Source organism: Vipera ursinii (genome assembly GCF_947247035.1).
Source record: "Vipera ursinii genome assembly, chromosome: Z".
Taxonomy (NCBI): Eukaryota; Metazoa; Chordata; class Lepidosauria; order Squamata; family Viperidae; genus Vipera; species Vipera ursinii.
In genome coordinates, this window is record NC_139517.1 from 58335273 (window position 1) to 58479451 (window position 144179).

A 144179-nucleotide genomic window follows, 5' to 3' on the forward strand; every position below is an offset into this window, starting at 1 on the left:
GCAGGAGGAAAGCCCCATGGAAAGGGAGTTTTCCCCTCAACCAAAACCCCACCAACGTTCGGAAGCTGAAGCATCATATATCTCTGGGGAAGAGGTGGCGGAGACGCATGACCACAAACCGCGGTGGTCGATGGGCATTGGAAGGAAAAGTGAGTGGGAAAAGGCATCAGGGAAAGTGACCCTGAGGGAGTGGGTCCTCGAGAGAGCTATTGACCTGATGAAGAAAACCCTTAGCTCACTAAGAGAGGAGCAAGCTGAGTACCGCAGCCGCAAGAGCACCTGGGACCACAACTGGAGAGACAGTGGGGGGGATCCGGTACCTGCAACACCAGGGCCATCTGCTGGAACAGGGGTTGCTGCCTCAGAAATACCCCCCAGAAGCACAGATGGGGATCAGGATGAGGGGCAATACCACCCGCGACGCAGACAACAATCACCTGGCAGTCCTTGGGACTCGCAGGAGTGTTCTCCAGCACCATAGTTCAAAGGCCTCAATTCTTCGGCGCTCAGCCTTTCTTATGGTCCACCTTTCACTGGGAAGACCATAGCCCTGACTATACGCACTGTTGATGGCTTTTTGGTGTGGTCTGAATTTGCCATGTCCTCCCCAGGAGCAAGCGTCTTTTAATTTCTTGGCTACAGTCCCCATCTGCAGTGATCTTGGAGCCCAGGAAAATAAAATCTATCACTACCTCCATTTCTTCCCCATCTATTTGCCACGAATTGAGAGGGCCAAATGCCATGATCTTGGTTTTCGTAATGTTAAGTTTCAACCAAACTTTTGCACTCTCCTACTTCACCCACAACAAGAGGCTCTTTAGTTTCTCTTCACTTTCTGCCATTAGTGTGGTATCATCTGCATATCTTAGGTTGTTGATATTTCTCCCGGCAATCTTAATTCCAACTTTTGATTCATCAAGCCCTGCCTTTCTCATGATATGTTCTGCATATAAGTTAAATAGGCAAGGTGACTGTATACAGCCTTGCCGGACTCCTTTCCCAATTTTGAACCAATCAGTGGTTCCGTGTCCAGTTCTCACTGTTGCTTCTTGGCCGCATATAGGTTTCTCAAGAGACAAATAAGATGGTCTGGTATTCCCATCTCTTTAAGAACTTGCCACAGTTTGTTGTGATCCACACAATCAAAGGCTTTAGCATAGTCAATGAAGCAGAAGTAGATGTTTTTCTGGAACTCTGGCTTTCTCCATGATCCAGCGTATGTTGGCATTGAATGGTTTGCCTTGGATTCAAACTGAGATCATTCTGTCATTTTGGGAATTATACCCCAGTAAAGGGACTCGGTGACTCAAAAGGAATGTGGTGGTGGCTTCCGGGTGGCAAGGCTCCGTTGATGGCGGCCGTTTCGGCCGTCAGCCCCACTGCTTTCTGTAGAGCCGCTAAAAACAGCAACCCATCAGCTGTTTGGTGGCTCGGAAACCCGCTCCTCAGGAGGAGGGAGTGAGCGCTTAGGCAGAGGTAGAGCTCCCCTAGATCACCAGAGTTTTAACTCTGGTGGTTGAAGGGTGTGAGCCCCCCCGAAGCCAGAGTTTGCTCCGGACTCCAGGACGCCTCCGCTCCAAGGCTTTGGAGCGAGCAGGACGCTGCAACCATCCCTGCCATTGAAAGTCAATCATGGATTACTTAGATGCAGGCAGAGCTGTGCAGGATAATGCTGTAATAGCAAGTATTTGAATTTTAACTCAGAGTATTTTGTAGAAAAAGTTGCAAGTGGTGCGGAAAGTGAAAGTGCGCAACAGAAGTAACAGTGTTAAAATGGCTTCCAAACCAACTAAAGTTCCTAGAAGTGCTGGTGCTTCACCAGTTCAACAGTCTTCATTACAGGCTTTGATGCCTCCTCCTGCGGCACCCGCACCCGCACCAGCTTTAACAATAAAAGATTTACAGGATGCTTTAAAAATACAAATAGCTGAACATTGAGGAGAAGAATACTGAAATAAGAGCAGACATTTTGGCTGCATTTCAAGGGCTGGCAGTGTGTATTGAGCATCTGGATGACCGTGTGGAAGAACTTAGTCAAAATAACATGAGATTAGATGCTAAAATGCTGGATGCTGAAAATGTGATGGAAAAGATTGATGATGATGTAGTCATGCTACAATACTGCGATATGGAATTTGCTGTGAGAATCAGAGGTTTGAAAGAAGATCCTAAGGAAAATTTGAAAGAAATAGTGGCACAGGCTCTTGAACAAGTTTTGGAGCATTCAGCAGAAGATATTATGGGGGATATAGATAAAATATTTTGTGTTAATTCTTGGATTGCAAGACAAAGAAAGTTACCTAGAGATGTGGTGGTTTACTTTACAAAGAGAGCAATCAGAAACGAGGTTATTCAAGCCTTCTATAATAATAGATTTATAGTAGCTGAGCAAGAAGTTTTAATTCTGAAAGAGATCCCTCCAAGAATTTTAAGGAAAAGAAAAGAATTTGCTTTCTTGGCAGAGGAATTAAAGAAACGGCAGCTTCAGTTTAGATGGGAGATTCCAGTAGGCTTGGTGGTGAATTTTGCTGGCACAAGATATCGTCTTAATACAGTTTTGAAGGCATTAGATTTTTATTCTAACATATTGAAGGCAGGTTCTCCGCCATTTTCAGAATTTAAAGGAAGGAAGGACGAAGGAGAGCGTCAGATTCGAGTGGAGACTATACAAGGAGCTGAAGGAGCTACTTTTCAGAAGGATAAAGAATCTCAGCAAATTCCAGAAGTTGGGCAGTCCCAGACGTCATCAGAAGAGGTTAGAGAACAAAGAATGACACGGGCTGCAATTAGACGAATGAGACAAGAACAAGAACAACAGAAAGCTACAATTATATCTCAAGAACCTACTTATAGTGAAGCAGTAGGAGGAACGAAACCGAAGAGGCAGGTGCAGGTGGTTTTGCAAGAGGCACTCCGAAAGCTTCAGGTCACAAAAGATGGTGACAAAGTTTCTAACCTGGAATGTTAATGGATTAAATTCCCCGCACAAGAGAAAGTATTTCAGTATTTGAAACAATTTAAAAATGATGCTATTTGTTTACAGGAAATGCATATTCGAGCAGCTGATCAAAAATATTTGATAAACTTTAGATTGGGTACACAGTTTAATGCGTCCGCTCCAGATAAGAAAAATGGGGTAGTTATTTACGTGAAGAAGAATTGAACAGCTAATTTAATTGAAACAGACAAACAAGGAACATATGTTATAATTGAATTGTTAATAGAAGGCAAGAAAATACTTTTGGTTGGATTATATGCCCCTAATCAACAGCCAGGAGAATTTTATAAATTTTTACATAGCAAGATAGTTCAATGGGATTATAAATCATGTATTTTGATGGGAGATTGGAATGGTGTGCTGGATGTACAAAAAGACAAAAAAGGTCGTTTTAGAAGTATACCAAATCATGCTAGATTGCCTAAATCTTTTTTTGAGATGAAAGATGACTTGGAATTGAGAGATGTTTGGAGAGAAAGAAATTTGGAAGAAAAAGACTTTACCTTTTTTTCCGATAGGCATCAATCTTTTTCTAGGATCGATTTTGTATTAATTACTAATGATTTTTTTTCTAGGATTAAGAAGTTTAAGATATGTCCAAGAATTCTAACAGATCATAGTCCAGCATGACTGAAACTGGAAAAAGAGAGTGGAGAGAGGAGGTCTTGAAGATTAAATGAAAATCTGTTTAGATATCAAGAAAATGTGGAAGAATGTAAAAAAAAGATGAAAGAATTTTTTAATATAAATATGCATAAGGGTACTTCTATTGAAATGGTTTGGGATGCAAGTAAAGCTTATATGAGAGGAGTGTTAATATACTTGAATAATAAATATAGGCGTAAACTGGAATATAAGTGAAAAGAGTTAGAGGAGGAAATTAAGAGAAAAGAGAAGGCTTTAATTTTGAATCCATCTGATAAAAAGATTAAAGAAACAATTACTTTGTTAAGAGGTCAGTTTAATATGTTGATGGCAGATCAAGTGGCAACTAATTTACGGTATGTTAAACATAATACTTTTTGTAATGCTAATAAGCCAGGTAGATGGTTAACTTACTTGTTAAGAAAGAAACAAAGGTCACGTAATATAGATAGAATAGAATACAAGGGTAAAGAGGTGTTTCAGCAGAATCTTATTAAAAAGGCTTTTGTTAAATTTTACTCTAAGTTATAGGTTAAGGATAAGATTCAAGATGTAGATATAGGTAGATATTTACAAGAAGTGAATATCCCTGTTCTTACACAAGAGCAAAGGGAAGGGATGAATCAACCGATAAATGATGAAGAAATTTTTTTAGCAATTAAACAATTAACGGTGGGGAAAGCACCAGGAACAGATAGCTTGACTGCCGTTAACTATAAAGATTTACAGTTAGAAATGGTGGAACTTTTAAAAGAATTATTTAGAACAATTCAAACTGGAGGAGAAGTGCCTACATCATGGAAAACAGCTTTTATATCGCTGATTCCGGAGGAAGATCAAGATCTTACCCAAACCAAAAATTACAGGCCAATATCGCTTTTAAATACTGATTATAAGATATTTGCAAAAATTTTAGCAAATAGATTAATGAAGGTAATGCAGCAAATGATTCATAGTGACCAAACAGGATTTATAAGTGGTAGACAAATGAAGAATAATGTGAGACATAGATTTATTGGAATTTTTGGAAAGAAATAACCAGGTCTCTGCAGCGCTGATTTTTTTGGATGCTGAAAAAGCTTTTGATCAATTGGATTGGCAATTTTTATTTAAGGTACTGGAGAAAATGGAGTTTGGACATAATTTTTTACAACCTATTAGGGCAATATATCAGAAGCAAACAGCTCAAATAATAATCAATGGTAGTTTGACAGAAACATGTAATATTGAAAAGAGTACAAGACAGGGGTGTCTGTTGTCACCTTTGTTGTTTGTTTTAACATTGGAAATATTATTGATTAAGATATGAGACTCAAATAAAATTAAGGGAATTAAAATAAGAGATCAAGATTATAGATTGAGAGCGTTTGCGGATGACTTGGTTATTACATTAAGTCAACCAACTTACTCAGTTGTAGATTTGATGGAGATAATATTGTCATATGGAAAAGTTTCTGGATTTAAGATAAATATGCAAAAAACTAAAATTTTGTCTAAAAATATGACTACAGAACAAAAGGTTGTTTTAGAAGAGCTAACTGGATTTGAAATAGTTAAAAAGATTAAATTTGGGGGGTATGTCTTTCAGCTTCAAATATTAAATTATATAAAAATAATTATGAATTGATATGGTTAAAAATACAAAAGGAGTTAGATAGTAGGAAAAAAAATACAATTATCTTTATTGGGAAGAATCGCAGCAGTAAAAATGAATGTTTTGCCAAAATTTTTATTTTTGTTTCAAATGATACCTGTACTTTAAAAAGATTCAAAATTGGAGGAATGGCAGAAAGGTATTAATAAATTTGTTTGGGCAGGAAAAAGACCAAGAGTTAAATTTAAGATAATGCAAGATGTACGTGAAAGAGGTGGTCTTAAAATGCCCAATTTTAAATTATATTATGAGGCTGCTGCTTTATCATCAATTAGTGACTGGTTTAATTTAACACAAGGGTTATGATTTGTTATTTGGTTGGCATGCATATTTATTGTATGAAAAGAAGGTTGATAATGTTTTTAAAACACATATATTAAGCTATGCTCTGTTGCAAGTTTGGAAAAAATATCGACATAAGTTAAATTATAAAATGCCAATTTGGGCAATACCTAAACATGCAATAGAAAATATAAATGTGGGATTTAAACATGATGTGATTACATATAAAGAAATTCTTAGGATGGAAAGGAATGTATGGCAATTAAAGCCATATAATATTTTAAAAGAAAGGAAAATAGTGCAAACTTGGTTTCAGTATGGGCAGTTACAAGCAAGATGGAAAGAAGATCAGAAAGTCAGAATTTCGATAACTGATGGAAATTTGGTAAAACAAATTAGAGATCAAGGTCAAGCACATATAAGAAGGATATATAATGCATTGATAGAAATAGACTCAGAAACGGAACTTGTTAAAGATTGTATGATAAGGTGGGCCCAGAACTTTCAGGAGGTTATCACAATGGACACTTGGGAAAAGATATGGGTCAGAAATGTAAAATTTACACAGGCTCAAAATTTAAGAGAGAATTTTTATAAAATGTTTTATAGATGGCATTTAGATCCTAAAAAATTAGCAAGTATGTATCCGAACTGCCAGCCTAAATGTTGGAGGTGTGGTTGTGAGGATGCAACGTATTATCATATATGGTGGACTTGTAAAAAAGTTAAAGCTTTTTGGATTAAAATTTGGTGGAACATGCAGAAGATATTTAAGAAAAAGATAAGGTTTTCTCCACAGTTATTTCTGTTGGGTATCATTACAGATTGTACTGTCATAGATACTAAATTGATGTTGAATTTATTTACGGCAGCAAGACTTTTGGTAGCGCAATATTGGAAGAAGGAGGAACTGCCTACTATAGAAGAGTGGACTTTGAAAGTTTCAAACCTGGCGGAAATGGCAAAGATTTCAGCATATTTGAAAGAACAATTGCAACAGAGATACATCGTGGAATGGAGAAGATGGATCGAATATATTCAGAATAAATATGGGACTAAAAAGTTTCATTTAGCATTTGAATAAGTATTAGTTTTTTTTATTGAAAAGTTTTACAATATATTTTTTAACAAAACAAAACCCCTCCCAACCCCCTCCCCTCTCCCCAACCCTCCCCAACACCTCCCTCCCTTCCCCCTCCCCCCTCCCCGACTTCCCAGAGCTAAATACAGGGTATAAAAATACAAACAATCATAATCTACCTTATGCAAACAAGAATAAACTATTAAATCTATCACACTTTAACTCTTATAAAATAACTACAAGCAATATAAATATCACATCAATACTTATTCAAAGTATCTGGTTGTTACGGTAACTCAGCCTGAAGATTCAGTTGTAGAACTGATGGAGATAATAATGCAATATGGGAACGTTTCTGGATTCAAGGTTAACATACAAAAAACTAAGATGTTGTCTAAGAATATGACAGTATCACAAAAGGCTGTTTTAGAAGAGCTAACGGGATTTGAAATTGTTAAAAGGGTTAAATATTTGGGGATATATTTGTCATCCTCAAATGTAAAGCTATATAAAAATAATTATGAAAAGTTATGGGGAAAAGTTCAAAAAGAATTGGATAGCTGGAAAAAACTACAATTATCTTTATTGGGAAGAATTGCAGCAGTGAAAATGAATGTTTTGCAGAAATTTTTATTTTTATTTCAAATGATACCTATTCTTAAAAAGGATTCAAACTTGGAGGAATGGCAAAAGGGTATTAATAAATTTGTCTGGGCAGGGAAAAGGCCACGAGTTAAATTTAAGATTATGCAGGATACGCATGAGAGAGGTGGTCTTAAAATGCCTAATCTTAAACTATACTATGAAGCTGCTGCTTTGTCAGCGATAAGTGATTGGATTAATTTAACACAAGTGAGATTATTAAATCTTGAAGGCCATGATTTGTTATTTGGTTGGCATGCATATTTATTGTATGATAAGAAGGTGGATAATGTGTTCGAGGTACATATTTTAAGACATGCTCTGTTGCGAGTTTGGAAAAAGTATAGACATAAGTTAAATTATAAGATACCTATATGGGCAATACCGAAACATGCAATAGAAAATATAAGTGTTGGGTTTAAACAAGTATTAGTTTTATATGATGTATTATTAGTTATTCATTATTTGTTAGTAATTTAGTTATGTGTAAGGGGAGTTAAAGTGTGATAGAATTTAATGTGTTTTTTTAGTTAGTTAGCATATTTTAGCTTAAGTTTGTAACGTTAATACCCTGTATTCAGCTCTCGGAAGTTGGGGGGAGGGCAAGGGGGAGGGAAGGGGGAGGGAGCTTATGTTTTTAAAAATGTATCTTAAAACTTTTCAGTAAAGAAAATGATCTGGAAAGGAATTCAGAAGAAATCTAGATGGTCTCTAAATACATTGATAATGAAGGACAAAGAATTCCTGAAACTAGCAATAAAGGAAATGGAATTTTTCTTTAAAATAAACAAGAAGGAAGAAATGTTTGGGACACTGCCAAAGCATATTTTAGAGGCCTGGCCATAACTTATATTGCTAAGAAGAACAAAGAAAAGAAACAACTACAATTAAAGTTGAGGGAGGAACTTAGAAAACTAGAATTAGAATTACAAATAGATCCAGATAAAGTAATACTCAAGAAACAAATGGAAATAATAAAGCACAAATTAAACTTAGTTGAGATGGAATTAATGGCTCAACAGATTAAATGGGTTAAACAGAACTTCTTTGAAAATGCTAACAAGCAGGGAAGATGGCTAGCATATAGATTGAGAAAGGAAAAAGAAAAGAAAATAATAAAGAAACTCCAAGATACAAAAGGACTAATACAGTTTCAAAATGATGCAATGAAAAAAGTTGTGAAAGAATATTATGAGACACTTTATGAAGCAAAAGAACTCTCTAAGAAAAAATAGAGCAGTATTTAATAAAAGCAAATCTACCGAAAATTCCTCAGAATATCCAAAATATATTGAACGAACCAATAACAATGATGGAACCTATAGAAGCTATAAAAAGGCAAAAAAGGACAAGACTCCGGGGCCAGACAGACTACCTGCAGAATACTACACTGCCTTATAAGACGTGCTTACTCCAATCCTGAAAGAACTTTGTAATGAAACTCTCCTGAAAACCAAAATACCAAAGACATGGACTGAAGCTAATATCACTTTAATACCCAAAGAAGATACAGATTTGATACATATAAAAAATTATAGACCAATTTCATTGCAAAATGTAGACTATAAAATTTTTGCCTCAATAATGGCAGAAAGAATTAAGAAATTTTTGATTGAATTTATACACACAGATCAAAATGGCTTTCTGCCCAAAAGACAGATAAAAAACAACCTTGGACATTCTAGAGCAGGGGTGTCAAACTCAATTTCATTGAGGGCCGCATCAGCATTACGGTTGCCCTCAAGGGGCCGGGTGGGTATGGCCAGGGTAGGCGTGGCCTACTGGGTGGGTGTGGCTAGAGTGCATATGGCCTATTGGGTGGGCATGGCCAGCTCCACATCGTTTGCATCAAGGGTGCCTATGGGGGCCTGGGCAGGAGTGGGACAGATCTGAGGGTCTCTGGCAGAAGAAGGGTCTCTGAGCCAGGGCCAAGGCAGTGGGGGCCGTTCCCTCACTGTTTCCAGGATGGCTTCGCGGGCCACATGGAACCACTTCCCGGACCGGATCTGGCCCCCGGGCCTTGTGTTTGACATGTCTGTTCTAGAGTATTATGAGGCCCACCCAGGCAAATAGATGGCTTTGATATTTCTTAATGCACAAAAGGCATTTGATAACTTAAATTGGCAATTTATGTTTCAGCAACTTTTGGAAATGGATTTTGGGGAATTTTTTATGAATGCAATTTATGCAATTTATGATAAAAAGACTGCTAGAGTAATTGTAAATGGAGACTACACAGAAAACTTTGATATTAAAATGGCAGAAGACAAGGATGTCCTTTATCACCATTGCTATTCATATTAACCTTGGAAGTATTGAACAGAAATATTAGACAAGATTCTGAGATCAAAGGCTGACTTCTGGTGGCGGCGCGGCGCCGAAGACAGCCTCCCCGGGCTGCCTGCGGCTCAGCTGAGTTAGTTTCGCCCGAAACAGCGCCGATCAGCTGTTCGGGCGAATTTGAAGCCCCCTCCTCGGGAGAAGAGGAGGGGGTGAGCTCCCAGGTAGGGGTAGAGTTCTCCAGGGCCGCCTGAGCTTATGGCTTGGGCGGCTGAAGGATTGAACTCCCCCGTAGCCTGGGCTGCTCCCAGCTGGCCAGCGCCTCTGCTCCTGATTTCTTGGAGCAGAGCCAGGCGTCTGCGACCACCCCTGCCTGAAGGAATGACTATGGATTAAAGGAGCAGGCAGAGCGATACAAGAGGAAAAGGTGAAGAGGATTATTATATTTTACTCTCCAGCTTGATGGACTTTTTTGGATTATAAATCTGAAGTGAAAGTGCGTCATAATTGGTAAAAGATGGCGGCTAAACCACCCCCTAAAACTCTTCGGAGTGCTGGAACTTCTCCGGTGGAACAATCATTACTGCAGGCGCTGCATCCTCCTGATGTATTGACATCAAAGGACTTACAAGATGCTCTTGAAAAACACACCCAGGTAATTTTGGAATCAATTAATGATAGATTTGCACAGATGGAGGAGAAATTGGAGAAATTGGAGGAGAGAATGGAGGAGAGGATGGAACAGAAGTTCAGAGTGATGAAGGTAGACATCTTGTCTTCAGTGTGTAAAGTGGCTCGTTGTGTGGAAGAATTGGAGGAAAAGCTAGAAGATTTGACTCAAAAGAATGCTATATTAGAAGCAAAAGTATTGGAGAATGAAGATAAAATGGAAAAGGAACTGAGTCTTGCTCAATATTACCAGATGCAGTTTGCCATTAGAATTAGAGGCTTAAAGGAGAATATTAAGGAAGATCTAAAGCAGCTGGTTTCTGAGGCTTTCGAAGTAGTATTGAAACAGCCAGCATCTGAAATAAAAGGAGGCATGGATAAAGTGTTTTGTGTGAATTCATGGATTGCTGGACAGAGAAAGTTGCCTAGAGATGTGGTGGTATATTTTGCAAAAAGGGAAACTAGAGATGAAGTTATACGAGCTGCTTATGATACTAAAGTTGTGATTGCTAATCCAGAAGTTTTGGTTTTAAAAGAAATTCCTCCAAAGATTTTAAGGAGAAGGAAGGATTTTACATTTCTGGTGCAAGAGCTCAAACAACGAGATATAAGGTTCAGATGGGAGATCCCAGTTGGGTTGATGGTGACGCACGAAGGTAAAAGGTACCGTCTGGTTACTGTGATGCAAGCGCGTGATTTCTACAATAATGTTTTAAATGCAACGCCATTAACACTTCTGGAAGCTGAAAAGGGATCTGGAGAAGGAGTGCATCAAGAGGCCGAAGATGGTCAGATAGAAGACAACGGTGTTGGAGGAGATCAAGATATAACTTCATCGGATGATCCTATAGAACAGAGGGTGACGCGTGCTGCTGCAAAACGATCTAAGAAGAGAAAATAGCAGGATTTGCAGAAGTCTATGGAATTTCTATGACGTATTTATAGTCAAGTATGGGAGGTGGGAAAAGGTTTGGGTGTAGACGCAATATATTTTTATATGTGGTGGTTTTGTGGAAAGGGTGAGGTTTTTTGGATTAAAGTTTGGTGGAATATACAGAAGATTCTCAAATGGAGGTTAAAGTTTTGTTCGCAATCTTTTTTTTTTGTTTGGAATAATTATAGATGTGGCACTGGAAGAGGAACGGCCGATTATAGAAGAGTTGACTTTAAAGTTTTCTGATTTGGTTGAGGTGGCGAAGATTTTGGTTAATTTGAAAGATTATCTGTAAGAACGTTATATCATGGAATGGACAAAATGGATGGAGTCTATTTAGGATAAGTATAGGGTTGAGAAGTATTATGTAGTATTTGAATAACTCTTTTTTTTCTTTTTTTTTCTTTTTCTTTTTCTCTTTCTATCTTGGGGTTTTTTGTCCTTTTTTTGTTTTTAATATATATTTAATACTATTAAGGTTTGTTTTATCCTATATAAGCTAGAGAGTGTTTCTTTTTTATTTTTTCTAGTTTGTTATATATATTTAATATTGCTAAGGTTTGTTTTATCCTATATAAGCTAGAGAGTGATGGATTTTAGAATTTATAGTTGTTAGTATATGGTTGTTTATGTTTGTTTTTTTTATATATATACCTTGTATTTAGCTCTGGGAAGTCGGGGGGGAGGGGGGGAGGGGGGGAGGTAGGGGGGGAGGAGGGAGGGGGGAGGGGGGGAGGTGGGGGGGAGGAGGGAGGGGGAAGGGGGGTTTTTTAAAGGAAAATTGTATCTTAAAACTTTTCAATAAAAGATTCTGAGATCAAAGAACTGGAGATAAAGGGTGAAAAATATAAACTGCAGGCATTCATGGATGACTTGGTCTTTAAACTGGAAGAACCTCTAGAAACAAGCACAAAATTGTTGGCCATAATAGAACAATATGGTGAGGTCACAGGCCTGATAATAAATAGAGAAAAGACTAAAGTTTTGACAAAGAACTTAACAGAAAAACAGAAAATGCAACTTGCAAGAAAAACAAATCTTCAAATAGTTAAAAAAGTTAAATACTTGGGAATTTATTTAACAGCAAGATGTATAACAGTGAAAGAGGACAACTATACAAAATTATTAAAACAAATAAAACTAGAGTTAGAAAAGTGGAAAAATCTCCAACTGTCAATATTGGGGAGAATAGCTACAATTAAAATGAATATCTTACCGAAAATACTCTTTTTATTTCAAACTATTCCGGTAAAATTAGAAAAAGCCTTTTTTGATGAACTGAATACCATAATATTGAAATTTGTTTGGCAAGGGAAAAAAGCATGAATTAAAGTGAAATTGCTACAGGATGTTAGAGAAAGGGGAGGACTTCCAGACTGGAAGTTATATTACCAAGCAGCTATTTTAACGTGGATTAAAGAATGGATAACACTTAGAGACAAAAGACTACTATACCTAGAGGGGCATGACCTGCAGATTGGCTGCCATGCCTTTCTGTAGTATGGAAAGAATAAAGGGCATAGATACTTTCAGAACCATGCTATAAGAAATGCACTTCTCTTAGAATGGGAAAAAATAAAAGAAAAAAATTATACTGATACCTGAATGGCTTTCAACAATGGAAGCCTTTGCTTACCCAAACTTAATTAACTATGATAAACCTGTAACATATAAAGACTTACTGGACAATGAAGGAAGATTGAAATCTAGACAGGACTTACAACAACAAGGTATGGTGGCCATACCTACAAATCCAATCAAGATATGAGAAAGACATGAAAACAACAGGGCTCTATAGGGAACAGACAGAACTTGATCTTACATTGCTAAAAACAGATGAAAAGCTGATTAAAAAACTCTATAGATTACTACTTAACTTAAAGATGGAGGAGGAACAAGTTAAAGAAACAATGACAATATGGGCAAAAAATGTTGGACATACTATAGAGCTTGAAGAATGGGAAAAGCTATGGGATAGAAATATTAGATTAACCAAAGCTGTATCATATAAATAAAATTTGTATAAAATGTTTTATAGATGGCACATGACACCTGTGAGACTAGCTAAAATGTTTAAAAATACTTCAAATGTTTGTTGGAAATGTAATCAAAGACCAGGTACTTATTACCATATCTGGTGGTCATGTCCCAAAGCAAAAAGGTTTTGGCTTAAGATACATTTATGGTTGGAGAAGATGATTAAAAAACAAATAGAATTTAAACCAGAATTGTTTCTCTTAGGAATGATAGGACCCAACAATGACAAGGAGAGCAGATACTTAATGTTACATGTATTGACAGCAGCGAGAATTATGTATGCCCAATATTGGAAAAATGAAAAGATACCAACTGAAGAAGTATTAATTAAGAAAATATTGGATTGTGCAGAAATGGATAGATTAACTTTAGAGATTAAAGAGAAAGAACATTTAGTTTACTATAGAACTTGGAATAAATTCTATCAATGGCTAGATAAGCGAGTTAGAGAGAAAATGAACAAAGGTCGGGGGCAATCCGGAGTTCCACTGGCAATTGATTCCATAGGGCAGGCGCGCCCACAGAGAACGCCCTCCCCCTGGGGATCGCCCGCCGGCATTCCCTGACCGACGGAACCCTGAGGAGGCCCTCCCTGTGGGAGCACACAGGACGATGGGAAGTTGGTGCAGGTGATCCCTGAGATAATCTGGACCCATGCCATTTAGGGCTTTATAGGTCATCACCAGCACCTTGAATCTCACACAGAGGGCAACTGGAAGCCAATGCAGCTCACGGAGAAGAGGTGTTACACAGGAGTATCAGGAGACTCCCATCACAACTCGCACGGCTGAATTCTGCACCAGCCTCCGTGTGGTCCTCAAGGGCAGCCCCATGTAGAGAGCATTGCAGTAGTCTATCCGGGAGGTCACGAGCGCATGAGTGTCTGTGCATAGGGCATCTCGGTCCAGATAGGGCCGCAACGGGCGCACCAGGCGAACCTGGGCAAAAGCCCCCCTGGCCACAACTCCTATATGATCTTCCAAACAGCTGTGAGTCCAGGAGGACACCCAAGTTGTGGACCCTATCAATGGGGGGTAACACCTCACCCCCCATAGTTAGCAATGGAAAAGACTGGTTAATCTGAGATGCCGGTATGCACAGCCAACTCAGTCTTGGCAGGATTGAGTCAAAGCCTGTTTCTCCCCATCCAAACCCGGACCGCCTCCAGGCAACAGGACATCACGTCGAGGGCATCACTGGGTTGGTTCGGGGTGGAAAGAAAAAGCTGGGTATCATCAGCATACTAATGATACCCCACCCCGAAACCATGAATGAGCTCACCCAGCAGCTTTATATAGATGTTGAACAAGAGAGAGGCCTTGGGGCGGACCTCTGCCCTCCCATCAACACCGACTGCAAGCAGCCCAGGAGGTAGGAGGAGAACCACTGTAAAACTGTGCCACCCACTCCCAACCCCCTGAGACACTGCAGTAGGATACCATGGTCGATGGTATCAAAAGCCGCTGAGAGATCTAATAGGACTAGGACAGAGGAACAACCCCTGTCCCGAGCCCACCAGAGATCATTCAGCAGCACGACCAATGCCGTCTCCATGCTGTACCCGGGCCTAAAGCTACTTCTGCTGACTGCTGGCTGCCAGCAGTTCAGCAGTTTGATTCTCACCAGCTCAAGGTTGATTCAGCCTTCCAATCTTCTGAGGTTGGTAAAATGAGGAGCCAGATTGTTGGTGACAATATGCTGACTCTGTAAACTGCTTAGAGAAGTCTAAAGCACTGTGAAGCAATATATAAGTCTAAGTGCTATTCCTGTAAGCTTCTAGTTGATTTTAAGGCAGGGCATCAGCAGCCTGTATGAGGAAAGCCTTGGTTGATTGCAGTGAATAAAAGTGATAATATATTTTATAAAAGAGCTGGTTTGCTCTAGTGCAGATGTGTCAAACTGCCGGCCTGCAGGCCGTATGCATCATAGTGAAACTGTGTCCAACCCATTGCCGGCAATGGTAAAAAAATCACGATATGTCACAACATGTCACATGACATTACAAGTTTGACACCCCTGCTCTAGTGGTTAAGGCAACAAGATAGAAAACAAGAGATTGTTCTAGTCCGACTTTAGGCATGAAAGCTGGCTGGTGATTTAGGACTAGTCTCTCTCTCTCTGAGGCCAAACCCCACAAGATCATTGGTATCCCACACAAATATATTACAACTTTTTTTTTTTATTGAAAAGTTTTACAATACAATTTTCCATTAAAAACCCCCATCCCCCTCCACCCTCCCCTCCCTACCTCCCCCCTACCTCTTCCCTCCCCCCTTACCTCCCCCCTTCCCCCCTCCCTCTTCCCTCCCCTACCTCCCCCCCACCCCCCTCCCCCCCCGGACTTCCCAGAGCTAAATACAAGGTATATATATATAAAAGCAATCATAAGCAACCATATACTAACAACCATAAATTCTAAAATCCATCACTCTCTAACTTATATAAGAACAAACAAAACTTAACATTAGTAAATATATATAAAAAAATAGGAAAAGAAAAGAAAAAACACGAAAGAAGACTTATTCGAATGCTAGATAAAACTTCTTAACCCTATACTTATTCTGGATAAACTCAATCCACTTTCTCCATTCCATAATATAACGTTCTTGCGAGTGATCTTTCAAATAAGCCGATATCTTCGCCATCTCTGCCAGGTCGGAAACCTTTAAAGTCCATTCTTCTATGGTCGGCAGCTCCTCTTTCTTCCAATATTGTCCTATCAAAAGTCTTGCTGCCGTAACTAAATTCAGCATCAACTTAGAGTCCACCACTGTAGCATCAACAATTATTCCCAACAAAAAAAATTGCGGACAAAACTTTATCCTCCTTTTAAAGATCTTCTGTATATTCCACCAGATTTTAATCCAAAAGGCCTTAACCTTTTTACATGTCCACCATATGTGAAAATATGTTGCATCTTCAACCCCGCACCTCCAACACTTAGGCTGATAATTCGGGTACATACTTGCAAGCTTTTTAGGATCTAAATGCCATCTATAAAACATCTTATAAAAATTCTCTCTTAAATTTTGAGCTTGAGTAAATTTCACATTCCTCACCCAGATCTTCTCCCACATGTCCATTGTAATAACTTCCTGGATATTTTGGGCCCATTTTATCATACAGTCCTTAACAAGCTCTGTTTCTGAATCAATCTCTATCAATGCAAGATATATCCGTTTAATGTGTGCAGGTCCCTGATTTCTAATTTGCTTTATCAAATTTTCATCAATCGTTGCAAATCCAATTTTCTGGTCTTCTTTCCACCTGGCCCGTAACTGAGTATATTGAAACCATGTTTGAACAACCTTCTCTTCTCGCAAGAAGCTATATGATTTCAAGCACCAAACATTCCTTTCCAAACTTAAAATTTCCTTGTAGGTAGTCTCATCGTGTTTGAAACCAGCATGTATATTTTCTATTGCGTGTTTTGGAATTGCCCACAATGGTATCTTACAACTTAGCTTATGTCTATACTTCTTCCAAACTCTCAGCAATGCCTGTCTTAAAATATGCGTCCTAAACACAGTACCTACCTTCTTATCATACAACAAATATGCATGCCAGCCAAACAACAAATCATGGCCCTCAAGATTTAATAACCTCGATTGCGTCAAATTGATCCAATCACTTATTCCTACTAATGCAGCAGCTTCATAATATAATTTAAAATTAGGCAATTTAAGGCCACCTCTCTCACGAATATCCTGCATAATCTTAAGTTTAACTCGTGGCTTTTTCCCTGCCCACACAAATTTATTGATACCACGCTGCCATTCCTCCAAATTAGAATCTTTCTTAAGAATCGGTATCATTTGAAATAAAAATAAAAATTTGGGCAGGACATTCATTTTCACTGCTGCAATCCGTCCCAACAAAGTCAATTGCAATTTTTGCCAACTCTCCAATTCTTTTTGAATTTTCCCCCACAATTTTTCATAATTATTTTTATATAGCTTTGTATTCGAGGGCGACAAAATTACCCCCAAATATTTAACCCTTTTAACAATCTCAAATCCAGTTAATCCTTCCAAGAAGGCCTTCTGTGAAACTGTCATGTTTCTAGCCAAAATTTTAGTTTTCTGTATGTTTACTTTAAATCCAGAAACCTTCCCATATTGTGTTATTATCTCTATCAGGTCCACAACAGAGTTCTCTGGCTGGGTCACTGTAACAACCAGATCATCTGCAAATGCTCTCAATCTATAGTCCTGATCTCCAACTTGTATCCCCTTAATTTTTTCCGAATTCCGAATCTTGTTCAATAATATCTCTAAAGTTAATACAAATAACAAGGGCGATAACGGACATCCTTGCCTTGTACCCTTCTCAATATTACATACTGCCGTCAGACTATTGTTAACTATGATTCGGGCAGTTTGCTTTTGATATAATGCCCTAATCGGCTGTAAGAAATTTTCCCCAAAATCCATTTTATCTAACATTCTCAACAGAAATTGCCAATTCAATTGATCAAAAGCCTTTTCAGCATCTAAAAAGATTAGCGCTGCAGAGATCTGGTTGTGCCTTTCCAAATACTCTAACACATCAACTATATGTCTAACATTATTTTTCATTTGCCTACCACTAATAAACCCCGTTTGATCCCCATGAATCACCTGTTGCAGAACCCTCATCAGTCTATTAGCCAAAACCTTAGCAAATATCTTATAATCTGTATTTAAAAGCGAAATCGGTCTGTAATTTTTAACTTGAGTAGCATCCTGATCTTCCTTCGGAATCAATGAGATAAAAGCTGTTCTCCAAGACGGTGGCACCTTTCCCCCCCTCTGGATTGTCTGGAACAGTTCCTTTAACGGTTTTATCATCTCAAATTGTAAATTTTTATAAAAAGCCGCAGACAAGCCATCTGTACCGGGCGCCTTATCAACCTTCAAATCCTTAATTGCTGTAAGGATTTCTTCTTCTGTGATCAGTTGGTTAATCCCCTCTCTTTGTGCTTGCGTAAGGACCGGAATATTAGCATTCTCCAAATATTTATCAATGTCTTTTACCTCAATTTCCTCTTCGGTATATAATTTCGAATAAAAATCCACAAAAGCAACCTTAATAAGATTCTGTTGAAACACAACCCTTCCTTTATATTCAATCTTGTCTATATTAGAGGCCCTTTGTTTCTTCCTCAGTCTATAGGCTAACCATCTGCCTGGTTTATTAGCGTTGCAAAAAGTATTATGCCTAGCAAACCGCAGATTGGTTGCCACTTGGTCTGCCATTAATTTATCAAATTGTCCTCTTAACAGCCTAATAGCCTCTTTAATCTTCACGTCCCCTGGATTCAAAATCAAAGCCCTTTCTTTTTCCTTTATTTCATTCTCCAATTCTTTCCTTCTAGTTTCCACTACACGTCTACGTCTATTATTCATATATATCAACACACCTCTCATATAGGCCTTACTAGCATCCCAAACCATATCCATAGAGGTACCCTTATTCATATTAATCTCAAAAAAATCCTTCATCCGCTGTTTACATTCTTCCACATTTCTCTGATCTCTAAACAAGTTCTCATTTACGCGCCACGAGCGCCTGTCTCTTTTCTCCTTATCAATCTCCAACCAAACTGGACTGTGGTCTGAAATAGTTCTTGCACATATCTTCACTTTTTTAGTTCTCAAAAAGAAATCATTAGTCAACAAAATAAAATCAATCCTTGAGAAAGATTGGTGTCTGTCAGAGTAAAAAGTATAATCCTTCTCCTGCAGGTGCCTCTCACGCCAGATATCTCGCAATTCCAGATCATCCTTCAATTCAAAAAAAGTTTTAGGCAGTCTGGCGTGGCTTGGAATACGCTTAAAAGCTCCAGCTTTATCCAAGTGTACATCCAGAACACCATTCCAATCTCCCATAAAAATAAAAGATTTATAATCCAACTGGGTAAGCTTTGTATGAAGTAAGCTAAAAAAATCAGCTTGTTGTTGGTTAGGTGCATATAGTCCAACTAGAAGCATCTTTTTACCTTCTAACAGCAGCTCAATCATAACATATCTTCCATGCTTATCTGCTTCAATTAAATCTGCTGTTAAGGCACTTTTAACATAAACAACTACTCCATTTTTCTTATTCTCTGCAGAGGCAACAAAATGCGTACCCAGTCTCGAGTTCAGTAAATACTTTTGATCCAAAACTCTAATATGCGTTTCTTGCAAACATATAACATCTATCTTAAATTGCTTTAAATATTGAAAAACTTTCTTCCTCTTCTGCGGTGAATTTAGTCCATTAACATTCCAAGTTAAAAATTTAGTTGCCATGCATATCATCCAGAAGCCCTTGGACCACAGCTTTGATAGGACTAACTTCTTTAGGCCGTGCCCCTCCCACAGCTTGACTGTATGTACGTTGCGAAGAAACTGAAGACTTTTGCTGATCTTGTTCTATTATTTTCTTTGCTCGTTTTAAAGCAGCACGCGTCACTCTTTGCTCTCTAGGATCATCCAAAGAAGTTGTAACTTGATCTCCTCCCACACCACTTTCCTCTGTTTCCTCCTCTTGTTGTTCTTCTTCTCCAGATCCTTTTCCAGCTTCCAGGAGCGTTAATGGGGTTGCTTTTAAGACATTATTGTAGAAATCACGCGCTTGCTTCACAGTAATCAACCGGTACCTTTTACCTTCATGCATCACCATCAGCCCCTGAGGAATCTCCCATCTGAACCTTATATCTCTTTGCTTGAGCTCATGCACGAGGAATGTATAATCCTTCCTTCCCCTTAAAATCCTTGGAGGAATTTCTTTTAAAACCAAAACTTCTTGTTCAGCAATCACCACTTTAACATCATAGGCAGCTTGTATAATTTGATCTCTGATCTCTCTTTTTGCAAAATAAACCACCACATCTCTAGGCAACTTCCTCTGTCTGGCAATCCATGAATTCACCCGAAACACTTTATCCATAGCTGCTCTTATTTCAGATGCTGGCAGGTTTAATACTTCTTCAAAAGCCTCAGAGATCAGCTGCTTCAAATCTTCTTTAGTATCCTCTTTTAAACCTCTGATTCTGACAGCAAACTGCATCTGGTAAAATTGGGCTAAGCTTAAGTCCTTCTCCAGTTTGTCTCTTACATTTTCATTCTCTCTTACTTTAACTTCTAATATAGCATTCCTTTGAGCCAAATCATCCATCTTTTCATCTAATTCTTCCACACATTCCGCCACTTTATGCACTGAAGACAAAATGTCTACCTTCATCACGCTGAGCTTCTGTTCCATCCTCTCTTCCATTCTCTCCTCCAGTTTCTCCAATTTCTCCTCCATCTGCGCAAATTTATCAGCCATTGATTGATTAATTGAGTCCAAAAGTTTATCCACAGCATCTCGAAACTCCTTCGCTGTCAGCGCTTCAGAAGGGTGCAACGCCTGTAAAGATGATTGTTGCACTGGCGAGGATCCACCACTCCGAAGAGTTTTAGGGGGAGGTTTCGCCGCCATCTTTTAATCCTCAAATATGACGCACTTTCACTTAGAGTTTAAAAAGTTCAAGTAGTTAGAGAGTATAATAAAATAAGCCTCTTCACCTTTATCTCTTGTATCGCTCTGCCTGCTCCTTTAAATCATAGTCCTTTCTTCAGGCAGGGATGGTTCGCAGACGCCTGGCTCTGCTCCAAAAAGTTCAGAGCAGACACGCCGGCCAGCTGGGAGCAACCCAGGCTTCGGGGGAGTTCAATCCTTCAGCCGCCCAAGCTCCAAGCTCAGGCGGCCTCGGAGAACTCTACCCCTACCTGGGGCCTCACCCCCTCCTCTTCTCCCGAGGAGGGGGCTTCAATTTTGCCCGAACAGCTGTTCGGCGCTGTTACGGGCGAAAAAACAAACAGCTGAGCCGCGGGCAGCCCGGGAAGGCTGTCTTCGGCGCCGCGACGCCACCGGAAGTCCAAATATATTACAACTTTTATTCACTGCAATCAACCAATATAATATTAAATAAATGAAATAAATATAATACAAGTGTAATAAATTCTTAAGGTTAGTCACATAATCAGCCAGATATTTAGCCTGTATTCACTATTTTTGTCTATCTATTGGCTTATTTTCAAAGATCTAGAATAGGGAAATGTTTGGTAGTGTTAAAAAAATAATATTCATTTCTCCCTCCCAAGGATACAGTAGCAAACACTTCCCAAATACTTGTTATCAATATGTTAACCAACATGTTTCAACTGATATGTCCTGTGTTGTGAAGAAAGAATAATATTTGTTCTATTTGAAACCAGGCTGGGATTGTTCTTGTTCTTTTGATGAAACATATCAGGATGCCAGGTGATTATCATAGAATTGCACTTCTACATTTGCCTGATGCTGACTCTTTACTTTCTGAACAGTCTGACTGATTCATCCTCCCATTGCTGCAGGTAGTGTTCCATTATTTTTCCTTTCAGTTGAGAATCAACATACCTGACAGGACGTACAACTCTGCCTAAGAAACTGCATCTGCAGTTGTTTCCTGATCACATCCTTCAGCTACTCAAAGGTGTGGCCGGTGGCTTATCCATCCATAGAATGCTGGGCATAAGAAAGGTTTCTACCTGCTGTTGAAGAGAAATGATAAGATAAGAGGATAATGGTGGTGCTAAGGTTAGCAACCTCAATAAATGGCTTGAAGATTATCTGTGAGGTAATCTCCCACTCGTCGATCAGAAGGTCGGCAGTTTGGCGGGTCGAATCCCGACTGCCGCATAACAGAGTTGAGCGCCTGTTACTCGTCCCAGCTTCTGCCAACCTAGCAGTTCAAAAGCACATAAAAATGCAAGTAGAAAAATAGGGACCACTACGGTGGGAAGGTAACAGCGTTCCGTGCGCCTTTGGCGTCTAGCCATGCCGGCCACATGACCACGGAGACGTCCTCGGACAAAGCGCTGACTCTTCGGCTTTGAAACGGAGATGAGCACCGGCCCCTAGAGTTGGAACCAACTAGCACGCATGTGCGGGGGAACCTTTACCTTTACCTTTTAATCTCCCACTGTTGCATGTTAAATGGCCATTTACTACAGATCTCTCCTCCTCTCCACAACACATAAAAAAACAAGAAAAAAGTTAAGGAAATGATTGGTCCATTAGTGGGGGAAAGTGGCAAGAAGGTGACAAGCAACAGGGAGAAAGCAGAACTATTTAACTTGTTTTTTGCATCTGTCTTTACACAAAGGGAAAAAACAGTCCAACCTACCAAAACCAGTGCCATAAAAAACAGAATAGAAACGCAAGTTAAGATAGGCAAAAAAATAGTAAGTGAACACCTGTCCTGCCTAGACGAGTTCAAATCACCAGGACCAGATGGATTACACCCCAAAGTTCTCAAGGAACTGGCAGACGTGATCTCAGAACCACTGAACTATATTTTTCAAAGATCCTGGAGCACTGGGGAGCTACCAGAGGACTGGAAGAGAGCTGATGTAGTTCCCATCTTCAAAAAAGGGGAAAAAATAGATCCAGGAAACTACAGACCTATCAGCCTGACCTCAATACCTGGGAAGATTCTGGAAAAGATAATCAAACAACAAATCAGCAAACACCTTGATGCAAACAAAGTCATCACTAAAAGTCAACATGGGTTTGTCAAAAACATATCATGCCAGACAAATCTTATTACATTCTTTGACAAAACTAGTGGACCAGAGGAATGCTGTAGATATAATTTACTTGGACTTCAGTAAGGCATTTGATAAAGCAGATCACAACCTACTACTTGATAAGATAGAAAAATGTGTGTTAGATAACATCACCAGATGGATTCATAGCTGGCTGACAGGCCGTACTCAGCGTGTAGTCCTCAATGGAACTGCATCTACATGGAAGGAAGTGTGTAGTGGGGTGCCCCAGGGCTCTCTTCTGGGCCCAGTGCTCTTCAATATCTTCATTAACGATTTGGATGAGGGGATAGATGGGGAACTCATCAAATTTGCAGACGACACCAAGCTGGCAGGAATAGCCAATACTCCAGAAGATAGGCTTAAAATACAGGAGGATCTGGATAGACTTGAACACTGGGCACTATCTAACAAAATGAAATTCAAAGGTGAAAAAAGTAAGGTTCTACATTTAGGCAGGAAAAATCAAATGCACAGGTATAGTATAGGTGGTACCTTGCTCAATAGTAGTAACTGTGAGAGGGATCTCGGAGTCTTAGTAGACAATCACTTCAATATGAACCAGCAGTGTGCTGCAGCTGCCAAAAAAGCCAACACAGTGCTAGGCTGCATTAACAGAGGGATAGAATCAAGATCAAGTGAAGTACTAATACCACTTTACAATGCTTTGGTAAGGCCACACCTGGAATACTGCATCCAGATTTGGTCACCACGGTGTAAAAAAGATGTCAAGACTCTAGAAAGGGTACAGAGAAGAGCAACAAAGATGATTGGGGGACTGGAGGCTAAAACATATAGGGAACAGTTGCTGGAATTGGGTATGTGTAGTTTAACGAAGAGAAGAGTGAGGGGTGACATGATAGCAGTGTTCCAATATCTCAGGGGCTGCCACAAAGAAGAGGGAGTCAAGCTATTCTCCAAAGCACCTGAAAGCAGGACAAGAAGCAATGGATGGAAACTAGTCAAGGAGAGAAGCAACCTAGTACTAAGGAGAAACTTCCTGACAGAACAATTAACCAGTGGAACAACCTGCCTCCAGAGGTGGTGAATGCTCCAACACTGGAGGTTTTTAAGAAGAGACTGGACAGCCATTTGTCTGAAATGGTATAGGGTTTCCTGCCTGAGCAGGGGGTTGGACTAGATGACCTCCAAGGTCCCTTCCAACTTTATTATTATTATTATTATTATTATTATTATTATTATTATTATTATTATTATTATTATTATTATTATTATTATTATTTCAGATAGGAAGGTGGTGCAGAGAGTGGTGAAGATGGCCAAAAAGATCATTGGCAGTTCCCTCCCTCCCATCCAGGACATAGAACAGAAGCATTGTTTGAATCTGTTCAAACAATGCTTCTGTTCTATGTCCTGGATGGGAGGGAGGGAACTGCCAATGATCTTTTCGGCCATCTTCACCACTCTCTGCACCACCTTCCTATCTGTAAGATTATCTTGGACACTACTCATCCTCTTCACAACCTGTTTTCCTTGTTACCTTCTGGGAGGCGGCTTCGTGGTATCCATAGCAGTACATCCAGATTCAACCACAGTTTCATTCCATATAGCATTAACCTTGTGAACTCTCAAGCTTCCTCCTTCCATTTTATATTCAAGATGGACAGTATTTACTATTTTATTGTTATGTATATGTAGGGGTGTGGGTCTATACATATGTTGTTTACAGTATGTTTTAGGTGTGTGTCATGTATGTGTTTTACTCTGAGAGTGGGCAACTAAATTTCATTTTTGATGTGTTCTGTTGTGACCACAGTAAAAAATGACAACAAAGGTTATCTTATCTAAATAGTAAATTTTCCCTTCAGTGAAAAAGGTTCATAAAGGGTTTTATCCAAAGGCCGTTTACCAATGAAGGAGAAAGGTCTTTTAAAATATTCCAATTTTTTTTTCTCCATTTCACATGGCTTTCAAATAAATATATACATATTTCTACAACTTTGGGATATGTTGTAGCTTACCAAGATATTACCTCTTTCATGAGCACCAGTACTCAACAGAATTCTTCCTAATATTAACACTACCACTTTTAAGCCATTCTTCATAAGCTTTCTTTCTTTTTTATACTAGATGAAGACACAATGCTATTTATTCAACACAAAAGTATTTTTATGTAAAACTACTTGAGAGATATCTTATGCAGGGTATGCTTTATTGGTGAGAAAACCTATAATGGAATGTTTATTATGCCATAAATGCAAACTAATAAAATTTTAAATACAAGTAAATCAATAAAAGGAAATATACTTAGCCTGATAAGTATTGCACGTATCTTATGATAACAATATTAACTTTTCTTTTTTTTTTATTGAAGAGTTTTACAAAAAAAATTTTTTTACAAAACATCCCCAAAACCCACCCACCCCAAACCCCCCCTCCCCCCCACTTCCCAGAGCTGAATACAGGGTCATAAATATAATAATCATATTCTAACTAAAATTATCCATTATAAAATTAACCAAATTCATAATGTGCTTTAACTCCCCTTTAACACTGATACATTCAAATTATTAAAAACATAATAATAATAACTTAAACAAAAATATAATCAATCCTAATACTAAAGTTAATAAAAATCTAAAATCTACTCATAAGCTAAATGGAACTTTTTAGTCCCATATTTATTCTGAATATAATCTATCCATCTCCTCCAAACTGAAATATATCTTTCTTGCGAATGATCCTTCAAATAAGCAGAAATCTTAGACATTTCTGCAAGATTCGATACCTTAAGTACCCATTCTTCTATAGAAGGCAAACTATCCTTCTTCCAATATTGTCCCACCAGTAACCGTGCTGCTGTTATCAAGTTCAACATCAAATTAATTACTTTAGTATCACAATCTACAACAATACCCAATAAAAACAATTGTGGAGGAAACTTTATCTTTCTCTTAAAAATCTTTTGAATGTTCCACCAAATTTTAATCCAAAAAGCTTTTATATTTCTGCAAGTCCACCACATATGAAAATAAGTAGCATCTAAACTACTGCATCTCCAGCATTTAGACTGTAGGTTAGGATACATGTTAGACAACATTTTGGGATCCAAATGCCATCTATAAAATATTTTATAAAAATTTTCTCTTAAATTTTGAGCCTGAGTAAATTTAACATTTCTAACCCAGATTACCTCCCAAGTATCCAATGGAATTGGTTCCTGTATGTTTTGTGCCCACTTTATCATACAATCTTTAACTAATTCCGTTTCCGAGTCCAATTCAATTAAAACATTATATATCCTCATTATATGTGCATGATTTAAATCTCTAATTTGTTTTACTAAGTTTTCATCTGTAATTGTAATGCCAACCTTCTGATCCAGCTTCCACCTAGCTTTCAGTTGGGTGTATTGGAACCAAGAGTAACTTATGTTTTCTTGTTTTAACTCATCTAATGATTTAAGTTGCCAATTATTCCCTTCCAATCTAAGTAATTCCTTATAGGAAAACATATCCAAACTCACTCCCATAGATACACCTTCTATCGCGTGTCCGGGAATTCCCCAAATCGGTATTTTATAATTTAACTTATAATAATACTTTTTCCAGAAACCTTCTAAGAATATGAGATTTAAAAGCCCTGTCTACCTTTTTATCATAAAGCAAATATGCATGCCATCCATATACCAAATCCCAACCCTCAAGGTGTAGTATTCTTTTATTAGTTAAATTAAGCCAATCGCTAACCCATGTCATGACCACTGCATCATAATACAATTTCAAGTTAGGCACCTTGAGTCCCCCTCTTTAACAATATTAATTTTTCATTCCTAGCTCCCCAGTAAAAGCAAAAGGGAAAAAAAGACTTTAAATTTTGTAAAGATTTTAGCTCTTTAGCTCTTTCCACATGGAACCTCCATAGGAATCTGTTACTATAAACTACCATTTTCTGTACATTCCTATTCCCTTTGGATTAACAAAAGTGTAAACTGGGATTAAAAAGAAAATCACATGAGTATAAACAGTGTACTTGCCACATGGTACACATTGATTTGTGGGTCAACACAACTGTTTATTTGTATTCCTCATACCTGTGCAGTGCAAAAAGTTTAAATTAAATTTTTTGCATTTCATCAAACATCATATATTGTCTGCCCTATGGGGATAAATGCAGGGTTTTTTTTCCCTTTAAAGCCATTAGATTCTCTTCTGGTATGTATCTCAGCAATTTATTCCAATCTTCTTTTCAATACTGAACTAAAGACTTATTGGTGATTTTAATTAGACTTAGACTTTTCTAGGTGGGTAATAATCAACCAGAATCCAGTATTTGGAAGGAACTTTTTTTTTAATTGAAAAGTTTTTCAATACATTTTATCTTTAACAATCCCTTTCCCCCCTCCCCCCACCCAACACTTCCTAGCCCTCCCTAACCCTGCCCCCTCCCCTTCCCCCCTCCCCGACTTCCCAGAGCTAAATACAAGGTATAAAGGTAAAAACAATCATAAACAACCATATATTAACAACAATAAACTATTAAGTCTATCGCACTCTAGCTCATGTAAAATGACTACAAGCAATACTAATATCACATCAAAACTTATACAAATGCTAAATGAAACTTTTTAGTCCCATATTTGTTCTGGATGTAATCAATCCACTTTTTCCACTCCATAATATAACGTTGTTGTGAATGGTCTTTCAAATAAGCCGAAATCTTTGCCATTTCCGCCAGGTCAGAAACTTTTAGAGTCCATTCTTCTATAGTCGGCAGTTCCTCCTTCTTCCAATATTGACCTACTAAAAGTCTTGCTGCCGTAATTAAGTTCAACATCAACTTAGTGTCCACAACAGTAGTATCCGTGATTATGCCCAATAAAAACAATTGCAGACAGAACTTTATCCTTTGCTTGAATATCTTCTGCATATTCCACCAGATTTTAATCCAAAAAGCTTTAACCTTTTTACAGGTCCACCATATATGAAAATACATTGCGTCTTCGCCACCACATCTCCAACATTTAGGTTGATAGTTCAGATACATACTTGCAAGCTTTTTAGGATCTAAATGCCACCTATAAAACATTTTATAAAAGTTCTCTCTTAAATTTTGAGCTTGCGTAAATTTTACGTTCCTCACCCAGATCTTTTCCCAAGTGTCCATTGTAATAACTTCTTGAATATTCTGAGCCCACTTTATCATACAATCTTTAACAAGTTCTGTTTCTGAGTCAATTTCTATCAATGCAAGATATATCCGTTTGATATGTGCTGGACCCTGATTTCTAATTTGCTTTACCAGATTTTCATCACTCATTGAGAAGCCAATTTTCTGGTCTTCTTTCCACCTGGCCCGTAATTGACCATATTGAAACCAGGTTTGAACAATTTTCTCTTCTCGTAAAAAATTGTACGGCTTCAAACACCATACGTTCCTCTCCAAACTTAAGATTTCCTTGTATGAAGTCACATCATGTTTGAACCCAACATTTATGTTTTCTATTGCATGTTTCGGTATTGCCCATAAAGGTGTCTTGTAGTTTAGCTTATGTCTGTACTTTTTACAAACTCTCAGCAATGCCTGTCTTAAAATATGCACCTTAAACACATTATCTACCTTCTTATCATACAATAAATATGCATGCCAGCCAAATAACAAGTCGTGGCCTTCAAGATTTAATAATCTCCCTTGTGTTAAATTAATCCAGTCACTTATCGCTGACAACGCAGCAGCTTCATAATATAATTTAAAGTTGGGCATTTTAAGACCACCTCTTTCACGCGTGTCCTGCATAATCTTAAATTTAACTCATGGCCTTTTCCCTGCCCATACAAATTTATTGATACCCTTTTGCCATTCCTCCAAATTTGAGTCTTTTTTAAGAATAGGTATCATTTGAAATAAGAATAGAAATTTAGGCAAAACATTCATTTTCACTGCTGCAATTCTTCCCAATAAAGACAATTGTAATTTTTTCCAACTTTCCAATTCTTTTTGAATTTTTCCCCATAATTTTTCATAATTATTTTTATATAACTTTGCATTTGAGGGTGACAAGTACACCCCCAAATATTTAACCCTTTTAACAACCTCAAATCCAGTTAACCCTTCTAAAAGGGCCTTTTGCGATACTGTCATATTTTTGGCCAATATTTTAGTTTTTTGTACATTAACCTTAAATCCAGAAACCTTCCCATATTGCATTATTATCTCCATCAGGTCCACAACAGAATTTTTTGGCTGGGTCACCGTAACAACCAGATCGTCTGCAAACACCCTCAGTCTATAATCCTGATCTCTAATTTGAATTCCCTTAATTTTTTCCGAATTCCGTATTTTAATCAATAATATCTCCAATGTTAAAATAAATAATAAAGGTGATAACGGACACCCTTGTCTTGTGCCCTTTTCAATATTACATACTTCAGTCAAACTATTATTTACTATTATTCGGGCTGTTTGTTTTTGATATAATGCCCTAATTGGTTGTAAGAATTTATCCCCAAAATTCATTTTATCTAATACTTTTATCAAAAATTGCCAATCCAGTTGATCAAAGGCTTTTTCGGCGTCTAGAAAAATCAGCGCCGCAGGGATCTGGTTGTTCCTTTCCAAAAATTCCAACAAATCTACTATATGCCTCACATTATTTTTCATTTGTCTGCCACTAATGAACCCAGTTTGGTCCCCATGAATTATCTGTTGCAAAACCCTCATCAATCTATTAGCTAAAACCTTAGCAAATATCTTGTAGTCCGTGTTCAAAAGTGATATTGGTCTGTAATTTCTTACTTGAGTGACATCCTGATCTTCCTTCAGAATCAGAGAAATAAAAGCAGTTCTCCAAGACGGAGGCACCCTTCCTCCCCTTTGAATTGTCTGAAACAATTCCCTTAATGGCTTTATCATCTCCAATTGTAGGTTTTTGTAATACACAGCAGTCAGTCCATCCGTGCCTGGTGCTTTATCCACCTTCAATTGTTTACTTGCTAAAAGAATTTCTTCTTCTGTTATCAATTGATTAATCTCTTCCTTTTGTTCTTGTGTAAGAACCGGGATGTTAGCAATCCTCAAATATACATCAATATCCCTATGGGGATAAATGCAGGGTTTTTTTTCCCTTTAAAGCCATTAGATTCTCTTCTGGTATGTATCTCAGCAATTTATTCCAATCTTCTTTTCAATACTGAACTAAAGACTTATTGGTGATTTTAATTAGACTTTTCTAGGTGGGTAATAATCAACCAGAATCCAGTATTTGGAAGGAACTTTAATGCCCAAATGGTTTACTAGACAATGGGCAGCAGAGCACAATCCTCACATTCATCCTTGTTGTTGTTACTTGCACACCACAACGCACTCTCCTACTGTTCGTAATACAGATGGAAGGCAGGAAACAGAAATGGAGTTTTGCTTGTAGTAGACCAGACATGTCAAACACAAGGCCCGGGGGCCAGATCCGGCCCGTGAAGTGGTTTCATGCAGCCTGCGAAGCCATCCTGGAAACAGTGAGGGAACGGGCCCCGCTGCCTTGGCCCTGGCCCAGAGACCCTCCTTCCACCAGAGACCCTCAGATCTGTCCCACTCCTGCCCAGGCCCCCATAGGCACCCTTGATGCCAACGATGGAGAGCTGGCCACGCCCACCCAGTAGGCCATACGCACTCTAGCCACGCCCACCCAGGCCACACACACCCAGCCCCCTGAGGGCAACCGCAATGCGGATGCAGCCCTCAATGAAATTGAGTTTGACACCCCTGTAGTAGACGATAAAGCAGATATTCAACAGTTCACCACTGATTTAATATATCAATAAAATCTTATACACTAATATTTTCCCAGATAAAAAGCAAAAGAAGTAGGGATGCGAAGAGAAAAAAGACACACACCAAAAATCACAATCTCTAAAGTTCCCCGTTTTTATCCCATCAACTCTCACCAGTATGTAAAAGAAAATCCTCTCCTCGTATTATTTGACGTCAGAATCAAATAATCACTTCCGACCCACAGTTTTTAGCGTTAGGCATTCTCAGAAGGCCAGGTTGCTTGCCTCGCAAGCATGTTGTGAGGAAAAAATGAACTTTTCCTGACCTCGAAAGGGCGGGCTCCCACATGTGACAAAATAATGAGAAAGCTATACTGTATATGTAAGCTTTATTGTGAATTATGATTATCATCTGACCAGCAACAAGTGTACCAAGGATCACTGGAGGCAAACGCATTCGCTGACACGCCCAACACCGACATCCACCGCCACTACCGTCGTCCGTGTCTCTGGTCGCGCCTGGGGTCGGGGAAGAGGTGACAGAACCTCTCGCACTCACTGCCTTCTCGCTGACCGGAAAGTTCGAAGTGAAACTAGTCGCGCCAGCGAAGAGGAGGGGGCGGCGGTCCTCAACGAGCTGTAACAACAAACGATCCCTATAGCAACAGAAAATATTACTCCGCACGCCGCCGCTCATTAGTTTCTCGCTGGCTCTTGCTCTGGCAGTCCCTGGAGCGCGCTGAGAGAAAAATGCAGAGATTAGAGAAAGGCGATTCTAATTGCTTCCCTTCAGCCAATCGAAACGGAGACCGACGCCGGTGATTGCTGGCTGCTTGGCCAAAGAAACGGTGGTGGGTGCTTATGAGCCCCGCGAGGTGAGGCATATTGTCCTTCCTCCCTCCCCTCAGACCACTGTATGGAGGTCAAGGTTCGTTGAGTTGCCCTCTCTTGGCTCTTTAGCGTAACCCTGGTTTTAACAATCTTTTTTTTTATAACCGCTTAAAGGTTTTTAGCATTTGGAGGCAAGGGAGGAATGGCTGGAACTCTAGGATTAAGTATGATGCCGTTTATAACAGTTGCTGGATTCCTTGTCCGTTTTCGCAGTCTTATCTTAGGGTTGCTGCCAAGCTAAACAGAGCCCTAATCCTTGCCATTACAGCAAGAGATACTAGCAGAGATGTGTGCCTGTGTTTGTGTGTGTAAAATTATAAAAAAGTGTTAATGTACACATTACTGTCACCCAGATATTATTTGCAGTTGGAAGGTTTGTTACTTGAAGGCTTCATCCATTCCCAAGCTTTGCAACTATTGATTTCAGTTCATCTGCAGTTTTTCAAAGAAGACAATTACAAGAGAAAACAATTAATGCAGAAATATAACAATATAATATCAGGAAGTGACAAAGCAATAACTAAAATTGAACAGCTAATTCTTAATATATGGAAGACAAGAAACTAACCATAAAAACAATGTAAATTGAATCATTTTAACAAAATAAGATAGGATTTGAATCTCTGAACTAAGTGCCAGGTGTTAATGTTGATATAGCAATAGCAATAGCACTTAGACCTATATACTGCTTCACAGTGATTTACAGCCCTCCCTAAGCTGTTTACAGAGTCACCATATTTCCCCCAACAATCTGGTCCTCGTTTTACTGACCTCAGAAGGAAGGAAGGCTGAGTCAATCTTGTACCTAGTTTCTGGAGTGACACTATTACAAATCTTGCAATATAGAAGTTCAAAGAGTGGATTTAAATAAATTATTTCCAAAATTATCTAAGATAACTTTTAAATGCCTCTTTAATAGATGGAACATACCAATATTTGAACCAATGAGCATACTATACCTTTTCATTTTCCATCTTTTGTTTATGGAGAGTGGTTAAGCCTTTCATCTTACTTTATTCTTCCTCCCATTGTGGAATATTTCACTTAATTTGATTGTAAATTAGAAAATCCCACTGAAGTGATGAAAATGAATTTTTTTGCTGTACAGATGGAACTAATGCTAACAGCCTTCTGGACAAATTGCCTCGTAATTTATGTGTCATTCTCACTGACATTTTTAAAAGCCAGCTTGACTGGAGGAAAAAATCTGATGATTGTCATGTAGGATATTGTATTGACGGGAGCAAGAGATGGGTCCTCAATGAATAATAAGGAATGCCTTTGATTAATATGTCTAGTTTCTTTCAAAGAATATTAAATTCTGATAAGAGAAGAGCAACAAAGATGATTGGGGGACTGGAGACTAAAACATATAAGGAACAGCTGCTGGAATTGGGTATGTCTAGTTTAATGAAGAGAAGGACGAGGGGGGACATGATAGCAGTGTTCCAATATCTCAGGGGCTGCCACAAAAAGGAGAGACTCAAGCTATTCTCCAAAGCACCCAAAGGCAGGACAAAAACCAATGGATGGAAACTAATCAAGGAGAAAAGCAACCTAGAACTAAGGAGAAACTTCCTGACAGTTAGAACAATTAACCAGTGGAACAACCTGCCTCCAGAAGCTGTGAATGCTCCAACACTGGAAGTTTTTAAGAGACTGGACAGCCATTTGTCTGAAATGGTATAGGATTTCCTGCCTGAGCAGGGGATTGGACTAGATGACCTCCAAGGTCCCTTCCAACTTTATTATTATTATTATTATTATTATTATTATTATTATTATTATTATTGTTGTTGTTGTTGTTGTTGTTGTTGTTGCTGTTGTTATTATTATTGTTATTATTATTATTATTAAGACATATGAAACTCTGATAAGAACAAGTTGAAAGAAATCAGAGATAGAAATTACCCAGAAATTTACTGAAAACTTTAATAATCTGAAAACTCATTATAATGTTGGAAACCTAATCCTTGAATATTCAATTAGTCATTAATAAGATCATGCCAAGAATATTATGGAATATTATGGAATGTTATGTATTGTTACATAGAAATTGTACTGTTGCTAGGCATGCTTTTTAGATGCTTTATGACTCAAATTATGCTAGCCAATGAGAGAACACATTCCAAACCCAATATGGTTGAACTTTATATAAAGTGATTTCCCCCCACCCCCAATTTCTTACCCTTGTACCTGTGGGAGACATATCTTCTTATAAGATTTATTCCAACTCAAAGCAGAAGGAAGAACAGCCCTCAAAAACCAAAAGAAAGACCAAATAATCATTATCTTACTGAACCACTGTTACACGGACAGATCACAATATATACAAAATGCAAAAGAATTATTAGAAGACAAAGAAATTTAAATCCCAGTGAACACCAATTGACCACAAAAAATAAATAAGATCAAGAGAGCTCAGTGACCTTATCAAGAAAGATCAAATCATCAAGATATTTCCTAAGGTTTTGGCTAATAGACTGATGAGGGTTCTGCAACAGGTGATTCATGGGGATCAAATGGGGTTTATTAGTGGTAGGCAAATGAAAAATAATGTGAGGCATATAGTTGATGTGTTAGAGTTTTTGGAAAGGAACAACCAGATCGCTGAGGTGCTAATTTTTTTAGATGCTGAAAAAGCTTTTGATCAATTGAATTGGAAATTTTTGTTGAAAGTTTTAGACAAAATGGATTTTGGGGAAAAAATTTTACAACCAATTAGGGCATTATATCAAAAACAAACTGCCCGAATTATAGTTAATAATAGCTTGACAGAAGCATGTAATATTGAGAAGGGCACAAGGCAAGGGTGTCCGTTATCGCCCTTGTTATTTGTGTTAACATTAGAGATATTATTGGTTAAAATTCGGAATTCGGAAAAAATTAAGGGGATACAAATTGGAGATCAGGACTACAGATTGAGAGCATTCGCAGACGATCTGGTTGTTACAGTGACCCAGCCAGAGAACTCTGTTGTGGACCTGATGGAGATAATAACACAATATGGGAAGGTTTCTGGATTTAAAGTTAATACACAGAAAACCAAAATTTTGGCCAGAAATATGACAGTTTCGCAAAAGGCTCTCTTAGAAGGATTAACTGGATTTGAGATTGTTAAAAGGGTTAAATATTTGGGGGTGATTTTGTCGCCCTCTAATACAAAGCTATATAAAAATAATTATGAAAAACTATGGGGGAAAATTCAAAAAGAATTGGAGAGTTGGGAAAAATTGCAATTGTCTTTGTTGGGACGGATTGCAGCAGTAAAAATGAATGTCCTGCCTAAATTTTTATTTTTATTTCAAATGATACCGATTCTTAAGAAAGATTCTAATTTGGAGGAATGGCAGCGAGGTATCAATAAATTTGTGTGGGCAGGGAAAAAGCCACGAGTTAAACTTAAGATTATGCAGGATACTCGTGAGAGAGGTGGCCTTAAATTGCCTAATTTTAAATTATATTATGAAGCTGCTGCATTAGTAGGAATAAGTGATTGGATTAATTTGACGCAAGGGAGGTTATTAAATCTTGAGGGCCATGATTTGTTGTTTGGCTGGCATGCATATTTGTTGTATGATAAGAAGGTAGACAACGTGTTTAGGGTGCATATTTTAAGACAGGCATTGCTGAGAGTTTGGAAGAAGTATAGACATAAGTTGAGTTGTAAGATACCATTGTGGGCAATTCCAAAACACGCAATAGAAAATATACATGCTGGCTTCAAACATGATGTGACTACGTACAAGGAGATCCTCAGCTTGGAAAGAAATGTTTGGTGTTTGAAATCATATAGCCTCTTGCGAGAAGAGAAGGTTGTTCAAAATTGGTTTCAATATACTCAGTTACGGGCCAGGTGGAAAGAAGACCAGAAAAATGGATTTACAATGACTGATGAAAATTTGATAAAGCAAATTAGAAATCAGGGACCAGCATATATCAAACGGATATATCTTGCATTGATAGAGATTGACTCAGAAACAGAGCTTGTTAAGGATTGTATGATAAAATGGGCCCAAAACATCCAGGAAGTTATCACAATGGACACGTGGGAAAAGATTTGGGTGAGGAACGTAAAATTTACTCAAGCTCAAAATCTAAGAGAGAACTTTTACAAAATGTTTTATAGATGGCATTTAGATCCTAAAAAGCTTGCAAGTATGTATCCGAATTATCAGCCTAAATGTTGGAGGTGCGGTGATGATGATGCAACATATTTTCACATATGGTGGACATGTAAGAAGGTTAAGGCTTTTTGGATAAAAGTCTGGTGGAATATGCAGAAGATTTTTAAACAGAGGATAAAGTTTTGTCCGCAACTTTTTTTGTTGGGAATAATTGCAGACGCTACAGTTGTGGACACTAAGTTGATGTTGAACTTAATTACGGCAGCAAGACTTTTGATAGGCCAATATTGGAAGAAAGAGGAACTGCCGACCATAGAAGAGTGGACTTTAAAGGTTTCCGACCTGGCAGAGATGGCGAAGATTTCGGCCTATTTGAAAGATCATTCGCAAGAACGCTATATTATGGAATGGAGAAAATGGATTGAGTTTATCCAGAACAAGTATAGGGTTAAGAAGTTTTATGTAGCATTTGAATAAGTCTTCTTTCGTTTTTTTTTCTTTTCTTATTTTAGTTTCTTTTTATACATATTCAATATTACTAAGGCTTGTTTTATCCTATATAAGCTAGAGAGTGATGGATTTTAGAGTTTATAGTTGTTAGTATATGATTGTTTATGATTGCTTTTTATATATATACCTTGTATTTAGCTCTGGGAAGTCGGGGGGGAGGGGGGGAGGGGGGGGAGGGAGGGGGGAGGAGGGAGGGGGAAGGGGGGATTTTTAAAGGAAAATTGTATCTTAAAACTTTTCAATAAAAAAAAAGAAAGATCAAATCATTAAAGAAGACCAATGGTGAATGAAATATAGTAGATTCATCCTCCCAGAATTGACAAAAAAACTTGGATACCTCACAGGGGAAACAAATACTTCATCGACACTACAGTGCCTCCAAAGAATCAAAGAAATGATGGTTTCATTTAATGTCACATTTTACATCCCTAAACCCAGAATTAGCCAAAGAATCCATGACAGCACTACATCACAACACACTCGACTTAATCAAGTATACTAAGTTTGAAATCTCAAAATCATGGATCTTATCAACATTTGCCTAACCACCTACTTTTAGTTCAATGTACAAATATACTGTATCAAGAAATCAAAGTTACAATGGCCCTGAAAAAAGTGTCCCCCAAGCCACAGCCAAGCAAGGCACCTGCCTGCCTGCCCGGCAGCACTCTTACTCCTGTCCAAGGTTTTCATTGTTGTGAGAATTTCTGTTGAGGATTGGCAGCAGGGGTGGGGTGGGGTATTTGGTTTTTATCCCCCCCCCTCTGCTGGGTGATTGCAGCAGGTTTTGATCACTTCACATGACCCTGGGACACTGTGAACATCATAAATATGAATCAGTTGCCAAGCATCTGAATGTAAATCACAAAACCCTGGAGATGCTGCAACATTCCAGCTGATCAGTGAATCTTCTGGGCCCAGCAAAAGCACCAGGATCAGCGCTGAGCTCCAGCTGGATCCTGGCGCTTATCCTGGCACTTACGCTGAGCCCTGACAGCCCTGCAACTCAAGCCATCTCTCGCTCAGGCTTGTGTGGTGCTACCACCGTTTCAGCTCATTCCCCTCCCCCACTACCACTTCTAGGATGGTCGTTTATCATCTGCTAGGTACCAATGTACCACAGGTGGTACCCGTACCACTGGTTGAAAAGCCCTGGTTTAGATAATCACAAACACACTGCAGCAATCCTAAATATCAGAAAAAAGAAACAGATTGTCTATGCAGCATCTTCCAGCAAAATGGATATCCATGCAACTTGAACAAAAGATGTGTAATGTATTGGGCTTTTACTTGAACTGTTTTCACATGTCTTTGAATGCTGCTTAAGGTTGCTCAATTAGGGTCTCTGTGTAATGGTCTCTGGCTACCAGACATGCAGTCTCCAGGAAGATCATTGGTTGGCTCTGGGGCGGAAATAGGTTCTTTTAAACCTATCGTCCACTGCCTAGTGGCCAACCATATAAGTAGCTGTGTAGAAGCCTCTGCTGTCAGTTCTGTTCCTGTTTTACAATAAAGCAATGTTCCTGTTTGAATCATCTCGTCTTGCTTCCTGCCTCCAAAGAACTCACTATACAACACTGGCAATGAAGGTGGGATTCTGCTTCTTCGGAAGAGCTGAAAGTCACTAGGGGGTGAGGCCAGCAAAGTGCCTTGCAGGGAACATGTTTCCCCCCCTGTCAGCCTAGCAAGCCACACTAGCGACCACCCTGGCCTGCAGACCAGTCCCAGGACCTACAGAAGAAGCAGGATGAGGCAACAAGAGGCCCAAGCCATGAAGACTTCTCAAAGATGGCGAAAGTTGGAAAGCTTGAGGAGTTTGATGTCACTCACCAGAGAGATGGGCATCCTACATCTCGAGAGTTGAAAACTACCTCCATGCCAACCAAGTTGCTGAAGATGGCCTGAAGGCCGCAACACTTCTCTGTGTCTGCGGGCCTGCAACCTTCGATATTGCAGAGAACTTGGTTGCACCAGTGCAGCTGGAGTCTGTTACATACGCAGACCTGAAGAAACAGCTTGGCGACCATTTCCAGCCCAAGTTGTCAGTGATAGCATGGAGGCATGCCTTTGAACAATGAGTTCAACAACCCAGAGAGATGGCAATGGAATTCATTGCGGCATTGAGACAAGCTTTGCACCTGTGCCAATTTTTGGACTTGGAAGAAAGGCTTTGAGACTGACTTGTCTGTGGACTAGGGAGCAGAGAGCTGCAACAAAAACTTTTTGCAAAAGAAACTCTCTCGCTCCAGGAAGCCTTAAAAAAATCATGGCGGACGAAGCCACCACCGGAGCCATGAAGACCATGTGGCCCACCAAAAGCACTCAGCATGAGGAAGTCACCATGAGGATGCCAAACTTCCAGAAGATGTCAAGTTCAACCATGAAGTTGACAAGATCCAATGGCACCACGATAAGGAACTGCAGGTTCTGGACAGCAATGTGTCGGGCCTGCGAGAAAACCAGCCACATCGCATCAGTCTGCAGAGGTCACCAGAAGGACTGCCAGCCAGATATTCTGATCAGGAGAGGTACCGGGGCCCCAGGGCAGCTTAGTGTATGGTTTTGCTCCAGCCATCGAAGCGTTTACCGCACAGGAGCTTGCCATCCCCTTAAGCCCAAACTTCGACTTCAAGTTGAGCTGCAAGGCATTCCTTGCAGGATGGAACTGGACACTGGTTCAGCTGTGTCTATCATTTTCCTGGAAACCTTCCATTTCATCTGCAAGAGGTGGGCCAAGCTGAAGCCATCTGACATCATCCTGGCTGACTTCCAAAACTCCCGAGTTGCCATCAAAGGCAAGCCCACCTTGGCCAACAAGTTCAAGGGGTTTTCGGGGGCTCTGGATGTGATTGTGGTGGACGGCCAGAGAACAAGCTTAATAGGGCTTGATGGTTTGATGCTCTGGGCATCCAAATCACCAGAATCCACCAGACACAAGTGGCGAAACTGGCATCAGTATGCGAGGAGTTCGCGGATGTTTTCGAAACTAATGCTATGCTGCTCCGTGATTCAGGCTAATTGGAGAATGTGATTTATGACTGCTTCCAGGGGGTGGGAATTGCAACTCATTACTTTGTATCTGGGGGAAGGGAATTTAGTTTTGGGTTCAGCTATGTAGTGCTGATACTTTGTTTTCTGAATAAAATGTTCTTTAAGAAAGAATTCTTACCTTGAAGTTCTTTAATGGGATTCATCTATCAGAACCTTGACAGCTTGATCAAGAAGTCTCCTCTTGGGTTATCTGATTAGATTGATATGGTATCTCAAGTTTAACTAAGGGACTGGGACAAGCTTAATAGGGTTTGATTGGTTTGATGCTCTGGGCATCCAAGTCACTGGAATCCACCGGACACAAGCGGCGAACTTGGCGTCAGTATGCGAGGAGTTTGCGGACGTTTTTGATACAAGCCTGGGAGAGTACAAAGGCCCTCCAATAGCCTTTAAACTTGATCCTGCCGTAACGCCTATTAGGATCAAACCCCGTAGAGTGCCATTTGCACTTAAACATAAAATTGATGAAGAGCTAGACAAGCTAGTTAGTCAGGGAGTAATACAGCCCGTAGATGGGGGTGAATGGGAAACCCCAATTGTCATGCCAACAGGGAGGTCAGAATTTGCACTGATTACAAGTGCACCATAAATAGGGCCACAGCGGCTGCACAAACTATTGTAACACACAGGGGGGCTTTTAAAGTCAAATGCCTCCAATTTGGGGTTAGCGTAGCCCCTGGGATTTTTCAAGGAGTTATGGAGCGTGTGCTCAAGGGCATTCCAGGGGTTTGCCCCTATTTTGACAATGTGCTCATCGCCAGTGAGTCCACTGAGGTGCTTGCAAGGAGGCTCAAAGCCGTCCTTCAACGGTTCCATGAAGTGAGCCTTAAATTAAAAAGAAATAAGTGTAACATTGGGGTTCCTTCCACTGAGTTCCTGGGATTCCATATTGATGCTGAAAGCATCCACACTGCCGAGTCCAAGCTGAAGGCCATTCAGCTGGCTCCAAGCCCCAGGTCAAAGGGAGAGCTTCAGGCATTCCTGGGTCTCCTTAATTTTTACCATGCATTCCTTCCTAACAAGGCCACAGTGGCAGAGCTGTTACACTGGCTCTTAGACAAAAACACCACATGGAAGTGAACCAAGGCTCATGATAACAGCTTTAAGACAGTAAAATCACTACTGTCTTCCAATTCAGTGCTCACTCACTTTAAAGAGTCATTGCCTGTATGCATTGCATGTGACGCATCTCCTTATGGGGTGGGGGGGGCTGTTTTAAGCCATTTGGCAAGTGATGGGACTCAAGTCCCAATTGCATATTATTCAAGGACATTGTCCTCAGCTGAGTGCAATTATGCTCAAATTGACAAAGAGGCCTTGGCCATTGTGGCTGGGGTGAAGAAATTCCATGATTACTTGTATGGCAGGGAATTCATGGTCTACACTGACCATAAGCCACTGTTGGGGTTACTTACTACAGATAGGCAGACACCTCTGATACTGTCCCCTTTTCACCCATTGTATCACTTTTAGGATATGGCAACATTTGAGTACCACCAGTCGCCTAGCTCTGGCCATCTCTTGCTTAGGCTTCTGCGGTACTGCCACTGGTTCAGCTCATTCCCTTCCCCCGCTACCACTTTTCTAGGATGGTTGTGTACCACCTGCTAGGTGACAATGTACCACAGGTGGTACCTGTACCACTGGTTGAAAAGCCCTGCCCTAGGATGTTAAGATGGTCCATCTTTATGTCAGCCTACAGCTACAGGCTGATTCACAAACCTGGCAAAGACATGGGCCACGCAGGCGGCCTTAGCAGATTGCCATTGCCACAGGTAGAGCCAGATCTGGCTCCAGCAGCTCGCATTTTGTCAATTCAGGATTTGCCTGAATTTCCCCTCCATGCTGGGGATGTGGCTGCAGAAACTACTGCAGACAAGGTTTTAAGTAGAGTCTTGTCATGGATTCACACTGGGTGGCTTGAAAACAGCACTGGACCAGAGTTCCAGAGCTACTTCACATGTAGACATGAGCTTTCAGCTCACAAAGTTTGCATCTTATGGGGGAGCAGGGTTATTGTCCCCAGTTCATTAAGGAACCGTGTACTTCAGTCTCTGCATGAGGAACATCCGGGCATAGTCCGGATGAAGGCATTGGCATGATGGTGGCCAGGGTTAGATGAGGCTATTGAGGCCCAAGTACATGGGTGTTACATGTGTCAACACTCCAGACCAGAAATGCCACATGCTTCTGTCCACAGATGGGAGGAAACTCATACACTGTGATCAAGAATTCATATTGACTTCACTGGACCCTTTCAGGGACAGCTATTTTTGATAGTGGTCGACAGCCACTCTAAATGACTGGAAGTAATTCCTATTTCAACAATGACTACTGCTAGGACCATCCAGGTGCTTAGAAAGTTTTTTTGCCATGCACGTGCTACCAGACATCGTAGTCTCAGACAACGGGGCCCAGTTCACAGCGGCAGAGTTTCAAGCGTTCTTTAGGTCTAACCTCATAAGGCATGCAACATCAGCTCCCTTTCACCCCCTCGACTAACAGGCAGGCCGAATGCATGGTGCGCACAACAATAGAGTCAATCAAGCACATAGTGACCAGAGATTGGCACCATAGGCTGGCTGATTTCTTGCTTTGCCAGCACACTCTGCCTTGTACAGCAACAGGCAAAAGCCCAGCAGAGCTTTGCTGGGGAAGAAGGCTCATCACAAAGCTGAACAGGTTGCACCCTGACCGGGTGGCAGCATAAACCTCATGCCCAAAGGCTCCAAGGGGGTTGCAAGTGGGTAATGGGGTGTGGGCCCGAAACTATGGGCATGGGAACTGCTGGGTAAAATTGTCAAAATTTCGGGACCTCTTTCCAATGAGGTGGCTCTGGATGGTGGGTGAGTCATTCACCACCATGTTGAACAGCTGCGGAAGCGTTTTGCAGAATGGTCACTAAGCAAGGACCTAATGGAAGGTCCACAAATAGAGCCCAAAACTGGCAGCCAAACAGGGCAGTTCACATGCTCTGAGGATTCAACCAGTCAGTGCAACAGGCAGGTGGTCATAGATGGGCAAAGCCCAGGAGTGCAACATGGATCCCCCAATGGGGAAAGTCAACCCAATCACAACATCCACTGTACTAACTCTGCTTCTTCATTAGACTTTGGTCTGGGCCAACCTGGAATGGCCAGCCAAATCCAAACTTATGAGTCCTGGTCTACCAAGCCTGGTGGGCAAGCTGGTAGACCAAGAGTTGCCTGGATCACCCAGGCGGTCTGCAAGGTCGCACAGACCACCACCATATTTACAAGACTTTATTCTCAAATAATATTAATAATGTGTGTACCTTCTAGGGGGAAGTGATGAAATGTATTGGGCTTTTACTTGAACTGTTTTCACGTGTCTTTGAATGCTGCTTAAGGTTGCTCAATTAGGGTGTCTGTGTAACGGTTGCTGACTACCCAGATGTGCAGTCTCCAGGAAGATCATTGTTTGGCTCTGGGGTGGAAATGGGTTCCTTTAAACCTATTGGCTGCCACCTAGTGGCCAACCATATAAGTAGCTGTGCAGAAGCCTCTGATTCAGTTCTGTTCCTGTTTGCCTCGATAAAGCAATGTTCCTGTTTGAAACCTCTTGTCTTGCTTCCTGCCTCCAAAGAACTTACTACACAACAAGTTGCCTGGCCACTCAACCCAATAAAGCATAACAAACACAAGCTCTGAAAAGAATATCACTGCCACACATCAAAAGACATCTCAGAAATCATCAGCAGACTATTACAACTACATAGCACCATCATAACACACAAAACAATAAAGCCCTCCAAAGCACTCTTAAGTAAATAAAAAAACTCAGAAGACTCAGAAGAAAAAACAGGTGTCATCTATAATATACAGCATAAGGACTGTAGCAACTACTATGTAGGATAAGCAGGCAGAAGACTAGGAGAGCCCATCCATAAACACCATCAGTCATAAAACATGATGAAAACTTTTAAATTTCAAGACACATAGAGAGACTTAACCATAGGTTTAACTGGGAAACTCTGACAATTCTAGACAAAACCAATTCCAAAAATGCCAAAGAATTCCTGGAAGCCTACCACTCTGACAAATCAGCTGGCACAAAGAAATAAGCAACATCTACATACCATTCAAAAGAGACAATCAAAAAGCCAAAAAGAAAACAAAAATATCAAAACACTTCTTCACCAGTAAACAACATCCAGATAAACAGAGATTGACACCAAGATTAACGTTAGGTCTACAGTCAAGAAGCAAACTACTCCAATGAAGGAACTGCTAAATAAGCTAACATTAAACAGCACTCCAATTAAATAAGCTAACATTAAACAACACCCCAATTAAGGAACCAACAAGACTATTCCCACCAATACTAACAGGGCTAGCCAGTAGAATTAACATGAGAATAAACCCACTCTTCATTAGCACTGATGATACTATCTAGGGTGGGCAATGAAACATCTGCAAGAAAACAACCAAGCTCAGAGGGCACCCAGGACTGCACAGTTCAACTCTAAGCTACTAATATTCTCTTCTATTGAATATCTTTATCTACATAGCTAGTAGGAGCTGAGAATTAAAATTAGGAATTAGAAAACTAAATTGGGTCAATATTAAATTGGAAATTTACGTTTTATAAAGCATTTATTTTAAAAGTGACACAGCTCCCTTAAAAATAGAATAGAATAGAATAGAATAGAATAGAATAGAATAGAATAGAATAGAATAGAATAGAATAGAATAGAATAGAATAGAATAGAATAGAATAGAATAGAATAGAATAGAATTTTTTATTGGCCAAGTGTAGCTGGACACACAAGGAATTTGTTTCCAGTGCATAAATTCTCAGTGTACATAGAAGTAATAGTGGTAATCATGATCATATACAATATGAAATACATTCATCATAAATCGTGAAATACAACACTTCATCATAAATCATAAGATGCAACATTTAGTGATAGTCATAGAGTACTAGCTAAGCAAACAACATAAATCATAGGTAAAGGTTCCCCCGCACATGCGTGCTAGTCGTTTCTGACTCTAGGGGCCGGTGCTCATCTCCGTTTCATAGCCAAAGAGCCAGCGCTTGTCCGAGGACGTCTCCGTGGTCATGTGGCCGGCATGACTAGCACCACAAGGCTAGTTGTTCAACCTCCCATCTGTACGCTGATTCGTTGTTGTCTCGAATGAGGCCAATCACTATTGTACCATTTGCAAACTTAAGTACTTTAATAGAGGGATCTTTTGAGGTGCAATCATTGGTATATAGAGAGAAAAGAAGTGGAGAGAGCACACAGCCCTGGGGGGGGGGTATCTGATATGATTTTGCCTAGCTTCACTTGCTGCTTCCTGTCTGTTAGAAAGCTTATGATCCACCTACAGGTGTGCTCAGGCACGGGTAGGTGATTTAGTTTAGTGAGAAGAATATCTGGAATGATGGTATTGAATGCCAAACTGAAATCTACAAAAAGGACCTTGCATATCGCTAAGCATATTTATTTATTTATTATTTATTTATTTATTTGTTTATATATTATAAATAAGTATTTTGTGTAAGATTTTTTATGAAGATACTTGCTAAATTGAGGTCTCAATATTTGCATTTGAGAAAAGTATTTCTGTCATAGAAAATTTGTGACTCCTTTCACCAGGGCTTTTTTTGTCATAGAACACTCAGAACGGAGTTCCAGCACCTTTTTTTTGGATGGAACCTTGTAGGGTAGGCAAGGCGGGTTGTATGATGTGTGAGTTCCGGCACCTTTTTCTTTTACAAAAAAAGCACTGCCTTTCACAAATGTAATTGTATGTTTGGTAGTAAACATCAAATTTCCTTAAGCCTGCATTATTTTTACTTTGCAAAGAAACACACTTTATATAAGGTTGCACTATGGGACTTCCTGCCATTTGACTAAAATTATAACAATCTTTTTAGTGTAATATTTGTTGACAACAATTCATTTACAAGAATTTATTTAATAATAGTGAAAATTGGATGAAAATATTCATGTACTATTGTAAAAGTTAGAAATTGACTGCATAACAGTCCATATTGTGATTCTGTTAAATATGTATATGTGTTGCATTAACTGAAACCTTAGTACAAAATCCAGAAATAATCTTACATTAGAACAAATGAATTTCTAAGCAGATTAAGTATGATATTGTAGAAAAGAAGGTATTGTAAAATTTAAATTCTAGGTAACTCATATTTGACTTACTTTAATGAACAGCTTTGTCTTTAATAATGCACATGATTGACTTTTATATCCTAGCTATGGAGTTGGGATGTTTCCCCGTATAAAAAACATGTTGTATTTAGTTTATTATGTTTTAATGCTGCAATTCATGTTTATTTTTCTTTAAAATGCTAATTTATTGCAGAGTCAAGTATTAATCAAATCAAACTATGGATGGAAGCAAAAAACCAAAAGGTGTTTATTCAGTAAAAGATTCTAATGAAGCAAGCTGTAGCAATGTCAGCCTAGATACTGACACACAAGTTTTAGAGAGGTATGCTTTATTTCCAGTTTATTTTAAAAACTGATGTGCTGTTAAATAGATATGATGAAATATTTTTCCTGTCTCAAATATGCTATATGATTTCATAAAAAACAGACTGGGAATGTTCAGTGAATTTGCATTTTCATCACAATTTAGTAAATGATTCTGAGAACACAGAAAGATATTTTTATTGCATTTTTATTAACATTTATAAGATAAAATAAAAATAAAAATTGAGAAAGATAAAGAAAGGACTTTTGACAGTAGACTATAAAAAATGGTACAGCTCCAACTCGATACCCTTTGCCATCCATTCTCCTAGTGTGAGAATTAATGTAGCCTTCTATCTTAGTTGCATATAAGATTCTCACCTCTGTTAACTTATATAGTAATAATGTTCTGAATTTTCTTTCGAGGTATTCATCAAAGTAAAAGGAAAACTTCTTGTTTTTGTTTTATATTTGTTTTAATATATTTCTGAATTAAGATAAAAATCTCATCCCAATATTTCTTTGTTTTGATGCAGTCCATCATAGATGATTAAAAGTAGTCTTTACAGTTACATTACCAGAATATATTTGAAATTCCATTCTACATCTTTAACAATTTGGGGGCATTGAATACCAATGATACATTTTCTGATAGTAATTTTATTATTACTAATTACTCCAGGATGCAAGCTATTCCATTGATTAACTGTTTCGATTTTCCAAAAATTTCTTCTTGTTTCATCATTAGCACACAGCACAATTTCAAATTCACTTGATGCAAATTCAAAACCATGGCTTTTCTTATATAAATTATTTTTTTCTTTTAATTGTACATAGGTGAGCACACCCTTTTGTCTCCTTCTTTCCTCTTAAACTAGGTACATCTTGAACAAAAACATATTATTTCACCACAAGTCAACCAGATTGGTCTTATTATCATTACTTTTCTAAAGAAAGCTTTTTGGAATGACAATCAAAAAGCATCTTAAGTGAGAGTTTTATTTTTCTAAACTCTTAGGATAGCACACTGAACAAAATGATTTTAAAAATCTGCATTCACCTTAGTTTGTCAAATAGGTGTACTACCCAAATCTCAATTTGGTAATTTAATTTTCTGACTAATGTTTTTCTCCTTACACACCATAGTTATCCATCCTAGTGCAAACAGCAATTTAAATGTACATCAACTAAAACTATTTATACATCTGAGGAATTATAACAGAAGAGGGTCTCAACCTATTCTCTAAAGTAACTGAGGATAAGAAAAGAAGTAACAGATGGAAACCTATCAAGGGGAAATCCAACCTAGAACTATGGAAAAAAATTCCTGACAGAACAATTAATCAGAGGAATGGCTTGTCTCCAAAAGTTGCTAGAGGTTTTTAACAAGAGGTTGAACAGTCATCTGTGCAGAATGATATATGGCCTCTTGCTTGAGTGGGGTTTGGACTAGAAGACCTTCAATGTACCTTCCAACTCCATTATTATATATTCAGTTTTCTAAATCAGTTTTGAAAAGAATATTGCAATAGCTGCTTTGTTCAATTCAATGTGCTGAAATGTGGACATTCAAGAATCTACATCAATATAATGATTCAGTAGGTGTGTATAGATGCTGGTTGTTTTAAACAAATTAAATGGGACATCTTATATAAAGATATCCATGTTAGAAATAATTTTCTATGAAAAATGTACAGAAGAGATTGGAAGGTCTCTTTAAGATTTTGAAATGAAACTTTGAGATGAAGAGTGATACCAATCAGTACCTTGTGAAGTTTTCAATAGGCTAGAATGCAAACTACCTCTGCCTGAAGCTTCATCTTCGACACCCAATGAAAAGAGAATTAAATCCATAAACACTTCTTAACAAACAATAAATAGTATGAATTGTTTTGACTTACGTCTTAGTAATATGTGTGAAACCAGCCACTGTGATATGCAACAGATAGAAGTTAAAATAGAAAATGATTATATGATTATCTGTTACATTTAGAGGACTTTAAATCCATACTATACCAATGGAGTCCCTGCAGATTTTATTCCGCTAGTTGTTGCTGAATATGGGGGCAGTGCTCATCTCCGTTTCAAGGCCATTGAGCCAATGCTATCTGAAGACATTTCCATGGTCATGTGGTCAGCATGACATTATGGAACACTGTTACTTTACCACCAAGGTGTTACTTATTCATCTACTCACATTATAGTTGGAGCTGGGGCAAGGATGAGAGCTTACTCCATTGCGTGGTACTCAGATCTTGAACCTGAACTGCCAATTTTCCAGCCAACAAGCCCAGCATCTTAACTACTGAGCCACTTACTGTATTTATGACTAGATCACATTTCCAGGATTTGAACAGCTGATCACAAACATCCCTGTCTTTTTTATATTTAGGTTCAATGTATTATTTATCAATCAATCCATTATTGTATGTAGATAGCCATTAAAAAAGCATAGCCATTTCATGATGAATGGTACCAGAAAAATAGATTTCAATATTGTTAACATATTAATTGCATTCTAGTGCAAAGTTTACAGATACACTCCTCCACCATCTCTATGAAGATCAGACTTCCTTGAAGTGGTCAGTATTGACCTCTAAGGTTCGATGCACCTATTCATTATTGTTGTTTTGTTATTATTCATTGTACTATTAAAATCATATTTATTAAAGTATTTGTGTACAGTGTTTGGGGAAGATGAACAATCTGAAACTTCATGAAGGGGTTGATGTGACGATCAGTTTGAGGACTCCAGATGTAGATACTCAGTGTTGGAATGTAGTCTGCAGGCATGGCTGTTTGAGAGATTGGCTAAGAATTAGAACCTATTCTATAGTATTTCAGATAATCTGAAAATGTATTGTTGCTGATGGTACTGAAAGTTACTAAAATATCTAGTGATTCTACTTGAAACCTGGTTATTGTAGAGAAACATTAGTAATAATCTCCTCTAAAACAATTTGCGGTGGATTTAGTTAATGTATTTTAAGCAGAGGAATCTGAATATCTTAAGTATACTTTGGGAAAGTAATTTCTTTAAATCTTGAATCTTCACAGTATAGCAAAGCCCTTAATTTTTATCAGATATTACAAAATAAGTAAAGATTTCATTTAATATATTGCTAAGGAGGTAAGATAATTGTTGAAGGAAAAAATTCAAACTGAAAAATCAGGTAATTGGGTAGTTTAATCATATATGTTCTACAATAAAAATTAGGCATGAGACTGAACCATATGCAGGAATCAACTTAAATATCTGGTAATATAGACTTTCAATAGGAGGTATCTGTATTCATTCAGTGATATTTTCTTGGATGTAATTCTGGGTTTGTTACATCTCATGTATAAAAGCAATATTTTTGAAAGGTAGAAACTAAAGACAAGCAATAACCGATCATAATCTTTATGTAATTTTAAATGCTTCATGAGCTATTGTACGTGGTCAGGCCCCAAATGCAGAATTAAGTAGATTTTTTTCAGTCTGGTTAATCTGGAAAATAATCTTATGCTTTTATATTCTTTTGCAATGTAAAGCTTTCTTCATTCCATAGTTTACATCAAAAACAAAAATTATCTTGCAGCTGTATGGACAGCCATCCTCTCTTCAGTCATAATCGAAAAAATGCACAATTTCCATGCCCAGCCAAAAGTAAGTTGTTATAATTTGGTTCCAGCCTTTTTACCTAAGATTGGATTCACTCAAACTAATAGAACTAATTTGTTGAAATTGATTAATCCACTGCAAGTAGATTTGTGAACATAAACAAGGGTTGAATTAACTTTGACAAAAATGTTTTATTTATCAGTTAAAAAAGACAAAAGAACAATAACAAAATTGCTAAGCCAATTTAAATAACATCTGCATTTATGCTATAATTTGAAATATTCTGTAGGAAAGATCAAGAATTATGTTTTCCCTTCCAAAAAACTGGGCCACATTAGCATGCTCCAAGTCTCATCCATAAGTAATGTCAATAAGAACTAGGAAGCATTGACATACATTGTGAAAATGGTAGTGGCAGATTCTACATCTTTGATTGTCTTTTGTTGGTTATTTTTCTTCCACATTTGGCTGATTTTGTTGTTGTTGTATTATATGACTACTATATTCTTTATAGTACTACACTCTGTACTCGTTACAGGCCAGAGTACAGACACCTTTAAAGCTTATGAGAGATATGACCAACTCCTAGTATCAGCAGTGGCAACATGCGGCTTACGACTACCATGTGGGCCACATGTCTTTCACAGAATGTTTTCAAACAGCAAGTTCTGTTCAATAGATTATTGTGTTGAATCACTGACAGGCTTGTGACTGCTTCTAGATCAGGGCTTTTCAACCTTTTCACCCATTGTCGCCTAGCAAGGTGTCAAAAACTTGATGACAAAAAAAAAAGGAAAAAAGTATAGGTAGTCCTCAACTTAGAACAGTTCTCTTAGTGACTGTTTGAAGTTACAACGGCACTGAAAAAAGTGACTTATGACCATGACCAAGTGACTTTCACACTTATGACTGTTGCAGCATCCTCAGGGTCTTGTGATTTACATTCAGATGCATGGCAACTGATTCATATTTATGATGGTCACAGTGTCCCAAGGTCACGTGATTCCCTTGTGCGACCTTCTGACAAGTGATGTTCATGGGGGAAGACAGATTCATTTAACAACCATGTTGCTAATTTAACAACTGCAGTGATTCACTTAACAAATATGGCAAGAAAAGTCATAAAATGGGACAAAACTCATTTAACAAATTTCTCACTTAGCAACATAAATTTTGGACTCAATTGTGGTTGTAGGTTGAGGACTATCTGTACACTCACTTACCACACTTTTAATGGGAAACTTGTGCCTGTTTCTCTGACATTAATCTTTGCATTGTTCTATCCTCTTCTCTCCTTCTGGTTGACTCAAAGAAGCTGATAGGTGATTGCAGGAGCTTTGGAGGGGGTTGTGGCTTCTGCACTTGAAGTGAGGGCATGGGGGGCATATTGGGGTGTTAGTTGGCTATCCCCCAAAGATTCCCTTACTTTAAAACAGCTCTTGGGTGGCAACAGTTACCCAGCATGTGGGGCTCAGGAGAAAGAGATGCCAGCAATCCATCCCAAAAATGAGGGACTCAGAGGCAGCTACAAGCAGGGAAGGCAGGGAAGAGGGGGGGCAAAGAAAGGAAATCAAACCTGATTGACAGGTAGCATAGTAACCATTCCCCTACTCTGCAGAAGGCAGATCCCTATCATCCCCAGCCTTGCAGGGATCTTCCTGCCCCAAGGTTGCAAACAAAGGCAGGTTCCAATGAGGAGGAGGAAGAGGGTTTAAGCAAGCTTTAGCAACCAGAGTGGGGATCCCCCACAAAAAACATGCTTTGTGGGTAACCACCCAGCATGACAGAAGTGACCAAAACTTGCTGCAACCACCCAACAGATGGGGGTGGGAATAAACCCAAACAGGCCCCCCTACCAATTCTCAACAGAAATACTCACAATAATGAAAACCTTGGACAGGGGGAAGAGTGCAGGCAAGCGGGCATCTTGCTCAGCTGGTGGCTTGGGGAGGAAAGGTGGCAGCTTCACCACCACCCCAAAGCTGCCCTCTCACAAAAGCAGGATGAAAAATCCAAAAAACGACCAGGAAAACAGGCTAAAACAGAAGAATGTCTCTTCTAAACAAGAAAAAAAAATCACATCCGCATCCAGCTCTTGTGGGTGGAGTGGGGGATTTTTATTTTTTTGCCTCATTTTGCTCTTTTAAAAAGACCGCCCCCAACACCAGAAGCCATGCGCCATCACCATTTGCCTGCTGCACCCCCCACAGACCAAAATCCCTTCTTTCTCTTCTTTTGAAACAAACAACCTACTGCCCTGAATCCTCCCGTTCCTCCCTTCTGAATTACAATGAAAGAAAGCCAAGTTTTTTCTTTTGTGATCTTTACATATTTAAATTGCTAGAAGGAAGTGGGAAAGCAAACCATCACGAGACACTCTTCTGTTTTAACTTTTTTCCCTTGTCATTTTTTGGAGTTTTCATCCTGCTTTTGTGAGAGGGCAGCGTTTTGGGGGTGAAGCTGCCCCCTTTCCACCACCCCCAAGCCACAGCTGAGCAAGACATCTGCCTGGCTGCCTGCCCAGCCACGCTCTTCCTTCTGTCCGAGGTTTTCACTGTTGTGAGTATTGCTGTTGAGGATTGGCAGTGGGTGTGTGTGGGGGCTATTTGATTTTTATTTCCCCCACCAATTGCTGGGTGGATGCAGCAGGTTTTGGTCACTTCTGTCATGCTGGGAGGTTATCCACAAAGTGCTTTTGTTTTGGGGGGGAGCTCTCCATTCTGGTTGCTAAGCTTGCTTAAATCCTCTTCCTCCACCTCTCCTCACCTTTGTCTGCAATGGTGCAGCAGGAAGACCCCTGCCAGGCTGGGGATGATGGGGATCTGCCATCTGCAGAGTAGGGGCAGGGCTCCAGCTGATTGGCACTTCTTCTGTGCTCAGCAGACATGCCAGGATCAGCGCTGGGCTCCAGATGATCAGCGCTTCTTCTGGGCTCAGCAGAAGCCCCAGGATCAGTGCCGAGCTCCAGCTGGAGCACAGCGCTGATCCTGGTGCTTCTTCTAAGCCCTGACAGCCCTGAAGAAGTGCTGATCAGCTGGAAAGTGGTACTGATCCTGGTGCTTCCATTGAGCCCCGAACAAGCACTGATCAGCTGGAAAGCAGCACTGATCCTGGTGCTTCTGCTGAGCCCTGACAGCCCCAAAGAAGCCCTGATCAGCTGGAAAGCAACGCTGATCCTGGTGCTTCCGCTGAGCCCTGAAGAAGTGCTAATCAGCTGGAAAGCGGCACTGATCCTGGTGCTTCTGCTGAGCCCTGACAGCCCCAAAGAAGCACCGATCAGCTGGAGCCCAGTGCTAATCCTGGCACTTCTGCTCAGGCCTGACAGCCCTGCATCTCCAGCCATCTCTCATTCAGGCTTGTGCGGTGCTGCCACCAGTTCAGCTTATTCCCCTCCCCTGCTACCACTTCTCTAGGATGGTCGCGTACCATCTGCCAGGTGCCAATGTACCACTGGTGGTACATGTACCACTGATTGAAAAGCCCTGTTCTAGATTGCCTTATTTTTGAATTCTATAAACACTGTTGAGTTTTAATTAATATATGTTAAAGAAGTACTTTGTTATAAAGTTAAAGCCATGGATGTTTAATTAGTTAGTTAGTTAATTTGTTTATCAAACTAGTATGCCACCAATCTTGCCCAAAGTGGCTCTAGGTGGTTCATAGGCATTGAATCAATGCAGAATAAAAAACCAATAAATAAAGATATTTAAAGATTCAATTAAAATAAAATTAAGAAGGATGGAGATAGAGGAAGCAAAGTGAACACAGGAAGTGTGGTGTTCTCTATTCCATTAGCCACCTCCAAAGTGTCACACCCCATTAGGATCCCAGGCTATTTGGCATAATCATGTCTTCAAGACCTTTTGGAAGGTCAAAAGAATGGGATTGAATCTGATCTCAGGGGAAGATGTTCCAAAGGGTGGGAGCCATGGCAGTTAAGATTCTTCTTGTTGCAATTCCTTGGCTGTCAAGGAATTTGGTAGCATGCCCCTTCTGCCAACACATTGGGGAGGGGGGTAATCCCATTGGTTTGAGCTGATTCCTCAGATAGGCTGGACCTATACCATAATGGCTTTAAAGGTGATGACCAACATGTTGAATTGGACCTGGAAGCAAACTACCAGCCAGCTGAAGTTCTGGATTATTTTAAAGGGTAGACCTATTTAGAATGAATTGCAGTAATCCATATGTGAGATGACAGACAGGTGAGTGACTGAGTGCAGATTGCATACCAGATCTCTCTGGGGCAGCACAATCTCATCTAGAACTAAAGATGTAGACAAGCTGAATGTGTGTTCTAATGTTATGAGCTAGTTATGTAGTGCCTTAGCTATTGTATTACAATTATTTTAATTATATCTTTCATTTGGTTTATAGGAATTTTATCATACTGTTTTTCTATTGTGTATTGCTTGTAAGCTATCCAGAGCTGTTTAAGATGGCCATCCAAATTTTTTTTCTAAACAAATAAAATTACTTTTCCTTCAAAACTTACCAGTTATTGTGCTCTAGCAAAGAATCTTTGTACACCAAATAAATCTGACTAAATAATTCAAGAAAAAATAACTATACTGTGTGCACAATTATTAGGCAAGTGAGTATTTTGACCATATTATCATTTTCATGCATATTTTCCACCTCCAAGCTGTATAAACTTGAATGCTTAGTGGATATAAGAAATCAAGTGATGTGTATTTGTGCAATGAGGGAGGGTGTGACCTAGGGAGATCAACAGCCTATATCAAGGTGTGCATAATTATTAGGCAGTTTCTTTTCCTCAGGCAAAATGAGCCAAAAAAGAGTCTATCCAGTCATCCAGGTCATAGTTATCCCAAAGATGTTTTTTCATGAGGCAACTGGACTTAATTGTTTTTCTTTGAAGATGCAATGTCGCGTGGTCGCACAGAGAGACGGACGCTTGAGCCAGGTAATACTTCTTTATTTGGATCAGGAATGAAGCTGGAGCAAAGGGGTTACCTGGCGTTTCTTATACCTGCCCAGGTGAATGGTGACCAATAGATTTAAACCTGGGCTTCCCGCCAGTGCAGGTGGCCAATGGATTTAAACCCTGGCTTCCCGCCAGAGCTGACCATGCCCTGGGGCTGTCAACGACTTACTCTATTCAGGCTTTCCCGCCAAAGCGGTTATAGCCTGGAGCTGTCCAGCCCCCTGCTGTGCTGACATTTCCGTGTGTGCTTAACAGCATACACTACACCCCTTCCCCCATAGTGAGGACCTCCCTCTGTCATTCTGTCTCCATAACTATATACACTTATTTACACTGTACAATATTTACATACACAGGGTTACAATTGTCAATCCTTGGTTGTTTCTCCACTCCCCTAAGAACACACATAGTCTGCCAGGTAGCTTGGAGCCTTGTGCGGCCTGCTTGATCTTCTTGGGACTGGTTCTCCTGGTGGTGTGGTGTTGTGTCTAGGTTCTCTTCCTTGTTGCTCCTGTTGTGGTGGATTGTGATGTGTCTCTGTGTGTGTTCTTCTGGGTTCTGGTGACTGCCTGGTATCTCTGTCTGTCTCCTGCCTGGGGTGGGGTTGCCACTGTGCCCCTCTGGTAACCTTCCTGGGTGATTGTGTTTGTGTTGGCTCTTCCTCTTCAGCCCCCAGTGTGTCCTCTATCACTCTTTCAGGAGCCCTTTTCCTCAGCTGGTCCAGGTGCCTTTCCACAGGAGTCCCCCCTCCACCCTTACTCTGTAGGAAAGGGGTCCTGTCTGTTCTAATATCTCCCCTGGCACCCATGGGTGACCTGTGCTGTAGTTCCTGGCCCAGATGGGGTCTCCTGTGTTGAAACTTGTTTTGATGTTGGGGTTCCCGGCGTCTGCTGCTACCCTGTCTGGGTGAAGTCTGTCTAATGTTGTTATAAGGTGTCTCCCCCATCTGAGTTCCGCTGGACTTTTGCCTGTGGCAGTGCAGGGTGTTGCATGTTGGTGTAGGAGGAATGTGGCTAGTCTTTGCTTCCAATTTCCCTGTACTATGCACTTGAGAGCATCCTTTGTTGTCCGCACGAATCGTTCTGCCAATCCATTACTGGCAGGGTGGAAGGGGGCCGAGGTAGCATGCCTAATCCCCAAGGTCCTCAGGAACACCTGGAAATCCGAGGAGGTAAATTGTGTTCCATAATCTGACACGATTACATCAGGCAACCCATGTGTAGCAAACATCCCCCTCAATGCTTGAATGGTCCCTGCTGAAGTCATGTTGACCATGGGTACCACCTCCAGCCATTTGGAATGGCTGTCAACAGCTACCAGAAATGTGTGACCTTGGAAGGGGCCTGCATAGTCTATATGTACCCTGGACCATGGTGAGTGTGTTTCTTCCCACTTGTGGACTGGTGCATGTGGTTGTTCTGGCCGTGTCCTCTGGCATGTATAACACCCCGCTACCAGTGCTTCTATCTCCTTGTCCAACCCTGGCCACCACAGGTAGCTCCTTGCCAGAGCCTTCGTTCTTACTATTCCTCGGTGTCCTTCGTGTAATGACTGGAGAACTCTTTCTCTGAGCCTCATGGGAATGATGACTCTATTTCCCCACAAGAGGCATCCCTTGTATGTGGATAGTTCATGCCTTCTGGAGAAGTAAGCAATGAACTCTTGCCCTGGTGATTTGTCCTACCACCCACTGCTCACCCATGATTGTACGCTGCTCAGAACCTTGTCCTTGGGGGTCCCTGTGGCTATATCCCTTGCATTGAGGGGGCATTCTGGCAGCTCCTGAATTGCCAGTATTTGAACAGCCGGTGCTGGGTCTGGCTCAGTGTCCTTCAGAGGAAGTCTGCTGAGGCCATCCGCGTGCCCCGTCTCTTTCCCCGGTCTGTGTACCAGTTTGCAAGAATATGCAGAGAGAAATATGGACCACCGTAACATCCTAGGTGACAGGATCTGTGGTGTCTGCTTCTCTGTTGTGAATAACCCTAATAATGGTTTATGGTCAGCATAGATTAGAAATTCCCTACCATAAAGGTAGTCATGAAATTTCTTTACTCCAGCTACCACTGCCAGTGCCTCTTTGTCTATCTGGGCATAATTCCGCTCTGCAGCTGACAGGGTCCTGGAGTAGTAGGCGATGGGGGCCTGCATTCCATCCTCCCTTAGATGGCTGAGAACTGCCCCAATCCCATAAGGGGATGCATCACAAGCAAGGCAGATTGGCTGGTCCTCCCTGAAATGGGTGACTGTGGCATTGCCTCCTAACAGGTTTTTTAGTGTTTGGAATGCGTTGGCATGTTTGTCAGTCCAGTCCCAGGATGCTTGCTTGTCAAGCAACCTGTGTAGAGGTTCTGCAATTGTGGCCTTGTGTGGCAGGAATGCATGGTAAAAGTTGAGGAGACCCAAGAATGCCTGCAACTCAGACTTGTTTTTGGGAGCAGGGGCTTCTTTGATTGCCCTGACTTTGGATGCAGATGGGTGGATGCCTTGAGCATCAATCCTGAACCCCAGGAACTCTGTCTCAGTTACCCCAATCTTGCATTTCTCCCTTTTGAGCTTCAACCCTGCTCCCCTGAGCCTCTCAAGGACTGCCTTCAATCGGGCTGCCAGTACGTCCTTGGAGCCAGCTGCGATCAGGACGTCATCAAAGTAAGGACAAACCCCTGGTATTCCCTTGAGGGTCCTTTCCATCACCTCCTGGAATATTCCAGGAGCCATGCTGACCCCGAACTGCAACCAGGAACTGGGTATGAATGAGCGCTCAGAGCCCGGTGGATGGTGTCCACTTCCAGCTCTGCCCCGTCTGCGTCGCTGCACCCTCTCAGCTGGTGGATGGATCCGCCTTCCCTCACGTCGGACTCCTCGGCTGCGTCCCAGGCTAGGAATTCCTCTTGGACATCCCTCAGGGTCAGCTTCTGTTTGGCAAAAAGTTTCTGGCGCAGCTTCCTGTCCCTCAACCCACAGACGATCCGATCCCGCAGCCAGATTTCTAAGTTCTCAAAATTACAGAGGCGAGCTGCCTGCCTCAGGGTTGCCATGTATTGTTTGGCAGACTCACCCTGCCACTGGTCCCGCTTCTAGAAACAATACCGCCAGGTGATCTCGGATGTCTCGGGCTTGAAGTGCTCGGTCAGTTTAGCCAGCAACTCGTTGTACCCGACGGAGTGGATGTCATCGGGAGCGCAGAAACCGACCGCCAGCTGGTACGTTTCCGTGCCGCAGCTGCAGAGTAGCGCCACTGCTCTCTGCCGGTCTTCTTTCACCCCGTTCGCCCGTAGGTAGCACTTGAGCTGCCCCACGAAGGCTTCCCACTCCTCTGGGCGGTTGCTATTGAAAAGGGGATACTGACCCAGTTGTGCCATTCCGCCGTCTCGGTCGTCCTGCATCTTGATCCGGGGCTGCCGATTGGATTCCGTCCACGGCTAGCGTTGTCTGGTGCAGGATCCCACCTTCGTCGCCAATGCAATGTCGCATGGTCACACAGAGAGACGGACACTTGAGAGGTAATACTTCTTTATTTGGACCAGGAATGAAGCTGGAGAAAAGGGGTTACCTGGCGTTTCTTATACCTGCTCAGGTGAACGGTGACCAATAGATTTAAACCTGGGCTTCCCGCCAGTGCAGGTGGCCAATGGATTTAAACCCTGGCTTCCCGCCAGAGCTGACCATGCCCTGGGGCTGTCAACAACTTGCTCTATTCAGGCTTTCCCGCCAAAGCAGTTATAACCTGGAGCTGTCCAGCCCCCTGCTGTGCTGACATTTCCGTGTGTGCTTAACAGCATACACTACAGAAGACGTTTCACTTCTCATCCAAGAAGTTTCTTCAGCTTTTTCAGCTCTCAGAGCTGAAGAAGCTTTTTGGATGAGAAGCAAAATGTCTTCAAAGAAAAACAATTAAGTCCAGTTGCTAAGATATTGGGGCATGAACACAGAACCATCAAATGTTTTGTTGAAACATTTGATAGTCAACAGGTTGCAAGAAAAAAAGCACACATTAACTGCCAAAAATTTGAGAAGTCTCAAACATGAAGTTACCAGGAGTCCATTATCCTCTGGTGCTGTTATATTCCTGAACTGCAACCTACCTGGAGTCTCCAGAGGTACAAGATGTTCAGTGCTCAGGGAAATGGCCAAGGTAAGGAAGGCTGAAACCTGACCACCACTGAACAAGACACATGTTGAAACAGCAAGAACTGGGTCAAGAACTTTCTGAAGACCGATTTTTCAAAGGTTTTATGGACTGATGAGATGAGAGTAACTCTTGATGGACCAGATGACTGGATCAGTAAAGGGCACAATGCTCCACTTTGACTCAGACACCAGCAAGGTGGAGGTGGGGTACTGGTGTGGGCTTATGTTATTAAACCTGAGCTAGTTGGAACCTTTTGGATTGAAGGTGGACTCAAAATCAACTCCCAAACCTACTGGCAGTTTTTAGAAGACACTTTCTTTAAGTAGTGGTACAGGGAAAAAAATCTGCATCTTTGAAAAAGACCATGATTTTTATGCAGGACAATGCTTCATTGCATGCATCGAAGTACTCCATTGCATGGCTAGCCAGTAAAGGCCTTAAAGATGAAAGGATAATGACATGGCCCCCTTCCTCACCTGACCTAAATCCTATTGAGAACTTGTGGCCCTTCTTAAATGGGAGATTTATAGTGAAGGAAAACAGTACATTTCTCTGTACAGCGTCTGGGAGGCTGTGGTTGCTGCTGCACAAAACATTAATCGTCAACAGATCAAGAAACTGACAGACTCATTTCTGGTTTAAATCTCCAGCTACCTGAGTAAACGTACATATAATTAAGAATAGAATAGAATAGAATAGAATAGAATAGAATAGAATAGAATAGAATAGAATAGAATAGAATAGAATAGAATAGAATAGAATAGAATAGAATAGAATAGAACCTTGGAGATGTTCTAGTCCAGCCCCCTGCTCAAACCGGAGAACCTATACCATTTCAGATAAGTGACTGCCCAGTCTCTTCTTAAAAACCTCCAGTGATGGAGTGGCCATGATTTTGGCATCATTTCACTGGTCTACTAATTTAGTCACTTTATTAAACAACAAAAGATTGGTTTGGCATGATTTGTTTTTGTCAGGACCCACTTCAATCCCACATCTTAAGAAAACAGAACCCTTGGAAGCAATTTCTTCCAATAGGAACTTTTCTCAAGAGTAGTTGATAGCAGAACTCAGGGAAAGGTGAGGTTTGATTTTGGGTCAGAGGGGATAGATAGAAATGAAATAGGAATGGGTTCTGACAGTTTTTAACAAACCCCTGCTGGCTACTAGTTATAATTTTGTTTGCTTTTAGTTGTTCACAGATCTTTTTTATTATCTTTACCAGCTCCTTCAGAACTCTGGGATATAATCTGTCAGGTCCCAGTGATTTATATTCATCAAGGTCAGATAGGTGTTCTCTTACCATTTTCTTGCTTAATTTAATTTTTATTTCTAGTTTGTCTTTTACAGTAGTTTTTTTTGTATGTTGGGCTAAAATTTCTTTTTGTGTGAAGACTGATGCAAACAATGAGTGTAGCAGCTCTGCTTTCTCTCTATGGCTTGTTATTTCTTTGTCATCTTCTATCTTTAGTGGACCTAGTTTCTTTGACTTTTTATTATTAATATGTTGAAAGAAACTTTTTTTATTATCTTTGAGTTTTGTTGCAAGTCTTTGTTCATTCTAAGCTTTTGCTTTCCTGACTTCATCTTTGCATGTTATGGCTGTCTGCTGATAATCAGCCATAGATATGTGTCCCTCTTTTCATTTTTTGCACTTGTCCTTTTTGTCTTTCAGTTTGTCAGAGAGATCTTTGTGCAGCCATGCTGGTTGTTTCTTGATTTTTTTCTTTTTCTTTTTCAGTGGTATTGTGCTGGTCTGGGATTTTATGATTGCATTTTTCAGAGTTTCGCACACTTCTTGGGTTGTTTCCAACTTTAGGATTTTCATCCATGGAATCTTTCCTTCTCTGAGTTTGTTAAAATCTGTTCTTTTAAAGTTTAAGACACTGGTTGGATCATTTTCTATTGCTTATTTGCATTATATTGAATTCAAGTATGACATGGTCATTTTCACTCAAGGTTGGTTAGGAATCTGTTTGAGAGTTTGTCTTCCAGTTGATATCTGGATAGTTGAAGTCTCCAATTACTATTATGGCATGCTTCCTACGTGCATTTGTTAACTGTTTGGCAAACAGTTCATCTATTTCTTCTGATTGGTTGGGTGGCCTGTAATATATACCTGTGGCAATGTCAGTTTTTTTTCCTTTTAGAATAGAATAGAGCTGGAAGGGACCTTGGAGGTCTTCTAGTCCAGCCCCCTGCTCTAATGATTGGTAACCCTTCCCCCTCAATTTGCATTTAAAGCCCTTCTAATGAGTTGGGCCAGTCTTATTCTGAGTACATTTTTCCCTGATTTCATGATGTTCAGCCCATCCCTTGCCAAGACTCCATCACGTAGGAAATGCAGTCCATGGTCCAGGAAACCAAAGTTTTCTTGGCAACGTCAACCCTTTGTTGTTGTTGTTAGTTGCGAAGTCGTGTCCGACCCATCGCGACCCTATGGACAATGTTCCTCCAGGCCTTCCTGTCCTCTACCATCTTCTGGAGTCCATTTAAGCTCACGCCAACTGCTTCAGTGACTCCATCCAGCCACCTCATTCTCTGTTGTCCCCTTCTTCTATTGCCCTCAATCTTTCCCAGCATTAGGCTCTTTTCCAGTGAGTCCTTCCTTCTCATTAGGTGGCCAAAGTATTTGAGTTTTAGCTTCAGGATCTGGCCTTCTAAAGAGCAGTCAGGGTTGATCTCCTCTAGGACTGACCGGTTTGATCGCCTTGCAGTCCAAGGAACTCGCAGGAGTCTTCTCCAGCACCATAGTTCAAAGGCTTCAATTCTTTGGCTCTCAGCCTTTCTTATGGTCCAGCTTTCACTGCCATACATTGCAACTGGGAAGACCATAGCCTTGACTATACGCACTTTTGTTGACAGGGTGATGTCTCTGCTTTTTAGTGTGCTGTCCAGATTTGCCATGGCTTTCCTCCCCAGGAGCAAGCGTCTTTTAATTTCTTGGCTACAGTCCCCATCTGCAGTGATCTTGGAGCCCAGGAAAATAAAATCTGTCACTACCTCCATTTCTTCCCCATCTATTTGCCAGGAATTGAGAGGGCTGGATGCCATGATCTTGGTTTTCTTAATGTTTAGTTTCAACCCAAGTTTTGCACTCTTTAGCCAGTGGTTTATTTCTAGAATTCCTTTTTCCCCTCAATGGGTGTTGGCCTTTCAATGGGACTACTGATGAGAACACTACTGATGCTCCTAGCTCCTTAACTTTATTGCCTAGTTGCTTATAGTCTCTCAGTATTGTGCTCAGGTTCTTTGTTGTGTCATTCATCCCAATGTCAAGGAGTAGGAGAGGGTAGCAATCTGTGGGCCTAGTTATTTTGGTTAGGTTCTTTGATTTTTTCTCCAAGGACACAACATACTTCCCTGGATTATATGTCTGGTTTGCAGATAGCTGATTCTGTTCCTTTGAGAATAGAATCTCCTATCACCAGCACTTCTTTTTTTTGGGGGGGGGGATGCAGTCTGAGGTGCTTTTCTGTTTGTCTCAGTTGTGTTTGTTGATGTGACTTTTTAAGGGATATTTGATGTTTCTTTGCTAGGTTTCTGCCTGTTTTCTTTGAGAGGGAGGTTGTGGGTCTGTGTATTTCCATCTAGGGAGAGAAATCAATTGCTCAGTTTTAATGGGGCTGCTTCTGGTTGGGTTAGATTGGTTAGTAGGGATTTGTTAGATGTATGCTGCTGCTTCCTTTGATTATTGTGTTTCCTTCTATGTGTAACATATCTCTATTTGTCTTCCTCCAAGGGTTATCAGTAGGGTCAAATCTGCTGGGAGTTATTTGTCCATTGTTTGGTTTGGTTTGGATATAGCTTTCTTTTGTAGGATGGAGTTTGGCTAGAGTTGCTTCTAGATCCCTTACTTTTTCTTCTGTCATGTTTCCCTAAAAGTAAGATTTTGGGAGGTGGACCTAATATAAGCCCTTCCCCCAAAATAACCCCTAGTTTTGCAGTGAGGCGCACACCTAAAAACCCAGCTAGGACCGGGATGGAGCTTACAATTGCAGCCAGGCCTTCCATGGAACAACACTTGCCTCACCGGCCCACTTCTTCTGCAACTGAAGGAGCAGCTTCATTGTGCAGCTGAGAATGTAGCTAGGGCCTGCATTTTGCAATCAGAGGGCTTTCTGGAAGGCCTGTGCAGCTGATAACTGAGCTATGGATTCAATCTGTAGCTCAGTTCTTGGCTGCACAGGCCTTCTGGAAAGGCCTTTGATGGTGAAATGCAGGCCTTAGCTCCATTCTCAGCTGCAGAATGAAACTTCGGCTGCAGAAGAAGTGGGCTGGCTGGCTGGGGCTTCCAGTGCCAACACCACAAGGTGAGTAGAAAAGCCCCCCCAAAAAAATAAGACCTTGTGCCTCTTTTGGAGGGAAAAAATGAGACTGGGTTTTATTTTCAGGGAAACATGATAGTAGTTCACATAGATTACATTTAATACATGTATAATTTGGGTGCTCTTTGGGCATAAGCACAAATGTAGAACATATATTGCATACGTGGGATTTGTTGCCTAGTTGAAATAAGCAGTCACCAGCCAAAACTTCCAAGAAAAAGAAATGGTAATTTATTTGCAAAGGGGATGCTTGTAGTGCATGCAAGCACACAGTGGACACATCCTAAATGTTCAATATTCATTCTTCAATATTCATGTTATTGCTGTTATAAATTTACCTCCCACTTCTCCTCATTGGCTCAGCAATCATGTTGTAATCATGCTGTTACAACCTATCCAACCTATCCAAAGCTGCTAATGAATACATTATCTCCACCCCTGGTTACATCTCCCATCACTCTAATTCTATTGCCACCTGCCCTTATTTATGAATTACCTTTTATGGTTGTTAGTTCCTAGGAGTTGTCTCTAAAGTTACTATCATATCAGTACATTCTGGTTAAGACCAGCTTTCAGCGTAGAAGAGACCTTCCTAGATACAATTTTCACAATGTATTTCTTCACAGGCTACAATGTCTTCTGCAGTTTCTGTAAAAACAATAGATCCTTTTCCCCACACATATCACAATACTTTTGGTCACCTGTTCCATGAGTTTGAATATCCCTCTTTTTGGTAGGTGGATGTGCTTTGCTGTTAGCCTTGTTTCTACTTTCTCAGGAATTTTTTCTATCCTTTTTTCTGCCTATTTGTGCTTCTTTTTCCACCCTGTTATTTATTTAACTTTCTTACTATTATATTAGTTTTATTTTCTTCCCTCTATTTTTTTTAAAAAATTGAGCTCCAATTTTTCCCTACCTTATTATTTAAGTTTTGCCTTGTTAAGATTTGTCTCTTTATTCACTGTATTTTTTCTCGATTTCTAATGTTCCACTCTTGTCCTTATTACTTACCTATTTATTTATCTTTTATTTTTCTGTCCTGTATTTATTTTTAATTTTCTACTGGGGTCTTTCCTCCCTTCCTCAAATTTAATTGTTGCCTTCACTTCCATTATTCGGTGCTCTGGCCTCTAGTCATTTTCTCTGCCATTCCATTCTGTCTTTCGGTACTTGGGTCTTTTTGTCTGGTCAGGCCTTTCCAGTTGGCTTAGCTCCACTGACTGGTCCGCTTCACTCAGCCGGCCACTCAGCTTTAGAGATCATTACTTTCTAAATTGATGCGCCTCTGCTGCTACTATGCTACCCGTCTCTGCTGCTTCTTCAATCATCCCTCCACTGATTCTGCTGCTGTGTTTCTCCCCTCCACAGATTCTGCTACCACCAATTTCTCACAGCCATTGGTTCTTTTTGTTAGATGATTTGCTCCAGGCCCTTTGACTCTATGAATGGAAGGCTTATGACTGTTATTGAAAAGAAAGGTGGCTATATTGGTCATTGATTTTTTTTTTGAAATGTCAGAAATTATTTGTACATTTTGAGTTGTTTGTTTATTATTCTTACTTTAATAGATGCAAGTAAATGAGTGAGATGGGCAAATTTTCATTTTTCATTTAGTTGCATAATAATTCTGCACACTAATAGTTGCCCAGTAATTGTGCATGCATAGATATTCTCCTAAGAAAACCAAAACTTCACTTATAATTTCTTAAATATTCAGGTTTCAGGTTTATTAGCATTTTGGATTGACTGAGAGCACTGTAGTTGTTCAATAAGAAAATTATTCCTCCAAAATACAACTTGCCTAATAATTATACCTATAGCGTGCATGGAACTTTCATGTATTTTGAGGTCATTCTAATCATATATTGTAATTTGATTGTATCATTCTATGTATTTTTCCAGAAAGTATGCTCAGACTCATCTATAATTTGATAGTTCTAGGCCTAATAACTCCATTCTGCTTAGTGAAAAAACTCTTCTGTGTTATATCAAGGTAAAGTGGATCAAGAATCTTTTTTGAATAATGAATTATGACTATCCAATAGTTTTAAATTTTTAAATTTGTATTTGTTAGCAGTCATGCTATTTTTCAAGTCCTGTTTTCACCCTCTACTCCTGGAAATCCAAAAATCATATCAGTAATAATTCCAAAACTAATTTGCATTTTTATTTTAATATTAATAAAAACACTGGAATAAAACTGAATGTAATTTAAGGATAATATTTATTTGTATTCCATTGCCATTTGGTTCTTGGAAGGAAAGAATTGCTTAAAGTTTCTTTGAAACATATAGTACCATTTTCTAAGCAAATAAGGCTAAACATTTACCATTATAACTATAAATGAATAGTCACCATTTTTTCTCAGTTAAAGATGAATGGATGGCTATCACCTATTAGTAAGGAAAGGCCTTTTGCATGGACAGGAATTGGGATTTGATTTTTGTGGTAGAGGAGAGTTTCCATTGGTGTCCACCATTAACAGATGCTTTCAAGCAAGCCAAATCTTATTTATTTATTTATTCGATTTATATACCGCCCTTCGCCAGTCACTTTAAAAAAGTAAGAATAGCTGTAAACGTCTGTGAGGAATCCAAGGGAAAAAGATTATGGAGACTGAGCTTCGCTTTTAGCATAACAATTTACTTTTTTATGCTGTTTTGAAATTATATTTTGGAATGTAAAAAGTGAAGTAAGAAGATGATACCTACAACCAAAAAAGGTACCACATTGGAGATCCTAATTTTAGTAATATTTTGTTAGTCAATTGGGCCATAGTTGTCCAGTACAAAGAAAACCCAATGAAGTCTGATTACCCAATATCTATTGCTTTGCACAAGAAATTTGCTCTTGGACAAACGTTTGGATTGAGGAATTTCAGGAGCAGAAATTCAGGAAGTTGCCACAATTGGGAAATAGTGCTCTAAAGAATTCAGGATTCCTTTTTTCTTAATTAGCACTTAACACAAAGATGGTGGCACACATCTTCATGAACACATATAATCAGATTTTTAAAATAAATCAGATGCAGGTCAGAAAAAATCTAAAATAAAATAAAATAAAAATACCCAGATATAGTAATCCTTATTATAAACATATAAAGTTTATTTCTGATTTAAACATTCAGCTAAAGTAAAATTCAATTTTGTAACAAAAACTAGAACTTGTCAACTTGGACAGCTGCAAGTTAGTAGTGATTTTTTTCAAATGCACTATAATTATCAGAGTCTCTTTACCAAGATTTATTCAGAGGATGGAGATGAGTTCTCATTTAAAATGAATATAAGGCCACAAACAATAGAATGGGAATTTTTTATTTTTTTTCTAGCAGTTTTCCTGTGATGCAGAAAGGCAGAGCAGCAGATCTACACACACATATCAGTGATCCTTGCAGCCGCCTGTTTATGTACAGGTAGTCCTCCACTTAAAACAATTTGTTTAGTGACCATTCAAAGTTACAGTGACACTGAAAAAAGTTGATGACCAATTTTCGTATGACCATTGCAGCATCCCCTTGGTTGCATGATCAAAATTTGGATGCTTGACAACTGGCTCATATTTATATCGGCTGCAGAATCCTATGGTCATGTGATCACCTTTTGCAAGCTTCTGACAAGCAAAATCAATAGGAGAACAAGATTCACTGAACAACTGTTATTACTAACTTGACAACTGTAGTGATTCATTTAACAACTGTGGCAAGAAAGATTGTAAGATGGGGCAAAATTCACTTAAATGTCTCAGCAATGGAAATTTGGGGGTCAATTGTACTTGTAATAGTCTCTTGAATTGTACTACTTGTAATAGTCTCTTGAATCTTTTTATTCGGGAAACTATCCTACAGAACAAGTTAAGTAAACAGAAGATTACTTAATGGGATTTTAAGGACTTGGGACCAAAACATTGTGAGATTAATTCTTGATTTTTGTTGTTTTCTGTTGTTTTTAGTGGGAGCTGTACTCAGAAAATTGTTGCTTTGGTGACCCTATTCCTGTTGCCTTTTGGTAAACATATAATTATGTTGTCTTATATTCAGATTTATATTGTATTATATTTAATATATAATATATATCATATAATATATAATAATATATCATATGTTATTTCATATTTATTATAATATAAAATATATCATCATCACAATATAAATGACACAAAGATAATGGCGAAATGGGGGAGGGAAAAGAGGTGAAAAGAGAAATGTTGGGTAAGAGAAAAGAGAAGCAAGAAAAGCCTTCCAACATTTTTCAATGCAGTAGAATAAAAATAATGAACTACAGACTCAACTTTTTACTTTTACGTACTTAATATATATTATTCATTTCTACAACAACAAATTTATCTGATCAATAAATCCCAAAATCAGAATTTTATTTTTTTCTGTATCAAGCACAAAGTCTAGAAGCAGTTTCCAAATAGAAACAAAACTGGATATATTCTTTTTAATTACAGCGGTTAGCCATCTCTGCTAACTCCATCAATTTTTGCATCTGTTCTTCCATTGTTGGAATTGTTGTATCTTTCTATTATTTCTGCATAAAGAATTCTCCCTGCAGTCAGCATATAGCAAAGTTCCACATTTGTTGCAAGTTCCTTATGTAATAGTCCTAAAAGAAAAATTTCTGGTTTTGATTTTACATTCATGTTAGGAATCTTTTGCATTAAAATGTGAATCTAGCCTCAATATTTATTTGCTTTGTCACAAGTCCACTAAAGATGATAAAAAGTTCCTTCTTTTCCATTACCTTTCCCACATATATATGAAATTTATGTATGTTTGACCATTCACCCAGTGTTAGATACCAATGATAAATCATTTTATAAACATGTTCTTTTAAATTATAATTCAATGTAAATTTTAAAACTTTTATTCAGACGTTTTCCCATACCTCAAGCATTATATTTTACCTAAAGTACTTTGCCCATTTTGAATCATACACACTTTCACATATTTTACTCCTAATTAAATTTCGATAACTTTTTTCAAACCTTTGCAATAATATGTTTGTTATTGAGACAGTACAATTTCAATTTCAATTTTTATTGGTTCAAACCCATAATTTTTTTTAAATAGAAAGTAAATTTTCCCTCATGTAAGCCTGGACAAACATGTCCTTCTGCTTCCAACTCTTCTTTGAACTTGAGGCCAAGTACAACATGATTAAAAGATATTATTTGACTGCAACCCCACTGGTTTGGTGGAATCAGCATTTCTTTTCTGAAAGAGATTGCTGGAGCAACATCCAAAGAGGTACCTTTGGGGAGAGCATTATTTTATTTTTATTTATATCTTTTAAGATGGAATGCCTTAACAAAATGATTCTTAAAATCAGCATTATTATTCTGGGATCAATTATGCCTGCAAGTGGAGGACTACCTGTGTATCCCTTTCCATCATACCTTTGAGCACCAGAACTTAGATAGCTGCTAAGCTGTCATTGTAAGTTTAGTGGTGCATGAATTCAGTTCCTGACAGAGCAGGGGTGTCAAACTCTTATTTCATTGAGGGCCATATCAGGATTGTGGTTGCCCTTGGGGGGCCAGGATGGGCATAGCAGGGTTGGCCATGGCCAGTTCAACTTCACTCATGTCAGGGCCCATGTAGTGGCCTAGGCAAGGCTGGGGGGGATCCATTGTCTCTAGTCAAGGAAGGCAAGATCAGCGTGAGCACTATACCCTTGTCTACCAGTTGTCCCTCTCAGGACATGCAGAGGACCCCCAGTGATGCAGGCTGCCCAGAGCTCTGGGCAATGGAGGGCAAGCATCCAGTGCAGCCTTTCCCAAGGAGGCACTCAGCTGCTCTTACCTCCTCCTCAAGGCTGCTGCTGATTGGCTTGTTCTCCTTGGCCAAGTTGCTCAAGGTGTGTGCAGGAGGGCAAAATGTGTGGGTCAGAGGGAGGCCCACTCTCTCTCCCTGCGAGAAGACCCAGCTTTGTAACCAAAGCATCCTCAGCAATAGGAAGGGAGACCACCAGGAGAGATGAGGAGGACGGGACAAGGGGATGGCAAAAGGGCAGCAAGGCTGCTTGTGGCCAAGTGCTAAGGCAGGACTTAGCTCAGACCCTTCCTCCCTCTCATTATAATCTTCCTTCCTTCCTTCCTTCCTTCCTTCCTTCCTTCCTTCCTTCCTTCCTGTCCCAGTCCCTTACTTAAACTTGAGATACCATATCAATCTAATCAGATAACCCAAGCAGAGACTTCTTGATCAAGCAGCACTTTATTTGATCAAATTAAGCAGCTGGGTGGCCAACAATCTAGAATGCTGGCAGAGTTACGTCCAGAAGTGCCAAACTTTAGAAAGTTGGTAGCATTGCTTTATAAACTTTGTTAGCCATTGAAAATCAAACAACAGAGCCATTACATCATAAAGAAATCAATCATTCCTGCACACTCCCTTATTCCCTTTGTTCCAGAACTGTCCTTCCTCTTTTTTTTTTAAGTTTTACTGATTTGGTAGTTTTACTTTTCAGTATTTAAAAAGTGGCAGCTGGGTTAATTGATAATACAATAACATACAAATATCCTTAGTACAAGTCTCAAGCTGCTACATTAAATTTTTCTTCTGTTTTCCCCTTAGCATTTACTGTCTCCTGTTTAAACTAATACAATTCTTATTAAATCAATTAAATAAAAATGACATTCTTACATTTATCAATAATTTTTGTCTTATATATATCATTATTTTAACATTCAGTCTTTATAGACAATCAATTTCCAAGTTTTGAGTAACCCAAGTTCCCATTTTCACAATTCATCACAAAGTCTAATATTCAGAATACACATCTTATCTATTTAAATATATTCTATTTCTCACTATTTTACATCAACTAATTGATAATATTGTATAACATTCTTATTTCCTATTAATTTCCAAATGTTTTAAATTTAGTAATCAAATTTTCTCTTGTTTCAACATCAAATACTTCCTCTCTTTTCCTCTTAATGTCTATTATCGCATATTTAAGCTAGTGCAGTTTTTATTAAATCAGCTAAGTAAAAACATGTTTATTACATTTATCAATATATTTTTAGCTTATATATATATATACCTTAAATAGCTTTACATTCAAACTTGATAAACAAAACAATATTCAAATTTAATTTTTAATATTTATACTTCCAAATTATAAAATAACCAAAATTTTCTTTATCTCAGTTCATAACACAATTTAATATTCAAAGTAATATCTTATCAAATCGAGTATATTCTATTTTAATCCTTACTAATAAATAAAAGTCCCAATTTTCTTCAGTCTTATTGTAGCTTTCTTTGCCAATTTGCATTCCATATCTGTGTTTTTAAATCATTGTATAAATCTCCCTCTGTTATTGTATATATTGTATGAAATAAGAAAGGCCATCCAGTCACCATTTTTTTTGAAGGGGCTAACAAATCGTCTCTCTATTTTTCTCTCTCGGCGCAGTTGTCCTGAAATGTTTATCTTCCCTTCAGTCTGTTCTTCTTGATTCTCAAGCTTCTTCTGGTTTATATAATAATACTACTAATACTAATACTAATATAATAATAATAATAATAATAATAATAATAATAATAATAATAATAATAATAATAATAATAAGAAGAAGAAGAAGAAGAAGAAGAAGAAGAAGAAGAAGAAGAAGTTGGAAGGGATCAGAGGTCATCTAGTCCAACCCCCTGCTCAGGCAGGAAACCCTATACCATTTCAGGCAAATGGCTGTCTCTTTTTCATTTTCAAAATTGTCAATCCCTTTTCTGGGTTTTCCGTTAACTGTGTTTGTTGATCAGTTGAATCTTCTATCATAGTATTTAATTGCTCCACTTCTTTTATATTCTGTGTAGTTAATTCTTTGGTTGTGATCAAAGTTTGGGTTCGTATATTTAGGCTGACATCTTGTTCTTTTCTGTAGCCTCTTATTTCATCATTGGCTTTAAGAATAGTTTCATGAATTGCTTACAACATAAATAAAATGTATTCCTGATCTTCATCCATGTTCTATTAGTGGTGTGAATTAAAAGCTTTACAATCAGAAAATAAAAATAATTTTATCACATAGAACATAGCTGGGCTTCTCACAGCTGATTGCAAAAATTGCAAGTCTTAACTATAGGCTGGACTTCAAGCCAAGTCTCTTTTAGACAATAACAGGTTGTAGTATCAGGTTTAGCCACAATATGTCACCCATATATTTGGGATTTTCTTTTTTTAAATTCAAGATTTTTATAGTCCTTTTTCCAATTTTACATCTTTTTTATAAGTAAAAACCCAAATCTTCAATAAAAATAGGAAATCTTTTAGTCCTCAAGTTTTAGAAAGATAAAAATCCAATTAAAATCAGGTTATTGTTTCAACATTTTAAACTCCCCTGGATAGTCAGTCGCTGCTGTTTTTAGAGGGTGGGATAGAGTTTCCCTTCCCTTTCTATAGGGGGAAAATACCTTGGGCAGCTTATACAGGTGGAAAAAATAGTTAGGATTGAAGAGAGGTTTAGATCTCACCCAGTCTCATCTGCACTGCTTTGCAGGAGCCTGGTAGTAAGTTTGACTTCAGCTGTCTGCAGCCTAGTGACAAGCCATATTTCTATGACTTGTCTTTCATCTGCTGGTTTAGACGACTGCACCAGATTGGATGGAAGGGCTATTGCCCTCCCATGATCAAGCAGGAATCCCCTCCTTGCTGGCCGCTCCTACAGGGTGACTTTCAACCCTTTCCAGGGTCCCCCAGCGATGCAAAATCGGACATGGAAGATGGAGCTCGCCTTCCAAGTGTCTACAGCGTTCGTGTTGACAAACCAGAAGTCACTTCCTTCCTTCCTCCCTTTTCTTCTTTTTCCTTCCCTCTTTGTTCTCCTTTCCTTCTTCCTTCCTTCATTTTCTTTGTCTTTCCTCTTTCCCTTTCTCTTTCCCTATCTCTTCTTGAATGCTCAAATGCAAAGGGGAAACATTTCACAATGCCTCCTTGCCTTGTGATCAAATGCCATTTTTGCTGTGGCCACTTAAAAGACTGAGAACAAACCAGGCTCAGTTTATCCCATGCTTGCATTTAGTGGGGCATATGGCAAAACTGTCAAAATGGTGACTGTGGTAGTTGATCAGAACTCCTTTGTTTTTTTGTGCAACAGCTTTAGCATTTAGGAACAGAGGTAGCTTAGTTGCTTTTCTATTAATACATAATCCTTAAAAGACCTCTCCTGTAGGGACCCTGCCATGGTCTAATTCAGACTGGAAATATAGTAAAGGAAAATATTTTTCCCTACTCTGCTTTGTCCTGTTTTCCCCACTGGAAATGGCTGTTTGCAACACACAAGGAGGGGATGCTTTTCTAAGAGTTCACAATTCAAGAATACCAATGTTAACTTGGATTGCCAATAAAGTCCTGTGTAACAAAAGAGAACACAAAATTGCTTTCTCCTTTGAGCCCAAGTCTCAATGAATCCAGAATTGAAGCACTGTGTGAACTGGGGCACCTTCCTCCCTCCCTCCCTCCCTCCCTCCCTCCCTCCCTCCCTCCCTCCCTTCCCCTTCTCATCTCTTTCTTTTCTCCATGCTCAGGAAGGGATGATGGAAAGGGGAGAGATTGCCAGTGCTGCCAGTGTCCATGCTGCCACTGGCCATTGCTATCCCATGTGGGCAGGCAGGAGCGGTTCTGGTGAAAGGGAAGCCTCGTGGCTGCAAGGCTAGGTCAGCGAGTGGAACATGGAGGTGGTGGTGGGGAGGTGACACTGATCTACAACCTGGTTGCGTCCATCAAAGCCAGAATGTGCTCAGCCTTAGGTCCACAGGGCAGTCCTGGAACCAGTGAGGAACTGCCCTGCTGTATCTGCACCGTCCCCTGGGTGCAGGAAACGACCAGCGCCAGCATCCAGGCTGAAGTCAGCCTATGGAGCAAGACAGCCAGCAGGGATGCCGGACTCCACCTGCTTGCCCAGGGAGTGGGGGGTGAGCACCTGTTACTGGTTCCAGGGCTGTCCCATGGATTTAAGGCTGAGCAAGTTCTACCTTTGATAGCTGGCACCAGACTGGGCCGAGGTGCCATGGGCCGGTCCTTCACTGTTTCCAAAGTAGGTCCATGGGCCAGACAGAACCATGTTTGACATGTCAGAGATAGAGGGTTTGAATCCCATGGGGGAAAAATATGATTTGTACATTTGCCAAATCCCAGTAAGAGTGAAAGTGTTCATGTACTGTCTCCTGATGATCTGTAGAACTGAAATGATATTAACTGATCATTTCAGTTCTACAGTTCATGCAGTATAGGGACATTGTATTCTCTGAAGGCAAGACTTCAGAAAAGAAGCATATGTCCTTAGTAATTCTTTTACCATAGCCAGTTGAATCTGCACCAAGTCTTTGGCTTTTTGGTTGGGATCTTTATTATGAGTGGTCATTTCTGGAAAAAATGTTAAAAATATTGATCAAACAATATGACAAATTAGACAACTTATCTATTTTAGATTTCACCTGAAATAGATATACATGATGCCAAAGTTAACTTGTTGCAGAGGAAAATTGAAATCAAAACTTTTTAAAATAAAAGTTTATTCTTTTTAATAGGTGCTGCTTACCTGGGACTGCTTGATGGAAACTGGCTGTCTGGAGATGAGTGGAAAGGCTGCTCTATTTGTGATCTCATCCAGGTGATTGTTCAGCAATTTTTGTTACCAGAAGATCCAAAATGTGTACAGTATTGTATACATTATAGCAGACATGTCAAACACAAGGCCCGGGGGCCGGATCCGGCCCGCGAAGTGGTTTCATGTGGCCCACAAAGCCATCCTGGAAACAGTGAGGGAATGGCCCCCACTGCCTTGGCCCTGGCCCAGAGACCTTCCTTCTGCCAGACACCCTCAGATCTGTCCCACTCCTGCCCAGGCCCCCATAGGCACCCTTGATGCGAACGATGTAGAGCTGGCCATGCCCACCCAGTAGGCCATATGCACTCTAGCCATGCCTACCCAGTAGGCCACGCCCATCCTGGCCATACCCACCCAGCCCCTTGAGGTCAACCGCAATGCTGATACAGCCCTCAATGAAATTGAGTTTGACACCCCTGCATTATAGTTATCTATAACAAGAATTAATTGCAATTTTTATAGTGTATTTTTCTTTTTCTTTTGAATAAGATTGACTCCTAATAGCTACCTGAAGAAGACTTTGTAGATTCTTAGGCAGTAGTTCCCAAAAATGGTTTGTTTTTGCTGTGTTCCTGGAGCTGAAAGAGAATGATTGGTCCAGAGTCACCCATTTGGCTTCATACCTAGAATTCAGATTTTCCTGCTCTTAGTCTGGTACCTTCACTGTTAGATTGGCTCACATAGGGTGAACTTCAACAGCTGATTTTTTTCAGCCCTCAGAGACCTACCAATTATGTTGCCAACTCTGGGTGCTACAAATGCTAAAATCGTATAGGGATATCAACCCTATTTAAAAGATTAAATTAACTGCTTATTTCTAGATCAACTAACATTGGGATTTTGTTTTTAGAGCAACTTTGAAAACATTCAATGTGTTGGGTGGAGGTTATATCTGGTCTACTTTGGCATAAACCATAATTTTGGGTTGTAAGAATGTCTGAACCCTTGATTAAAATTTTGAGTATCAGAAAAAAAAATCTCTTAGCTGATCCTGGTAATTAGGAAGGTCAAGCCTCCTAAGTACTTGGAAGGATTGCTTCTAGGGAATCTCTGGCCTGTATGTTGAACTGTAAAGTCATAAAGTGTCCCACAAGAAGACAATAGCCAACCAGTTCCATGTGACCAAAGTTTAATGAGGAGCTGAACTCAGCTTGAAAACTTCATCTCTTGGTAAAGGACTGAAACTATTTGCCACCACTTTGAATGCAATTAGTACTTATGCTCTCCCACACAATTAAAATGTTTATATTCTATTAAAGTTGGTCCACCTCTGTATATAATAAATCTAAACAATTATGTAGTGGAGTTGCTCCCAAGGTATTTAAGTATGCCTGTTCATAGGATTTTGCTTTGATGTAACAAGAAGCTCATCTCAAATTACATGTCCTACCTGCAGTTTAAAATGAACAAAATGCACATTTTAATTTGGAATTATTTTTTCCTTGATGTGTAGGGTGGAGCCAAAGACCTGAAATCCTTGAAGTAAGAAAACATCTAAATTATTTTATGCTTATAGTTTTTGCCCCCACCGAACCGGTAAAGAAATTATTTTTAAACAGTGATTTGGTAAATCCTACAACTCTCCCCCCTTGGCCACCAGTCTCAGAAAAGGAGATACAGTCCATCATTAAAAGCTTAAAGAGCAATAAAGCCCCAGGCGAGGATTTTTTACCAGCAGAATTATTTAAGAAATTTCCCAACTGGTGGGGCCCTGTATTAGCAGGTCTTTTTACACACATAAATAACACCTGCCATATACCAGATGGGTGGAAGATGGCAATAGTTGTCCCCATATATAAAAAAGGGAATAAAAAGGATCCTAGTAATTATAGGCCCATCAGCCTGATTGACATTGTAGCAAAAATATATGCTAGGTACCTTTTGAACAGAATTGAAATCTGGGTAGAGGAAAACAACATCCTCACAGAAGAACAAGCAGGTTTTAGACAGAACAGATCTACTATTGATAACTGCTTTGTTTTGAACCATCTAATTGCCAAATATGCCTATACGAGGAGACCCCTGGTTGCTGCTTTTATAGACCTTACAGCAGCATTTGATATGGTAAATAGAGACGTACTATGGAGTAAATTGACATCTCTTAAAATAGAACCCAGACTCCTGGCTTTGATTAAAGCCCTTTACACAAGTGCCTGTTTGAGGGTGCGGTATGGGGTTAATGGGGCCCTGACTAACAGGATTCACACAAATAAAGAGATAAGGCAAGGGTGTATCCTGGCCCCATTATTATTTTATACATCAATGACTTATCAGGGTTAATGAAGGATACCATGATACACATGCCGATGATCCTAAATACTTACTGTAACAGCTTGCTTTATGCTGATGATATGATTTTATTATCATACAAGTAGGATTACGTAGGCTATTAAGAAGATTCAGCTCTTATTGCCAGGATAACTCCCTAATTATTAGCAAATCCAAATCGAAAATAATGGTGTTTGGAAGAAACCATCAGAGACATAAGTGGCAATTAGATGGTGAACCAATTGAGCAGGTTAATACCTTTGTATATTTGGGAGTAACTTTTTCCAAGACTGGATCTTGGGCCTGCCATCATCAACGAAGTACATTTAGAGCAAAAGCCCATTTGAATTTATTGCTCAAACTAAAGAACCATAGTTACCCAGGGTCCCTAGCTCCACTACTCAAAGTTTATAAGGCTAAGGTTACGACAATGCTCTTGTATGGAGCAGAAATTTGGGGTCTTTACTCAACCACAGTTTTAGAACAAACACAGTCCCAGCACCTGAGATGTATTTTGGGTGTAGATCCAAGAACATCTGCTGCAGCAGTTAGAGCTGAATTGGGAATTCATACAATTCAGGCATTATCTAAAATTAGAGCTTATAACTACTGGTGCAAAGTTAATGAAATGGAGACTGATAGACTCCCCAAATTATGCCTACTAGAGCAAATAAAACTGCAATCACAAATCTCCTGGATTACCAAACTAACAAATTTTGTAAGAAGCTGTGGCCTTCCTGTTTCTTGCGTAACAGGAGAACAATCTAAAAAAAGAGTTGCCCAAAGAACTAAGGACATAGAAGCACAAACTGATATAGCTCTCCTTAGTAAGGTGGGTAACTTGAAATGGCTGAGTAAATACAAATGTACTTTTCAAGTGGACAGTTATTTGAAGTTACAACTCCCAAAACATCTTAGGGAGATATTTACGAGAGCAAGATTCGAACAGCTTGATACAGTGGTCAGATATGGGAGATTTCATGCTATACCGTACAATGAGCATCTCTGCATTTGCGGAGCGGCAGAGGTAGAGGACCTGGCTCACATCCTATTTGACTGTTGTCTGTATAAGAGGGTGAGAGACAGGTATCTTGGTCTATATACCAAACGAATGACCCATTGGGATCCCCATATCAAAATAACTTACCTTATGTCCGGCCAGAACTTGAAAATAACATTCAATGTAGCACAGTATTTAAACAAAATGATCCGGTTAAGATCTGCATATGTGGGACTGATTGGGGTAGATTGTAAGGGCGACTCCGAAATATAATGTTATCATATTTTATCTATATCTTAAATTTGTATTTTATTACTATTTCAACTTAAATTGTATTTTAATTCCATTTTATCAAATTCCATTTTGGATTGCTTTTATCAAGTTTTGGTGACGGTTTGTTGCTGGAACTTTGTACTTTGATATGGCCCAAGGGCTAATCAATAAAGTTGTTGTTGTTATGCTTATAGTTTGCAAGAACAAACAAAAAACACTTTTACACACTAACCAAGAATGACAATTGGTCATAGTTAGCCCCCTACCAATGCAGTGATTATTAGAAAATCACTGTAACAATGGTTAAGTAAGTGTCTCTGGTTAAATCATTTCCCCTCTTTCTGCCTTAACCTTCAGTATGACAGTGCTGTTGTGGTACTGCTTAATGGATGGCTTCAGTGTATCCACTGGCTGAACTTGCCTGCTCTAACCTGCCTGTTTAATTGTATAACAGCTTTGTGTTTCTGGGGTTATAACTGTATAACAAAACAGCATGAAAACCACAACTTGTTTTTTCCTCTTTAGCTCGATTCAAGTTAGTCAATGAACAATGTTAAATGAATACTATGTTAAGGCACGGATCAAGATTAGTCATTCTTTGCATAATGCAATCAAATCAATGCAATGAAATGTGTTTTCTAAATTTCCAGAATTGTCATTACTATATTTCGTAGACTTAGTGAAAAATATGAAGAACAATACTGTGTATCATTTCCCTTTATTATTTTTCCTAGGAAAGCTAATCACATTTTACAATCAAAGGCACTTGAAATCCAGTTTCTGAAGGAGCAGAAACAAAAGTTGCAAATGCAACTTCAAGATCTAAAATTGACTATGAACAATATTGTCTATAACACAGTTAGTCAAATATTAGAAGGATATGCAAGCAAAGGCATTAGAAGATGGGTAAGAGATCTTCATAAGATTTTATTGATAGAAATCATATTAGTACCAAATCAATATGAACAAATTCACCAGATCAAATGCTGGCATGCTAGTAATCTTGTTCATGTTCTTTTAGTTAGTCTTCCAATTCAAACTGGCAACTTTGCTGGCAACAGCACAGTGAAGTCAAGCAGATTGAAGGCATGATCCATAGACTTTTCTATTCAGTATTTGTGTGGCACTTTTTATTACCTGTGCTGCTTGTGGAGTAGCAATCTATGTCATAAGTGATGTATGTGATGCAATATTTCTGGAAAATTGCAGTTAATGTTCAGGTTTATTTTTAAAAATCATTTCTGGCTCCTTTTCTAAATTTTCCCAAACTTATAGATGGATTTTAATTTTACCTTTTATCCATGACAGAGTATTGAAAAAAATCTTAAAAAATTAGAGCAAAAGTTGGATGAAGACATTGTTCAGATGACAGATTATGCACTCCAGTCTGCAGGTATTTGCAACAGCTGTTAGAATAGAATAGAATAGAATAGAATAGAATAGAATAGAATAGAATAGAATAGAACAGAATAGAACAGAATAGAATAGAATAGAATAGAATAATAGAATAATAACTTTATTGTCACTTTGAATGTACACTAATCGGCATACATTAAACTAAAATTTCATTGCATACAGCTCTCAAAGGGTCACCCTCCAATATACACTACCGTATTTTCCGGCATATAAGACGACTGGGCATATAAGACGACCCCCGACTTTTGACAAGATTTTCAAGATTTTTCGTCTTATACGCCGGAAAATACTTACATGCCAGTTGCCAAGTGTCCGACACAAGCCCGATTCAGCCCCGTCTGATGCAGATGGTGCAAAGCCTCCCTTTTGAAGCCCAAAGGGGCTTTTCCTTCCACCCACCGTTTGGAATAAATGCAAGACGCGCTCTTCCAGGCCAGATTGCAAATGGCACGCCAGAAGCCGCAACCACCGCAACCACACGACGCAACCACCGCAACCACCGCAACCACACGACGCGCTCTTCCAGGCCAGATTGCAAATGGCACGCCAGAAGCCGCAACCACCGCGGGAACTCCGAGTCCCCGCTTTTCAGCAGCCTGCACAGCTGAGTGCAATCTGGCTTTGAGAGCACATTTGCAGACAGAGCAGTCACCGTGTCTGGAGCCAAGCCCCGCCCAGGAGGCGGTCGGCCAGGCAGGCCCGGAAGATGTGCTGGAGAGCTGGGCTTGGGGCAGCCATGCGGAGGCCGGCTGGCGAGGGCTGCTGTGTGGTCTGTGGGCGAGAGGGGTGCCAGGCCACCAAGTACAACTGTCCAGACTGCCGGGAGAGATAGCTGGTAGCAGGGTGTGCTCTGCTTATGCTCAGATGCCGCTTGGGTGAGGGGGAGGGGCTTCCTGCCGCTCCCGGGGTCTGGCGTTTGCAAAGGGGAAGGGAAGGGGCTTAGAGGCTCTTGGGGATGGGAAGGGAGAGTCACGTTGGAGGGGAGACTGGACTAAGGAGGCTTGAAGTTGCTTTGCAAGAACGGGGCGCTCAATTGATTTATGTACTATTTTCCGGTGTATAAGACGACTGGGTGTATAAGACAACCCCCCCAACTTTTGAGAAGATTTTCATGGGTTAAAAAGTCATCTTATACGCTGGAAAATACGGTACATAAATATGACAAAAAATAAATACAGAATTATGCATACATCCACATATATTATATGACACAGAGAACCAACAGTCTAATTCGGGTTATGTATACATGGTGGGGAAAAAGAATCTTGCGAGTTTACCAGACGGATGGCATAGGGAACAAAGCTATTGCAGAATCTGGTAGTCCTGCTGGAAATAGTTTGAAACCTCCTCCCAGAGGTAGGAAAATAAACAGACTGTAAATTGGGTGTGTGGGGTCTCTAACAATGCTTTGAGCTCTAAGCACATAGGGCTTATAAGTACAATCATGAATATCAGGAAGCGAGCTTCCTATGATTTTCTCGGCTGTCCTTACCATTCTCTGTATGGACTTTCTGTCTTGAGGCACTGCTGGCACCAAACCAGACAGTGAAGCAGTTTATTAAAATGCTTTCAATCGTGCCTCTGTAAAAAGTGGCCAAGACAGAAGGAGAAAGATGTGCTCTCCTCATCTGACACAGGAAATGCATATGCTGATTTGTACACTTCACTATGGATGATGTGTGGAGAGACCAATTCAGATTGTTAGTTATCTGCACCCTGAGATACTTAATACTGTTGACCACCTCTACAGCTCCATCCTTGATACTGAGTGGAATATGACTGTTATGTACTGGGCTCTTGTGAAATACCACGTGGGTTGCTGGAGCAGCTAACAGCTCTCCAGCAACCCAGACTACAAGTCTCCTGTGCTGCAATAGGCTATCTCCAGGCGGCAATGGTTGATTCAAACCTATTGGCTGCTGCCTAGGGGCTAGACTATATATTGCAGCTAGTTGCAGCCATTTCCCCAGTACAGTCTTTGCACAAAATAAATGATGAGTTACCCTGTACTCCGTTCCACATCGTCATTCCTGCGCCAAAGAACCCGCTATTTAACAGTGGTGATGAAGATGGGATTCTGCTTCACCAAATAAAGAGCTGAAGTCTGTGTGGGAAAGGCAGCACACGCCAGAGGGAAGAGGCATTCCCCCCCTCTCAAGGTCAGCTAGCAAACTACGCTAGCGACCTCATGCTCGACAAAGTTCGAAGAAACAGTCCACCTTGAGGATGCCAAACACACTGGAGAATCTTCCGAGGAAGAAGAACCTGAAATCAACTGACTCCAAAAGCAACCCAACGCGCAACACTGCAACAGCCAGCAGAGAGAGGACAGTTACAAGGCAGTTCTCTTACCTAGATGTAAGGGGTGTGGCGGCAATCATTTTCGTGCCAATTGCAGATTTCGTTCAGCCACGTGTAGAGCTTGCAGAAGGACAGGCCACATTGCGCTGGTTTGCAGAGCCCACCAGAGAGACCAGCCACCCAAACACCAGTCGGAAGAACCGACTAGGAGAGGTACTGGGGCCCAGAGTCAGGTTAATGTGGGATTTTTCAGAAGCCTTATAGCACCTTATATACTAACACCAAAAAATGATGTCCTTATCATCATGGGCGATTGGAATGCTAAAGCAGGATGCCAAAAGATAACCAGAATAACAGGCAAGTTTGGCCTTGGAGTACAAAATAAAGCAGGGCACAGTCTGATAGAATTTTGTCAAGAGAATACGATGGTCATAGCAAACACTCTTTTCCAACAACCCAAGAGACAGCTCTACACATGGACATCACCAGACGGTCAACACAGAAATCAGATTGACTATATGCTCTGCAGCCAAAGATGGAGAAGCTCTATACAGTCAGTAAAAACAAGAACAGGAGCTGACTGTTGCTCAGACCATGAGCTTCTCCTTGCAAAGTTTAGGCTTAAACTGAAGAAAGTAGGGAAAAGCACTAGGCCACTCAGGTATGAATTAAATCATATCCCTGTTGAATATACAGTAGAGGTGACAAATAGATTTAAGGAATTAGATTTGATAGACAGAGTGCCTGAAGAACTATGGACAGAGGTTCGCAACATTGTACAACAGGTAGCAACTAAAACCATCCCCAAAAAAAAGAAATGCAAGAAAGCAAAATGGCTGTCTGAAGAAGCTTTGCAAATAGCTGAGGAAAGGAGGGAAGCAAAAGGCAAGGGAGAAAAAGAAAGATACACCCAATTGAATGCAGAATTCCAGAGAATAGCTAGAAGAGATAAGAATGCCTTCTTAAATGAACAGTGCAAAGAAACAGAAGAAAACAATAGAATAGGGAGGACCAGAGATCTTTTCAAGAAAATTGGAGAGATGAAGGGAACGTTTAATGCAAAAATGGGCATGATAAGGGATCAAAATGGCAGGGACCTAACAGAGGCAGAAGAGATTAAAAAGAGGTGACATAATTACACAGAGGAACTATACAAGAATGAGCTTAATGTCCCTGATAATCACAATGAAGTGGTCACTGACCTCGAGCCAGACATCCTAGAATGTGACGTAAAGTGGGCCTTAGAAAAGCTGAGCAACAACAAAGCTAGTGGAGGTGACAGTATTCCGGCTGAGCTATTCAAAATCTTAAAAGACGGTGCAGTAAAAGTGCTACACTCAATTTGCCAGCAAATTTGGAAAACTCAACAGTGGCCACAGGATTGGAAAAGATCAGTTTACATTCCAATTCCAAAGAAAGGCAGTGCCAAAGAATGTTCAAACTATCTCACCATTGCACTTATTTCTCATGCTAGTAAAGTTATGCTTAAAATCCTACAAGCTAGACTTCAGCAGTATGTGGATCGAGAACTACTAGAAGTACAGGCAGGATTTCGAAGAGGCAGAGGAACTAGAGATCAAATTGCCAACATACGCTGGATCATGGAGAAAGCCAGAGAGTTCCAGAAAAACATCTACTTCGGCTTCATTGACTATGCTAAAGCCTTTGATTGTGTTGATCATAACAAACTGTGGCAAGTTCTTAAAGAGATGGGAGTACCAGAACATTTTATTTGTCTCTTGAGAAATCTATATGTGAGCCCAGAAGCAACAGTGAGAACTGGACACGGAACCACTGATTGGTTCAAAATTGGGAAAGGAGTCCGGCAAGACTGTATACTGTCGCTCTGCCTATTTAACTTATATACAGAGCACATCATGAGAAAGGCAGGGCTAGATGAATCAAAAGTTGGAATTAAGATTGCCAGAAGAAATATCAACAACCTAAGATATGCAGATGATACCACTCTAATGGCAGAAAGTGAAGAAGAACTAAAGAGCCTCGTGTTGTGGGTGAAGAAGGAGAGTGCAAAACTTGGGTTGAAACTTAACATTAAGAAAACCAAGATCATGGCATCCGGCCCTTTCAATTCCTGGCAAATAGATGGGGAAGAAATGGAGGTAGTGACAGATTTTATTTTTCTGGGCTCCAAGATCACTACAGATGGGGACTGTAGCCAAGAAATTAAAAGACGCTTGCTTCTCAGGAGGAAAGCAATGGCAAATCTAGACAGCACACTAAAAAGTAGAGACATCACCCTGTCAACAAAAGTACGTATAGTCAAGGCAATGGTCTTCCCAGTTGCAATGTATGGCAGTGAAAGCTGGACCATAAAAAAGGCTGAGCACCAAAGAATTGAGGCCTTTGAACTATGGTGCTGGAGAAGACTCCTGTGAGTCCCTTGGACTGCAAGGCAATCAAACCGGTCAGTCCTAGAGGAGATCAACCCTGACTGCTCTTTAGAAGGCCAGATCCTGAAGTTGAAACTCAAATACTTTGGCCACCTAATGAGAAGGAAGGACTCACTGGAGGAGAGCCTAATGCTGGGAAAGATTGAGGGCTATAGAAAAAGAGGACGACAGAGAATGAGGTGTCTGGATGGAGTCACTGAGCAGTAGGCGTGAGCTTAAATGGACTCCAGAAGATGGTAGAGGATAGGAAGGCCTGGAGGAACGTTGTCCATAGGGTCGCGATGGGTCGGACACGACTTCGCAGCTAACAACATTATTCATATATAGTACAGCTTTAATTAGTAGAAACTATAATGTGTATTTCAGTTGTTAAAACAAATGTCAAAGTATTTCATGTCATTATACTAATTTAATAATGTACTACATAACTAGGTTTTGGAAATGCCTACTGTTCATATATAATACAGCTTTAATTAGTATATACTATAATGTGTATTTCAGTTGTTAAATTAAAAAAATGTCAAAGTATTTCATGTAATCATTATGCTATTACTTTTAATAGTATTAATATCAACTACAGTTTATTAGTATTAATATCAACTACAATATTAGTATTTTAGTATTAATATCAACTACAATATCTGAAAAGTCTTCAAAAGCATTTTGCACATATTTTAATATGCAAGTTCTAAGAGGTTCACTATGAAATTGTGCAAGCATAGTTGCAAATTGATAGAAAAGTTTCCAGCTTTCTTTACTAAATGCTTATCAGAAAATAATCACAGCCACTGTCTTTTTATATTTATTCCTAAAAGAATGAGCTGTGGGAATACCCTAGAGCAGAGGTGTCAAACTGCCGGCCCATGGGCCGGACACGTCATCTGGAAGCCATGCCCACACATTGCTGGCAATGGCAAAACCATCTCAATACATTGTGTGATGTCACGTGACATCAAGAGTTTGACATGTCTGCCCTAGATCTTCAAACATGACAGACATAAGAGAACTGTGGCCCATTAAACATTTCTCTTTTTTCTATTTTAGGCAGCCATAGCATTTCACTCATATTACATTCCAAGGTAGATGTATGTTATATGCAACTAATAATTTTATGTCATCTGGTTGCATTTAAAATGCATGGTAAACTTATCTCTAAGCAACAATAATACCAAAATCACCCCAAATGTGGCTTTTAGTGAGCTGGATAAATATAAATATACATTGCAAATGGCTTATTCCACAGTGTACATTCTCTGTTATTCTTCATTGATGATAGAAATCTCCCATCCCCAATATTTTGTATTGGAAGAGTTTGCTAATTGTTTGTTGTACATAAACTGTAAAAGAGATTATATTATCTGGACTATCTTTGCTGACAAATGGCACTACTCTTGTATGTCTGGATTTTTTTATTAAAAATTGTATTTGTGTATCCATTAAAATAGATAAATGATGAGATATTTAATTGTAATACATTGTAATTCTAGGTGCCACTATTGTTCAGTCCAGAACCACTAGAAGCTACCACTATCCTGATGGAAACTATTCCTGGATGTCATTCATTATATTGCCTTTCGTGAAATCACCAGATGTAATTCTTCAGGTATAAGTAAACAAAGTATTTGGGAGACAGTGCTGGGCTTTAGGCTTCAGTGACTGTAAGATGGAGAACAGATTCCTTCAGATTTTACTGGCAACTATGGCTAGAATCTTCAGAGGCAAAGTGATATGCTAGGCAAACCAAAGGCAACTGCTTGGGCTCCAATCTTTATAGCTAGGTGTCTTGAATTCAGATTGGCTTTTAGGCAAGCTGCTTTCTGATTGGTTATGCCCATCCCAATCACCATTTTTGGAGTGCAAGTTCTTGATTCTTGTTCTGTGCTTGGTTCTAGTTTATTTATTTAGCATATGGCATTGATTCCAGTTGATTAGTTGTTGTTTTTTTTTAAATCCCATTTGTATCCCGCCCTTCTCCAAAGATTCAGGGCAGCTTACAATCTAAAGCACAAATCAATGTGCTTAGCAATAGCCTTCATTCTATGTATATGCCTGCTTATTAGGGCTTTCACACACACCCCAAGCGGCATTATTACAAAGTCAGCTTATTGCCCCCAACAATCTGGGTCCTCATTTTACCTATCTTGGAAGGATGGAAGGCTAAGTCAACCTTGAGCCTGGTGGGACTTGAACCTGCACTAATTTTTAAATAAATTTGAATTAGTTTAAATGAATTAAATAAATTTAATTTAGTTTAAATAAATGAGTCTTAATTGGGTTCTTTGAAGTTTCTGATTTGCCTGAACTAAAGTTAACACTAAAGTGTTCCAGGTGATGTTCAAAAAAAATCCCCTCATATAATAAACTTCATTAATTAAACAGAAGCTCAAGTTATAGAAACCAAAAGGGGGCTTCTGGTTTGCGCACATGGTGCCAGCAGATGTTCAGGAAGAACCCTCTCCCCGCCGTCTGATCTTTCTTCCTCAGAGGACCCTGAAAAGGGTCAAAAGTCACCCTGGAGGGGCAACCACCATCAGGAGGCCCTCCCTGTGATCGTGGAAGGGCGGCAGCCTTCCGTTTGATCTGGAGCAGCTCCTCTAGCCCAAAGAAGAACAGATCAGCCATTAATATGGGCGATCATTAAGCCGTTACCTGCTAAAAGCACCATCAAGCACAACGAAGCAGTCTGGAGGATCTGGGTGAGATCTTACCTTTCTTATTCCCCTATCTTCCTGTGGGACTTTCCTGAAAATTCTCTTTCCTCACCCCCTTGAAAGAACAGCGACTACTTACTTGGGGAATTAAAATCCTAAAGTCTTAAAAGAAATGGAAATTATTAAATGAATAATTAAGCAATCTTATTCGTACTTTTGGAACTCTTGGGCTATTAAAAATCTTTATTTCTATGGGAACCTACTATCCTATCTACCTTTTAAGCTGTGAAAGAAGGGCAAAAAGGAAAAAATGGATTTTTATAAGTTTGGAAAAGACTTTACGTGCTACTGAGGACATCTTGTGGCGAAACCTGATACAGCAAGTAAACCACCTCTGTTTTGAGATTTGGCTCAAATTCATATTTGACCTTGACATTATCTTTAAAGATAAGAATTGGCAACACCTAGCAAAACAACTTTTAGGAATAGTGGAGGTGGACATTTATTGGCTTTTATCAAAAACAGCCTCCACAAAACACCTATCTGCAAACCCCAAAGAAATGCAAGAATATTATCCACCACTTGGCTATAAACTTATACTTGAAACAATTGTGGCAGTGGCTGAGCAAATGAAAGCCAGACTGCAAAATAAATCTGACAGCTTAAATCTACCAAACCAAAATGTGACTTCAACTGATGAATTGACAATTCAAAAACCAAATGAAGAGGAGGAAATTAACATGAAAATATGGGACACTAAAGAACAGCAAATACAATTTACTGAAGACATTGATGCCCAAATCTACAATTCAAAAAACAACAGAAGCCAAAGAAAGCTACACTAAGATGGAGGATGCCAAAGGCCTTTAAATACAGTACATTGAGAATCTAGCCAACCAAACAATAACTAAAACACTGGACATGACCTCTTACCTGAGTCAGATGGAACTGGAAGAAGAAGATCAGATTGAACTAATGACAACTATACTACACCAAACATTGAGAATTGATTTAACAAAGCAACAATTTAATGATTATAAAGGGGATATTTCTTTTGAAAAACTGACAATTAGATGGTCTCCCTGGACTCAAACAATATGTGTAGGAAGAAAGGGAGACACACTTGAGAATTTAAAGGCACTGATATGGAAGCCTGTTTGGCACAAAAGGAAGGCTAGAGTTAGATTTTAAAAAATGGGTTTTTTTCTACTTGCTGGGATTTCTAATGACAGAGCTTAAAATTTTCTTTAAATGGACCAAGGGAAACCTTCAAAAGATATAAACTGATTTTATATTTAGATTTTAGATTTCTAAGGGAAAGGAAAACTAGCTATTAGAACATAACTCTGAATCACATCATAGAACTTGGAATGATATAACAAAAGATATTTTTTTCAATAATAGATGAACTATTAAGATGATAAACAGAATACATTTGTATAAAATAAGAATGCACTGAAATGAACAATGTTTGTATTTTAGACATGATAATTCTTATATAATCAAATAGGGGAAATGTGAGTTACCTGAAAATTTAAATTTTCTTGATACTACAGGCTATCTTGGAACACTGTATTGCAATTAGGTAAAATTTAAAAACAGGACATGGATATGTATAAGTGAAAATTTATTGAAAATTGTTCTAATTGATTTTTGTCACAATTAGAAATGTATTAATTTGATTATGTTATCATAATTAAGGGAACTGGAGAGGGAACTCTTGTTGATGTAACCTGAGCTGATTACAAAAGATTTTGTTATTTGTTATTGTTAACCTTTGATCACCCAACCACCACATTGCTTCATAAATATTTGGATGTAAAATTAGAAAATTAATAAAACTTGTTTAAAAAATAGAAACCAAAATGAAGGCTGTAGAGCAGGTGCTGCAAGCAACAGTAGACCAGGGACTGTGAACGATCATAGACTGGGTGCTGCAAACGGCAGTAGACCAGGACTGTGAACGGCAGTAGACGGGTGGTGCAAATGACAGTAGACCAGGAGTGCAAATGGCAGTAAACTGGATGCTGCAGATGGCAGTTGACCGGGTGCTGTGGACAGGAGTAGACCGGGGACTGTGAATGGCAACAGACTGGGGACTGGGAACAGAAGCAGACCAGTAGACAAGGGACTGCGAACAGAAGCAGACCGGTAGATGGACTGTGCATGGCAGAAGATCAGTAGACCAGGAACTGTGAAAGGCAGCAGCCCAATAGGCCAGGGACTGTGAACAGTAATGGCACAGCAGACCCTTTGAAAAAGAAACCAATGCTATTTTGATTTGCAAAACATAGGATAGAAAAAATAGGCATAATTACCTAGAACAGAGAAGGTAAAAGCATGGCTAACAGCAAAGCACATCCACCAACCACAAACAAGGGATCTTCAAATAATAAATTCATGGAACAGGCAATGTATACTATTGTGGTATGCAATACATATTCCATGTATGTGCTTATGCCCAAAGAACACCCAAATTATACTTGCATTAAATACATAACTATGTGAATTACTAGAGGAAAATGTAAGGGATCTAGAGGCAACTCTAGTCAAACTCCAACCTATGAAAGAAAGCTATACCCAAACTGAACTAAACAAGTGACAAATAACTCCCAGCAGATATGACCCTACCGATAAACCCTTGGAGGAAGATAAATGGAGGTATGTCACACATAGAAGGAAACACAACAATCAAAGGAAGCAGCAGCATACATCTAACAAATCCCTACTGCCCAATCTAACCCAACCCCATTAAAATTGAGCAATCAATTTCTCCCCCTAGATGGAAATACACAGACCCACAACCTCCCCCTCAAAAAAAACAGGCAGACACCTAGCAAACAAACAAGTCACATCAACCAACACATGTGAGGCAAACAGAAAAGCACCTAGACTGCACGCACACACACACACACACACACACACAGAGAGAGAGAAAAGAAAGTGAGTGCTGTTGATAGGAGATTCTTTTGTCAAAGGAACAGAATCAGCCATCTGCAGACCAGACATACAATCCAGGGAGGTATGTTGGCTCCCTGGAGCAAAAATTAAAGACATGGCTGAGAAATAATTGGGTCCATAGATTACTACCGTCTCCTACTCCTTCACATTGGGAAGAATGACACAAGAAAGAACCTGAGTACAATACTGAGAAACTATAAGCAGCTAGACCAGGGGCCCTCAAACTATGGCCTGCGGGCCATATGTGGCTCACCTTGTCTTTTTATCCAGCCTGCCTCAACCTCCCAGGCAAGCCATCCAATGACGAGGAGAAAGTGGATGGATGATGTTGAGAGCTTGAGCCAATGGCAGGATGGTGAGTTGGTGGGAGGAGTTTTTTTTCTCAGTTTTTCCCTCACGCACCCAAGTGTGTGCTCGTGCTTTATTTTATTTATTTATTTAATTAATTAATTAAATTTTTATACCGCCCTATTCCCGAAGGACTCAGAGCGGTTTACAGGGCAACATAAAATGCAATATAAAAATAGTATAAAATTAAAATAGATTAAATTAATTAAGCCCAACAATTAAAACAATATTAAAAGCTAAAACCCCTTCAGTCCAGATAGATAAAGAAAACCAGGTTTTCAGGTACCGGCAAAATGAACGCAGATCGGGGGCGGTCCGAAGTTCCACCAGTAATTCATTCCAAAGGGCAGGCATGCCCACAGAGAATGCCCTCCCCCTGGGGATCACCCGCTGGCACTCCTTAACCGCCGGCACCCTGAGAAGGCCCTCCCTGTGGGAGAGCACAGGACGATGGGAAGTTCAGTTTAGTTTAGTTTAGTTTTATTTGATTTCTATACCACCCTTCTCCCAAGGGACTCAGGGCGGTTCACAGGGCATATATAAATAACAATAAAAAAGTTAAAAGGAAATTAAACCAGTGCCCAATTAAAATACAACAATAATAAAATACTAAAAAACCAATTAAAAACCCATATTCCCCCATCAGGCCAGACCAGCTAATTCAAATAAGTGGGTCTTCAGCCCGCGGCGGAAGGATCGGAGGTCTGATGCCATCCGGAGCTCAACCGGCAGTTGGTTCCATAATGCCGGAGCACCCACAGAGAAGGCCCTCCCCCTCGGGGCCACCAGTCGACATTCCCTGACCGGAGGCACCCTGAGGAGGCCCTCTCTGTGGGCACGCACAGGGCGGAGGGGAGTTGACGCCGGCAGCAGGTGGTCCTCGAGGTAACTCGGACCCATGCCATGTAAGGACTTAAAGATCATGACCAGGACCTTGAACCTCACCCGGAAGACAACTGGTAACCAATGCAGCTCGCGGAGCAAAGGTGTAACATGGGAGTACCGGGAAACTCCCAAGACAACTCTCGCGGCCGCATTCTGTACCAGTTGGAGCCTCCGAGTGGTCTTCAAGGGAAGCCTCATATAGAGAGCATTACAGTAGTCCAGGCGAGAGGTCACGAGCGCATGAGTGACCGTACACAGGGCATCCCGGTCCAGATAGGGCCGCAACTGGCGCACCAGGCGAACCTGGGCGAAAGCTCCCCTAGTCACGGCCACTATATGATCTTCCAAGGTAAGCCGTGAATCAAGGAGGACTCCCAAGTTGCAAGCCCTATCCATGGGGGGTAAGAGCTCACCCCCCCATAGACAGCGATGGAACATTTTAAATGTCCCGGGATGCCGGAATGTACAGCCACTCAGTCTTCTCAGGGTTGAGTTGAAGTCTGTTCCTCCCCATCCAGACCCGGACCGCCTCCAGGCAACGGGACATCACAGACAGGGCATCACTGGGGTGGTTTGGGGTCGAAATGAAAAGTTGGGTATCATCGGTGTATTGATGATACCCAACTCCAAAACCACGAATGATCTCACCCAGCGGTTTCATGTAGATGTTGAACAGGAGAGGCGAGAGATCCGACCCCTGAGGAACTCCACAAACGAGAGACCTAGGGGCCGATCTCTGCCCCCCTGCCAACACCAACTGCGAGCGTCCCAGGAGATAGGAGGAGAACCACTGAAGAACTGTGCCTCCCACTCCCAATCCCCTGAGACGCCGCAGCAAGATACCATGGTCGATGGTATCGAAAGCCGCTGAGAGGTCTAATAGGACTAGGACAGAGGAATATCCCCTATCCCGAGCCCTCCAGAGATCATTCACCAGAGCGACCAATGCCGTCTCCGTGCTGTACCCGGGCTTGAAACCCGATTGGTACGGGTCCAAATAATCCACTTCATCCAGGACCAGAGGGAGCTGATGCGCCACCACACTCTCAACAACCTTCGCAAGAAAGCGAAGGTTGGAGACTGGACGAAAGTTGTTCAATACAGCTGGGTCCAAGGCAGGCTTCTTGAGGAGAGGTCTCACCACCGCCTCCTTCAAGACGGTGGGGAAATTACCCTCACTCAAGGAAGCTGATATAACCGCCTGGAGCCAGCCTCGTGTCCTCTCCCTAGCTGCATAAACCAGCCAAGAAGGGCACGGATCCAATAAACATGTGGTGGAGCTCAGCCTCCCCATAATCCTGTCCACTTCATCAGGGGTCACAGAATCAAACTCCTCCCAGATAACATTGACAAGACCGCCCGTGTCCTGGTCGTCAGACTCTGCCCAGCTGGAGTCCAAACCGGTCCGAATCCGAGCGATTTTATCCGACAGAAGTTGACTAAATTCCTCAGCACAACCCTGCAAGGGATCCTCCCTCACCTCCTGATTAAGAAGGGAGCGAGTCACCCTAAACAGGGAGGCCGGGCGATTATCTGCGGACGCGATGAGGGTAGAGAAGTAATTACACCTCGCCGCCCTCATCGCTGCGAGATAAGACCTAATATAGGTTCTTAACCGCAATCGGTCGGATTCGGATCGGCTGGACCTCCAGCAGCTCTCTAGGCCCCGTTTCTGATGCTTCATCTCCCGGAGCTCCGCAGAAAACCATGGAGATCGCTGGGATCTGCACCGGGTCAGGGGCTGCAAGGGTACAACCCGGTCAAGTGCCTCAGTGGCTGCGACTAAGGCATCCGCCGAGTTGTGAGCAATGGAGGCAGGTGGGGACCCCAGCGCCGCTTGGAATCTGTCAGGATCCATTAAGCGTCTGGGGCGGTACCATCTAATTGGCACCGTACCCCCACAGCGGGGGGGTGGCAAAACGGAAGACCAGCCGCAGGAGATGATGATCGGTCCATGACAGGGGCATAATAAATGGAGAGCCCCCACCAAGATCATCCAACCACCGTCAAGATAAAAAAATCAGGTCAAGGGTGTGGCCTCCCTCATGACTTGGTTCAGAAATTACTTGCGTCAGGTCCATGGCCGTCATGGAAGCCATGAACTCCCGAGCTAGCTCAGATGAGCCTCCCAGGGATGGTAGATTGAAGTCTCCCAAAACTATAAGTTTGGGGAACTCAACCACCAACCCCGAGAGGATATCGAGCAGCTCGGGCAGGGCTGCCACTGCGCGACTAGGCGAAATGTACACCAGCAGCAAGCCCAACTTCACCCCAGAACCAAATCTCACAAAGAGAGACTCACACCCGACTATCTGAAGAACGGTGGTCTCCCGCGGACATAAGGTCTCCCTGATAATCACCACCACACCCCCACCCCTACCTTGAGCTCCTGGCCGGTGTAGCACCCGGAAGCCTGGTGGGCAAAGGTCAACCAAAGGGACCCCACCCTCTGGGCCCAACCAAGTCTCCGTGATGCAAGCCAGGTCTGCATGCTCACCCTCAACTAAATCCCTAACGAAGGGAGCTTTGTTAACCACAGACCTGGCATTCAGGTACACCAGCCGGAGCTCAGGAGGCTGCACATCCTCGCTCCTGGAACCTCGGGGAAGAAGCAGAGGGTCGGAGCGCCTCACCGCTTGCAAATAGCGGAGACGGCCCTCCCGGTAACGATACGGCTCCCTGTCTATCCACCTGCTGCCATTCCCCGTCGTGGGAATCGGTAATCCCACGACCCGCTCATGAGCCCCGGAAACAACCACACCCTGTTCTCCCCCCGCGCGGTCAGACCCAAGTCTGGCCTGAGCCATGGTTGATTGGCAACCCCCCATAGCCAGACAACCCCCATCTCCCACCCCTCTCCCCAACCCCATAAAAATTTTCGATAAAAAAGTAATCAGGGGCCTCCTATTAAATTTGTGTTGACGGCCCCTGCCCCTGCCCAGCCATCTCTCAGGGTCCCAGGGCTCGGGCCCATCATCGAGGTTAAGAGTATTTAAAGAGGCGGGTCGCACCCAGGAAAGGGGGGCAACCCTGAGGGCGAGCAAGTCCGTGCTGGTGTATTGTCGCATATGGGTCCAGCAAGTCCAGGATAGGCATCCCATTGGTTATATCCATGGGAGGGTCGAAACATGGAGACAAATATCTGGATCCGCACCCAACTTGACTGCCACTCAGTTGGGTGCTCCCAGAGACAGGCCGCCCCCCGCCCTCTCATGACGGGTTGCAACTCTGTTCCTGGGAGTGGTCCAGATATCCTCTCGGTAGGCATACCCCATAGAGCTCCCACCTCTATGGGGCTGCAGATGGAAAAGCCAGGCCCCTCTCCCACCGTGGCCCGTACCCAGGTGTGTCCAAAATCCAAGGGGAGAGGGGGGGTAGGCAGAAAGATGATAAATATGTATGTTCAAGGCAAAAAGGGTAGGCAGGCCAGGATAGTAGAGATGGTCTGAAGTCGCCATCATCGCTGCAGAAGCAGTCCAAAAGCGGTGCAGGAACCACGTCATCTTTGCTCCATTAAGATGACCCGCGGTCGTCTTCTCCGCCGCTAAACGGCCCGAAGACGCCGTCACCGCCAAGATGACTGACAGTCGCCCTCTCCACCGCCAAAATGGCCCGAGGGCGACACCGCCGCCAAAAGCGGCCCGAGGCGACCTGGGGAAACATGGGGACCCCACTGCCGGCGAGAGGGCCAAAAGCCCAAAAAGCGCCAAAGCCAGCCAACGGCCACCGCGAACGGGCCACACAGTCCCTGGAACGCCGGTGCCGCCAAAAGCAGTCTGAAAGCAGGCCCCAGAAATGTCCCACCAGCTGTTGGCTGCCCAAAACGGCCAGAACACACCACCTTCACCATCGCCGCCGAACGCGGGCTGCCGCCACTGCCGCCGAGCGCGGGCCGCCGCCGGCGCCAAGCGTGGCCCGAAGTCCACCACAACCAGCGCCGGAGACGATGCCCACGCCGTCACCGCCATCGCCGCCGCCCGAGCAGACTCACGGGCGTCCTCCTCACCGACCGGAACCAGTCTGGGAACGTCAAAGGCGGCCCAAAACGGCCCGAAGCAGCAGGAAACGCCGGCGTCGGCCAGGAGCAGCTGCAGACGGTCCGGGAAAGGAACAGCAAGAAAAAACAGCCGGTGTCGGCCACGAGCAGCTGCAAATGGTCCGGAAAAGGCAACAGGAAAAGGAAACAGCTGGAGGACAGCAGGGCCAGCAGACGAGCAGCTCGGTAGATAGAGTCTAAGTAGGTCACTGCCAGCTTCGTCGACCTCCTAATTGCCTCGCTGCCTAATGCCATAAATGCCATAAACCCCCAATCCCCATCTCAGAAAGCCCGAAGGCTCGTGAGGGGCTCCCAAGGGACGCCTAGCAGCTGGAGCTTGCGGAGCTCAGCCGAGCACGTCCGCCATCTTGGGCATTTGCTTAACAACAGTTGATGCCGGCAGCAGGTGTTCCCTTAGATAATCCGGACCCAAGCCATTTAGAGCTTTATAGATCATTACCAGCACCTTGAATCTCACCCGGAGGGCAACCGGAAGCCAATGCAGCTCACAGAGAAGAGGTGTTACACGGGAGTACCGGGAAACTCCCATAACAACTCACGCGGCTGCATTCTGCACCAGTTGAAGCCTCCGCGTGGTCCTCAAGGGCAGCCCCATGTAGAGAGCGTTGCAGTAGTCTAGCTGGGAGGTCACAAGCGCATGGGTGACTGTGCGTAGGGCATCTCGGTCCAGATAGGGCCGCAACTGGTGCACCAGACGAAGCTGGACAAAAGCCCCCCTGGTCACGGCTCCTATATGGTCTTTGAAATTGAGCCGTGAATCCAAGAGGATGCCCACGTTACGAGCCCTATCGACGGGGGGTAACACCTCACCCCCCATTATTAGTGATGGAACAACCTGGTTAACCCGAGATGCCGGTATGCACAGCCACTCAGTCTTGGCAGGATTGAGACGAAGCCTGTTTCTCCCCATCCAAACCCAGACTACCTACAGGCAACGGGACATCATGTCGAGTGCATCACTGGGTTGGTTCGGGGTGGAAAGAAAAAGTTGGGTATCATCAGCGTACTGAATGAGCTCGTCCAGCGGTTTCATATAGATGTTGAACAGGAGGGGAGAGAGGACCGACCCCTGAGGGACTCCACAAACGAGAGATCTTGGGGTGGACCTCTGCCCACCCGTCAACACCAACTGTGAGCGGCCCAGGAGGTAGGAGGAGAACCACCACAAAACAGTGCCTCCCACTCCCAACCCCCTGAGACGCCGCAGTAGGATACCATGATCGATGGTATCGAAAGCCGCTGAGAGATCTAAAAGGACTAGGACAGAGGAACATCCCCTGTCCTGAGCCCACCAGAGATCATTCACCAGTGCGACCAATGCCGTCTCCATGCTGTACCCGGGCCTGAAACCCGATTGGTACGGGTCAAGATAATCAGTTTCCTCCAGGAACAGAGGAAGCTGATGCGCCACCACACTCTCAACAACCAACCCAGTGATGCACTCGACATGATGTCCCATTGCCTGTAGGCGGTCTGGGTTTGGATGGGGAGAAACAGGCTACGTCTCACCACTGCCTTGGTGGAGCAGTGGGCTAATGCTTCCTTAAGTAACACCAGCTGCCTGCAATTAGTGCAGGTTCGCATCCCACCAGGCTCAAGGTTGACTCAGCCTTCCATCCTTCCGAGGTAGGTAAAATGAGGACCCAGATTGTTGGGGGCAATTAAGCTGACTTTGTAATAATGCCGCTTGAGTGTGTGTGTGAAAGCACTAATAAGTCGGCATATACATAGAATGAAGGCTACTGCTAAGTTTGTAAGCCGCCCTGAGTCTTCGGAGAAGGGCAGGATATAAATGGAATTAAAATTTAAAAAAATAAATAAAAAATAAATAACCTTCGCCAAAAAGCGGAGGTTGGAGACCGGACGGTAGTTATTTAAAACAGCCGGGTCCAGGGCAGGCTTCTTGAGAAGGGGTCTCACCACCACCTCCTTCAAGGCGGCAGGGAAGATACCCTCATTCAAAGAAGCAGATATTACTGCCTGGAACCAGCCTCATGTCTCCTCCCGAGCCACATAAACCAGCCAGGAGGGGCACGGGTCCAGTAAACAAGTGGTGGAGCTCAGCCTTCTCATGATCCTGTCCATGTCATCGGGGGAAACAGGATCGAACTCAGTCCAGATAACATGCTCAAGACTGCTTGATTCCTCCATGCCTGACTGCCCAGTCAGAGTCCAAACCGGTCCGGATCTGAGCGATTTTGTCCACCAGATGATGACTAAACTCCTCAGCCCGTCCCTGTAAGGGATCCTCCCTCATCTCCCGATTAAGGAGAGAGCGAGTCACCCTAAACAGGGCGGCTGGGCGATTATCTGCGGACGCGATGAGGGCAGCGAAGTAATTAGACTGCCGTCCTCATCGTAGCGAGATAACACCTTGTAAAGGCTCTTAGTCGCAATCGGTCAGATTCAGACCGGGTGGATCTCCAACCGCTCTCTAGACCCTGTCTCCGACGCTTCATCTCCCGAAGCTCCACCGAAAACCATGGGGCCCAACGGGATCTGTGCCGGGTCTGGGGTCACAAGGGTACAACACGTTCGACTGCCTCGGTGGCTGCCCTTTCCCAGGCATCCACCAAGGCATCGACCGGGCTGTGAGTGAGGGAGCTAGGGCCACACCCCTTCCTCTCCTCCTCTTGCCTCTTCACATTTTTACTTCAGGGCCAGGCTGAGAGATTTAGACCTTGCTTGCAGCCTTGGCCTCACTTAGAGCAGCCAGGCTGGGCGATGATGATGCTACTGCTGCTGCTTCTTCTGAGGCAAGTCCCTCACTTGGCACTATGTAATGGAGCCCCAGTCTCTGCCACTGCTGCTGCTGCCACCATGCTGGCCAAAAGGAAACTGGTGCTGCTGGCCCTCAACATCACCCCCACCATCATCAAGGGACCCAGCCCCAGTGGTGGTGGCAAGGCCAAGGGCTCTGAGAGAGTGGGCTTGACCCCCATGAAGGTTGGAATGGGGCTGCTGGAGTGGGGTCCAAAAGCACTAACCAGCACCACTGTGAACAGTGTGCTTGAAACTGGGTGAGGAATTTAATCTTTTTCTTTTCTATTCTACATTTAATTTCCTGGAAAAGATCCCCAAGAAGCAAAATACCTCTGAAAGGGAAGGAGGGGGATTTTATACTAATGGAAGTGGCGAATTACTCTCTTTATGGAAGATCAAAATATATGGAAGTGAAATAAATATAAAACCTGAAACTTAAAACTTAAATCTGGATAAATCTAAAATTGTTTGAAAGGTTAAGACTCTCATTCTAAAGATAATTGTTCATTTTGGAAATTGAAAAATAAATAGTTGCTGATACCTAGTGGTGGATGAAGACTATGACAGCTATGACTTTAATATAAGACTTGGGAAAACCTGGGAAAAGCTAATCTGTGTCTGTGATCTTTAACAACAAAGAACAGCTGTGACAAAAAAGACAGTAATCTGGGCTGTAGACAAAGAGAGAATTATAAATTTCAGGAAAAAAATCTTTTTTGAACTATTTGGATTACAAATATCTATTTAATTGGGACTCTAAAGCTATTTGCAGAGAAAAGAAAGGAAAAGAAAAACTCAAATTCTTGGCTATCATGGATCAGAGACATGTAGAAAGAACATATCAAGAAAACATAAATACTTCACAGGAGGAGATATATAATATACTGCAACTAATTCAAACAACAATGACTTTTAACCTCAAAGAAATCCAAAATAACTTTGAAAATATTAATCAATCTATTTTCCAAGTTAACTACAACAAAAAAATTTCCAGAAAAAAACAACAGAGAAGGAGAAGATAAAACAGATAAATGGATATAGAATTGAGAATAGAGACATAAAGATGGAACTTAAGGAAACATGATTTAATCCTAGTGGGGAAAAATTCACAAGAATTGGAAAAAAACAACTTATCCCTTAAGACTACAAAATAAATTTGAGGACAAGAAAACAGATTGGATAAAATGGACTGTAGAGATGTCAGGAACATCAGAGAGAAAGGAAATGATAAGTGAAGCGGAAAAAAAGAAAAAGATTTTCAACAAACATGGAAAGGCAGAAGTCCTGTTCAAAGACACTTCTCCTGATTTACTTTTTATATCCACAGCAACATTTATGATCACAAGGAAAAAAAATGATTCAGCAAAATACATTGATTAAGAAAGACACTGAGCAAAAGAAAAAGACTGAAGTGGAAACTGATGATGGGACTTACCAGAGAGAATACTTGAAAAAGAAATATTTGTTTGAATATGATTAAAGAAATAGAAAAATTTTGGAATAAATATATTATATTTATATTTATATTTATTACATTTTTATACCGCCCTTCTCCCGAAGGACTCAGGGCGGTGTACAGGGCAATAAATGTTAAAAAACAAAGTACAAAAGTTAAAAAACAATTAAATAATTATGCCCGATATATACAATAATTAAAACCATGTTAAAAACGCAATCCCAAACCCATCAAACCAGGCCGGATTGCTCAAATAAGTAAATTTTTAGATCCCGCCGGAAGGAGCGAAGGTCGGGGGCCATCCGGAGCTCAACTGGCAAGCGGTTCCACAGGTCTGGTGCGCCCACAGAGAACGCTCTCCCCCTGGGGGCCACCAGTCGACATTCTTTGATCGGAGGCACCCTGAGGAGGCCCTCTCTGTGGGAGCACACTGGACGGAGGGCAGTTGATGCCAGCCACAGGTGCTGCCGTAGGTAATCCGGACCCATGCCATGTAGGGCTTTGTAGGTCATTACCAACACCTTGAATCTCACACGGAGGGCAACCGGCAGCCAATGCAGCTCGCGGAGCAAAGGTGTAACATGGGAGTATCGGGAGACTCCCAACACAACTCGCGCGGCTGCATTCTGCACCAGTTGGAGCCTTTGAGTGGTCTTCAAGGGCAGCCCCATGTAGAGAGCATTACAGTAGTCCAAACGAGAGGTCACGAGCACATGAGTGACTGTACGCAAGGCATCCCGGTCCAGATAGGGCTGCAACTGGCACACCAGGCGAACCTGGGCAAAGGCCCCCCTAGTCACAGCTCCAATATGATCTTCTAAAGAGAGCCGTGAGTCTAGGAGGACCCCCAAGTTGCGCACCCTATCTACGGGGGGCAATAGCTCACCCCCCCATAGCAAGAGATGGAGTAATCTGAATTTCCCGGGATGCCGGCACGAACAGCCACTCAGTCTTGTCAGGGTTGAGCCGAACCCTGTTCCTCCCCATCCAGACCCGGACTGCCTCCAGGCAATGGGACATCACGTCGAGGGCATCACTGGGGTGGTTTGGGGTCAAAATGAAAAGCTGGTTATCATCAGTATACTGATGATACCCAACTCCAAAACCATGAATGATCTCACCCAGAGGCTTCATATAGATGTTGAACAGGAGAGGCGAGAGGACCGATCCCTGGGGAACTCCACAAATGAGAGGCCTCAAGGTCAACCTCTGCCCCCCTGCCAACACCGACTGCGAACATCCCAGAAGGTAGGAGGAGAACTGAAAAACTGTGCCTCCCAGTCCCAACCCCCTGAGACTCCGCAGCAGGATACCATGGTCGATGGTATCGAAAGCCACTGAGAGGTCTAACAGGACTAGGACAGAGGAACAACCCCTGTCCCGAGCCCACCAGAGATCATTCACCAGCATGACCAATGCCGTCTCCATGCTGTACCCGGGCCTGAAACCCGATTGGTACGGGTCCAGATAATCAGCTTCCTCCAAGAACAAAGGGAGCTGATGCGCCACCACGCTCTCAATAACCTTCGCAAGAAAGCGAAGGTTGGAGACCGGACAAAAGTTGTTTAATATTGCTGGGTCCAAGGCAGGCTTCTTGAGGAGGGGTCTCACCACCGCCTCCTTCAAGGCGGCGGGAAAACTACCCTCACTCAAAGAAGCAGTTATCACTGGCTGGAGCCAGCCTCGTATCCCATCCCGGGCTGCATAAACCAGCCAGGAGGGACACGGGTCCAACAAACATGTGGTGGAGCTCAGCTTCCCCATGATCCTGTCCACGTCTTCAGGAGTCACTATATGTCACTCTAAGAGGGATGATTTCCCTAAATATAATATAGTATGCTTTTTTCCTTTTTTGTTGTCTTTCTTGATATGAGTAATATAAAAAAGTTGAAATGACTTAGATAAAGGAAATATTTTAGATATTTAAATGTGATTGAATTTAAGAAAATTATAATGGATAAAAATGTTTTGAATAAGAGGACTAGATGACTATATGTATTAAATGGAATGTTTAAAAATTAAACATATTTTTAATTATGGTTAAAAGGAATAAGAAATTTAGGAAATAAATACATATTAGCTTAGGAGGGATATATATTTTAAGTAAGGTAAAGGTAAAGGTTCCCCCGCACATGCGTGCTAGTCGTTTCCAACTCTAGGGGCTGGTGCTCATCTCCGTTTCAAAGATGAATAGCCAGCGTTTGTCCGAGGACGTCTCTGGTCATGTGGCTGGCATGACTAGACACCAAAGGATCATGGAACGCTGTTATCTTCCCACCGTAGTGGTCCCTATTTTTCTACTTGCATTTTTACATGCTTTCAAACTGTTAGGTTGGCAGAAGCTAGGATGAGTAACAGGTGCTCACTCTGTTACGCGGCACTCGGGATTTGACCCGTCAAACTGCCGACCTTCTGAGCCACCACGTCCCTTATATTTTAAGTAGTATGTTATTTTTTATGTTTCTTTACTCTTGCTTTTCTTTCTTTTTTCCTACTGTTTTATCTATTCCTTAAGAAATGTAAAAGTGTGAGATGGTTCATATGGAAAGATAGAGTTTAATTCTTAAATGTAATTAATTTTTGAGAAAATCTTAACCAATAAGAATATCTAGAATTTGGTGGGAGAAATCAGGATCTATGATAAGGCAACCAGAATGATTGGATAGAAAAGAAATATTATACTGATGTGATTATTATTTTTAGGACTATTGAGAAAAATATATATTTAATTATTATCTATCAAAACAATAAGAATTGTATTAACAATGTTTGCAAAACAGGATATTTTGGGAAAAGAGGAAATTAATTAAAACTATTATGTGGATTATGGATTATAGAAATCAATTGTTAGTGATTGTTTTACAAATGTAATCCAGACAACATGCTGTCCATCAATTATTAAGTGATTTATGTTTAAAAAAATCAATAACATATATTTTTTTAAAAAACATGAGGGAGGAAAACTTCTGCCATCTTTCCACAACTCAAAAACTATTTGTGGAAAAACCAGCAGTTACATTCCCATACAAAACATGTGTGGATTCACTGGAAATGTATATTTTTTTTCACTTAAAAACTCATTCAATAATTAACCAATATCATTTCTCTTGTTTGATTTTTTCATATTATACTTGATTTTACATTGTTCTATAATCATTGTTTATCAAACTATAGTCTGCCCCCTCCCCCAAACAGTCTGAGGGACAATGAACTGGCCTCCTGTTCAAAAAGTTTGAGGACCCCTGAGCTAGGCAATAAAGTTAAGGAGCTAGGAGCACAAGTAGTGTTCTCAGTACTCCCAACAAAAGGGCAACATCCATTGAGGGGAAAAAGAATTCTAGAAATAAACCATTGGCTAAAGGGTTGGTGTCGCCAAGAAAACTTTGGTTTCCTGGATCATGGACTGCATTTGCTATGCAAAGGACTTGTCAAGGTATGGGCTGCACCTCATTAAAACAGGGGAAAATGTACTGGCCCAACTCATTACAAGGGATTTAAACTAAAATTGAGGGTGAAGGGTGACCAAACATTAGAAAACAAAACCAATCATAAATCCCAAGAAAACAAATCAAACAAAGAGGTAGGGAGTGATGAGAAAAAAGAAAAAATCAAACAACAATCAGGAGATCCAGGAAACATACCCATGGACAGATATAAAAGTCTTCAATGTTTATATACTAATGCTCAAAGCTTGGAGAACAAACAGGGTTAACTAGAAGCAATAGTACACGAGGGTGGGTATAACATAGTTGGCATTACAGAAACCTGGTGGTACAAAATCCATGACTGATGGATGGATACAAATTGTTCAAAAGAAACATAACTACAAAAGGAGAAGGGGTAGTTGAGCTATAAGTAAGAGAACACCACATATCTACAGAAATGCACATGATTAAAGATAAAAGCCCTCCAGAATCCTTATGGGTCAATATAAAAAGGAAAAAAAGTGACATTGCCATAAGGGTATACTACAGGCCACCCAACCAATCAGAAGAAATAGATGGACTCTTTGCCAACCAGTTAACAAATGTATGTAGGAAGCATACCACAGTAGTAATGGGAATTTTCAACTACCCAGATATCAGTTAGGAGACAAACTCTTCAGCGAGTGGGAGATTAAACAGATTCCTAACCAACCTAGCTGACAACTTTGTCATCCAAAAGATAGACGAAGGAACTAAAAGTAAAGCTATACTGGACCTAATTCTTACTAATTGAGAAGAAGAGATAGAGGGAGTTGAAGTTGCCAGAACTTTGGGTGAAAGTGACCATGTCATACTGGAATTCAGTATAATGCAAACTCAAGCAATAGAAAATGTCTTAAACTTCAAAAGAGCTGATTTTAACCAACCTAGGAAAGATTCCATAAATGAAAATCCTAAAGGGAAAAACAATTCAAGAAGCATGGGAAACTCTGAAAAATGCTGTAATAAAAGCCCAGCCAGAAGAATACCACTGAAAAAGAAAAACAAGAAAGTCAAGAAGAAACCAGCAGGGCTGCATAAACATCTCTCAGACAAACTGAAAGACAAAAAGGACAAGTGCAGAAAATGAAAAGAGGAACACATAACTATGGTTGATTATCAGCAGACAGCCAGAATATGCAAAGGCAAAGTCTGGAAAGCAAAGCCTCAGAATGAACAAAGACTTGCAACAGAAATCAAGGATAATAAAAAAAAGTTTCTTTTAACAGATTAATAACAAGAAAAAAGTCAAGGAATCTAAGTCCACCAGAGAGAAGATGGTAAGGAAGTAAGAAGTAATAGGAAGAAAGCAGAGCTACTTAACTCATTCTTTGCATCAGTCTTCACATAAAAAGAAATTATAGTACAAGATATACAGTATAAAAAATACTGCAAAAGACAAACTCGAAACAAAAATTATAATAAAATAAGCAACAAAATGGTAACAGAACACCTATCCGACCTTGACAAATAGAAATCACCAAGACCCAACAGATCCCAGAGTCCTGGAGGAGCTGGCAGAATGTTATCTCAGAACCATTGCAACATATCTTTCAAAAATCCTGGAGCACTGGGGAAGTACCTGAGGATTGGGAAAGGGCTGATGTGGTTCCCATCTTCAAGAAAGGCGAGAAAAACAGACCAATCAATACCTGGGAAGATCCTGGAAAAGATAATCAAAAAACAGATCTGTGAACATTTAGAAACAAACAAAGTTTTAACTGGCAGCCAGCACAGGTTTGTTAAAAACAGATCATGCCAAACCAATCTTATTTCATTCTTTGATAAAGTGACTAAATTAGTAGACCAGCAAAAAACTGTGGACATAGTATACTTAGGTTTCAGTAAGGCATTCAACAAAAAAGATGACAATCTACTGCTTGGTAAGCTAGAAAAAGGTGGAATAGCCAACATCACCACCTGATGGATTTATAGCTGGTTGACAAAGTGTAATCAACGAGTAGTCCTCAATGGTACTACATCCACATGGAGAGGGTGTACCACAAGGTTCCGTGTTAGGCCCAGTACTCTTCAATATCGTCATCAATGACTTATATGAGGGAATAGAAGGGGAACCCATCATATTTGCAGATGACTCTAAGCTGGCAGGAATAACCAACACCTCAGAATACAAGCTCAGGATTCAAAAAGATCTTGACAAACTGGAATAGTGGGCGCTATCCAACAAAATGAGTTTTAATGTGGAGAAAAGCAAAGTTTTACATTTAGGCAGGAAAAATCAAAGATATAAGCACAGATTAGGTGATACCTGGCTCAAAACAGTAACTGTGAGAGGGACCTTGGAACCCTAGTAGACAATCACTTGATTATGAGCCAGCCGTGTGTAGTAGCAGCCAAAAAAACTAATACAATCCTGGGTTGTATAAACAGGCATAGAATCAAGATCACAGAAAGTATTAGCAACCAATTTTGATCACCATATTACAAAAAAGATGTTGAGACCTTTGAAAAAGTTCAGAGAAGAGCAACTAAGATGATCAAAGACCTGGAGACTAAAACATATGAAGAACAGCTGCTGGACTTGGGTTTGGCTAATCTAAAGAAAAGAAGAATTAGGGGTGACATGATAGTAGTTTTCCAGTATTTGAGAGGTTGCCAGAAAGAAGAGGGGGGTCAATTTAATCTCCAAAGCACCAGAGGGCAGGACAAGAAACAATGGTTGGAAACTGATCAAAGAAACCTGGAATTAAGGAGAAACTTCCTAACAGTGAGGACAATTAACCAGTGGAACAGCTTGCCTTCAGAAATCATGGGCGCTCCATCACTGGAAGTTTTTAAGAAGAGATTGGACAGTCACTTGTCTGACAAGTGAGGGGGGGCTGGACTAGAAGACCTCCAAGGTCCCTTCCAGATTCTATTCTATTCTAATAATTAAATCCTCTTTAATTGACTGAGTTATAGCAGTTATACAATTGAATACTTAAATTATTCAGAATTTTCTCTTTATTCTCTTTAAGCCCAGTTATCACCTTGGAAATTGCTGGTCTTTTCCTGGAAGTCAAGCTGAAACTGTTATCAGATTAGCTAAGGAAATTATTCCAAGCGCTGTTACAATACAACATATATCTAAGAAAGTCTCCCCCACAGACAAGATCTCTAGTGCTCCCAAAGATTTTGCTATTTATGTAAGCATCATTTTCTAATTTATTTACTAAATGTAAGTAAAAATTAACTTGCAACTTGCATTTCTATGATTGTTATTGTGTTAGGATTGAGAGATTCCTCTCTAGGTCAGATTGGGATCAACTACCGAGAGGATGATTGTATTAGATCATTTCACTGAATATTTTTTACATTACAATATGTTTTTATATGTATCTCAATATATTTTATATCCCACTGTCCCAATTTTATATCCCAATATGGTGTACATATTTTATTTTACATTCATTTATTATATCATTAGACTAATGAACAAATAAACATATGATTTTAGGAAGAAATAATGCTAATTTTCAAATTAACCAATACTGTAACTGATTAGTTGAAAGAATTTCTGAACATTTTGTTATAATTATAGTTCTTTCACTGTGATTGTTATTTAGATACAACTGATTAGCTTCATACAACATACTAAACTATAGCTTATATTTTACAAATGGCAGTGGCAAACCCAACCTACTAATACAATACAATACAACACATTTTGCATGACGTCTTTAATATTCAGAGATCTTGACAATCATAGACACAATCATAGAATCATAGAGTTAGAAGATCCCAGGCTGGATTTCCCTCTAACGAGTTTCCATCCATTACTTCTCATCCTGCCCTCAAGTACTATGGAATATAAATTTATCCCCTCTTGCTGAAATATAGTCCTTTGAAAGCTTGAGTTCCTTCATCCTGTTTATATGAAATTACTCAGGAAGTAACTTATAGCTTTGGCATGGAGTGCATGTACCATATTACAGTAATGATTTAGTTCTACTGCTTCTTGCTACCTAACTTTAAAAAAGAAAGAGGTATCTTAAGCATTGCACAAAGTTAATAATGTTTATGTTTATGTTTATTATATTTGTATACCGCCCTTCTCCCGAAGGACTCAGGCCGGTAAACAGGGCATATATAAAAATACAAAATACAAAAATTAAAAAGAGAATTAAATACAAGCCCGTACTAAAAACAGTAGAAAAATGTAAAAAAATCCCCAATAAAAAACCCCAACGCATCCCCCATCACGCCAGGCCGGCTTGTTCGAATAGGTAGGTCTTCAAGTCGCGTCAGAAGGAGCGAAGGTCAGGTGCCATCCGGAGCTCAACCGGCAGCTGATTCCATAAAGCCGGGGCGCCCACAGAGAAGGCCCTCCCCCTGGGGGCCACCAGCTGACATTCTCTGACCGGTGGCACCCTGAGGAGGCCCTCTCTGTGGGAACGCACAGGGCAGAGGGAAGTTGACACCGGCAGCAGGTGATCCCCAAGGTACTCCGGACCCATGCCATGTAGGGCTTTAAAAACCATTACCAAAACCTTGAACCTCACCCGGAAGACAACTGGTAGCCAATGCAGCTCGCGGAGCAAAGGTGTAACATGGGAGTACCGGGAGAATCCCAAGACAACTCTCGCGGCTGCATTCTGTACCAGCTGGAGCCTCCGAGTGGTCTTCAAGGGAAGCCCCATGTAGAGAGTGTTGCAGTAGTCCAGACGAGAGGTCACAAGCGCATGAGTGACTGTACACAGGGCATCCCGGTCTAGATAGGGCCGCAACTGGCGCACCAGGCGAACCTGGGCAAAAGCCCCCCTAGTCACAGCCACTATATGATCTTCCAAAGTAAGCCGCGAATCTAGATATCCCAAGTTGCGAGCCCTATCTACGGGGGGTAAAAACTCACCCCCCATGGAAAGAAGTGGAATATTCTGAATATCCCAAGATCCTGTTATGCACAACCACTCAGTCTTTTTTTTATTAAAGAGTTTTACAAAAACAAAATTTTACAATATATCCCCAAATCCCTCCCACCCCAAACCCCCCCACTTCCCAGAGCTAAATACAGGATTATAGTTACAATAATCATATTCTAAATAAAAATTATGCATAATATACAATTAACCAAATTCATAATGCGCTTTAACTCTCTTTTAACATAACTACAAACAACATACCAATAACAATATCCCACTAAAATCTACTCATAAGCTAAATGGAACTTTTTAGTCCCATATTTGTTCTGAATATAATTTATCCATCTCCTCCAAACTGAAATATATCTTTCCTGTGAATGATCCTTCAGATAAGCAGAAATCTTAGACATTTCTGCAAGATTCGAAACTTTAAACACCCATTCTTCTACAGTGGGCAAACTATCCTTCTTCCAATATTGTCCCACCAGTAACCGTGCTGCCGTTATCATGTTCAACATCAAGTTAGTTTCTTTAACATCACAATCTACAACAATGCCCAATAAAAACAATTGCGGGGAAAACTTTATCTTTCTCTTAAAAATCTTTTGAATGTTCCACCAAATTTTAATCCAAAAAGCTTTTATATTTCTACAAGTCCACCACATGTGAAAATAGGTAGCTTCTAAACTACCACACCTCCAACATTTAGACTGTAAATTAGGATACATGTTGGACAACTTCTTGGGATCCAGATGCCATCTATAAAACATTTTATAAAAATTTTCTCTTAAATTTTGAGCCTGGGTAAATTTAACATTTCTGACCCAAATTATCTCCCAAGTGTCCAACGAAATTGGTTCCTGAATATTTTGTGCCCACTTTATCATGCAGTCTTTAACCAGTTCCATTTCCGAATCCAATTCAATTAAAGCATTATATATCCTCTTTATATGTGCACAATTTGAATCTCTAATTTGCTTTACTAAGTTTTGATCTGTAGTTGTGATGCCAACCTTTTGATCTGACTTCCACCTAGCTTTCAATTGGGTATATTGAAACCAAGAGTAACTTATGTTTTCTTGTCTTAACTCCTCTACTGGTTTAAGTTGCCAATCATTCCCTTGCAATCTAAGTAGTTTCTTATAAGAAACCATATCCATACTCACTCCCATAGATACGCCCTCTATCGCGTGTCAGCCACTCAGCCACTCAGTCTTGTCGGGGTTGAGTTGAAGTCTGTTCCTCCCCATCCAGACCCGAACCGCCTCCAGGCAATTGGACATCACATCGAGGGCATCACTGGGGTGGTTTGGGGTCGAAATGAAAAGCTGGGTATCATCAGCATACTGATGATACCCAACTCCAAAACCATGAATGATCTCACCCAGAGGCTTCATATAGATGTTGAACAGGAGAGGCGAGAGGACCGATCCCTGGGGAACTCCACAAATGAGAGACCTAGGGGCCGATCTCTGCCCCCCTGCCAACACCAACTGCGAGCGTCCCAGGAGATAGGAGGAGAACCACTGAAAAACCGTGGGCTAGAAAGATGAAGGAGAACAAATTATATTTAACTAGCTATTCTAAACTGCCTTAATTCATTAATTAGAGTAAGTCTTACAGTGCTTTCTGAAATAAAATTGACAAAACAAATTGAAGGAGCTATCACTTTATTTATATTGTTTAATTTCAGTCAAATATAATTATCAAAGCTAATGTGTGGATGGCACAAAATATAATGAAACGTCCAATGGTCACTGAAGAGAAACTTTGCGTGTGTGCACACATCTCTGTACATACAGATACATAAACACACATATTGTACTCCAATGTATTTCAGACTAAATTGGTCTTTCAAAGGCACTGTATAAATATTTGTCCTATATTGGCATTTTTCAGGCTAAAACTGATTAAACAACTATGTATATTGCTGAAATATGTGAACTAAAAATAATAATTTTTGCTTTGTATTTCTGATTATTAAGTTGATGATAACTGTATAGGTAAATAATTGATTCTTTAATTAGGATATCAGTGGTTCTTTAATAAATAGCCAGTAAACCATGAACAGTCGCATATTAATGACTTAAAAATGCTTCTCCACAATTTGACTATCTACGTATGTCAGATTGGTTTCCAAAATGGTTAAAATCTTTGTCTTTCTTCTACTATTATGGAATATTCTATGAGGTCATGATTTTTTATAATAAATCCTTTCTTTCAAAAGGGACTAAAAGCAGAAGAGGAGAAACAAGGAACTTTCTTGGGTCAGTTTACATATGACATGGAAGGATTCTTAATTCAAACATTCCAGTTGAAAGTATGTAGAAGTTGTTGGGAAATTTCCACACAATTTTAATAAACATTGCTATTGATCAAGGGGACACTTATAGTAATCCATACAGTTAGCATAACTATATAATCATCATGATTTTCCATAAGATTAAAAAAAGGAATTTCTAGCTAGGTTAATTCCTCTTGACATTAAATCCTGATCTAGTGCTAAATGAATGAATAGTGAGATGCCTACATGATGCCACACTTGAGCATATCCCTCTTTTTTGCTGGGCAGAAGAAGGAATTATTAGAACTTTACTTTGGCAGATTCTTATTTATTGGCAGATGAGAATCACCATAGCCACATAACATCTGGGGGTATTAATGATGGCTTGCACTAAATGATTTGATTGATTTATTTTTATGTTAGCAGTCTATGCAGACCAGACATATTGTAAGAAAAATATTTTACCTGTAATAACTTTTAATCACATTAATTATGCAATGGCAGAATTAAAAATTTCTCTCTTTTTCAGAATGAATCTTCTGAATTGATGAGATATATAAAGCTGAAAGTGATAAACAACTGGGGCCATCCTAAATATACTTGCATTTATCGGCTTAGAGTGCATGGCGATCCAAGTTCATCTAAGAATTCTGTAGATGATCATGCTAATAAAAGATGAAGTGATAGCAGTCCAATGACAAGTTATTGTAATTTTGCCAAGCTTTTCATTCTGTAACTAAAATGGAAAAATGCATTCTAGGAAGCTGATCTATTCTTTTTTAGCATATTATAGTAGAGCATATTAGGTATACTATTTCATAATAATATTTCTGTTTCTATTTCTGTTATGAAATATAGGTAGTCCTCGGCTTACGACCACAATTGAAACTAAATTTTCCATTCCTAAGAAAGACATATGTTAAGTGAATTTTGCTCCATTTTACAACCTTTCTTGCCACAGCTATTAAGTGAATCGCTGCAGTTAAGTTAGTAACACGGTTGTTAAGTACATCTGGTTTCCCCATTGACTTTGATTGTCAGAAGCTCGCAAAAGGTAATTACATGACCCCAAGTAACTGCAACCATCATAAATATGAGCCAATTGCCAAGTGTCCGAAGGAGATGCTGCAATGATCATGTGAAAAACGGTTATGTTGCTTTTGTCAGTGTCATTGTAAGTTCAAATGGTTACTACATGAATAGATATAGAATAGAAAAGAACAGAACAGAATAGAATAGCTTTATTGCCATTTTAAATTAACATGTTAGTAGGTCGAGAACTACCTGTAGCATAGATATAATAAACAATTTTAAATATTCGTAACTATTGATTGCTTCAGGGAGAAAAATATATGAAAACATTACCACATAGGAAGACAATAAATTATATTTCTCTGTGGCCAGAGGCATTTATTTTCTTTCTGAGAAACGCAACATAGCTAAAGTTGGCAGTGATCTCTGTGGCTGTCCATGTAACTATGCACATTTGCAACTCAAACACATTTATTGAACAAAAGTTTTGTAATGAGGAAAGCAATTACTCTTGTTACATGGCATTTTTCTCATGAAAATCATGCTACGCTGACCTTTCAGAGATTTGGGATAGAGTAGAAGATATGTGAAGCACAGCTGCAGATGGAGCTTTTAAAAATATGGCAAAACCCCCCACTTTTTCTGCAAGAAGCTTCTTTCTTGCTATTTGAGGGAACACCTGCTGCCGACATCAAACGCCCTTCGCCCAGTGCGCTCCCACAGGGAGGGTCTGCTCAGGGTTCCGCCGGTAAGAGATTGCCGGCGGGTGACACCCAGGGATAGGGCCTTCTCAGTGGGAGCGCCTGCCCTCTGGAACCAGCTGCCGGTGGAGCTGAGAACTTCCCCCGACCTCCGATCATTCCGCCGGGGCCTGAAGACCTGGCTCTTTGAGCTCTCGGGCCCAGGCTGAGGAGAAATTTTTAATTGGGGTTTTAAGTGTACAGGGTCAATTTAATTTTTAATTTGGTTTTTTAACTTTTGTATGGTGGATTTTTTAATTCCCTGTAAACCGCCCTGAGTCCTCAGGGAAAGGGCGGTATATAAATGTAACTAAATAAATAAATAAATAAATAAAATTGGTTATCAGAAGACTGAAAGCACTTAAGTTTTTTTTAATGTTTTTTATTTTTATTTTCCTCTACATACTTATGTTAGTTTTTCAAACAGTGTGTGATCTGGGTTCATAAAACGCTAATACATAATCAAGTCCTACTCTTTGGTTCTCTCTTCTAGCCATTTGTAGAATAGATTTCAGCTTTGGTAGTATTCTGTTTCTTCTTTATCTTTCAGCCTCATAGTTAATCTGTCCATCTCCGCGCATTCCAATATCTTTTTTATTACTTCTTCTTCTGAAGGTATTTGTTCATTCTTCCAACATTGCGCATACCTTATTCTTGCTGCAGTTATAATATGTAGAACCAAATATAAGTTTTGCTTATTAATCTTTTCTGGTACTATACTTAATTAAAAAATTCAGGATTAAATACTACATGTTCTCCTAATATTTTTTGTAGCCAAGCATGTATTTTTTTCCAATAGGCCTTTACTTTGTCACATGTCCACCAGATATGATAATACGTACCTAAATTATGTTTACATTTCCAACATTTACCTGATACATTTTAAAACATTTTTGCTAATCTTTCTGGAGGCAAGTGCCATCTATAAAACATTTTATACAGATTTTCTTTATACGCAGTTGACATTGTCAATTTATAATTTCCAATAATTTTTGCCATTTTTCTAATTCTATATTATAACCAAAGTTTTTCACCCACCTTTTCATTGTCTCTTTAGTTTGTTCACTTTCCATCTCTAAAATTAACAAAAAATTATACATTTTCTTAATTAATTTCTCATCAGAAGTTAATAATATCTTATCAAATACAGTTTGTTCTTTATAGAATCCATACAGTTTCATATCTTTTTCATATCTATTTTGTATTTGTAAATGTATCTACCATGACAAGTTGATGCCCTGATTTTCCAGCTCTTGTTTCGATTTTAATGTTCCATCAATATTTAAAATATCTCTATATGTCCAAGTTTAAATTGTCCAAGATTATCAAATACCTTTTGAGTGTCTAAAAATATTAATGCCATTTGTTTCCCTGGATGTAGCTCGTAGTATTCCAATACATCTATTATCACTCTTAAGTTATTTTTAATTTGTCTCTTTGGTAAAAAGCCATTTTGATCCGGGTGTATAAATTCAAGCAAGTATTTTTTTCAATCTCTCTGCCATTATTGAAGTAAAATTTTTATAATCCACATTGAACAATGAAATCGGTGTATAGTTCTTAATCTGGGTCAAATCCGAATCTTCTTTTGGTATTAAAGTAATGTTTGCTTCAATCCATGTCATTGGCATTTTAGCTTCTAATAAAAGTCCATTACAAACATCTTTCAACGGTTTGCTTAATATCTCTTGTAAGTTCTTATATAACTCTGCCAGAAGTCCATCTGGACCAGGAGTTTTCCCATTTTTTGTCTCTTTATGGCCTCTGTTATTTCCATCATTGTAACCCCTTTGTCTAACATATTTTAAAATGTCTCTGAAATCTTTGGAAAATTACTTTCTTCCAAGTATTTTACAGTTTTCTCTGTTGAAGTCTCCTTTATCATACAGTTCCTTATAGAATTCTTTAACTATCTTTTTTATTTTTTCATTTTTATATTGTAAATAACCTTTCCCATCTAGTAAATTATGTATCTTTTTTTCCTTTCTTTCTTTTAAGTTTATAAGATGTTGGCATATTCAAAAAAAAATTGCTTCGCTCTTTTTATCTGTTCTGCCACTTTTTCTAAGTCTAACAAATTTAATTTGTGTTTTATTATGTCCATTTCTCTTTTTAAAGTCTTTTTGTGGATTTATTTGCAGTTCTGATTCTAACTTTCCAAATTCTTCTCTTAATAATACATATTGCTGTTTTCTCTCTTTATTTTTCCTTGCCATATACGTTATAGCTATATCTCTGAAATACGCTTTAGCTGTATCCCATAGATTTTGTACTGTAGTAACTTCTTTTTTATTTTCTTTGAAGAAGAATTCCATTTCTTTTTTTGTTAACTCTATAAATTCTTTTTCCTTTAATATGGAACGATTTAAAGTCCATCTTGGCCCTTTTTGTATTCCTTTCCAGGTCATTTTCAAGGGATTATTATCTGCCCATATGCCTGTTTGTATTTCAATGTCCTGAACATTCATTCTCATATCGGCAGTCATCCAAATCATATCAATCCTTGACCAAGATTTCTGGCTATTTGAATAAAAAGTATATTGCAATTTTTGTGGATTCACTTCCCTCCAAACATCTTGAATTCCAATTTCCTCCGCCATATCAAAAAATGTCTTAGGTAATCTTCCTCTTCCATTTTTCCCTGTTTTGTTACATTTATAATCAATTTTTCCATCTATTATTGCATTGAAATCATTTCTATTATTTTTCTATGTAGGTTTTTGTAAAGTTTTTCTTGATTATTATTCAGTGCATAAATTGCCACTAATAATATTTGGTTTTGATGCAGATAAATTTCTACCATTAAAATTCTTCCTTCTTCATCTGAATATACCATTTTAGAATCTATTGTCTCTTTAATATATAAAGCAACTCCTCTTTTTTTCTGTTGTGCTGATGCATAATAAAGTTTTCCAATTTTTGGATATTCCAATAATTTATGATGCTGTACTTTTATGTGTGTTTCTTGCAAACAAATTATATCCAAATTCAATTTCCGTAATTTCCTAAAAATCTTATTTCTTTTAATTGGAGAATTCAGTCCATTTATGTTTACTGAGAAGATTCCATTTTCTTTATCCATTTCCATTTATTTATATTTCAGTCTAGTAGATATAGTAGTCCTTTGTTCTCTGGCAAGTCCTTCATCCTCGCCCTTTTGGTCATCTTCCTCTTTCTGTTCTTCTGTTTGTGCAGTTGCTCCTTGAGTCCTCTCTTCTGTTTGTTTCTGCTCCTTATTCTTCCCTTGACTTAGTTTTACTCCTTCATTCACTGCTAGTGTTTATTACCAACAACAACAACTTTATTGATTAGCCCTTGGGCCATATCAAAGTGCAAAGTTCCAGCAACAAACTGTCACCAAAACTTGATAAAAGCAATCCAAAATGGAATTTGATAAAATACAATTTAAAATGGAATTAAATAAGATACAATTTAAGATGAAATAGTAATAAAATACAAATTTAAGATATAGATAAAATATAACATTATATTTCGGAGTCGCCCTTACAATCTACCCCAATCAGTCCCACATATGCAGATCTTAACCGGATCATTTTGTTTAAATACTGTGCTACGTTAAATGTTATTTTCAAGTTCTGACCGGACAAAAGATAGGTTATTTTGATATGGGGATCCCAATGGGTCATTCGTTTGGTATATAGACCAAGATACCTGTCTCTCACCCTCTTATACAGACAACAGTCAAATAGGATGTGAGCCAGGTCCTCTACCTCTGCCGCTCCGCAAATGCAGAGATGCTCATTGTACGGTATAGCATGAAATCTCCCATATCTGACCATTGTGTCAAGCTGTTCGAATCTTGCTCTCGTAAATATCTCCCTAAGATGTTTTGGGAGTTGTGACTTCAAATAACTGTCCACTTGAAAAGTACATTTGTATTTACTCAGCCATTTCAAGTTACCCACCTTACTAAGGATAGCTATATCAGTTTGTGCTTCTATATCCTTAATTCTTTGGGCAACTCTTTTTTTAAATTGTTCTCCTGTTACACAAGAAACTGGAAGGCCACAGCTTCTTACAAAATTTGTTAGTTTGGTGATCCAGGAGATTTGTGATTGTAGTTTTATTTGCTCTAGTAGGCATAATTTGGGGAGTCTATCAGTCTCCATTTCATTAACTTTGCACCAGTAGTTATAAGCTCTAATTTTAGATAATGCCTGAATTGTATGAATTCCCAATTCAGCTCTAACTGCTGCAGCAGATGTTCTTGGATCTACACCCAAAATACAACTCAGGTGCTGGGACTGTGTTTGTTCTAAAACTGTGGTTGAGTAAAGACCCCAAATTTCTGCTCCATACAAGAGCATTGTCGTAACCTTAGCCTTATAAACCTTGAGTAATGGAGCTAGGGACCCTGGGTAACTATGGTTCTTTAGTTTGAGCAATAAATTCAAATGGGCTTTTGCTCTAAATGTACTTCGTTGATGATGGCAGGCCCAAGATCCAGTCTTGGAAAAAGTTACTCCCAAATATACAAAGGTATTAACCTGCTCAATTGGTTCACCATCTAATTGCCACTTATGTCTCTGATGGTTTCTTCCAAACACCATTATTTTTGATTTAGATTTGCTAATGATTAGGGAGTTATCCTGGCAATAAGAGCTGAATCGTCTTAATAGCCTACGTAATCCTACTTGTATGATAATAAAATCATATCATCAGCATAAAGCAAGCTGTTACAGTAAGTATTTAGGATCATCGGCATGTATACCATGGTATCCTTCATTAACCCTGGTAAGTCATTGATGTATAAATTAAATAATAATGGGGCCAGTATACACCCTTGCCTTATCTCTTTATTTGTGTGAATCCTGTTAGTCAGGGCCCCATTAACCCCATACCGCACCCTCAAACAGGTACTTGTGTAAAGGGCTTTAATCAAAGCCAGGAGTCTGGGTTCTATTTTAAGAGATGTCAATTTACTCCATAGTACATCTCTATTTACCATATCAAATGCTGCTGTAAGGTCTATAAAAGCAGCAACCAGGGGTCTCCTCTTATAGGCATATTTGGCAATTAGATGGTTGAAGACAAAGCAGTTATCAATAGTAGATCTGTTTTGTCTAAAACCTGCTTGTTCTTCTGTGAGGATTTTGTTTTCCTCTACCCAGGTTTCAATTCTGTTCAAAAGGTACCTAGCATATATTTTTGCTACAATGTCAATCAGGCTGATGGGCCTATAATTACTAGGATCCTTTTTATTCCCTTTTTTATATATGGGGACAACTATTGCCATCTTCCACCCATCTGGTATATGGCAGGTGTTATTTATGTGTGTAAAAAGACCTGTTAATACAGGGCCCCACCAGTTGGGAAATTTCTTAAATAATTCTGCTGGTAAAAAATCCTCGCCTGGGGCTTTATTGCTCTTTAAGCTTTTAATGATGGACTGTATCTCTTTTTCTGAGACTGGTGGCCAAGGGGGGAGAGTTGTAGGATTTACCAAATCACTGTTTAAAAATAATTTCTTTACCGGTTCAGTGGGGGCAAACAAGCAGTGATAATAATTCTCCCAGTCCGCAGCAGAGATTGGTATATCAAATGCAAATCTCCGTTCCTTCAGGATACCTGATAAAGAGTGCCAAAATAATACTGAATTATGACTTCTAGCAGCCAACTCAAGTTCTGACCAGATTGAAATGGCAAAACATTTTTTCTTTAATGTTATAGTTTTTTTATATTCCCTTCTTGTGTGCAGCATCTTAGCTTGTATATGGGCAGTAGGATTCCTCTGGGCAAGCCTCATGACTGCCTTCAATTTCTTTTTCTGTCGCTGGCAATCAGGATCAAACTGGCGAGGTCTATCCACTTGGGCTCTTTTTGTAATAGGTTTAGCTGTTAGGTGTTTCTTCAGTATGTTACAAAGATTGGAGAATGCATTGAAGGCTGACATCCAGTCAGTAGTAGATGACTGTATTGTTCTAGCCCATTTAGTAGCATTCTCTGTTTTAAGGCATTCTAATATTGCCTTAGTATCAACTTTGGCCCAAATTAACCTTTTATTTTGGGTTACCTCTACCTTTTTGGTGAGCCATCTGTCAGCCATGTTATAAGGTCTTATATCTGAGAGGCCTTGCAATGTCACACTTACAGGCTAATGGTCGCTATTGTCGCTAAGGTGTACTGTGACCTCTGAGAAGAGGTCAGCCTTATCTCTAGACACACAAAAGAGATCCAGTACAGTACTTGAATTGGCTGAGTGGTATGTATAAGGGTATGTATAATTCTTGTCCTTACCTCCCAAAATTTGGAGATTACCCTTAAAAATTAAGGAGACTAGGAGCAGGCCGGTGGCATTACTTTTACAGTCTCTTGAGAGCCACTGAGGATGATTATCAAAGAACTCCCCTGGGATTCCCTTCTTCTGGGCAAGCTCATACAGAGAGGGACCCAGTCTAGCATTCAGATCTCCTAATAATGCCATTATGGACTGAGGGTACAGTATAGATATATCTTCTAAGATAACTTCCAAGCCCATCCAATATTTAGAATTATAGTGCTGGGATATGCTTGGAGGAATGTACACATTTACCAATATTAACTCAAACTGGTCATATTCAAATTTGACAGCTAGAAAGAACGGATACTTATCTTCATTATATAATTTCTCTCCCTGCCATTGCAACTCTTCCTTTATAAGAATGCATAGCCCACCAGAGGGTCTCCCTTTGTTCTTTGTTTTTAGGGCTGGGGAGGCCCATCCCTGAAAGCCTGGCAATTGTACTGGTTCATCCACTTCAGTTAGCCAGGTTTCTTGAAAGGCTATTACGTCAAATCTAGACAGAAAGCTCATTAGTTCACTATCAACCATCCCTTTCCAGCCAGCTATGTTCCAGGTCATCAACTGTATGGGGTTCTCACAGACAAGGTGGTCTGACTTGGTTGATTGGCTAGATGGTAAAAATGCCAGATGTCAACTTGACATTGGAGCTGGGTCAATATCATCTAAGCTTCCCATATAAACACAGTTGTTGTGAGGTTCAATATTTCTCCTCATGGGTTGCAGAACTTGTTGCTCCTCTATATCTCGGTTGCCAGTGTGCCTCTGCTCTTGCTCCAAGAATGATTTTTTTCCAATGGACAGGTACTCTGGCTTGAGTCTATAAATGTAGATTTATGTCCATTTTTGGAGGGGCATGGCTGAGGGTTCATCTTGTGGAAAGATGTTGTGGGAACTTCTAAATCAAATGAGAATGTAGGCTGGATTATGTCCTTAGTGTTTGTCAGCTTAGGGGGCACAGTGTGATGAAGCCCTTTGTCTTTCAGTTGTTTCTCAGAGGCTGGGTCAGTCAGTGCAGTTACCCCACTCTCAGCCTGTGTGACAACACCTTTTTTTTCTGTTGAGGTAAAGACAGATTGTTGATTAAATATCTTGTCACAAGGTTGTGTGGTTAGGGGAGCCAAATTAGATAGAGGCTTTGCTGTAGATTGAGTTGTCGTCAGTGCCTCTTTTAGGTCATCCAATCTTTGAATAATGTTAACTTGCTCAGGTTCAGGTAATGCACTGAATAAGTCAATAACATTTCCTCTGGCACGTCCTCAGCAGTTCCTGCAACTGTGGGTAACACAGTTCGTATATTGCTTCTTTGCTTTCTCAGGGTCAGTTCAGTTGCAGCAGCCTCAGGCTTAGGAGTATGAGGGCTGTTGCAGCCTAGATTTAAAGCGACAGTTCCCTCTTGGTGACTCTGTTTCAGGAGTGGGCACACTTTTTCTGAGCAAAAGACCCTTATTGGAAATATTGAGAAGAGGCTCAGAAAGGGCTTCATTCTGAAGAGCATGGAGGGAATTGTGGGCTGCTTGAACGATAGGAGAATTCTCATACATTGCGTTCTTGCTGGCAGCCACTCTGCATGTAGTAGATCTATCAGAGTGAATTCACAGCGGAGCAGCTGGCTCAAAGACAGCCTAATAGCTTTTCTATTGCTCCAACGCCCTCTATTTACTCTCTTGTCATAAATTTGCAAAGTAACCTGGTTAGTTTGCAGACTGTAGTTATATTGGTCATCTCTTAGACCTTTGCCTGATTAAGTGTTTTCTCTGTAGGTGTTCAAATTTTGGGGAGGAGAACAAGGTCTTTCTCTAGTTTCATTTTCTGAGTTAGCCATCCCATGTCTGTCCATGGTTATCCTCCCAAGTCCTTCTACAGTATTTGGGTGACTCCTAACAAACTTTGCAAAAGATTCTTTCAGGCAGTCGACCTTATTTATGACAATTGACAAGAGATCATATATTGAGTTTACAGTTTGAGCTGTAAGCAAACATTGTCTAGAGAGGAAGTCTGTCACATTTTCCCCCTTCAAATTTGCTACATCTCCCTCCTGTGTAAAAGAGGCTGTTGCCAGATTCCAAGGAGGGGAGCCATTCTCCGAGAGGGAGGAGGACAACTCCAAATGCTGTCTGCTCTCCAGTTCGGTTTGTAAGTCCCATTCCAATGAGTCACATAAATTAAATTTATCTGATAAGGTGCCTGCGAATGAGTTACTTACTGGAGCAGACTGTCTGCTTGCAATATAATCCTCCATTTTCTGCTGCTTCAAAGGCTTGGATATACTTTCTGCTGCAGAGTGCTGCCTCTTCCTTCTTTTCCCCATTCGGTTTGTTAAAACAGGTTTAAAAATAAGTTTAAAACTATGGTTTAAAAGGTTAAAATGGGTTAAAAATGGGTTTAAAAAGTTAAAAAGGTGTATGTTAAAATACAATATTAAAAGAGGTAAAAAAAAAAGTTAAAATAAAAATAAAGTAAAATAAAATAAAATTTTTACTTTTGGAGGAGCTCTTTACAGCCTTTGCTGCCTCTCCACCATCTTGGCTCCTACTCCTTCATCTAAAATTGACCTATTCCTCACTTCAAAATCTTCTGCTTTCCAAATTGAGTCCAGTCTATACCTTGTATTGTTCCAGTTTATTAAGATACCTTCCAGCATCAACCATCTAAAATTTATGCCATTGGCAATCAATTTCATGGTCAAAAAATGGTACTGTCTTCATGTATCTCTAACTCTCTTAGGTATCTGCTTTAAGACCACAATTTCTTTATTTTTATATTGTATTGATTCATCTCTAACTTTCCGTAGTACTTCATCTCTTGTTGTCTTCTTTGTAAACCGTACAGGTATTTCTCTTGGCAGCTTATTTCTTCTTGCATAGCTTGAATTAAAGCGAAATATATCATCTAACTCAAGTTGAATTTCTCCTTGATCTGCCTTCAAAGTCTCCTCCAGGATGTCAATAATCAGCTCTGCTATGTTTTCTTCTCTATCCTCAGGAATGTTTTGAAATCTTAAATAATGTTCCGCTTTTTCCATCTCTAAAGTCTTGATTGCGTTCTCTAATTTTTCATTTTCTTGTAGTAACATTTCTATCTTTTTATCATTCTCATCTGTTTTTTCTTCAATTTTGTGTATCTTCTGTTGATTTTTTATTATCATTTGATTCTGAGTTTCAAATTTTCCCTTTATATCCAAAATTTCTTCATTTAATTTCTCCAGTTTACTTTGTGTACTTCTGTGATTTTCTTGCATTTCTAAATGGTTCCTCTCCAAAGTCTCTTGATTCTTTAACATAAGATCTTGAAGAAATTTTAATGAAGTCTGTGTTTCACTTTGAGCAGTACTTATCTTTTCACGTTGCAACATTGCTTCAATAGATCTCTGTGTTGTAGGACTGGATTGTCCTACTGAGGGTGCAGAAGAAGTTTTCTTCTTAAGTCTAGTAATATTCGATGAAGTCATTTTACAGCTTACAATCTAAAGCCAAAACAATGTCTATTTAAATTTAGCCAAATTCAATAGAAGTAGCTTTGAATCTCAATCTCACAACAAGGCAGTCTTATCATTTGCAGATTTCTTTTGTCAAGGTTAACTTCAGTCAACAACAGTATATCAGAAATTTCATTCTTTTTTCACCACTAGATGTCCTCCTTGGCTTATTTATCAATGTCCGATATTTTTAACAAAGAGTCTTTCCCCCCTTTATAATTACTCGCCAGTCTTAAATCTTCTGGGGGTCTTTACTTTCCATCCCTTTCCCATCAGGGGCTCAACATTTATAATCCTCAAGGAGAAGGAAAGAGAAAATCTTGCTCACCCAGCTTCAACACACAGTTGAAATTCTGCTGATTTATAGTCCTTTTTCTTCCTGTTGGAGACGGCTATGGCTGATAGATCTTAACAGCCTTTTCCTTTGTTTTTCCAGAGGGTCCTACAGTTCACTCTGATCGGTTGCCCCCTGATCTGAGCTCCTGAAGTATCCCTCTTCCTTCATTGCCCCTCCAGGGCAACTTCCTGACTCTTTAAGGGTCGCTAGACGAAGAAAAACCAAGCTGGAAAGCTGAGCACTGGCTTTTCCCAGTTGTCCCGACAGCTGCCAAACAGGAAGTCTCCTGAAAGCACTTAAGTTTTATGAACATCAGGAAACATGAGTAGCAATCCAATGCTAAAGTCATGTAATTTTTATTTATTTTTTATTTTTAATTCCATTTATATCCCGCCCTTCTCCGAAGACTCAGGGCGGCTTACAAGCTTAGCAGTAGCCTTCATTCTATGTATATGCCTGCTTATTAGGGCTTTCACACACACCCCAAGCGGCATTATTACAAAGTCAGCTTAATTGCCCCCAACAATCTGGGTCCTCATTTTACCTACCTCGGAAGGATGGAAGGCTGAGTCAACCTTGAGCCTGGTGGGACGCGAACCTGCACTAATTGCAGGCAGCTGGTGTTCCTTAAGGAGGCATTAGCCCACTGCGCCACCAAGGCTCTTAATAAAATAATAAAATCTTCTGCCAGTTATTATATTTAAAGGCGTTTCAGAAAGATCTGAACTAAAATAGCAGGGCAAAGTTCTATCATTTAATCATATTTCATATTAAAATAGCTCAGACAGACATTTGATTATTATGAACTATCTGGTCTTAAAATACTTGGACTTTTTTCCTTAGCGATCATTGTTGAGTGATCAAAATTGTAAGGCTGTTGAACAAAAAGACTTATCCAAACATAGGGCTGTTGCAGCATCCTTACAGTCATGTGATTGCAATCAGGTGCTTGGTAACCCATTTGTACTTATGATAGCAAGCACCCTGCAATAATGTAATCACCATTTGCAATCTTTCCTGATGGCTTCCCAGAAAATCAACAGGGAAGTGGGCAGGGAAAGTCACAAGCCACTTCCACCAAGCTGGTTCCTGGGGGCTGGCTGTAAGAGGTCTCCTGAAATCTAAGTTTGGATTTTAGGGCAACTCTTTTTCAGCCACCATTCTTAAGATCAAAAGTGCTGCTTGCCGGAGAAAATCTTCCCCATGTTGGGATGCAGTCTTTTTGACTGGCAGTACTTTTATTCAGTGTTTCATTTTTTTTATTAGTTTAAGCTTGGAACATGGCTCAAGATTCCAAAACAAACAAACTCACTTGGAATTCCAGCAACAAAGTTTTATTCAAAATAAAGTGTTTGCAAAGACTTGGTGGACTGAAACCCCTGAATTGGAGGACCCCCACCTTTTCCTCCTGGGGCTAAGGGAAAGATTTGAAGACCCATCCATCACCCTGAGAGCGGAAGAGCAAATCCATAAGATAAAGCAAGCTGGCCAGCCTGCCCTGGAGTACGTGCGAGAGTTTCAAAAGCTGGCCGGTCGGATAGAGAGATGGCCTGAGCAATCCATAATTCATCTTTATAGAGAAGGGTTAGATGACCACCTTTCTCTGGCATGTATCTACCGAACTGTGCCTGACCAACTGCATGAATGGTACCAGGCAATGGTGAAATTAGATGTTCAGCTCTCCCGCTATAAGAAACCTCTCCTACCTGAACCTGAACCAAGGTCAGAACAACATGAATGGCAATCACCCCCATGAAGATCTCCAACTACTGTAATGGCTGAAAGACCCAAGCCACCTGTAGACTGGCAATTAAGTGTTTCTGATGTGGATAGCAGGGACATCAAGCAGCGAAATGCACAGTCTCCTTCCCACAACAGCAGAACAGATCAGGACTAGCAGTGAGAAACAGACCTGCACAGTGGCTAAAGGAAGAGAAATCCAACCAAATGACACAGGAACCTGTTGTCCAGGTCACATCCCCCAGATGGGAGGATGCCAGAACTCAAACTGGATCCACCCCCGTTCTACCCTCTTTTGACAGTGACAATGAAGGGGAGAATGACCCAATGGTGAGTCGATGCATCCTACCCTTTTTATTGCCTACTAAACTCATAATCCCTAAGTCAGGGGCACAAGTAGACCTCAAAGTGCTAGTCGATACTGGCTGCTCCTGATGCATCATTAGCCTGTCATGTGCCTTCAGACTGGGCATACGGGCTAAGCTGCTCTCCAAACCTATGAGGTTTAAGCAAGCCAATGGCTCCCTAATGGAAGGGACTTTAGTCATGCAATTAACAGAGCCCTTACAGCTGAAAATAGGTGAGCACTGGGAGTTTATTCGCTTCCTGGTAGCTCCAAAGATGTCTGAGACTGTGATCCTAGGACTAGCCTGGTTAACCAAATGGAAGCCATTTAACTGGTGGGAAAAAGGAATGAGAACTGTGAGACTACCCATAGGGACCAATCACCCCATTGATTCAACAGATGTTACAGGGGATTTTAGCCCACCCAATGAGCAAACGCATATGGCTGCCTTATGGCCACCTGGCAAGCCGCTCATCCCCAGTGAGTATCGGGACCTAATGGAGGTGTTTAATGAGAAAGAATGCAATACCTTGCCTCCTCACCGTCCCGATGATTGTTCCATTGAACTGTTACCAGGGGCCAAACTCCCCCGACCAAGAATGTACGCTATGTCCCCACTTGAAATGGAGGAGATGCAGCAGTATATGGATACAAAACTAGTGAGGGGATTCATTGAATGGGCCAAGTCTACTGTGGGAGCCCCTGTGTTGTTGAAAGAGAAAAAGGATTGGATGAGATTGTGCAGGATATGATGAATTAAGGGGAGGAGAGGTCAGATTCTGGCATCCCTCCATGAGTGCTGATGTTTTGTTTCATTACTAAGACTTTTTAGATAAATAATATGCCTGCAATTTGTTTGAATTGTCTCATTTATCGGAACGATGACACCTTGCAGATCGCCTGGGGGATCCAGGCAACATCCGGTCTACCAGCTTGCCTGCCAGGCTGGGTAGACCAGGACTCATGAGTTCATGAGAGTCGGATTGACTCAAGTCTCTTTGGCTGGCCATTCCAGTTGGCCCAGATCAAAGTCCAATGAAGAAGCAGAGTTAGCACAGTGGCTGTCTTGATCAGGTTGACTTTCCCACTCAGGGGACCCATGTTGAACTCCCAGGTTTCACCCATCTATGACCACTCTAGGAGTGGACCTGTCATGAGGTCCTCGCTTTGTGAGCATTCTGCAAACCGCTTCTGCAGCTGATCAATATGGCGGCGAATGACTCACCCCCCCCCCATCCAGAGCCATCTCATACGAGAGAGGGCCTGAGACTTTTACAATTTTACCCGGCACCCACAAGTTCCCATGCACATAGTTCCAGGCCCACACCCCATTACCCACTTGCAACCCCCTTGGAGGCTTTGGGTGAGAGGTGTCTGCTGCCACCTGGTCTGGATGCAATCTATTCAGTTTTGTGATGAGCCTTCTTCCCCAGCGAAGTTCTTCTGGGCTCTTGCCTGTTGCTGTGCAAGGCGTAGTGTGCTGGCAAAGCAAGAAATCAGCCAGCCTATGGTACCAATCTCCAGTCACTTTTACCTCAAGTATATAGTTTATTCTGCCAACCTTGCCCTCAAATGAAGTAACTAAAACTACCTAACTGTGGGCAATAAGTTCCCTCATCTATTTGTTTTTGTCCCCAAATAAAATAACACTATTGAATCAACAGGTCTTTATCTAAATCTTTTACCATTTTACTATAAGGAGGATGATTCCATCCAGCCAGGATCTTCCCCAGGGGACTGTAATAATAATAATAATAATAATAATAATAATAATAATAATAATAATAATAATAATAATAATAATAATAATAATAATAATAATAATAATAATAATTATTATTATTATTATTATTATTATTATTATTATTATTATTATTATTATTATTATTATTATTATTATTATTATTATTATTTCCGGCCAATCTCCTTGCAGAGGTATGGGAACTCATATTCAGAAGTCCGCACTCACTTCACCTTGCCAGTCCTTATGACTCTCAGGGCATCTCAGTCACACTCTCACAGGGCTCATATTCACACCAGCCTACCCACCCAGCCACCCAGGTAACTATGAAAATGCCCTGATTTTCTTACCTGAGTCTTTTGCACAGAGTTTCCCAGCAATTAGTACTTGACCCACCTCCTTGCCTTTCCAGTCCTTCAGACCCTCGGGACCAAGACATACATACACCTAATGTATGTATGTCTTGCCAGTCTTCCAGGACTCTTGGGACATTCACAGCTCTGTGTATGTCTTGCCAGTCCTCAGGACCCTCGGGGCATCCAAAAAAATTGACCTGACTTCCTTTTGTTCCTGGAATCCACTATTTAGCATCCGGTTCTTCTCAGGTACCGGGCCGGGGGTGGTCACCTTTCAGGAAACCATCAAAATCAATGTGGCGCCTGTCACCTTAGTGGTGGCCACTCCCAGTGATCCAGGGACCATTTGGATATCCCAGACAAGCCCCCAAGTTGTTTGGAATGTGGCTTAAGATCCCAAAACAAACAAGCTCACTTGGAATTCCAGCAACAAAGTTTTATTCAAAATAAAGCGTTTTCAAAGGCTTGGTGAACTGAAACATACACAGGAGTTCAGCAACACCTTAAAAAGCTGTTTGACACATTTTTATATCCTACCCCCAATGCAGATTTTCCCCCTCCCCTGTCGCACTCAATGCTCCTTATGTAATCATCCAATACCTTCTTCGGACCGCCTAAAACCACTATACCTTCCTATGTTCCAGGAAACCCCTTGGTTTATATCCTATCTTTCACTATCTAATTTTCTGTTAGCACAGCTATAGTTATTTTGATATTTCCTCTGCTTGCAATTTCAGTTAGCTAAAAACTTTTCTGCTTTTCACATTTGTACCTGTCAACACTTAGATAAGATATATATTATTATATCTGATCTTCAGTTGGCTTCTGCTTCAACCTTTAGACATTAGAAATTTCAGAGTAATACTTTATTCGTTTCAGTTTATCAGAAGACAAAATACAAAGGAAAATGAAAATAATGGGAAACTAGAAGAAAAAGGGAAAGAAAAACTGTATGATAAAAGTGGGGAGGAATGAAAAAAGTGTTGACTTCTGATTCTTTTTAGCACATAGCACATAGAATAACATTACAGCCTCAACTTTTTAGTTTTACACAGTAATATACACTAGCCATTTGTATAACAAGGAATCTATCTAATCAGCAAAATCAAAATTTCATTTTTTTTCTACCTCAAGTACAAAATCCAGAAATGGAAACAAAATTAAAATGTTCTTTGCTTTGAATAGAGCAATCAATGTAACCATCTTTACTTTTTTCCTTGTAATAGGCAGTAATGTATATTTCTATTTGCACTTTTTAAACCTTTATAGACTATCATTTATATTCACCATCTTTATAACTCTCATCATTTATATTCATAAAATTTATTAATTTCTTTCAGATTCTTTACTTAAGGGGAAAAATCATTTTTAACCTCCATTTTAAATTTAAACTTTTTAAAAAATATTTCTAAAATCAATAAATTTCTAGTATATCTTGTTAAAAACTTCATCTTAATATGCATGCTTTCAAATTCACTTTCAATAATATTTTACAAGCTTTATGAATTACTCAAGCATTATATATAAAGTGGAAAAAAAGAAAACCCCGTATTCAAACCCATTTTATAAACACGAAACTACATTAAAGCATTCTTTCAATTACATATATCAGACTAGAAAAATCCATCCTAGCACCAATAAGCACATTAAATTTAAGTCACTCCCTCCAGCTTATCCTCATAGACTAAAATCTTTTTCTTCTCTGGAATGTCGATCAAGTAATTATAAACTTCTCTTTTTCTTAAGGGATTCTCAACCATGTTTGTATCTGTAATGTAATGGGCTTTTGGAATATCACCATGTGTGTTGCTGGAGAACTAACAGTTCTCCAGCAACCCAGACAGGATGTCTCTGGTCCTGCAATTGGTCAACTTTGGGTGGTAAACATGGGTTCAATACGATTGGTTGCTACCAGAGGGTCTGGCTATATATTGAGGCAGGGTGACTCCAAATCTTCAGTACAGTTTCTGCTTAAATAAAGAATGAGTTTCTCTGTACTCAACTGCATGTCTTCATTCTTGCTCATCAGAGCCCACGACATAATAGTGGCAATGAGGATGGGATCCTGCTTCACTGCCTAATGTTGCCTGATGTTTTGGTTTCTGATAATGGGGTTCAGTTCACTTCTGCTGAGTTTCAGGCTTTTCTCAGAGCTAACCTCATCAGACATGCTACGTCTGCACCATTTCACCCCTCTACGAATGGACAAGCTGAACGCATGGTGAGGACAACAAAGGAGGCACTCAAGCACATCATCACAGGTGACTGGCATCATAGACTGGCAGATTTCTTGCTCTGTCAACACACTACACTCTGCACAGCTACAGGTAAATGTCCTGCTGAGCTTCGTTGGGGAAGGCGCTTAATTACTAAACTGGACAGGTTGCATCCAGACAGAGTGGCATCCGAAGCTTCTAAACCAAAACCCCTGAGGGGGCTGCAAATAGGTGATTGGGTTTGGGCCAGGAACTATGGGCATGGAAACTTGTGGGTTCCTGGTCAGGTAATCAAAGAATCCGGACCCCTATCTTATAAGTGGGGTTGGAGGGAGGGTGACTGGTCAGAAGACATATTGACCAACTTAGGAAAAGGTTTCCAGAATGGTCACCAAGTGAGGACTATGACACAAGTCCCTTCTGAGGTCCTCAAGCTGGTGCCCAAGCCAGCTCACACCAGAACCACCAGGGTTTTCCTTTCTCAGTGGAACTTGATTCAGAAGAGGAACATGGCAGCTCAGAAGTGCAACATAGGACCCCTGACCAGGCAAACCAGCTGAATCTCAGTGACCACTGTGCCTACTCTGCTAAACAGTCAGACTCTGGGGTGGGCCAACCTGGAGAGGCCAGCCAGAGCAATTCAACTCCCCTGGACACAGGAGCACAAGGAGACATGGGTCTACCCAGCCCACCGGGTAAGCTGGTAGACCACAAAGTGACTGGAACTCCAACTCCACACAAACCCCCAGCATATCTTACAGACTGTTAAGGATTTTGTTGTGCAGAGGTCTCCTTGTGCTACCAAAGAGTTGCACAGACAAGGAAGGGTACTGAGAGCAGTAAGAGTCACACACAGGAGTACACTGAGTTGTAAAAGCAAAAAGTAGTTTACTTAAAGGTGGTGTAAAAACAAAAATGCACAGTCAAAAATAAACAGTCCAAGTAGTAATCCAAAATACAAAGTCTTCTTACCGGTCCATAGGTTAATACACAGTTCAGGTAACAGTGCAAAAACAGTAATAGTAGAGAGCAGTGAATTCAGAGAGAGAGAGAAGCTACATTACTAGCTCCCTCTTATGGCCATGAGAACACTTACACACCCATTTGCCAATTAACCTCTTAAAGACATAACATCATGGTTAATATATTTTCAACCCAACATTGTAGGCTAGCACCATATGCCTAACATTCTCCCCTTTGGGTAGAATAATATATAACTCTTACAATCTTATGCACATTCTTTCACAATTAGCATTGTGTTTCACAGCACTTTGTACCTTCGTAAAATGGTCTGCGATATTTACATCAGATGAACAATACTCTAGCTGTATTAATTTATCTTTGACACATTGTCTGACATTTAAATAACGAAGATCAGTATGTTTGGATCTTGTTCTTACTGCAGCATTATTAGCCATCTTTATCACAGCTTGATTGTCCTCATATACAATGAATGGATCATTTACATTTAAACCCATATCTAACAATAATTGTTTGTACACTAGCAATTCTGTACATAACACTGATAGACATGAAAATTCAGCCTCCATTGTAGATAGGCTTATGTGTTTTTGCCTAATGGACTTCCATCCAATCAAAGAATCACCCAACATTACAGCCAACCCTGAAGTAGATTTACGAGTGCTTGTTTCAGAGGCAAAACTCGCATCTGCATATGCAGTGAGGATTAACTCACGATTAGGCTCTAAATATAACAAGTAGTGAATAGTCTGCTTCAAATACCTTAATACTCGTTTAGCTGCCTGCCAGTGTCTAACAGTTGGTTCGTTGTTGTACCTAGCTAATTGGTTTACACAGTAAGAAATATCAGGTCTAATCCAATTGCTCAGATACATAAGACTTCCTATCAAAGATTGGTACATAGTCTTATCAAATACAGGACTCTCAACACTAGTGTCCTTAAAATCCATAGCCATTGGAGTTCTTGCTGGTTTACACATTTCCATATTGTATCTCTTTAATAACTGAGATATTTTACTGGCTTGTGACACCTTAAAACCCCTATTCGTTTTCACAATATCTAACCCCAAATAGTGGCTTATTTCCCCAAGATTTCTAATTGTGAATTTATTTTGCAATCTTGAAATGATAGTTTGTGCTTCTAACTCAGTTTTTGTTATTATTGCAATATCATCTGTGAATAATAAAAGAAAATATAATGCTCTGTTGTGTTCTCTTCTAAACAAACAAGGATCAGCATTACTGGCTACAAAACCTATTGCACTCAACTCATTAATTATACATTTATTCCACTCATACATAGCCTGATTGTTTCAATCCATAGAGGCTTTTCTTTAATTCCCAACAACCATGGTCTCTATCATTGGTCAATCCTGGTGGTATTCTTAAATAAATAATATGTTGCAATGGAGCATGTAGGTATGCAGTTTCAACATCTACATGGTTAATTATATATTTTTTAATATGGTTTTAACTTTTGTATGTTGGATTTTTTAATTCCCTGTAAACCGCCCTGAGTCCTCAGGGAAAGGGCGGTATACAAATGCAACTAAATAAATATTGGTTTTTAGCCGTCCATACTAAAGCTGCTCTTAAAGTAGTTGCCAGACTGGGTGCAAACACCTCGTCATAATCCTCAGTAGTTTGGGCAAAACCTTGTGCAACCAAACGTGCCTTATGGGTTACAGTCCCATCTACACCCTTCTTAATTTACAGACTATGTTGTAAAATAAAGTGATGTGTAATGGATGACATTGTACCACTACCTACAGAAATGGGGGGGGGGAATTGTAACTGCTGGCAAGCATGTTCCTTGAGATGTTGTTTTATCTCTTTGTAGTTATACTCCATTGACAAGCTATTCTTTAATCTCTTTGTAGTCCACTCTACAAGGCACGTCTGTAAAGGTCACGTAATGTCTTTCTAACTACCTTGGCTTAACAAAGCATCACATTTATTATTGTTTAGTATTATTTTAGTATTTGGGGTGTTGGGAGTGATTGATAAGCCTTGACTATTGTCAAGGGTATTATAGCCTGATCTTAGGAGGGAGGGGTGTTATGTACTGGGCTTTTGGAATATCACCGCGTGCGTTGCTGGAGAATTAATGGTTCTCCAGCAACCCAGACAGGACGTCTCCGGTCCTGCAATTGGTAAACTTTGGGCAGCAAACATGGGTTCAATCCAATTGAGGGACTGGCTATAATATTGAGGCAGGGTGACTCCAAATCCTCAGTACAGTTTCTGCTTAAATAAAGAATGAGTTTCTCTGTACTCAACTGTGTGTCTTCGTTCCTGCTCATCAGAGCCCACGACATAATAGTATCCATGAATAAAAAGTCCCAAACTTGTCATCTTGAGAGGAGGACTAGGCTAGACAAAAGAAACTCAGATCTTTGATTATATTTAAGTGGAATGTATTGAGGGTAAACAAGGACATTTAATGTTTTAGTGTTAACGTCAACCCTGCTAACATTGGATGTTTTTGCTTTGACAATATATGGAGATGCAACCATAATACTGGGGGGGGAGGGAGGAAGAATGTGTATGGGAACTAGTTAGACATAACAATATCATAGTAGTCTGTGATTCAAGGTTGTTTGAAATAAGAGATGATAAGAAATGTTGGGTTGGAGAACTGGTCTGCATTTCAAACTAATTGGAGAATATGATTTATGACTGTTAATTAGAGGAGGTAATTGTGCTTTGATACTATGTGTTCAGGGGAGGGGAATTCAGATTTTGGCTTTGACTATGTACGTGCCAACGCTATGCTACTCGAATAAAGATTCTTTAAGGTAAACAATGCCTCGAAGTTCTTTGAAGAGTTTCATCTGTCAGAACCATGGCAGTTAACTAAGACCACAGTAACTGGACAGAGGCATTGCCAATTTTGATTATTTGCTGTTATCTAGAGTATGTACACGGATTTGCACTCCAGATGTAGTAGATGGATTTCATCTTCTCCAGGCTAAGCATGGTATAAAAACTTCACCAAAAACTTCCCATTGTCAATGAGTACTTGTTGCTTTCCAGAGGGAATAGAGTAGAATAGAATAGAATAGAATAGAATAGAATAGAATAGAATAGAATAGAATAGAATAGAATAGAATAGAATAGAATAGAATAGAATAGAATAGAATAGAATAGAATAGAATATGTAAATGGAATAAACAGAATTAGAAGGGACCTTGGAAGTATTCTAGACCAACTCCCTGCATTTCAACAGTTGTCCAATCTCTTCTTAAAAACTTCCAGTGTTGGAGCAGTCACAACCTCTGGAGGCAAGCTGTTCCACTGATTAATTGTTCTGTCAGGAAATTGAGAAGTCATGGTAGACCTTGATCTGGATGAACTGAACTTCTATGCTCATGGCACTAACTATGACATGGACTTCACCCTGCTTGTACCAGCCCTGAAGCTCCACAACCAAAACTAGCCTGTCACCCTGGACATGCGCCACTCCGCCGTATGTCATTCCTGGCTAAGCTTGTGAGTCTTTGACAAACAAACGATCAGCAAGTGAAAGGACTCTTGCACTAACATGGAGCATCTCAACTTGCTGATGGTTTCTTTGTCAACAGTGGAGCAGAACGGCACCCTCATCTCCATCATCCTGGGGTTGATCAATTGTACAACATCATGCCTGTGGTGACATTCAAGGGCTGTCTGGTTGTGGCTGATGGAGAACCACTTCTGGGATGGGAAGATTACTGAGGACGTCATCAGTGGCTTCTACCTGGTTTCTGTTTGCTTGTACAAATGCTAGAAAGAAAAATGGCACCTGTCCTTTGTCTGCAGAGGGGTGCAGCTGAAGAAGTGCGTCTCCAGTAGCCTCATGCAAGCCTGCAAGGCCATCATCATCAAGTTGCCCTCATGCCCAGTCTCTGTCACCTGTGCAGTATCCCAACTATCTGCTGCAGGATTACACTGCCCACTTTCTGCTGGTCCTGATCTGTCAAGGTATAAATCACCTTAGTAGAGGGCGAAGGACCGTGCTTCAGAGGATGCATGATGTGCATGAAGGAAGGAAATTAAACACGACGCATAATATTACTAAATACCTTTTAATTACAAAAATATAAAAACTAAATATATATTATAAAGAGAGCTAGCTGACTACATCCTAATGTAACAGACAGTAACAGCAAAGTGAAAGACAATAAACAATAACTGAGAAACTTTTTCTAGACATGCGCACTAAACAGTCTGAAACCATAACATAACTGGTCATATGGGATTCACTATGGTTACCAGATAAGTTATCACCACAGGTGGAAAAAGCAGGGGAAATGTACAGTTAGAAATGAACTTTTCTGATGAACAAAAAAAAACGTGCCATGACATTCCCCTTCTTTCGTCAGCAAAAGTGAAGACTCAAGTAAGGCACATCTTCTCATGCAGATACTCATGCTGGGCTGTAGGTAGTGGTTTCTTCAGCATATCAGCAATTTGATCACGTGTATGCACATACTGTAATGTCACAAAACCTTGTTTAACCAGTTGTCTTATGTTTTGATATCGGATGTCAATGTGTCTGGACCTTGAACCTGTAAAATGTGTTTCAGAAATATAAACCACAGTGATCAGTCGAATTGGATGTGTCCAGATATCTGTGACTAAAGCATCAAACCAGGTTGAAGAATTGCATGCATCAGACACACAAGCATACTCGGCTTCTGTAGAGGAACAAGAAACAAAATTCTGTTTACGCACATGCCAGTAAACAGGACATCCATTTAAAAACATCATGTAACCTGAAGTACTTTTCCGTGACTTCTTATCACTCGCACAATCAGAATCTGCATAACAACATAACTCTGCATAGTCAGTATGTGTTGGTTCCAACAACAACTTCATGTCTTTGGTGTGTTTTAGATACCTCAATAACTTTTTAACACATGTCCAATGAAACTGTTTTGCCTTACCTACATGTCGTGATAGGAGATTAACACTAAGTGCAATGTCAGGTCTAGTCCAACTACTAATATACAACAGCGACCCAATGACTGAGCGATATAGTGTTTGATCTTCGAACTCAGGACTTGGTTCATGTGCCAAAATGTGAAAATCGGTTTGCATGGGTATACTCACAGGCTTAGCATCCTCCATGTTGCAGTGATGTAACAGTTGTTCAATCTTATCTTCTTGTGTGAGACTAAACCCCTTCTGAGTTTTGGCAATTTGAACACCTAAATAAGTGTTAATACATCCTAAAGACTTCAATGTGAAAAAACTTTTGTAAAGCTTTAGCAAAAACCTCACTCATCTGCTTATTTGGACCAATATAAACAATATCATCGACATAAACAAGAATTATCTCATACCTATTACCGGATCTTTTAGTAAACACGCATTCATCTGGTAATGGTGTTTAAGGCCCTACAAGGCATGGGTCCGGAGTACCTTAGGGAGCACCTGCTGCCGGCATCAACTTCCCTCCGCCCTGTGCGCTCCCACAGAGAGGGCCTCCTCAGGGTGCCACCGATCAGAGAATGTCGATTGGTGGCCCCCAGGGGGAGGTCCTTCTCTGTGGGCGCCCCGGAGCTATGGAATCGGTTGCTGGTTGAGCTCCAGATGGCGCCCGACCTTCGCTCCTTCTGTCGCGATCTGAAGACACTCTTATTTGAACAAGCCGGCCTGGCCTGATGGGGGATGGGTTGGGTTTTTATGATCATTTTTAATATCTGTATTTACTGTTTTTAATTTAATTTAATTTAATAATATTTCTATACCGCCCTTCTCCCGAAGGACTCAGGGCAGTGAACAGGGCAAGAATAAAAATACAGAGTTACAAAAATTAAAAAAAGGATTAAATACATGCCCACTAAAAACAATCAATACAATATTAAAACCCCAATAAAACAACATGTTAAGGAATTTGTTGTGCAGAGGTCTCCTTGTGCTACCAAAGAGTTGCACAGACAGGGAAGGGTACTGAGAGCAGTAAAAGTCACACAAGAATACACTGAGTTATTAAAACAAAAAGTAGTTTACTTTTGAGGTGGTGTAAGAACAAAAATGCACAGTCAAAAATAAACAGTCCAGGCCATAAACAATAGCAACAGTCCAAAGAGTAATCCAAACTACAAAGTCTTCTTACCGGTCCAGAGGTCAATACACAGTTCAGGTTACAACAGTAGTAAACCAACAGCAGAGCAAAAACAGTAATAGTAGAGATCAGTGAATTCAGAGAGAGAGAGAAGCTACGTTCCTAGCTTCCTCTTATGGCCATGAGAACACTTACACACCCATTGGCCAATTAACTTCTTAAAGACATAGCATTATGGTTAATATATTTTCAACCCAACATTGTAGGCTAACACCATATGCCTAACATTCTCCCCTTTGGGTAGAATAATATATAACTCTTACAATCTTATGCACATTCTTTCACAATATCTAACCCCAAATAGTGGCTTATTTCCCCAAGATTTCTAATTTTGAATTTATTTTGCAATCTTGAAATGATAGTTTGTGCTTCTAACTCAGTTTTTGTTATTATTGCAATATCATCTGTGAATAATAAAAGAAAAGATAACACTCCATTGTGTTCTCTTCTAAACAAACAAGGATCAGCATTACTGGCTACAAAACCTATTGCAATTAACTCTTTAACTAAACATTTATTCCACTCGTAGCCTGATTGTTTCAATCCATAGAGGCTTTTCTTTAATTCCCAACAATCATGGTCTCTATCATTAGTCAATCCTGGTGGAATTCTTAAATAAATAGTATGTTGCAATGGAGCATGTAAATATGCAGTTTCAACATCTACATGGTTAACCATATATTGGTTTTTAGCCGCCCATACTAAAGCTGCTCTTAAAGTAGTTGCCCTCAGACTGGGTGCAAACACCTCGTCATAATCCTCAGTAGTTTGGGCAAAACCTTGTGCAACCAAACGTGCCTTATGGGTTATAGTTCCATCTACACCCTACTTTAACTTATATATTCATTTACAACCTATAGCTTGCTCACCAGGTGGCAGTTTTGCTTTCTCATAGACCTTAAGATCCTGCAAAGACTTCAACTCCCTGTTCATTGCAGCTTTCCATGTTGCCTGTTCCTTTTCAGGATACATCCTGATCTCATCATAGTTAGAAGGTACTGAACTAACTTGACATATTATACTAGCTTCATAGCGATCAGGTGGACATCTGATGCGCATTGAACGCCAAGGAATTACAGGGCTTTGAATTTCTGACTCCTTTCCTTCCTCTGATTCATCTATTATCTCCCCTATCTCCTCTTCATCTTTTATATTTACAGGAGATGTACAATCATTACTAGTTATGTTATCAGAGGAGTCCTCAAACACTAGAGGATCAGTATTAACAGTTTCTTCCTCTAACCTATCCCAACCAACGTGCTCAAGGAATTTTGCACTCGCACTGTTATATACATTAGTTGTGCCCTGTTCCCAGAAACGATAGGATCTGTGATTAGCTTCATAACCTACAAAGTATAATCGCCTAGCCCTATGTTGGCCTTTACTCCTGAGTTGTGCAGGAATGTGGACCCAAGCTGGGGTGCCAAATGTGTGCAGGTAATCAAGATTTGGTTTTCTACCATGCCATATAGTGTATGGTATTTTACCAGTAGAAGTATTAACAACTATATTCAGAACATGGTTTCCACATTTTGCTGCCTCCCCCCACAGTCTATCTGTTAAGCCAGAATCTTGTAACATGGTTCTCATCATGGCTTGTAACGTTTGCCCACGTCTCTCAACAAATGCATTATGTTGAGGCCTATAAGGGGCTGAACGTTTATGCTCAATGCCAGCTGATTCTAGCATATCAACAAAGCGCTTGTTTGTAAATTCAGTAACATTATCAGTAATTATGCACTGAACCTTTCTCTTTGTTTTTCTCCCAACAAACTTCAGCCAGTTTGCAAATTGTTGGAAAGTGTCTGCCTTTGACTTAAGCAGATAACAGAATCCATATCGAGAGTAGTGGTCCAATATACTTAAAACATAACATGACCCTCCTAAACTTGGTTTCATGGGTCCAATTAAATCAGCAAACACAACTTCCAAAGGTACAGTTGTTTTGAAGCCGTTTAACCTGTTTGCAGGAGTTACCTTACTCTTTTCCTGACTACAGGCATTGCAGTTCAAATACCTACTACATGGCTTCAGTTTAATTCCTTCTACTAACTCAACTGTTTTACGCAGTGAGTTAAAGTTCACATGCCCTAGCCGCCTATGCAATAAATGTATACATTCATCATGTGGCTTCTTGTTCTCACATATCGAGTTAGCTTTAACCGTACTAACCTGGTTACTTGTGAGAACGAATAAACCATCTTTCAAATTAGCAGTTACACAGGTTCCATTCCTCTCAATAGTGCATTGCTCCCCTCTGAATGTCACCACAAACCCAACTTTAACCAATTCCCTTACAGATAACAGGTTAAACCTTAGTTTAGGTATATATAACATAGGTAACTGTTCATCAATGCATGGACAATAGGAATTACCTTCACCAGAGGCCTTCATCCTCCAACCGTTTGCCAGTGAAACATATTGGTTGCTGTTTTTCATATTAATAAACCTCTTTTTCACTTTAGTAATGCATTGTGAAGCCCCACTATCAACAACCCACAATTCATTATTTCTGGATGTTGGTTCACCAGAAACAGCCAAACCAATGCTCTTCTTTGCCTTCCACTGCTATTTACATTATGTTTTTTACCCTTTCTGCAGAATTTGGCTATATGCCCTCTAGCCCCACAAGAATAACATTTCTTGACGTTGTAAGCAGTGGTAAATTGCTGCTTCTCTCGTGGTTGTGTCTCTCTCAGCTGGTCTCTGTCACGCCTCCTTCTAGACTCTTCCAGCAGTCTCCCAGTAATGTTAGGCAATGTCAGTTCCTCTCTGGTCAGGACTTCCAAAGAAGAAACATACTCATCATAACTCTCATCCAAAGATGACAGAATAATGTAGACCTGATGCAACTCTGAAAAAATCAGCTCCTTTTCATGAAGCTCTTGAAAAGTTGCCTTCATGTAGTTTAAATGGGTCAACATATCTCCATTCTTCTGCAAACGAGCCCTAAACAGCTTACATGTAAGGTGTATATGTGCACCCACACTGTCTCGAACATAAAGCCTTCGCAAAACGCCCCAACACCTAGCAGCAGACTCCTCACCACGAATATGGACAAGCTGCTGGTCGTTCAGTGTTAGCCCAATAATGCAAAGAGCTTTCTCATTGTTTCGTTTAAAGTCGTCTATCTTCTTTGCATCCTCTTCGTTATCTGCATCCCAAGCAGTAGTATCTGGTGGGTTATTTACAACAGTCCATAGTCCTTCCTTGCGCAAAAGCAAGCAGCATTTCGTGGACCAGGAAACATAGTTTGTCCCATCCAACCGGGTTATCCAGGAGATGCCTGACAACAGTTCCTGTGCCATTTTACACCAAAAAACTAACACAAACTCAGCTAGGAATACTGTGTGTACTAACTCTCAGTACAGGCCTGGGCCCATAACCAGTGTTAAGGAATTTGTTGTGCAGAGGTCTCCTTGTGCTACCAAAGAGTTGCACAGACAGGGAAGGGTACTGAGAGCAGTAAAAGTCACACAAGAATACACTGAGTTATAAAAACAAAAAGTAGTTTACTTTTGAGGTGGTGTAAGAACAAAAATGCACAGTCAAAAAATAAACAGTCCAGGTCATAAACAATAGCAACAGTCCAAAGAGTAATCCAAACTACAAAGTCTTCTTACCGGTCCAGAGGTCAATACACAGTTCAGGTTACAACAGTAGTAAACCAACAGCAGAACAAAAACAGTAATAGTAGAGATCAGTGAATTCAGAGAGAGAGAGAAGCTACGTTCCTAGCTTCCTCTTATGGCCATGAGAACACTTACACACCCATTGGCCAATTAACTTCTTAAAGACATAGCATTATGGTTAATATATTTTCAACCCAACATTGTAGGCTAACACCATATGCCTAACACAACAGTTAAAAAAAAAACCACCAATCCCTCCTCACGCCAGGACGGCTTGTTCGAATAAGAATGTTTTTAGATCGCGGCGAAAGGAGCGAAGATCGGGCACCATCCGGAGCTCAACTGGTAACTGATTCCATAGCTCCGGGGCGCCCACAGAGAAGGATCTCCCCCTGGGGGCCAACAATCGACATTCTCTGATCGGTGGCACCCTGAGGAGGCCCTCTCTGTGGGAACGCACAGGGTGAAGGGAGGTCGATGCCGGCAGCAGGTGTTCCCTAAGGTACTCCGGACCCCTGCCATGTAGGGCTTTAAACACCATTACTAGTACCTTGAATCTCACCCGGAAGACAACTGGTAACCAATGCAGCTCACGGAGCAGAGGTGTAACATGGGAGTATCGGGAGACTCCCAACACAACTCTCGCGGCTGCATTCTGTACCAGTTGGAGCCTCTGGGTGGTCCTCAAGGGCAGCCCCATGTAGAGAGTGTTGCAGTAGTCCAGACGAGAGGTCACGAGCACGTGAGTGACCGTGCATAAATCATCCCGGCCTAGATAGGGCCGCAACTGGCGCACCAGGCGAACCTGGGCGAAAGCCCCCCTAGTCACAGCCACTATGTGATCTTCCAAGGTGAGCCATGAATCTAGGAGGACTCCCAAGTTGCGAGCCCTATCTATGGGGGGTAATAGTTCACCCCCCATAGAGAGAGATGGAATATCCGAATTGACCCGGGATGAAGGTATGCAAAGCCACTCAGTCTTGTCGGGGTTGAGTTGAAGTCTGTTCCTCCCCATCCAGACCCAAACCGCCTCCAGACAACAGGACATCACGTTGAGGGCATCACTGGGGTGGTTTGGGATCGAAAAGAAAAGCTGGGTATCATCAGCGTACTGATGATACCCAACTCCAAAACCACGAATGATCTCACCCAGCGGTTTCATATAGATGTTGAACAGGAGAGGCGAGAGGACCAACCCCTGAGGAACTCCACAAACGAGAGGCCTCGCGGTCGACCTCTGCCCCCCTGCCAACACCGACTGCGAACGTCCCAGGAGATAGGAGGAGAACCACCGAAAAACCGTGGGCTAGAAAGATGAAGGAGAACAAATTATATTTAACTAGCTATTCTAAACTGCCTTAATTCATTAATTAGAGTAAGTCTGTACGCAAGGCATCCCGGTCCAGATAGGGCTGCAACTGGCACACCAGGTGAACCTGGGCAAAGGCCCCCCTAGTCACAGCTCCAATATGATCTTCTAAAGAGAGCTCACCCCCCCATAGCAAGAGATGGAGTAATCTGAATTTCCCGGGATGCCGGCACGAACAGCCACTCAGTCTTGTCAGGGTTGAGCCGAAGCCTGTTCCTCCCCATCCAGACCCGGACCGCCTCCAGGCAATGGGACATCACGTCGAGGGCATCACTGGGGTGGTTTGGGGTCAAAATGAAAAGCTGGGTATCATCAGCATACTGATGATACCCAACTCCAAAAAGATGAATGATCTCACCCAGAGGCTTCATATAGATGTTGAACAGGAGAGGCGAAAGGACCGATCCCTGGGGAACTCCACAAATGAGAGGCCTCAAGGTCGACCTCTGCCCCCCTGCCAACACCGACTGCAAACATCCCAGAAGGTAGGAGGAGAACTGAAAAACTGTGCCTCCCACTCCCAATCCCGTGAGACGCCGCAGCAAGATACCATGGTCGATGGTATCGAAAGCCGCTGAGAGGTCTAATAGGACTAGGACAGAGGAATGTCCCCTGTCCCGAGCCCTCCAGAGATCATTTACCAGCACGACCAATGCAGTCTCCGTGCTGTACCCGGGCCTGAAACCCGACTGGTACGGGTCTAGATAATCTGCTTCATCCAGGACCAGAGGGAGCTGATGCGCCACCACGCTCTTAACAACCTTCGCAAGGAAGCGAAGGTTGGAGACCGGACGAAAGTTGTTCAACACAGCTGGGTCCAAGGCAGGCTTCTTGAGGAGAGGCCTCACCACCGCCTCTTTCAAGACGGCGGGGAAGCTACCCTCACTCAAAGATGCCGATATAACTGCCTGGAACCAGCTTCGTGTCCTCTCCCGGGCTGCGTAGACCAGCCAGGAAGGGCACGGGTCCAATAAACATGTGGTGGAGCTCAGCCTCCCCATAATCCTGTCCACTTCCTCCGGAGTCACAGAATCAAACTCCTCCCAGGTAATATCGACAAGACCGCCCGTGTCCTGATCGTCAGACACTGCCCAGTCAGAGTCCAGACCGGTCCGAATCCGAGCGATTTCATCCGACAGATGTTGGTTAAACTCCTCGGCACGACCCTGCAAGGGTTCCTCCCTCACCTCTTGATTAAGGAGGGAGCGAGTCACCCTAAACAGGGCGGCCGGGCAATTATCTGCGGACGCGATAAGGGTAGCAAAGTGATTAGACCTCGCCACCCTTATCGCAGCGAGATAAGACCTAATATAGGCTCTTAGTCGCAATCGGTCGGATTCGGATCGGCTGGATCTCCAACCGCTCTCTAGGCCCCGTCTCCGACGCTTCATCTCCCGGAGCTCCGCAGAAAACCATGGAGCTCGACAGGATCTGCACCGGGTCAGGGGCCGCAAGGGTACAACTCGGTCAAGAGCCTCAGTGGCTGCCCTTTCCCAGGCTTCCACTAAGGCATCTGCCGAGCTGTGAGTGAGGGAGGCAGGTGGGGACCCCAGAGCTGCCTGGAACCTCTCGGGATCCCTTAAGCGTTGGGGTGGTACCATCTAATTGGTGCCGCGCACCCACGGCGGGGGGTGGCAAAATGGAAGACCAGCCGCAGGAGATGATGATCGGTCCATGACAGGGGCATAACAATTGGGGAGCCCCCACCAAGATCATCTAACCACCGTCCAGATAAGAAAATCCGGTCAAGGGTGTGGCCTCCCACATGAGTCGGTCCCGAAATTACTTGCGTCAGGTCCATGGCCGTCATGGAAGCCATGAACTCCCGAGCTAACTCAGATGATCCTCCCAGAGATGGTAGATTGAAGTCCCCCAAAACTATAAGTTTTGGGAACTCAATCACCAACCCAGAGAGGACATCGAGAAGCTCAGGCAGGGCTGCTGCTGCGTGACTAGGTGAAAGGTACACCACCAGCAAGCCCAACTGCGCACCAGGGCCGCATCTCAGGAAGAGAGACTCACACCCGACTATCTGGGGAACGGTGGCCTCCCGCGGACACAAGGTCTCCCTCATAACAAGAGCCACTCCCCCACTCCTACCCTGAGCCCGAGGCCCGTGTAGCACCCGGAAACCTGGTGGGCAAAGATCAACCAGAGGAATACTGCCCTCTGGGCCCAACCAAGTCTCCGTGATGCAAGCCAGGTCCGCCTGCTCACCCTCGACCAAGTCACAGACGAGAGGAGCTTTGTTAGCAACAGACCTGGCATTCAAGTACACCAGCCGGAGCTCAGGAGGCTGCACATCCTCACTCCCGGGACCTCGGGGCGGAACCAGAGGGTCGGAGTGCCTCACCGCTTGCAAGCAGCAGAGAGGCCTTCCCTGAGATCGATACGGCCCTCTGTTCCTACACCTGCTGCCATTCCCTAACGTCGTGGGAATGGGTAATCCCACGACCAGCCCTGGAGCCCCAGTGGCAACCGACCCCCGCTCCTCCCCCCGCGATCTACCTCAGAACTGGCCTGAACAGAGGTTGTTGGGCTGCCCCCCTTGTCCAAACAACCAAAAGAAATACCCTCCCCCCTCCCTAACCCCCAAAAAAATTTAGACAAAAAAGTAACCAGGGGCCTCTTATTGGGTTTATGTCGGAGGCCCCTACCCGTGCCCAGCCATCTCTCAGGGTCCCAGTAAGTGGGTCCTTCATCGAGATTATAAGCGGCTAGAAAGGCGGGTCACACCCAGGAAGGGGGAGCACCCCTGAGGGCGAACAAGTCCGTGGAAGAATACCTGAAATAAGGCATAAGGAGCAGTCCAGATAAAGGCAGCCCATAGTCAATAAGGAGGATCTAGACAGAGGATAAATGGGTGTCCCGACCCTCCACCCAGCTACTGCCACTCAGCTGGGTGAACCCCCAGGGCAGGCCGACCACCGTCCTCTCACGACGGTCGTAGAGCCTATTCCCGGGGGGTGGTCTGAAACACCCACTGGGTATAGCATGCCCCATAGAGCTCTCACCTCTAGGGGCAGCAGATGTAAGTTCAAGCCACCCTCTCACGGTGGCTAATACCCAGGGTCCTCTGAGTCCATTGGGGATGATGTGTAAAAGACAATAAACAATAGTTCGTAAAGGCAGAAGTGTAATAGTGTAGTAAGCCATCATAATCTGCTCTGCTAACAGCCAAGTCCTCCGCTGCTCCGCCATTCCAGGGGATTCCTGGCCACAACTCCATGGGCCCTCAGTTCTGCAGTCATTGGGGCCTTCCAGAGTGTGATCTACAAAGTCTAACTCCCCAAGGTCTACTGATTTCCCCCAAGCCCGTCAGAATCCAACGGCACCGACTGGATCACAACAGGTGCCGCGGAGAGCATAGATCCTTCATACTCCTCCGGGATAACCAGGGTCCGCTGGGCTCCACTGGGCTCCACCGGGGTTAACCGGCTAACCCAGGAACCTTCGGAGCCACCAGAAACAGTGAGGGTGCCAGGCCATCTGGAGCAAGCAGAGCAAACAGAAGAGAAGACAGGTCGACCGCAACACCACCGCCGAGCCACCGAGGCCGCTACCACTGCTGGAACGCCACTGCGGACGCCGCCGCCATCGCCGTTGCCACCGGAACGCCGCCGGAGCCGAGAACAATCCAGAAAACGCCATCGCCGCCGCCGATGGAAAACGGGCCGAAAAGGCCCAGGCGGCAGCAAGGCAAGCGGTCCGAGAAGAGCGGACCAAAAAGCAGCGGTCGATGACAAGTGGCCCAGAACGGCCCAGGAGCAACGCCGCCGCCGTCGCCATCGCCATCGAAGTGGGCCGAAAACACCGTCGCCGACACAGCTGAAGGCAGACCAAGATGACCACAAAAATGGCCCGAAGCGGTCCACAAACGCCTCTGCCAAGACCATCAATGGTCGGGAACCATCCGAGGACGCCGGCTCCGTCGTTGCCGAAAACACCGCCGCCGGCCGCCGAAAACACCAAACGCCGCCAAGAACAGCTCGGACAATGCCTGAAACAACGGGAAGACGCCACGAACATCCAGCCCGGCAAAGCGGCAGACCAGCAGCCCAGCGGAACACCAACAACAAGGTTAGCAGGCAGCAGACAGCTTTGTCCAGCTGCCTGACTCATTGCCATCACTATCACCCCAGCACAGAGGGTATAAAACACCCCTGAGGGGCTCCTAGGACGCCTAATTTCTGGGACTTGCAGAGCTCAGCCTAACACGTCCGCCTGCACGTCCGCCATCTTGAGTTTTTAGTTGGGCATATGTTTAATTTTCTTTTAACTTTTGTAATTTTGTATTTTTTATATATCTGCCCTGTTCACCGCCCTGAGTCCTTCAGGAGAAGGGCGGTATATAAATAAAATTATTATTATTATTATTATTATTATTATTATTATTATTATTATTATTATTATTATTATTATTATTAATATTATTATTATTATTATTATTATTATTATTATTATTATTATTATTATTATTATTATTATTATTATCTGTTTCAGACTTAATAAAGCCCATTGAATTTAGTTTGTCAGAAAGACATAAGTACCACATTAAACCAGACTGTTTCAGACCATAGAGACTTTTGTGTAGAAACCAGGTATCCCCTTCTTGCTGTCGGAAACCTGGAGGACTTTTGACGTAGATGTCTTCATCTAGAACAGCATGTAGATAAGCTGTTTCAACATCGAACTGGAAAACTTCTAGGCCAAGAATAGTTGCAGTGGCTAAAGCAATTTTCACACTCTCAGTCCGCACTGTGGGTGAGTATGTATTTGTATAGTCCTCAGGATAACGTTGAGCGAAACCCTGGGCTACAAGTCTAGCCTTGTACAACGACTCACCATTCGGCTTCTTTTTGATCCTGTAGAACCATCGAGTACCAATACCTTTCTTGTTTGCTGGAGGGCTTGCAGGTTTAAACACTTGAAGTTTCTTTAGACTGTCCATTTCAGCCTGCATTGCCTCAAACCATTTGTCTTGCTCTGATGCAGGAAGATGTTTGATCTGTGTGAACTTCTCAGGTGGAAGTGTAACATTACAAATCAAAGGTACAGGTGTTTTTGTTACTTGCCACGAATACCATTTTGGAGGGATTCCCTTTGTGGACCTCTTGGAACGTCTCGGAACAACCATCCATTCTTCTTCCGTTTCGTCCTCATCTTCATCATCATCGCCAGC

General features: G+C 40.9%; 1 protein-coding gene across 1 annotated transcript; it reads left to right on the forward strand.

Moving 5' to 3' along the window:
- Positions 1-45508: 45508 nt before the first annotated feature.
- Positions 45509-109295, forward strand: SUN3 (Sad1 and UNC84 domain containing 3; the record flags this gene model as incomplete). Its single annotated transcript, XM_083377578.1, has 12 exons — positions 45509-45612; positions 49145-49242; positions 64505-64595; positions 66551-66606; positions 73137-73219; positions 74670-74698; positions 77492-77663; positions 78066-78150; positions 84373-84488; positions 104449-104616; positions 108560-108652; positions 109146-109295. 12 exons carry the CDS (start codon positions 45509-45511, stop codon positions 109293-109295), a joined length of 1245 nt encoding a protein of 414 aa, XP_083233704.1.
- Between the last annotated feature and the right edge of the window lie 34884 nt (positions 109296-144179).